General features: G+C 46.0%; 6 protein-coding genes and 1 non-coding gene across 18 annotated transcripts; 1 reads left to right on the top strand and 6 right to left on the bottom strand.

Moving 5' to 3' along the window:
* Positions 1-347: 347 nt before the first annotated feature.
* On the bottom strand, positions 348-33,666 carry PRPF3 (pre-mRNA processing factor 3). Of its 3 annotated transcripts, XM_050749993.1 has the most exons (16): positions 33,531-33,666; positions 30,041-30,232; positions 29,257-29,387; positions 26,362-26,508; positions 21,742-21,825; positions 21,306-21,526; positions 19,219-19,525; positions 16,430-16,596; positions 14,251-14,330; positions 11,367-11,510; positions 10,619-10,718; positions 10,333-10,446; positions 8,426-8,544; positions 8,072-8,155; positions 4,636-4,697; positions 348-711 (listed from the first exon to the last, which is right to left on the bottom strand). In XM_050749993.1, exons 2-16 carry the CDS (start codon positions 30,183-30,185, stop codon positions 565-567), a joined length of 2,052 nt encoding a protein of 683 aa, XP_050605950.1. In that variant the 5' UTR covers positions 30,186-30,232; positions 33,531-33,666; the 3' UTR covers positions 348-564. The 3 variants fall into 3 exon arrangements, with proteins under 3 accessions (XP_050605950.1, XP_050605959.1, XP_050605954.1); XM_050750002.1 differs by lacking the exons at positions 30,041-30,232; positions 33,531-33,666 and adding an exon at positions 27,187-27,282 and having other exon boundaries at positions 29,257-29,344; XM_050749997.1 differs by lacking the exon at positions 348-711 and having other exon boundaries at positions 4,644-4,697; positions 8,062-8,155.
* Positions 33,667-47,006: 13,340 nt separating this feature from the next.
* MRPS21 (mitochondrial ribosomal protein S21) lies at positions 47,007-60,816 on the bottom strand. 2 transcript variants are annotated; one of them, XM_050751946.1, is made up of 3 exons: positions 60,741-60,816; positions 60,267-60,381; positions 47,007-47,293 (listed from the first exon to the last, which is right to left on the bottom strand). In XM_050751946.1, exons 2-3 carry the CDS (start codon positions 60,347-60,349, stop codon positions 47,113-47,115), a joined length of 264 nt encoding a protein of 87 aa, XP_050607903.1. In that variant the 5' UTR covers positions 60,350-60,381; positions 60,741-60,816; the 3' UTR covers positions 47,007-47,112. The 2 variants fall into 2 exon arrangements, with proteins under 2 accessions (XP_050607903.1, XP_050607913.1); XM_050751956.1 differs by having other exon boundaries at positions 60,790-60,815.
* Positions 60,817-67,634: 6,818 nt separating this feature from the next.
* CIART (circadian associated repressor of transcription) lies at positions 67,635-72,541 on the bottom strand. Of its 4 annotated transcripts, none has more exons than XM_050750754.1 (7): positions 72,433-72,540; positions 72,101-72,181; positions 71,424-71,849; positions 71,177-71,252; positions 70,552-70,630; positions 70,025-70,136; positions 67,635-68,298 (listed from the first exon to the last, which is right to left on the bottom strand). In XM_050750754.1, exons 3-7 carry the CDS (start codon positions 71,787-71,789, stop codon positions 67,774-67,776), a joined length of 1,158 nt encoding a protein of 385 aa, XP_050606711.1. In that variant the 5' UTR covers positions 71,790-71,849; positions 72,101-72,181; positions 72,433-72,540; the 3' UTR covers positions 67,635-67,773. The 4 variants fall into 4 exon arrangements, with proteins under 4 accessions (XP_050606711.1, XP_050606721.1, XP_050606732.1 ...); XM_050750764.1 differs by having other exon boundaries at positions 72,157-72,181; positions 72,433-72,525; XM_050750775.1 differs by lacking the exon at positions 72,101-72,181 and having other exon boundaries at positions 71,424-71,543; positions 72,433-72,541.
* Positions 72,542-74,129: 1,588 nt separating this feature from the next.
* On the bottom strand, positions 74,130-85,806 carry C1H1orf54 (chromosome 1 C1orf54 homolog). Of its 5 annotated transcripts, none has more exons than XM_050751680.1 (8): positions 85,691-85,806; positions 82,469-82,598; positions 82,010-82,074; positions 80,692-80,775; positions 79,689-79,747; positions 78,851-78,961; positions 75,395-75,496; positions 74,130-74,208 (listed from the first exon to the last, which is right to left on the bottom strand). In XM_050751680.1, the coding sequence occupies exons 3-7, from the start codon at positions 82,053-82,055 to the stop codon at positions 75,398-75,400; spliced, it is 399 nt and encodes a 132-aa protein (XP_050607637.1). In that variant the 5' UTR covers positions 82,056-82,074; positions 82,469-82,598; positions 85,691-85,806; the 3' UTR covers positions 74,130-74,208; positions 75,395-75,397. The 5 variants fall into 5 exon arrangements, with proteins under 5 accessions (XP_050607637.1, XP_050607649.1, XP_050607645.1 ...); XM_050751692.1 differs by having other exon boundaries at positions 85,701-85,790; XM_050751688.1 differs by having other exon boundaries at positions 85,652-85,739.
* Positions 85,807-85,817: 11 nt separating this feature from the next.
* APH1A (aph-1 homolog A, gamma-secretase subunit) lies at positions 85,818-89,466 on the top strand. The gene is made up of 7 exons (XM_050751021.1): positions 85,818-86,176; positions 86,746-86,916; positions 87,084-87,157; positions 87,394-87,516; positions 87,670-87,797; positions 88,214-88,337; positions 88,674-89,466. The coding sequence occupies exons 1-7, from the start codon at positions 85,818-85,820 to the stop codon at positions 88,736-88,738; spliced, it is 1,044 nt and encodes a 347-aa protein (XP_050606978.1). The 3' UTR covers positions 88,739-89,466.
* A 327-nt stretch (positions 89,467-89,793) lies between these two features.
* On the bottom strand, positions 89,794-97,530 carry CA14 (carbonic anhydrase 14). Of its 2 annotated transcripts, XM_050751112.1 has the most exons (13): positions 97,456-97,530; positions 97,326-97,358; positions 96,585-96,688; positions 94,624-94,644; positions 93,153-93,332; positions 92,492-92,634; positions 92,234-92,329; positions 91,984-92,050; positions 91,644-91,801; positions 91,424-91,544; positions 91,169-91,189; positions 90,972-91,056; positions 89,794-90,268 (listed from the first exon to the last, which is right to left on the bottom strand). In XM_050751112.1, exons 3-13 carry the CDS (start codon positions 96,637-96,639, stop codon positions 90,202-90,204), a joined length of 1,014 nt encoding a protein of 337 aa, XP_050607069.1. In that variant the 5' UTR covers positions 96,640-96,688; positions 97,326-97,358; positions 97,456-97,530; the 3' UTR covers positions 89,794-90,201. The 2 variants fall into 2 exon arrangements, with proteins under 2 accessions (XP_050607069.1, XP_050607079.1); XM_050751122.1 differs by lacking the exons at positions 92,234-92,329; positions 97,326-97,358; positions 97,456-97,530 and having other exon boundaries at positions 96,585-97,251.
* LOC126945537 (small nucleolar RNA U13) lies at positions 92,994-93,097 on the bottom strand. Its single transcript, XR_007722474.1, has one exon. It is a non-coding gene; the product is annotated as a small nucleolar RNA U13 (small nucleolar RNA).
* Positions 97,531-120,765: the final 23,235 nt, after the last annotated feature.

The raw sequence follows: 120,765 nt of genomic DNA, 5'->3' as shown, positions 1-120,765 counted from the left end.
AGCCAAGTCCTGAGGTAATCTGTCTGACCTGGTGATTCTCTCAGTTAAGGGATGGATACTCATTTGTCCCTCCTCCCTCCCTTACCACTTTACACATCTCCCTGCTTCATTCTGCTCCAGGAAAACAGTATTTATCATTCTAGCTCCAGGATGAGATCAGACATTTCCACTAGACTTCAAAAATACACATCCATCTATCCATCCATCCATTCATCCATTTATATATATAAATAAATGTCAATGACAAAAAATTTTTTTTCTACAGCAATTGCTAAAAGTCTGGAAAAGAGATCACCTGGAGACCCAAACTCTAGTACTTAGGAATGTGTGAAAAATATCACACCAAGTTTAAAAATAACTCTTTAATCATATGCACATAAGGGGAATAAAGGGCAACACCAGGCTGACTCGGGAGGGGAGCAAGATATTCTCCCTTTGTCCCAGTGTCTGCTTGGCACAGTTCTGAGATCACACAAACAAGTGGGAGTGGGTTGGGAAATAGAATAAGTGAGAGGACTGAAGAGACAAAGGCAAGGGGGGGAGAGGCAAGGGCTTGCAGTAGTCTCAATCAGTGGACTCTAACACAGATTCACTCAGCGCAAGGTCCCAGTAGTGTTCAGCCCCATGCTTTTTGAAATGCTCACGAGCCATGTTCTCTGTAGGACACTGTTTAAACTTCATCTCTCCAAAGCTCCGGTCTTTGGCTGTACCCTAGGAAAGAGATATGTAATAAAAACACTTCAATTTCTTATTTAAATCAGATATAATATTCTTTTATAAGACCTAGTAACATTTGTGAGACATGTGCCCAGCTGAACGTGATTTTATGGTTAAAAAAAAAAAAATTGTGACCTCCATTTCCATGGATATTTGTATGAGTTTTTATGAATTCATATGTATAAGGTTTTTAGATTTTTGAAATGAGGATGAGGAATTCTTTGCTCTGGTGCCTGGGTGGAACAGCAAGTCAGGAAGAACTATGGAAGGTGGAATGAGATAAACTTATCTCCCACCAGGCCTTCAGGACTAAATTTGGGCCTTCAAAAAGGCCCAAAAAACTATTTATACAAGCAGAAGGCTTTGGGGCCCAGCAACAAAGAACAACTCCGGGTGGGGAACAGAAGAAGAGCAGGTACCAGCAGAGAATTACAACAGAAAAAGACAGTACTGGGTAGAACGGCATTCTTGCCAAAGGCACCAGCAGCAATGGCGGTCATAAAGCACTACCTCAAGAGGCTTTCAGGGAGTAGACTCCAATAAGGAGGCTGGAGCAGAACTTGGCTTATTTCTGAACATGAAAGACAATTCCTGAAAACTAAATTCCTACAACATTAATACTGGTTCTTTAAGAAGCCGCGACTTTTTCAGTAAGTACTCTTCAGAGATAAATAGAAGAAAATTGAAAAGAGATGAGGGGGCTGAGATATGTGAAGATATGAGCGCAGTAGCTCATGCCTATAATCCCAGCACTCTGGGAGGCTGAGATGGGAGGATCAGTCAAGGCTAAGAGTTCGAGACAAGCCTAGGCAACATAGTGAGACTGCATTTCTAAAAATTAGCCAGGCACAGTGGTGTGGACCTGAGGTCTCAAATACTTGAGAAGCTGAGACTGGAAAATTGCTTGTCCCTAGGAGTTCAAGGCTGCAGTGAGCTATGACTGCACCGCTGCACGCCAGCCTGGGCAACAGAGCAAGACCCTGTCTCTAAAAAAAAAAAAAAAAATTGGCCGGGCACGGTGGCTCAAGCCTGTAATCCCAGCACTTGGGAGGCCGAGGCGGGTGGATCACGAGGTCAGGAGATCGAGACCATCCTGGCTAACATGGTGAAACCCCGTCTCTACTAAAAATACAAAAAACTAGCCGGGTGTTGTGGCGGGTGCCTGTAGTCCCAGCTACTCGGAGGCTGAGGCGGGAGAATGGCATGAACCCGGGAGGCGGAGCTTGCAGTGAGCCGAGATCACGCCACTGCACTCCAGCCTGGGAGACACAGCGAGACTCCGTCTCAAAAAAAAAAAAAAAAAATTGATTTAAAAAAAAGATAATATGCAGGTGGGAACTTATTAAACAGAGAAACAAATACTATGGTTATTATCATCTAATTTGTATGCATAAATTGAAGAATCTGGGATAAGGCAGAAAGATACATGAAAACCTTTTTTTTAATTTTTATTTTTTTATTGCTCCTTCAGAAGAAAAACTATTAATAGCAATTACCTATAAAGACTGGTCTGAAGAGATCAGAGAGAATAGGAAGAGACCTTTTGTTTTTGAGAAACAGTCTCGCACTGTCGCCCAGGCTGAAGTGCAATGGTGTGATCTCGGCTCACTGTAACCTCCGCCTCCCGGATTCAAGCGATTCTCCTGCCTCAGCCTCCCAAGTAGCTGCAATTACAGGCACCGGCCACCACGGCCAGCTAATTTTTGTATTTTTAGTAGAGACGGGGTTTCACCATGTTGGCCAGGTTGGTCTCAAATTCCTGACCTCGTGATCCGCCCGCCTTGGCCTCACAAAGTGCTGGATTACAGGCGTGAACCACCATGCCCGGCCTGAGACTTTTTCTTTTTTTGTTAAGACAGGGTCTCACTCTGGTGCCCAGGCTGGAGTCCAGTGGCACAATCACAGCTCACTGCAGCTTCAAACTCCCAAGCTGAAGCAATCCTCCCACCTCAGCTTCTCAAGTAGCTGGGACTACAAGCAGACACCACCAGGCCTGGCTAATTTTTGTATTTTTTGTAGAGACGAGGTTTCCCCATGTTGCCCAGGCTGGTCTTGAACTCCTGAGCTCAAGTGATCCAACCACTTCATCCTCTCAAAGTGCTGGGATTATAGGCGTAAGCCACTGTGCTGGGTCTCAGTAAGTACTCTTCTGTATAATTAGAATTTTTTTTTTTTTTTTGAGACGGAGTCTGGATCTGTCACCCAGGCTGGAGTGCAGTGGCCGCATCTCAGCTCACTGCAAGCTCCGCCTCCCGGGTTTATGCCATTCTCCTGCCTCAGCCTCCCGAGTAGTTGGGACTACAGGTGTCCGCCACCTCGCCCGGCTAGTTTTTTGTATTTTTTTTTTTTTAGTAGAGACGGGGTTTCACCGTGTCAGCCAGGATGGTCTCGATCTCCTGACCTCGTGATCTGCCCGTCTCAGCCTCCCAAAGTGCTAGGATTACAGGCTTGAGCCACCACACCAGGCCTAAAATTTTTTTTTTCATCTTAATAAACATTTACTACTTTTGTAATAACATACTGCTTTTATAATAAAGAATTCATTAACAGAAACAAGCACATTTTAGTGCTTGCTTCAGCAGCACATATACTAGAAATAAGTACATTTTAAAAATAGAAGATATATAGCCAGGCGTGGTGACTCATGCCTGTAATCCCAGCACTTTGGGAGGCCAAGGTGGTCGGATCACCTGAGGTCAGGAGTTCAAGACCAGCTTGACCAACATGATGAAACCCCATCTCTACTAAAAATACAAAATTAGCCAGGCATGGTGGCTCATGCCTGTAATCCCAGCTACTCGGGAGGTTGAGGCAGGAGAATCGCTTGAACCCAAGAGGCAGTGGTTGCGGTGAGCTGAGATTGCACCATTGCACTCCAGTCTGGGCAACAAGGGCAAAACTCTGTCTCAAAAAAAAAAAAAAAAATGCGGGTGCTGGGCACAGTGGCTCATGCCTGTAATCCCAGCACTCTGGGAGGCCAAGGCAGGTGTATCACCTGAGGTCGGGAGTTTGAGACCAGCCTGAGCAACGTGAAGAAACCCCATCTCTACTAAAAATACAAAACTTAGTTGGGCATGGCGGCATATGCCTGTAATCCGAGCTACTTGGGAGGCTGAGGCAGAAGAATTGCTTGAACCCGGGAGGTAAAGGTTGCGGTAAGCCGAGATCACACCATTGCACTCCACCCTGGGCGACAGAGCAACAAGAGCAAAACTCCGTACCCTCCACCCACCCCCAAAAAAGATATACATGTAGTATACCTAAAAACAAACATGAAAACATTAATACTGGTTTTAATACTGGTTCTCTAAGAAGCCTTCAAGGATTAAAGAACTAGATAACCATAAAAAATATTCCACTTGAAGAGTGATTTAGTCACATTTTATGAAGTACTATCACACAATTATCTAATTTCATTCTCAAAAAATTGACAATATAGATAGCAAACAGTATCCACATTTTATAGCTAAGGCAACAGAATTTGACATTAAGTGTCTTGCCCAGATTACACAGCTAATAAGCAGCACTGCCCAGCCTCCTAACTTTATATTCTTAAGTATCATACTTCCTTCACTATATCCAAAGGTAAATCCCACAGCAATTCATTCCCCTCTTTCCAAGTCTCATATTCATGACTGTGAAATAAACAATTTTTGGTAGAGAATTTGTATTCCTGCTACCAGCAGCACTGTCCACACACTTCCCCAGATAGCATATACTAAATACTCATCAATTTAACTAAACAGATGATCAGGAAGAATTTATTGCCAACCATTTAAAAATGGATTCCAAAAAGAAACATAAATTATTTAAGGGATTATTCACTGATTAGATCTTACATTCCATTGCTCTACTTAAATAGTATAAATAATCAGGAGTTGGCTAAAGTTTCACAATGTTTTACAAAGGATCACCTACCTCCCAGACTAGTACACATTTGTTGGTTTTCTTCACAGCTTCCTCATCAGATTCCTCATCATCTGGAAGAGAAATCTTGTTATAGACTTAGACTTGAGATTCAGGTTCTAAAGAAACAATATTCAAGTCTAACCAAACTCTTAAATATTGTCACCCTTTTTATGTGTTGGACCAAATGTTTTATTTTCTGTTGCTCTTTATTTTCCCCAAATTAGACTTGAAGCTCCAAGTAAAAAGGAATATTAATTAATACAATTAGCATTTACTTAGCACTTGTTATGAATCAAGAGCTGTAACAGGTACTGGGAATAAGGAAATAAAAGACAAGCAGTCAAGAATAAAAACTTGTCCTAGGTACTCTGGGAAGCAGGCTTCAGATGTCAACATCATTTATTACTCTCAAAAAACTTTCGCCCAATGGAGGAAGGCAGATATACCAAATCAAAATTATCGGCCAGTGTGGTGGCTCACGCCTGTAATCCTAGCACTTTGGGAGGCTGAGGTGAGTGGATCACTTGAAGTCAAGAGTTTCAGACCAGCCTAGCCAACATGGTGAAACCTCATCTCTACTAAAAACACAAAAATTAGCCAGGCGTGGTGGCGGGTGCCTGTAATCCCAGCTTCTCAGGAGGCCGAGGCAGGAGAATCACTTGAACCTGGGAGGCGGAGGTTGCTGTGAGCCAAGATGGTGCCACTGCACTCCAGCCTGGGCAACAGAGCAAAAACTCCATCTCAAAAAAAAAAAAAAAATGCACGTGTAAAACAAAATAAAATATGGCCGGGCGCGGTGGCTCAAACCTGTAATCCTAGCACTTTGGGAGGCCGAGACGGGCGGATCACGAGGTCAGGAGATCGAGACCATCCTGGCTAACACGGTGAAACCCCGTCTCTACTAAAAAAAATACAAAAAATTAGCCGGGCAAGGTGGCGGGCGCCTGTAGTCCCAGCTACACGGGAGGCTGAGGCAGGAGAATGGTGTAAACCCGGGAGGCGGAGCTTGCAGTGAGCTGAGATCCGGCCACTGCACTCCAGCCCGGGCGACAGAGCGAGACTCCGTCTCAACAAAAAAAAAAATAAAAAATAAAAAATAAAAAAAATAAAATAAAATAAAATAAAATATACACCAATTATATTACAAAAATGTACTTTAAATACTTCAAGGACAAAAAGTCAGGAAGGCTAGTTAGGTAAAGTTAAGAAAAGGCTCTCTGTAGATTTTATTTTTTATTCTTGGGTCTCTTAAGATGAACTCTCTGCAGATTTTATTTATATTTTTATTTTTTTGAGACAGAGTCTCACTCTCTCACTCAGGCTGGAGTGCAGTGGTACAATCTTGGCTCACTGCAACCTCTGCTTCCCCCGTTCCAAATGCTTCTCCTGCCTAGGCCTCCAGAGTAGCTGGGGTTACAGGCACACACTGCCATGCCCAGCTCATTTTTGTATTTTTTAGTAGAGATGGGGTTTCACCATGTCAGGCTGGTCTCAAACTCCTGATCTCAGGTGATCCACCCGCCTCAGCCTCCCAAAGTGCTGGGATTACAGGCATGAGCCACCACGCCCGGCCTCTCTGCAGATTTTAAATGCTAATCCAGGTCTTCAAAGATGAGAATGAACACTAATGGAAGTATGATGGCCAGAAGCATGTCAGATACAGACAGTCCTTGACTTAGAATTTTTTTGCCTTGAGTACAGTGTGAAAGTGATAAATATTTAGTAGAAAATGTACTTCAGGCCGGGCGCGGTGGCTCAAGCCTGTAATCCCAGCACTTTGGGAGGCCGAGACGGGCGGATCACGAGGTCAGGAGATCGAGACCATCCTGGCTAACACGGTGAAACCCCGTCTCTACTAAAAAATACAAAAAACTAGCCGGGCGCGGTGGCGGGCGCCTGTAGTCCCAACTACTCGGGAGGCTGAGGCAGGAGAATGGCGTGAACCCGGGAGGCGGAGCTTGCAGTGAGCTGAGATCCGGCCACTGCACTCCAGCCTGGGCGGCAGAGCGAGACTCCGTCTCAAAAAAAAAAAAAAAAAAAAAAAAAAAAAAGAAAATGTACTTCAAATTTTAAATTTTGAGATTTTCCTGGGCTAGCAATATGCAGTAAAATACTCTTACGTGAGATAAAAATAGGCTTTGTGTAAGATGATTTTGCCCAGCTGTAGGCTAATCTAAGTATTCTGAGAAAGTTTAAGGAAGGCTAGGCTAAGTTATGATGTCCTAAAGATCAGATGTATTAATGCATTTTTTTTTTTTTTTTTTGAGATGGAGTCTCGCTCTGTCACCCAAGCTGGAGTGCAGTGGTGCAATCACAGCTTACTGCAACCTCCGCCTCCCAGGTTCAAGCGATTCTCCTGCCTCAGCCTCCCGAGTAGCTGGGATTACAGAGGCCCACCACCATGCCCCGAATTTTTGTGTTTTTAGTAGAGATGGGGTTTCACCATGTTGGCCAGGCTGGTTACGAACTCCAGACCTCAAATGATCTGCTTTCCTGGGCCTCCGAAAGTGCTGGGATTATATGTGTGAGCCACTGCGCCTGGCCTTAAATGCATCTTTGACTTAACGATATTTTCAACTTATCTTAGGTTTATTGGAACTAACCCCATTATAAGTTGAGGAGCATATGTGTGAGCATGTACATGTATACATATATGTGTATGTATATATATATATAAAAAAAACAGGCAAAAGAAAAAGTAGTTTGATCAAAGCAGAGCTTTTTTGACCTGAAAATCTTTTTGCCTTCAATCCTTAAAAAAAAAAAAAATCAAATAATAATATAATATAGACACTGTACACATGAATGTATAGCTTACTGGATTTGCTTTTTCTTTTTGAGACAGGGTCTCATTCTGTCACCCAGGCTGGATTGCAGTGGCACAATCACAGCTTACTGCAGCCTTGACCTCCCCAAGCTCAAGTGATCCTCCCACCTCAGCTTCCTGAGTAGCTGGGAATACAGGTGTGTGCCACCACACCCAGCAAATTTTTGTACTTTTTGTAGAGATGGGGTTTCACCACGTTGTTTGCCCAGGCTGGTCTCGAACTCCTGGCCTCAGGCAATCTGCCCGCCTCAGTCTCCCAAAGTGCTAGGATTACAGGCAGGAGCCACCATGCCTAGCTGCTTGCTGAATTTTCAAATACTGAATAAATTCATATAACCAGTACTCAGATCCAGGACAGACACAGAAACCAGTGGGTAGAAAAGCCTTAAATGATAGGCAAAAAAAAAAAAAAAAGCTTTACCATTAATGCATATAATTATATAGTAAATATTATATGAATGTCTAGGAGGCTCAAAGTCTAAATGGGTCTTTCTAAAATTCCTGAACACTATCTAGTGTTAGCAAGAGTGTCACAGGGAGGGAATAAAATGAATGGACAGATGCACCATCCCCACCTCCCACAGCTCTCCCACTTAATCCCCTCTAACCCCCATTCACCATCTCCCTTCGTGTTAGATGTCTGTTCATCCCACTTTATCCGATGCAGCATAAGACGCTTAAATTTCTTCTGGGCCTTGGGGCCTGGAAACAGAGAAGAAGAATTTTGCCAGAACTGTGGAAGATGATGGGTTAGAAAGAACCTCTGAGCTCAGACATTAATGTGGTAGTTGAAGCAATCCCAGGACCACATCTTAGGGCCTTCTATTCCAATAAACACAGAAGCAATGACCTAGCATATTATATCAGGTATGGCACTAAAATACTATCTTTTTCTCCTTTCTCCCCACAATGCTAATCACTCTAAGCCCAGGGTTGTCTGGGGACAGTCTCCCTCAAGTTTTTCAGACTCACCCCCTTCCACTACTACCACGTTGACATCCTTGTGCAGTACCACCACCCCTGTCAGGTACAGTTGCCCAGCATTGGCTTCAATCTTGAACTTCTTGGCTGGGTTGCTCAAATTTCGAACTCTGGAGAAGGGAAAGTTTAGTTATGTCTTCCATTTTAGCATCAGCAGCTGCCTGAATGGAGTGGCAAGTAGAGATGAATCCCAAATGGTTTCCTCTCTATAAACAAAGGCCTCTGGAGTAAACAAATAGATGAATGCTTAAAAGGTAGAGTTGATGAGTCTAGAAATATTTCCACACTCTCATATTTTTTCAAAGTCTAGCACTTTACATTACACAATAGCAGGTAACCAAAGTTTACTCTAAGAATCAGGGAGAGGTATTTACTATTATCCAAAAATGCTTATCATCTCATTGTTCTTGACAATGTAAAGACCTACAGACTTTTTGTCCTCTAGACCCTTAGACCCTCATAATATAGGATTACTCGGCTTGGCGCAGTGGCTCACACCTGTAATCCCAGCACTTTGGGAGGCCAAAGTGGGCAGATCACGAGGTCGGGAGTTCGAGACCAGCCTGGCCAACATGGTGAAACCCCATCTCTACTAAAAACACAAAAATTAGCCAGGCGTGGGGGTGCATGCCTGTAATCCTAGCTACTCAGGAGGCTGAGGCAGGAGAATCGCTTGAACCTGGGAGGCAGAGGCTGCAGTGTGCCGAGATTGTGCCACTGCACTCCAGCCTGGGCAACAAGACTGAAACTCCGTCTCAAATAAATAAATAAATAAATAAACAAATGAAATCTATATAGGATCACTATATAGGCATGAAAATTTTCTAGGAGGAGATGTGTAAAACTGTTAATAGCAATTACCTAAAGAGAGTGGTTCTAAGGGATCACAGAATAGAAAGGAGACATTCTGAGTAAGTGTTCTTCTGTATTGTCAGACAATTTTTTAAATCTTAATAAACATTCACTACTTTTTTTTTTTTTTTTTTTTTTTTTTTTTTTTTTGAGACGGAGTCTGGCTCTGTCGCCCAGGCTGGAGTGCAGTGGCGCGATCTCGGCTCACTGCAAGCTCCGCCTCCTGGGTTCACGCCATTCTCCTGCCTCAGCCTCCCGAGTAGCTGGGACTACAGGCGCCCACAACTGCGCCCGGCTAATTTTTTTGTATTTTTAGTAGAGACGGGGTTTCACCGTGGTCTCGATCTCCTGACCTTGTGATCTGCCCGCCTCGGCCTCCCAAAGTGCTGGGATTACAGGCGTGAGCCACCGCGCCCGGCCAACATTCACTACTTTTGTAATAATGTACTTTTATAATAAAGAACTAGTTAATAGAAATAAGCACATTTTAAAAATAGAATATAAACATGTACTCAACATAAAAAAATAAAAACATTAAATCAACACAAAGGTAGAAAAATATTTACAACATGTAAAACGCATTTTGGAGTGAGGATGAAACACAGCAATACATCAGGGTAAGGATATGACTACCGAGGAAAGAAAATTTGTAATGCTTCCATGGATGTTGGAAGCAAACTCAGACCATTTAAAAAAAAAGATGAAAAAAAAAAAGAAATAGGATGATATTTTATAGTCCTCAAAGGACATACAATCTTTAGTTCATATCTTGGCCTGAACAAGTATATTGATTTGTTCATTTTTTCAGAACTAATAGTCTGGTAAAAAAAGAAGACTTCAGAGGGAAGACTTGGATAACCATAAACATAAGTCATTAACCCTCGCTATTTTACAAGATTTACTAGCTCTTGATCCACACTAGGGTCATTAAAAGAGAGTAGGAACTGGTGTCAGGTATGCTTTTAGGCCACAATGATTCTGCCTCAAGCACTTGGAAAATGTTTTAGTAATTCTAAGGGGAAGGTCGGCCCAGTATGGACACCTACCTATATACAGATATGTGTACCCCCTGTGAAATGTCTTCTTTAAGCTTTTTAATTTTCTTGACCTTTCTCTGTTCTGCTGTGAGTTTTCGGGCAGCGTTGGCCTCTTCATGCGCTCTGTCGTGACAGGAAGGACATCCACAAGTGAGAAAGGCATTGAAGATCAGAGGCAGGGCTGAGGGAAAGAGAGAGCAACGGAGAACTCTCCCCTCCCTCCAAATATGGATCCCCCAGAAGAGTTTGGGAAGGGTCCTTGCCCGGGGTTTCCACCCAATCCCATGGCACTTACTTCTGTCTTTTTGCCATCTGAGCTCTGACATGGGCTTCTACCTTCGTGGGGTCTTGAACAGCTTCTGTTCCTAATACTCGCATCAGATTAGAAATTCTCACTGCAGTGAAGAGAGGACAGCAGTCAATCTTTGAAGTCACTTCTCCAGCTGGAGTAACTTGTTATCTCTTCTATACCAATTCATATTATTTACCTATTTCAAATCTCTGCTTCTAAACTCACTTCCTCCAATAACTACTACCTTGAAAATCTAACCCAATCACTTCAGCATTTGCAGAAGTTCACACAATTAAGTTGAAGATTGGTACTTATCACAGCATCTAGTGAAAGAGTTTATAAATAACAGTCCTCAGTCAAAATATTGCTGAACGAGAATGTAACTACAAGGGCAATTTCTTTATCCTGCACTTTCATTGTAAAAATTAAAACATTAAGAATTATGTACATAAAAAGTCTACCCAAATACTGCAACTACTATCTCCATGAATTTCAAGACCTGTATTCTTCCAGGAAAACCAGAGTGTTGTATGATCAGTATGCTTAAAAATAAGCTTTAAATGGCCTCTATAATGAATGTGTTGACCTATCTTAATATGAAAAGATGGTAGAACACTTGGAGAAAAAAGACCCCAAGAATGATTCTTAGAAACAGAAATCACTCAGACATAGAGAGATGTTAAAGTTCCTCCAGAATTAAAGACATAAACTTGCCACTCTTTTTAACAGCAGAGGCCACTAAGAGATGTACCTTTGGGTTCTGGAGGAGGCATCAGGCCCAGCCTGACTTTTTCTTGTAGTTCCTTCTGTGCTTCCCTCCTTGTTTGTCTCCGAAGTTTTTTCTGTTCCTTCTTGGTAAGATATACTCCCAGAGTAACTGGTGTGTCATTGTCAACTGTCAGGGCAGAGATTAGTATACCAAAGCAATAAGAAAATTATATATATATATATATTTTCCCCCCCACTCTGTTACCCAGGCTGGAGCGCAATGGCCCGATCTCAGCTCACTGCAGCCTCAAGTAATTCTCCTGCCTCAGCCTCCCGAGTAGCTAGGATTACAGGCACATGTCACCATGCCTGGCTAATGTTTGTATTTTTAGTAGAGACGGGGTTTCACCATGTTGGCCAGGCATGAGCCACCATGCCTGGACAGCAATAAGAATATTAAAGAGACCTAGGTAAATATCAATATCATTAAAAGAAACTTTAGGCTGGACGCAGTGGCTTATGCCTAAAGCACTTTGGTAGGCCAAGGTGGGAGGATTGCTTGAGCCCAAGAGTTCCAGACCAGCCTGGACAACCAAGTGAGACATAACTCTATTATAAACATTTTATGTAAAAAATTTATTGAGGCCAGGTGCAGTGGCTCATGCCTGTAATACCAGCAGTTTGGGAGGCAGGGATGGGCAGATCACAAGGTCAAGAGATCGAGACCAGCCTGGCCAACATGGTGAAACCCCGACTCCACTAAAAGTACAAATATTAGCTGGGCATGGTGGCACACGCCTGTAGTTCCAGCTACTCGGGAGGCTGAGGCAGCAGAATCACTTGAATCCAGGAGGCGGAGGTTGCAGTGAGCTGAGATTGTGCCACTGCACTCTAGCCTGGCGATAGAGTGAGACTCCATCTAAAAAAAAAAATATGTGTGTGTGTGTGTGTGTATATATATATAAACTTTAAATAGAAAACGGAGAAAACTTGTTAAGGGATCAGTAAGATTAAAATCAGTTCAGGCCTGGTGCCCAGCAGTATATTTTTAAAAAACATTCTTATCTTTTTTTTTTTTTTTTTTTTTGAGACGGAGTCTCGCTCTGTTGCCCAGACTGGGGTACAGTGGCACAATCTCGGATCACTGCACGCTCTGCCTCCCAGGTTCACACCATTCTCCTGCCTCAGCCTCCCGAGTAGCTGGGACTACAGGCACCCACCACCAGGCCTGGTTAATTTTTGTATTTTTAGTAGAGACCGGGTTTCACCTTGTTAGCCAGAGGTCTCAATTTCCTGACCTCATGATCCGCCTGCCTTGGCCTCCCAAAGTGCTGGGATTACAGGCGTGAGCCACCGCGCCCGGTCATTTCTCACTCTGTCACCCAGGCTTGAGTGCAGTGGCACGATCTCGGCTCACTGAAACCTCTGCCTCCCGGATTCAGGCGATTCTCCTGCCTCAGCCTCCCGAGCAGCTGAGACTTCAGGCACGCACCACCCCCTCCCCAATAATTTTTATATTTTTAGTAGAGACAGGGTTTCACCATATTGGCCAGGCTGGTCTCGAACTCCTGACCTCATAATCCACCTGCCTCAGCCTCCCAAAGTGCTGGGATTACAGGCGTGAGCCACCGCGCCCAGCCTCTTTCTTAAGTAGTGTTCTTAGTTGTTTTCCTTTAAGCTGTTAAACTCCCTCATTCAATGATCCCTGGCAAATGCAGAAAACAAAATTAGGGCCAGGTGCGGTGGCTCACACCTGTAAACCCAGCACTTTAGGAGGCTGAGGTGGGAGGATCACTTGAGGTCAGGAGTTCAAGACCAGCATGATCAACATGACAAAACCCTGTCTCTACTAAAAGTACAAAAACTAGCCAGGTGTGGTGGTGGGGACCTATAATCCCAGCTACTTGGGAGGCTGAGGCAGGAGAATCGCTTAAACCTGGCCGGGGAGTGAAAGTTGTAGTGAATGAGTGAATGGAGATCGCGCCATTGCACTCCAGCCTAGGTGACAAAAGTGAAACTCCATCTCAAAAAAAAAAAAGCGACTTTGTTTCCCAGTTTCAACTTTGGGAAACTAACAAAAAGTCCTTTGGAGTTAGCATCCCTCACAGTGGGTAGTGGAGCATATCGCATCTAATAACACACCAAACCAAGAGTTTAGCTCTTGCATTTGCATTTAGCTATGGATGCCATGACAACATGTGGTTCTATAAAAGGAGCAAGCTGAGGGCTGCTTCCTAGGAACAACCAGGGAACTGTAAATGTAAAGCTTCATGAAATTTTTGGGGTTCTTTTTTTTTTAAGAGACAAGGTCTGGCAGTATCACCCAGGCTGGAGTGCAGCAGCGCCATCTCAGCTCACTGCAACTTCTACCTCCCAGGCTCAAGCCATCCTCCACACCTCAGCCTCCCAAGAGGCTGGGACTATAGATGCACGCCACCATGTCCGGCTGATTTTATTTTTTGTAGAGATGGGGTTTTGCTATGCTGCCCAGATCTGGAACTCCTGAGCTCAAGTAATCTGCCCACTTCAGCCTCCCAAAGTGCAGTGATTATAGGCATGAGCCACCATATCCAGCCAAATTATTTTTCCTTGAGATGGGTCTCACTGTGTTGCCCAGACTGGTCTTGAATTCTTGGCCTCAAGAGATCCTCCTGCCGTGGCCTCCCAAAGTGTTTGGATTAGAGGCATGAGCCACCATGCTTGGCTGTCTCATGAAATTCTAAGCACAGGAATATGCACTTAAAATGTATGTTCACTGGTCAAACTACAAACTATTGTTAGGAAAAAAACTGAATTAAAAAAAAAGAATTACACATGGATAGTGGCTACTGTATTGAACAGCACAGATACAGAACATGTTCATCGCTGTATAAATTTCCAGTGGATAATGCTGCTGTAGAGACTTGATTCAGGAATCTATACATTACCTGGAGGATTGAGCTGGGCTGGATGTTCAACAAGATTTGTGATTCCAAAATAATCTTCTCTCTTGGGATTTTCCTCTGTACTAAAATTGTAGGAAGGAAAGAAAACGCGATATGTGGGTAGAGATGATTCTAAGAGAGGAGTCTCAGAAATACAATGAAAAAATCCATTCTCCATAATGGGTTCTTGCGCTTGATATACCTAAAATAGCATTTACGTACCTAAAATATATAATTAAATTACATATAATTTTTATGATGAGAGAACTGAGTCCCTCTATGGTTGAACACACTCTCCACAGCAGTCATTCCCAACCTTTTTTCTACCATGCCACAGCTGATAGATGCTATGTTCTCTCATTAGTGACAATAAGTCCCTGGAACAGTGGCTGACAAAGAATGGGCAAGGAAAGGCTAAGATAAAATCTACTAAAGCCATGTATCAGAATGATGGAGCAGGGCCAGGCGCAGTGGCTTATGCCTATAATCCCAGCACTTTGGGACACCGAGGCAGGTGGATCACCTAAGGTCAGGAGTCTGAGACCAGCTTGCCAAACAGTGAAACCCTTCTCTACTAAAAATAAAAAAACTGGCCAGGTGTGGTGGTATTTGCCTGTAGTACTGGATACTCAGGAGGCTGAGCTAGGAGAATCGCTTCAACCCAGGAGACAGAGGTTGCAGTGAGCCGAGATCATGTCACTGCACTCCCAGCTCAGACAACAGAGTGAGACTCTGTCTTTAAAAAACAAAAAACAAAACAAAACAAAAAACACCGGGCGTAGTGACTCATGCCTGTAATCCCAGCACTTTTGGGAGGCTGGGGCAGGTGGATCACCTGAGGTCGGGAGTTCAAGACCAATCTGACCAACATGGAGAAACCTGTCTCTACTAAAAACACAAAAAATTAGCCAGGCGTGGTGGCGCATGCCTGTAATCTCAGCTACTTGGGAGGCTGAGGCAGGAGAATCACTTGAACCTGTCAGGCGGAGGTTGCAATGAGCCCAGATCGCGCCATTGCACTCCAGCCTGGGCAACAAGAGCGAAACTCTGTCTCAGACAGAAGAAAAAACAAAAGAATGATGGAGCAGATATATTTAAAGCTCCTCAAATGTGTCTTATATCCTATTTTTTTTTTTTTTTTTTTTTGAGACAGAGTTTCACTCTGTTGTCCAGGCTAGAGTACAGTGGTCATGGTCATAGCTAACTGCAGCACAGACACTCCTGGGCTTGAGTGATTCTCTCACATCAGCCTCCTGGGTAGCCAACCCACCATGCCCAGCTACTTTTTTTTTCTTTTTTAATTTTTATAGAAATGAGGTCTCACCATACTGCCCAAGCTGGTCTTTAACTCCTGGGCTCAAGCAATCCTTCAGCCCTCAGCCTCCAAAAGTGCTGGGAATAACAGGTGTCAGCCACCAAGCCCAGCCTTATAAGATATATTTACAATTATCTCACCTACCAACTAATAATCCTTGCTCTATCACAATGAGATCTTTAGGAAATGTAAACACCTATAATATGTAGCAAAAGAATGTAATTAAGGAAAATAATGCTAAAAACAGGCAACAATGTGTAACAGAGCAAAATTAATTACAGACTTTGCTTTTGTAGATTATTTGTGTCCCTAGTTATCCTACATTAACCCCAAAAGCTAAAAACAACCTATATGATACATCACAAATGCAGGAGCTTGGCCTGGTGCAGTGGCTCATGCCTGTAATCCCAACACTTTGGGAGGCTAAGGCGGGCAGATCACCTGAGGTCAGGAGTTCGAGACCCGCCTGGCCAACATGGCAAAACCCTCTCTCTACCAAAAATACAAAAAGCAGACAGGCGTGGTGGTGCACACCTGTAGTCCCAGCTACTCGGGAGGCTGAGGTTCAAGGAGAATTCAAGGAGAATCTCTTGAACCCGGGAGGTGGGGGTTGCAGTGAGCTGAGATCGTGCCACTGCACTCTAGCCTAGGTGACAGAGTGAGACTCCCTCTCAAAAAAAAACAAAACAAAACAAAACAAAAAACACAGGAGCTTGTGTACAGTTACTTATCTTTCTTGGATTTTAAAATTTTAATTAATGAATGAGTACCATCCTTCCCACTAGCTTTACTAAAAGGTATTAACTTGAATCTTAAACTCGGCTGATTAAAAACTGTTTTTTTAAAAAGGTACTAAAACAAACTCACAGATCAAAGCCATTGGGAATTATGTAAGAGTCCCACCACTCAATTTCAGGAATATCTCCTTCCTTTAGCTCCTTCTTAGGAGCTATGAGGGCAAGCCTAGTCGAAGTATGGATGCCTGTTTTTCGAGCTGCTTGTGAAATCTCTGCCTGCAGCTTCTCCAGTTGAGCCTAAAAACAAGATAATCCAAGACAGAAAGATAAATTGGAATCATAGAAAACAGAATTTGTAGAATCTCAATTTTTTTTTTTTTCTTTGAGATGGAGTTTCGTTCTGTTGCCCAGGCTGGAGTACAATGGCATGGTCTTGGCTAACAGCAACCTCCGCCTCCCAGGTTCAAGCCATTCTCCTGCCTAAGCCTCTGGAGTAGCTGGGATTACAGGCATGCGCCCCCAACTCCAGCTAATTTTGTATTTTTAGTAGAGATGGGGTTTCTCCATGTTGGTCAGCCTGGTCTCAAACTCCCGACCTCAGGTGATCTGCCTGCCTCGGCCTCCCAAAGTGCTGGGATTACAGGCATGAGCCACTGTGCGGGGCCAGATTCCCAATTTTTTTTTTTTTTTTTTTGAGACGGAGTCTCGCTCTGTCACCCAGGCTGGAGTGCAGTGGCGCCATCTTGGCTCACTGTAAGCTCCACCTCCCAGGTTCACGCCATTCTCCTGCCTCAGCCTCCCGAGTAGCTGGGACTACAGGCATCTGCCATCACGCCTGGCTAATTATTTTGTATTTTTAGTAGAGTAGGAGTTTCACCGTGTTAGCCAGGATGGTCTCAATTTCCTGACCTCGTGATCCGCCCACCTCGGCCTCCCAAAGTGCTGGGATTATAGGCATGAGTCATGACGCCCGGCCAATAATCCCAAATTTTAAAACATTTCCCCTTTGAACTCTTTACACCTAATGCAACAAATTCATTCTGAAAGTTTAGAAAGGAGTTGTTCTGCTTTATTTTATCCTTTATTTAGTTCATTTACATAGATCCTCACCTTCACCCTCTCCCTTCACTCCACAGTATATGCCTGCAGTAAATACACAGAAATAGAATTTTATGAAAACCTCACTCTGAGAGGATAAAAAGAAGGCAAAGGTCATTCAATATACAATCAATTCAACTCTCCAGGTGTACTTTCTGCAGGAAATTTTAACTCCAGGCAAGTCTTCCTCAGTCAGTCAGAATGTTTCAAATTGTTTCCCTCCACTTAGTTGTATGTGGAGAATTTTCAAACTCAATTTAGTATTTCCACTTATGTAGAAACTAATTAGGAAGTAAAATCTGTTTAAAACTTTTTTTTTGAGACAGAGTTTCGCTCTTTCGCTCAGGCAGGAGTGTAGTAGCGCGATCTCGGCTCACTGCAACCTCCACCTTCCAATTGCAAGTGATTCTCCTGCCTCAGCCTCCTAAGTAGTTAGGATTACAGGTGCCCGCCACCACGCTCGGCTAATTTTTGTATTTTTAGTAGAGATGGGGTTTCACCATGTCGGGCAGGCTGGTCTCGAACACCTGACCTTGTGATACACCCACCTCGGCCTCCCAAAGCGCTGGGATTATAGGCTTGAGCCACCTCGTCCTGCATATTTTCAAATTATTCATTGCTTTAAATCAGGGGTCCCCAACCCACCAGTCTGTGGCCTTTTAGGAACTGGGCTGTACAGCAGGAGGTGAGCAGGAGGCAAACCAACAAAGTTTCATCTGTACTTACAATTGCTCCCTATTACCTGCATTATGGTCTGAGCTCCACCTCCTGTCAGATCCGCGGTGGCATTAGATTCTCATAGGAGAGTGAACCCTATTGTGAACTGCACATGCCAGGGGGCTGTGCTGCACATTCCTTATGAGAATCTAATGCCTGATGATCTGTCACTGTCTCCCATCACACCCAGATGGGACCGTCTCAGCAGGAAAACAAACTCAAGGCTCCCAATGATTTTAGATTATGGTGAGTTATATAATTATTTCATCATATATTACAATAAAATAATAATAGAAGTCAGCACAGTGGCTCACGCCTGTAATCCCAGCACTTTGGGAGGTCAAGGCAGGCAGACTACAAGGTCAGGAGTTTAAGACCAGCCGGGCCAACACAGTGAAACCCTGTCTCTACTAAAAATACAAAAAATTAGTCAGGCATGGTGGCGCACGCCTGTAGTCCCAGCTACTCAGGAGGCTGAAGCAGGAGAATGGCTTGAACCCAGGAAGTGGAGGCTGCAGTGAGCTGAGATTGCACCACTGCACTCCAGCCCAGGTAACAGTGCAAGACTCTGTCCCCGCTCCCCTGCCAAAAAAAGGCGGGTGTGGTGGCTCACGCCTGTAATCCCAGCACTTTGGGAGGACAAGGTGGGCAGATCACCTGACGTCAGGAGTTCAAGACCAGCCTGACTAACATGGAGAAATCCCATCTCTACCAAAAATACACAATTAGTCAGGCGTGGTTGTGCATGCCTGTAATTCCAGCTACTCGAGGAGAATCACTTGAACCTGAGAGGCGGAGGTTGCAGTAAGCCGAGATCATGCCATTGCACTCCAGCCTGGGCAACAAGAGCAAAACTCCATCTCAAAAATAATAATAATGATAAAGTATACAATAAAGGTAATGTTCTTAAACCATCACAAAACCATCCTTACTCCAGGGGAAAAATTGTCTTCCATGAAATGAGTCCTTGATGCCAAAAAGGTTGAGGACTGCTGCTTTAAATGACCTATTTATCTAATTTCCTAGAACATAGAGATTTTACAATGTTTTCCTTTCAGCTTCTTAACTTTTTCTAAATTCTGTGTTATACTATAAGCCAGATACCTTTGTCCGTAATCGCTGAGCAATCTTCTCAAATTTGCCCTTGTCGTGGAATTTAAAAGTGCGTCTCTGGCGCTGGGAAGGGGCAATGGAGACTCGGGGGTCAAAAAAGGTATTGGATTCCATGTCTTCTGATGGCTTTTCTTTTAGTTGCTGCTTGAATTGTTCCCTCTTCACAGCACGAATATTGGCTTTCAGAGTAGGCATGCGGTGTGTCAGCTCAATCTCCTTGCCTGTTGCATCTACAGTGCGCCCTTGCTCATCCAGGATCAGTGGTGTAGGTTTCGTTTGGTCTTTTAACTCCACCTTCCTGAAAAATAGCCCGCAAAGAAATAAATCCTGTATGGAACATTAAGGCAAACAAAAAAACAAACAAAATAAAGCCAGGTGTGGTGGCTCAAGACTAGAACCACAGCATTTTGGGAGGCCAAGGCAGAGGGATCACTTGAGCCCAGGAGTTAGAGACCAATCTGGGCAACACAAGGCGATCCCATCTCAACAAAAAATTTAAAATTAGCTGGGTGTGGTGGCATATACTTTTGGTCCCAGCTACTCAGGAGGTTGAGAAGGGTCACTTGAGCCCAGAAGTTGAGGGTGCAGTGCCTTCTCCGTAAGAGTTATTGGATGGACGGGCGTGGTGGCTCACACTGTAATCCCAGCACTTTGGGAGGCTGAGGCAGGTGGATCGCTTGAGCCCAGGAGTTCGAGACCAGCCTTGGCAACATAGTGCAACCCCATCTCTACAAAAAATACAAAATTTAGATGGTCACCTGTAGTCCCAGCTGCTTTGGAGGCTAAGGCAGAATTCCTTGAACCCAAGAAGTGGAGGTTGCAGGGAGCCGAGATCACGCCACTGCACTCCAGCCTGGGCAACAGAGTGAGACTCCCTCTCAAAAAAAAAAAAAAAGACGATAAAATAATTCTAGGGAACAATCTCATCAGTGAGTAATATCATCTTTCTTTTGAGACATGGTCTCACTCTGTTGCCCAGGCTAAAGTACAGTGCCATAATCACAGCTCATTGCAACCTCAACCTCCCAGGCTCAAAGAAATTCTCCCACCTCAGTCTCCTAAGTAGCTAGAATTATAGGCATGCTCTACCATGCCTGGCTAATTGTTGTATTTTTTAGAGAGATGGGGTTTTGCCATGTTGCCTAGGCTGGTCTTGAACTCCTGAGCTCAAGCAATCTGCCAGTCTCGGCCTCCCAAAGTGCTGGGATTACAAGTGTGAGTCACCACGACCTGCCAATAACATCTTGATTAAAAATATCAAAGTAGATATTTCAGCATACAAGACCACCGAAAGAAATGAGTTTATAAATTATATGAATTTACAATCCTATCTTTCTTTATCCCTGGATTCTTACGTCAGTCATGGGATGCCAGACCAACTGTAGATGCTAAAAAAAAAAAAAGTGTAACATCTTTGACCAGTTGCAGAGGAACCTCAGATCTGATCTCACATAATGTGCTTTAATGGATAAATCTGAGTTTGAAACCAGGAAGGAAACCTGGCTCTATTCAGAGCTCCAATATCAGATGAATAACCTTAATCTCAGTTATATCAATCATAAGAAGATAATAAACCCTGCAACAACAGGGAAGCCAAGAGAAAAAATTCAACTGGTTAATCAATCACACATAAGAAATATGGAACTGTGAGAAATGATCTAGGTTCTGTGGAAAAAGAGGATCAGTAATTTTTGTTGTTGTTGTTGTTTTTGAGCCAGAGTCTCCCTCTGTCACCCAGGCTGGAGTGCAGTGGCACGATCTCAGCTCACTGCAAACTCTGCCTCCTGGATTCAAGTGATTCTCCTGCCTCAGCCTCCCGAGTAGCTGGGATAACAGGCATGCACCACCACGTCCAGCTAATTTTTGTATTTTTAGTGGAGATGGGGTTTCATCATATTGGTCAGGCTAGTCTCAAACTCCTGACTCCTGACCTCAGGTGATCCACCTACCTCGGCCTCCCAAAGTGCTAGGATTATAGGCCTGAGGCACTGCGCCCAGCCAGATCAGTAACATTCAAAGGTATTTATTGCTTCTCAAACTTCAGAAATGAAAAGGTATTCCATGAAATAGACACTCACGGGGGAGCAATGCCCATGGCATGGAGATTAGCCAGGCCCACCATGTTGGCATTGCCGATGAGTCCTGGCTTCAGTGCCAGCTGGGCTTGGATTCGAGCTTGTAGTTCAGCTGCTTTCCTTGCCTTCTCAATGGCATCATTCATGAAAGTGGCAGCCTGGGAGGGCTGAATAGTGTTGCCAATTGGAAGTCGCTCTGGTTGGGAAGAAGAAGGAGTCTTTGGCTGTGAAATAGAGTAAAAGAAATCAGAGGCATTAAGACAGGCAGACAAATACACGTATGCATACACACAGATACACACATACACATCATGGTAGACTGTAGTAGATGATTATGAAGTAAAACATGCAGTCACCTCTTCTGGTCTCTCATTTTGAGTGGATGGCAAGAAATTCTGTGCCAAAGACTATTGTCTTCAGAGTAATCTAGACACAATACCTGAGGTGTAGGGGGGCTAATGAAGCTCAACTGTTTTTTCCTCTCCTCGATTTGTCGTGTTGCTGCCTCCATCATCTGTTTGATCTGCTCTCCAGGAAAAAAATGGAAAAACTGTTAACTTCTCCTCTTTACTACTCCCATTCAGGTTTTTAAATCCACAAGGCTCTCAGGTATAGACACTTAAAATTTTTTGAATATACCACATACTGTCTACCATAGTGCAAAAAATTTAGTCAAGATTAAAGTGTGCACTGGAATTTTTCAACCCAAGTTCCTAAGGCAAGATTGGCATATTAGGTAGCAATACAATGTGATGACTGAGACTCTGGAGTCAGAGAAACCTGAGTTTGAATCTTTTTTTTTTTTTTGAGACGGAGTCTCGCTGTGTCACCCAGGCTGGAGTGCAGTGGTGCGATCTCGGCTTACTGCAAGCTCCGCCTCCCAGGTTTACGCCATTCTCCTGCCTCAGCCTCCGAGTAGCTGGGACTACAGGCACCCGCCACCACGCCCGGCTAGTTTTTTGTATTTTTAGTAGAGACGGGGTTTCACCATGTTAGCCAGGATGGTCTCGATCTCCTGACCTCCTGATCCACCCACCTCGGCCTCCCAAAGTGCTGGGATTACAGGCTTGAGCCACCGCGCCCGGCCCGAGTTTGAATCTTAACTCTGACACTTAATGCCTTTGTTATCTTGGATAAGGAACTTAGTCTCTAAACCTCCTAAGCGTCTAAAAGGGAGGAAAAAAACAGTACCTACCTTATAGGTCTATTGTAACCACTTAAATAATGCATGCAAACCTAACAGAACCTACACAAAATATTATGCTTAATTTTTTTTTTTTAAATTTTTGAGACGGAGTCTCACTCTGTGGCCCAGGCTGGAGTGCAGTGGCGCAATCTTGGCTCACTGCAAGCTCTGCCTCCCGGGTTCACGCCATTCTCCTGCCTCAGCCTCCCAAGTAGATGGGACTACAGGCACCCACCACTACACTCGGCTAATTTTTTGTATTTTTAGTAGAGTCGGGGTTTCACCCTGTTAGCCAGGATGGATTTTGTATTTTTAGTAGAGACAGGGTTTCACCCTGTTAGCCAGGATGGTCTCAATCTCCTTATCCGCCTGCCTTGGCCTCCCAAAGTATTGGGATGAAAGGCGTGAGCCACTGCTCCCAGCCTATACTTAATTTTTTAAAAAAAATCATGATATTAGTACTTGAACTACTAGTTTGAGAAACAAGAGACGATGGTGCAAAGACCTGCTCCCTAGTCTCTATAAACCCCTTCTGTCCTAAAGAAGTTCAGAATGATAAGCTTTGAGGGTATAGTCAAACAACAACTCTTGCATTTTGCAAAAAGAGCTTCCAGATATTTTTAAAAATTTGTCTTTAACATTTTTTCTTGAATAGGTGATATTCAAAATTCAAAAATTACAGAAGGGTCAGGCATGGTGGCTCACGCCTGTAGCACTCTGAGAGGCTGAAGTGGGTGAATCACTTGAGGTCAGGAGCTGAAGACCAGCCTGGCTAATATGGTGAAACACCATCTCTAGTAAAAATACAAAAATTAGCCAGGTGTGGTGGTGGGCGCCTGTAATGCCAGCTACTCAGGAGGCTGAGGCAGGAGAATTGCTTGAACCCAGAAGACGGAGGTTATTGTTAGCCAAGATCATGCCACTGCACTCCCGCCTGGGCAAGAGAGGGAGACTCCATCTCTAAATAAATAAATAATAAAATAAAAAATTACAGTGCTGGGCGCAGTGGCTCACGCCTGTAATCCTAGCACTTTGGGAGGTCGAGGTAGGTAGATCACGAGGTCAGTTGTTTGAGACCAGCCTGCCCAACATGGTGAAACTAAATTTAGTCTCTACTAAAAATACAAAATTAGCTGGGCATGGTGATGCACACCTGTAATCCCAGCTACTCAGGAGGCTGAGACAGGAGAACTGCTTGAATCCAAGAGGCGGAGGCTGCAGTGAGCTGAGATTGCACCACTGCACTCCAGCCTGGGCAACAGTGCAAGAGCGAGACTCCATCTCAAAAAATAAAATAAAATAAAATAAAATAATAAAATGAAAAATTACAGGCTGGGTCGGTGGCTCACGTCTGTAATACCAGCACTTTGGGAGGCCAAGGCAGGCGGATCGCGAGGTCAGGAGTTCAAGACCAGCCTGACCAACATGGTGAAACCCTGTCTCTACTAAAAATACAAAAAAATTAGCCAGGCGTGGTGGTGTGCGCCTGTAATCCCAGCTACCTGGGTGGCTGAGGCAGAAGAATAGCTTGAACCCCAAAGGCGGAGGTTGCAGTGAGCCGAGATCACGCCATTGCACTCCAGCCTGGGTGACAGAGTAAGACTCTGTCTCAAAAAAAAAAGAAAAATTGCAAAAGGATATATTGTGAATACATCCATCCCTATTCTCCATAAAAAACATCATCGGGCCAGGCACAGTGGCTCATGCCTGTAATCCCAGCACTTTGGGAGGCCGAGGCGGGGGGATCACAAGGTCAGGAGATCAAGACCATCCTAACATGGTGAAACCCTGTCTCTACTAAAAATACAAAAAATTAGTTGGGCGTGGTGGTACGTGCCTGTAGTCCCAGCTACTCAGAAGACTGAGGCAGGAGAATGGTGTGAACCCAGGAGGCAGAGGTTGCAGTGAGTTGAGATCGCGCCACCATACTCCAGCCTAAGTGACAGAGCGAGACTCCATCTCAAAAAGAAAAGAAAAGAAAAGAATCAGCTGGGCGTGGTAGCTCACTCCTATAAGTCCAGCACTTTGGGAGGCTGAGGCAGGAGGATCGTTTCAGCCCAGGAGTTCAAGACCAGCCTGGGCAACGTGGCAAAACTCCATCTTTACAAAAAATACAAAAATCAGCCAGGCATGGTGGCCTGTAGTCCCAGCTACTTGGGAAGCCAAGGTGGGAGGATCACTCAAGCCCGGGAGGCAGAGGTTGCAGTAAGCCAAGATCTCGCCACTGAACTCCAGGCTAGAGGACAGAGTGAGACCTTGCCTGAAAAACAAAAACAGGCTAGACATGGTGGCTCAGTCTGTAATCCCAGCACTTTGGGAGGCAGATCACTTGAGGTCAGGAGTTCCAGACCAGTCTGGTTAATATGGTGAAACCCCATCTCTACTAAAAATACAAAATTAGCCATGCATGGTGGCACATGCCTATAGTCCCAGCTACTTGGGGGGCTGAGATAGGAGAATCACTTGAACCTGGGAGGCGGAGGCTGCAGTGAACCGAGATCGCACCAGCGTGCTCCAGCCTGAGTGACAGAGAGAGACATCTCCAAAAAAAAAAAAAATCACCCATTTCTTTCCTTCTGTAAATATCACATATATGCAAATCCACCCATCTATATTTCTGTGTATGTTCTATTACCCCCCTCAAATATTAAATGGTAAACACTTATTGTTCATGTGGTATCAAAATTATTTAACACTACCAATTGAAAAAACACAAATATTTCCTGTTAAAAAAAACACAAAGTCAACTTAAAATTATTTATTAGTGGATTTTATCTTCTTTGCATTATGTTTGGAAATTCTCCTCTGTCATCAAGATGAGCTCTGATCATTTCATTTAATTTTCTCAATGACTCAGTGACGTAGGTAATTAGGCAAATAATGTACATAACACACCTTGCTGGCCACAGTAAATGGCAATTTCAATACCCTTACCTGGAATACTCCTGGTCAAATAAAAGAATGCTAAAACATAAAGCAAGAAATAAAATTTTCCCAAATGCTGGCCTGGCGCAGTGGCTCACACCTGTAATCCCAGCCGTTTGGGTGGCTAAGGTGGCAGATCACTTGAGGCCAGGAGTTCCAGACCAGCCTGGCCAACATGGCAAAACACTGCTTTTACTAAAAATACAAAAATTAGCCAGGCGTAGTGGTGTGCGCACGTAGTCCCAGCTACTCCGGAGGCTGAGGCAGGAGAATCACTTAAACCTGGGAGGTGGAGGTTGCCGTGAGCTGAGATCACACCACTATACTCCAGCATGGGCAACAGAGTGAAACTCCATCTTAAAAAAAAAAAAAAAAAAAAAACTTCCTTCCCCAAATGCTAAACATTAATTTAAATCAAGATCACAATAAGGTGAGGCACGCTGGCTCCCGCCTGTAATCCCAGCACCTGGGAGGCCGAGGTGGGCAGATGACCTAAGGTCAGAAGTTCGAAACCAGCCTACCCAACATGGTGAAACCCCGTCTCTACTAAAAGAAATACAAAAAATAAGTCAGGCACGGTGGCTCACTCCTGTAAACCTAGCACTTTGAGAGGCCGAGGCGAGCGCATGACCTGAGATCATGAGTTCAAGACCAGCCTGGCCAAGATGGTGAAACCCCGTCTCTACTAAAAATACAAAAATTAGCCGGGCTTGGTGGCGGGTACCTGTAATCCCAGCTACTTGGGAAGCTGAGACAGGACAATCGCTTAAACCCGGGAGGCAGAGGTTGCAGTGAGCTGAGATCGCACCACTGCACTCCAGCCCGGGTGATAACAGCAAAACTCCATCTCGGAAAAAAAAAAAAAAAAATCACAATAAATACAGACCCATGCACCTTTTGCTTCTTCAACTCACAAAACCACTTTGCTTCCAGTCCCTAATTACTAACCTGGAGCTTAGTCAGCATGCCAGGGCTCTCTGATGGAGGCCCAGGGATCACCTCTGGCTCTTCTTCCACCTCCTCAAAACGGGGTATTCGTCGCTTCTTTACTCCTGATGATTCTTTAGAGATCTCAGAGTCATCACCAAACACCTCCTAAGGGAACCCAAGATGAAAGAAAAGCTGTATCCTTCCCCGTGGGGAGAAGAGAAGAATTATCCTAGCCCCTACCAGCAGTTTCTGGCTATTCCCAGGGGAATATGATATAACCTTGCAAATAGCCACCTGCCAGAAGCAGGGTCTACTAGACTCTCCATCAAGTGGACCATCTCACCCAACTTCAACATTCTCCTAATCCAGTCAAACAAATTTCATTCCTATGTTCTTATAAATGTTCCCATCTTAAGGTCTTTGCAAATGCTACTGCCCACATTTATGATTTCTCTCAACTTTTCCACAACCCCTGTTCCAAATCCTGCCTAAAACTCACCTCCTCCAAGAAGTTTTCCTCATTACAACCTTAACCCACTCTGATTAAACTTTTTGTTTCACATTCTCTTATCATGTAAGAGCTTGGTTCACATTAGGTTAAATTACACTGTTGATATTCTGTTTGCCAAGTGTTAAGTATTTCAATGTTAGTATAATTTTCCCAACTAAGTCTAAGCTCTTCCAGGACACGGGCTTTCTCTTTCTTCTTCAGTAATCCCCATTAACACTTTGTTTTCATCAAACAATGGAAACTCAAATATGATGACTAATTTGCAAGGTGAATTTAACAGGACCGAGAGTGGCCAACTGGAAGGGACAATGGGAAAAAGCAAATGTACACACCGGTGGTAGGCTTTGGGTGACATCCCCTCTTCACTAGGAGGGCTCGTGTTTTGCAAGGACATATCCTCGGCCAGGGGCGAGCGCTTCCTGGAACTCCTACAGTTCAAGAAAAAGGACTCTCCCATAATATATTGTGTGGGGTGGGGACTTGAATGGACCAAAAATGGGACCCGTATCCCAAAGCTATCTAGACACCTCCTTCAAGAAGCAATTTTTATTAATCCCACCCAATGTAGTCACTTCATTCACAGCATGCCCTCAGCACTCATACAGAAGTATGCCCTACTGGTCAGATGCAGTGGCTCATGTCTGTAATTGCAGCACTTTGGGAGGCCGAGGCGGGCGGATCATGAGGTCAGGAGTTCGAGGTCAACCTGATCAACATGGTGAAACCCCGTCTCTACTAAAAATACAAAAATTAACCGGGCATGGTGGCATGTGCCTGTAATCCCAGCTACTCAGGAGGCTGAGGCAGGAGAATCACTTGAACCTGGAAGGTGGAGGTTGCAGTGAGCCGAGATTGGGCTACTGCACTCCAGCCTGGGCAACAGAGTGAGACTCAGCCTCAAAAAAAAAAAAAAAAAAAAAAAAAAAGGCCGGGCGCGGTGGCTCAAGCCTGTAATCCCAGCACTTTGGGAGGCCGAGACGGGCAGATCACGAGGTCAGGAGATCGAGACCATCCTGGGTAACACAGTGAAACCCCGTCTCTACTAAAAATACAAAAACTTAGCCGGGCGAGGTGGCAGGCGCCTGTAGTCCCAGCTACTCGGGAGGCTGAGGCAGGAGAATGGCGTGAACCCGGGAGGCGGAGCTTGCAGTGAGCTGAGATCCGGCCACTGCACTCCAGCCTGGGTGACAGAGCGAGACTCCGTCTCAAAAAAAAAAAAAAAAAAAAAAAAAAAGCAAAGCAGTATGCCCTATCGTGACATAATCTTCACTGTACAGATCTGTGTATACTGTGGCTCAATCATTCCCCCTTAAATATAACAAAATTCAACATAAGTCTGAAATTCTATAGCCAACCCTAAAATTTACATGAAACTGCTACTTAGATTTTATAATACGTAAATATATATTTTGTGATACTCCTGCCTCTTCTAAATTGCAACTCCTCGGCTCAAGAGATCCTCTTGCCTCAGCTTCCCAAGTAGCTGGGATTACAGGCACATGCCATAGTGCCTGGCAAATTACAAACTGTTTTAAGGCCAGCACTATCTCTCCTTCTCTGATCACCCTACAATGCTCTAAACACAAAGGGCACAAATCTCTCTGGTTTTTTTTAGTTCCATAGCCTGGCCAGGGAACCAAGCAGACATTATATTCACTCTTTTCCCTCAGGAAAGGCAATGGGATAGCCAAGGTATCAAAAGAACTTCGGAAGGTTTGATAGGAGTCGCAGAATTTTTTTTTTCTAAAGAGAGATACTGGGAAATGAGTAGAAAGACAGACTACTTGATACTGCTAATATTGAAAAAGGCCAGGATCAGTCAGCAACTACAGAATAAAAAGTGTAGTAGTTAAGGGGGTACTGACAACTCCTCCAAGTGTTTCACTTCTGGCACCAGAGGACCAGCAATATGCCATAGAGCAAATGGTAAGCTCTCAAGAATATAATAAATAATAGTTACTTTTTTGGTATCCTATCTACAAGTGCATTGCAGAGAAACCTCTACAAAGAGGCAACAAGGAGGTCTACAGCTCAGGTACCAGTGGAGTCACATTCTAAAACAACTTATTAGGCCTCAAATAAATCAAACATAAAATCTTAGAGCAATCAGTTTATAGGTAAGAAGGAAAAAAAGGAAATATGGAGAAACATGAGAACCAAAACTCCTGTTATCTAAAAAAAGACAAAGCTACCAATTATTTATTTGGATATTTAAACCCATGAACTTAGGTAGTTTAGATGGTGATGACACAAATTCACCTCTCCTACTTTAATGTCTAAGTACCTCTCTTGAACATTTGCTGCTCTAAATAGAGGATATCAACGTGTGAACTGGTAAGCTCAGCAACTCTGTTACCATTCAAAACAGTCCTGAGCTCATTAGACAGTAAATTGTAACCTACCTTTAGCTCTCGTTTTCTGCTCCTGTCACTGCTAGACTTGGAATGCCTAGAGCTTCGGCCTTCCTCCACAGCCTCGAAGAGTTTGTCCACAAATCGGAGAGTAGAATCATCAAGAAAAGGTTTCAGATGATCTGACAGGAAGAAAGGCAGTGGTAGGATTGGAAAGGTAAGACTACATAGTCTAATACTAGGCCTATAACAGGTACCAACACTGGAATTTTATTCCCAGGAGTGAAACAAATTTTAAGTTTTTTTCTACGATTCCCATCTCTCTTACATTGAATGACCTTGCCCTATGAGGTGAAAATAGTTATAATTTTTTGGAGTGGGAAGTCGTACAGTCAGAGCAACCTGTTTACGTTGAACATCAAGTTTAAGATGAATAACCACCCTAACCTTTCCCAAATAGCAAGTTGTAGGAGACTACCATTAACAAAATCTACCTCCTTCAAGCTTTTTTATGTATTTCATAAAGACTTTTATATGTTGAGATGTCAATCTGAATCTGAATATGCCTATCTGACTTAAGCATACTTCCCAAGTAAATCTAACTTAGGTGACTCGGTATAGTAGCCAAAGATTTAAAATCTATCATAAATAACATAAAAAATAAACAATAAGAGAAAAAGCAAATTATGATTTAGCCTATTTTCATTATAATACAGATGAAAACAAAATATGGCCTGCCCTTTTTTTAGATGTTCCCAACAGAGAGAATTTTAGGGAAGTTCAGTGTTTGGGGTCACCCTATATGTTAAGACAAAAGCTGCAGAAAGGTACATACCGGCTGCCTTCTTCTTGTCCATGCCCTTCCCCACACAGTTCAATGCTGCTGTGACCACTGTAGGCTCTGAGAAACCCAGGACCCTCTTCACTGTCTTCTCTATCCATGGTTTCAGCTCATCCAGCTCCCTCTTAGACAGTGCCATTTTGCAGGAAAAGAGAACAATAGCTCAAACTGGACTCAATACTACACCTAAAAAAAAAAAGAGACAAGTTAGAGAATAAGAAAAAACTAAAGTGGGTTGGGTGCAGTGGCTCATGCCTGTAATCCCAGCACTTTGAGAGGCCAAGGTGGGTGGACTGCTTGAGGTCAGGAGTCAGAGACCAGTCTGGCCAACAGAGTGAAATCCTGTCTCTACTAAAAATACAAAAAAATTAGCTGGGCGTGGTAGCATGAGCCTGTAATCCCAGCTACTCCGGAGGCTTAGGCAGGGGAATAACCAGGGAGGTGGAGCTTGCAATGAGCCAAAATCACACCACTGCACTCCAGCCTGGGTGACAGTGAGACTCTGGCTCAAAAAAAAAAAAAAAAAAAAAAAAAAAAGAAGACTAAAGTGATCCAGGGAAATGGTTAGTGCATCAGGAATGCATTCCCCACCCCTATTCTCAATCCCTAGACAAGTTCTTCCAACTCATTTGAAGGCAAGTATTTTCCCCAAGAACCTTATCTCAAAGCAGAAAGAGATGCCATTTGATTTTTAACTCTTAAGTTGATCAATGAAATCTGTGGAATAAATAAACTCTGTAAATAAGCTACGTCTGAGAGATTAATTCTAGCTTCTTTCTTGATCCTGTCATATCAACAAGGACTTGCAAACCTAGCAACACTAGAACAAAACTAAAAAAGCCCATCCAGAGGCCAGCTTCTCCATTCTTCCTACTTCCAGGCAGGCATTCCCTAATCCAACCCTGACTTATGTAGGATTCCCTTCTTTTAAGATATGCAAGTAAAACAGGTTTATCCAGGTCAGTCATCCTGGATATTAAATTAAATCTCATGATCCTTAAGAATGTTCTCTCACATTTTTCTGTGGTCATATTCATCCCAGTGGGAATTCTGCATACAGATAATTATCATGTTCAATCTACAGGGTCTCCATCAGCTGACTTGATGATCCTTCAGCTCAGAAAAGAATACGCTCATTTTTCTTTTGAGACAGAGTCTCACTCTGTCGCCAAGGCTGGAGTGCAGTGGCGTAACCTTGGTTCACTGCAACCTCCATCTCCTGAGTTGAAGCAATTCTCCTGCCTCAGCCTCCCAAGTAGCTGGGACTACAGGCATGCACCACCACGCCTGGCCAATTTTGCAGTTTTAGTAAAGACACGGTTTCACCGTATCAGCCAGGTAACTCCTTACCTAAAGTGATCTGCGCACCTTGGCCTCCCAAAGTGCTGGGATTACAGGCATGACCCACTGCACCCGTCTCTACTAAAAATACAAAAATTAGACAGGCGAGGTGGTGGGCACCTGTAATCCCAGCTACTCATGAGGCAGAGGCAGAAAAATCGCTTGAACCTAGGAGGCGGAGGTTGCGGTGAGCCAAAATCACGCCACTGCATTCCAGCCTGGGCGACAGAGTTAAACTGTATCGCCAAAAAAAAAAAAAAAAAAGAAAGCCAGGTGCAGTGGCTCACGCCTGTAATCCCAGCACTTTGGGAGGCTGAGGCGGGTGGATTACCTGACGTCAGGAGTTCGAGACCAGCCTGGCCAACATGGTGAAACCCCATCTCTATTAAAAACACAAATATTAGCTGGGCGTGGTGACCTGCACCTGTAATCCCAGCTACTCCGGAGGCTGAGACAGGAGAATCCCTTGAACCTGGAAGGCGGAGGTTGCAGTGAGCCGAGATCGCGCCACTGCACTCCAGCCTGGGCGACAGAGCAAGACTCCGCCTCGGGGGAAAAAAAAGTGCCTAAATGAGAGTCAATAAATTGCACTGACCTCAATTTCTAAGCTCAGCTATTCCCAGCAGTGCCACTTATCAGAGATCTGGGAATCAGTTTTTCAAGATGTTTTAAGACATCTTTTCTCCAAAAAAATCCAGTCTGATTAACTTCTACATTCTTGGTAGGTTTAGCTTCTATACTAGAGTCTACAAGACTTGCTGCTGGCCAGGCATGGTGGCTCACGCCTGTAATCCCAGCACTTCAGGAGGCCGAGGTGGGCGGATCACAAGGTCAGGAGATCGAGACCATCCTGGCTAACACGGTGAAACCATGTCTCTACTAAAAATACAAAAAATTAGCCAGGCGTGGTGGTAGGCGCCTGTAGTTCCAGCTACTCGGGAGGCTGAGGCAGGAGAATGGAGTGAACCTGGGAGGTGGAGCTTGCAGTGAGCCAAGATCACACCACTGTACTCCAGCCTGGGCGACAGAGCCAAACTCCGTCTCAAAAAAAAAAAAAAAAAAAAAAAGACTTGCTGCCAAATAGTAGACCCACTTTTGGTATATCCAAAGGAAGCTAGCAGACTGAAGTGATGAAACTAAGACTGAAAGATTTTCTGCCTCAGTGACAAGTTACGTGAGTAATTCTATGGTGACTCTATTACCCCATAATGAGTAGACATACAGCCTACCAATTTCTACATATTACACACGTATTGCACAAAAGCAGCATATCCAGACGACTTAGAAAGTGAAAACAAGAGTTCACACAGAACAGTTAGGACACTGAGTTCCACCATTTACAGGCCCTTAGGCAAGTTAATTAATTATTTGGAGCCACAGTTTACTCATCTTACAAAATGAGGACTGCCATATTTACATCTTAATTCATTCAATAAATATTTATTAACTACCAAGTGTCAAGCAATGTACTAAGTGCAGTGGATACACAAAACAGTGAGCAAAACTAACAAGAGTCCTCACCTTAACGGGTCTCATATTCCACTAGAATTGAATGATAGGCTACAAAGTATAAGCAATTTGAAAGCCCAAAGCAATAAATGAGGTGCCACTGTTACTTCCATAAGATGATGTGCAAACTAAACAGCCATGGACAGAAAAGTTTCAAACGGCAATTAGCTTTGTCACTAATCAAATGCTCAACAATAACTGTGAGGTGCAGGGGGAATGGGGGTGCGGAAGGAGAGCGAGGTACAATGATCTCTCAATAAGCAGGCAGCAGAATCCAAATCCAGTCTTCTGAAGGAATTCCTTACTCCGTGCTCTTGTTTGCTAGAACCTGAGTTTCCCTCTGCAGCCCCAAATCTTCTCTTTTTACTCTCCGTCACTCCAACCAGTCTCTTACTCTACCTTGTTCTACCCAAACTCCTCACCTCAGAGCTGGTCTCCCCACCCGGTCTGCTTCCCGCCCCCGCCCTTTTCCTCTCAACAATCTCATTCCAATCTCTTCTTCCACCAAACCAGGTACTCCTTTCACACTCCTTCCCGCTGAACCCTCCCGCTTCGATCCTCCCCTTGGACTAAGCCCCCGGCCACAGTCGCGCGGACTGGAGTTACCCTCTCTGGGCCCGGGGCCACTACTCACCTCACAAACTTCAGCCCCTGAGACGGAGCCCGAACGTTACACCGGAACCGGAAACCTTCTGACCGCCCTACGGCCTGCCGTCGCTACCGCCACGGCCGCCGCCACGCCGCTGTCTCCCAACACGTGACCAAGGAGGGCTGGGCCGGCAATTCGCGCAGCCGTATTTGCCACTTTCTTGGAGGCTGAACGCATGCGTCGTAGAACCGAAAAGTTTCCCTGAGCAAGTTTCTTGCTTTCTATTTCCCGGGCTAAACCTATTAACTAGATTTCTGCCAAGTTAATGTTTTTAACTTCCTGAAGCGGAAATTGGGCTACTTGCAGTTTTCTTCATATGGAGAATAAGTGCGCAAAGGTAAACTTCGGATAGAATGAAGAGCGAGGCTTCTGCGTTTGTGTTCAAACACAGTCTTTCTGGTGGAAAGTAAACCCTTTCACAGTCGTGTTCACTAGAATTAGCCACCCATCCTTAACCTTTCTCCCTAGTTTAACAGTGGTGTCAGGCCGGGCGCCGTGGCTCACGCCTGTAATCCCAGCACTTTGGGCTCAATAAATGACAAGTGAGACCTACCAGTATTGCTTTCTCCATTCTATCAATAGGTCTATATATTTCCTTTTCTCCAAAATGAGGCTCTAACCTACTGACCCTTCCTTCTTCTTTTTTTTTTTTTTTTTTTTATTTTTTGAGACGGAGCCTCACTCTGTCGTCAGGCTGGAGTGCACTGGCGCTATCCCGGCTCACTAAAACTTCCGCCTCCCAAGTAGGTGGGACTACAGGCGCGCACCACCACGCCCAGCTAGCTTTTGTATTTTTAGTAGAGACGAGGTTTCACCATGTTGGCCAGGATGGTCTCGATTTTTTGACCTCGTGATCCGCCCACCTCGGCCTCCCAAAGTGCTGGGATTTCAGGCTTGAACCAGCACGCCTGGCCCCTACTGACCCTTTAAATCATAACAACGTGTGTGGGCAAAGATAGTTTGGAAAAAGGATGTCCAGTATTATGACACAATTTCTTTATGTGAGAAATGGAAAAAATTCCATTATTTTTATATTTTAAACTATCCAAACTAAAATTCCAAAATGTCTTCTTGGTGGTAGGCTCACTAGAAGATGCAGTTGTTCTTCAGGGAGGTTATTCAAAAATTCCCCAGATAGTAGGAGATTTTTGTATCTAAAGATACAATGTACATACCAAGCCCCACCATCCCTGATGGGGCAGCATGACCTAAAAGGATAAAGCCTGGCTCTGAAGGAACCAGTTGGGGGAGCTTCAACTTGCTGCTCAACTTATTCACAAATCAGTTTCTCCACTTACAGCTTCTAACACCAATGTCTCACAAAATATTCACTCAAAAAAGTTTGTTGAATGGGTTAATGAGTTTCAACGTTGCAGGGTTGTTGTAAATTTATTTTGTTTTAGTGCTTCTAACAGTCTGAGTTCAATTCCCTATGGAGAAATGTGTTTCTAGAAACTGATTTTAGGCCAGGTGTGGTGGCTTACGCCTGTAATCCCAACACTTTGGGAGGTCGAGGCAGGTGGATCACTTGAGGTCAGGAGTTTGAGACCAGTCTGCCCAACATGGTGAAAATCTATCTCTCCTAAAAAAATGCAAAAATTAGCTGGGAGTGGCAGTGGGCACCTGTAATCCCAGCTACTCAGGAGGCCTAGGCAAGAGAGTTGCTTGAACTCTGGAGGTGGAGGTTGCAGTGAGCCAAGATCACAACACTGCACTGCAGCCTGGGCAACAGAGGGAGACTCCGTTTCAACAAAACAAAACTGATTTTATTTCCAATTTTTAGAATTGGATACATTTAAACTGTAGCCTTCCAGTTACTAGCTGTGTTTCCTTCACGTAATTTTTTCTGAGATTGTTTCCTCAATTATAGAATAAGAATCTCTACTTCAAAAAGGTATCGTGAGGATTAAATGTAATGTGTAAGACACAGTTAGTGTGGTACTGGCATAAGAACAGGCACATAAACCAACCAAAGAGAATGGAGGGTTGGGCGGAGTGGCTCAAGCCTGTAATCCCAGCATTTCGGGAGGCCGAGGCGGGTGGATCACAAGGCCAAGAGATCGAGACCATGCTGGCCAACATGGTGAAACCCCGTCTCTCCTAAAAATACAAAAATTAGCTGGGCGTGGTGGCAGGTGCCTGTAGTCCCAGCTCCTGGGGAGGCTGAGGCAGAAGAATCGCTTGAACGCAGGAGGTGGAGGTTGCAGCGAGCCAAGATTGCGCCACTGCATTCCAGTCTGGCGACAGAGCGAGACTCCGTCTCAAAAAAAAAAAAAAAAAAAAAAGGAGAATAGAGAGCCCAGAATAAACACTCAAATATGTGGTCAGCTGATTTTTTTTTTTTTTTTTTTTTCTTTTCTTGAAATGGCGTTTCGCTCTTGTTGGCCAGGCTGGAGTACAATGGCGCAATCTTGGCTCACCGCAACCTCCGCCTCCCAGGTTCAAGCAATTCTCCTGCCTCAGCCTCTGGAGTAGCTGAGATTACAGGCAAGCGCCATCAAGCCAGGCTCGTTTTGTATTTTTTTCTTCTTCTTCTTCTTCTTTTTGAGACGGAGTCTTGCTCTGTCGCCCAGGCTGGATTGCAATGGCACAATCTCAATTCCCTGTAATCTCCACCTCCTGGGTTCAAGCGATTCTCCTGCCTCAGCCTCCCGAGTAGCTGGAACTACAGGCGCGCGCCACCACACTGGGCTAATTTCTTGTAGTTTTAGTAGAGACGGGGTTTCACCGTGTTAGCCAGGATGGTCTCGATCTCCTGACCTCGTGATCTGCCCGCCTCGGCCTCCCAAAGCACTGGGATTACACGCGTGAGCCACCGCGCCTGGCCTCATTTTGTATTTTTAGTAGAGATGGGGTTTCACCATGTTGGTCAGGCTGGTCTGGAACTCTCGACCTCAGGTGATCCACCTGCCTCAGCCTCCCAAAGTGCTGGGATTACAGGCATGAGCCACTGTGCCCGGCCCTTTTTTTTTTTTTTTTTTTTTCCAAACGGAGTCTCCCTCTGTTGCCCAGGCTGGAGTGCAGTGGCACAATCTTGGCTCACTGCAACCTCCGCCTCCTGGGTTCAGCCAATTCTCCTGCCTCAGCTGGAACTACAGGCACATGGCACCACGCCCGGCTAATTTTTTTTTTTTTTTTTTTGCATTTTTATTAGGGGTTTCACCATATTGGCCAGGCTGGTCTTGAACTCCTAACATCGTGATCTGCCCGCCTCAGCCTCCCAAAGTGCTGGGATTACAGGCATGAGCCCCTGCGACTGGCCATGGTCAGCTGATTTTTGACAAAGGTGCCAAGACTATTCAATGGGAAAAGGACAGTCTGTTTAACAAATGATGCTGGGAAAAGCAGATATCCATATACATAAGAGTTAAGTTGGACCCCCTACCTCATACCATATATAAAAATGAATTCAAAATGGATCTAAGACCTGAATATAAGAAATATACAGCCGGGCGCAGTGGCTCACGCCTGTGATTCTAGCACTTTGGGAGGCCGAGGCGGGCGGATCACAAGGTCAGGAGATCGAGACCATCCTGGCTAACATGGTGAAACCCTGTCTCTACTAAAAATACAAAAAATTAGCCAGGCGCGGTGGTGGGTGCCTGTAGTCCCAGCTACTCAGGAGGCTGAGGCAGGAGAATGGTGTGAACCCGGGAGGTGGAGCTTGCAGTGAGCCGAGATCACGCCACTGCACTCCAGCCTGGGCAACAGAGCAAGACTCCGTCTCAAAAAAAAAAAAAAAAAAAAAGAAATATACAAAAACTAGGGGTTAGGCACAGTGGCTCACCCCTATAATTTCAGCATTTTGGGAGACTGAGGCTGGAAGATGACTTGAGGTCAGGTCAGGAGTTTAAGACCAGCCTGGTCAACATGATGAATCAATTCCCGTCTCTACTGAAAACAGAAAAATTCACCAGGTGTGGTGGCACACTCATGTAGTCCCAACAACTTGGGAAACTGAGGCAGGAGAATCACTTGAACTCAGGAGGCAGAGGTTGCAGTGAGCTGGGATCACGCAACTGCACTCCAGCCTGGATGACAGAGGGAGACCCTGTCTCAAATAAATAAATGCATACATAAAAGTAGGGCTAGGTGCAGTGGCTCACATCAATAATCCCATGCGACTGCACTCCAGCCTGGATGACAGAGGGAGATTTTATCTCAAATAAATAAATAAATAAATGTAGGGGTGGGTGCAGTGGCTCGCATCTGTAACCCAGCACTTTGGGAGGCTGAGGCAGATAGATCACTTGGGGCCAGGAGCTCTAGACCGGTCTGCCCAACATGGTGAAATCCCATCTCTACTAAAAATACAAAAATTAGTTGGGCATGGTGGTGCATGCCTGTAATCCCAGCTACTCAGGAGGCTGAGGCACTAGAATCTCTTGAACCTGGGAGGCAGAGGTTGCAGTGACTCAAGATCGTCCCACTGCACTCCAGTCTGGGCCACAAAGTGAGATTCTTTTTTTTTTTTTTTTTTTTTGGAGACACAGTATCGCTGTATGCCCCAGGCTGGAATGCACTGGTGCGATCTTGGCTCACTGCAACCTCTGCCTCCCAGTTTCAAGCAATTCTCATGCCTCAGCCTCCCGAGTAGCTGGAATTACAGGCGCCTGCCATCATGCCCGGCTAATTTGTGTATTTTTAGTAGAGACGGGTTTCGCCATGTTGGTCAGGCTGGTCTGCAACTCCTGGCCTCAAGGGATCCGCCTGCCTTGGCCTCCCAAACTGCTGGGATTACAGATGTGAGCCACTGCGCCCGGCCTAGGGTGAGACTCTTGTCTCAAAAAACACCTAAAACTAAAGAGCAATAACTGTTAAACTCTTAGAGGAAAATACAGGAGAACAAGAGAGTATCTTTATGACATTGGATTTGGTGATAATTTCTTGGATGTGATGCCAAACATGCAGTCAAACAAAGGAAAAACAGATGAATTGGACTTCATCAAAATTTAAAGTTTTGTGCATTAAATGACACTATCAACAGAATGAAAAGGCAGCCCACAGAATGTGAGAGAATATTTGCAAGAGATTAATATCCAGAATATATTAAGAACACTTACAACTCAACAATGAAACAGCCTAATTTTTTTTTTTTTTTTTTTTTTTTTTTTTTGAGACAGAGTCTGCTCAGTCACCCAGGCTGGAGTGCAGTAGCACAATCTTGGCTCACTGTAACCTCTGCCTCCCAGGTTCAAGCAATTCTCCTGCCTCAGCCTCCCGAGTAGCTGAAATTACAGGCACATGCCACCAGGCCTGGCTAATTTCTGTATATTTAGTAGAGACAGAGTTTTGCCATGTTGGCCAGGCTGGTCTCGAACTCCTGGCCTCAAGTGATCTGCCGGCCTCAGCCTCCCAAACTGCTGGGATTACAGGGGTGAGCCATCGTGCCTGGTCAAAACAGCCTAATTCAAAAACAGGCAAAACACTTGAATATATGTATATTCAAAGAAGACAAAAAATGGAAAATAAGCACATGGAAAGATGCTCCACAGCCTGAGTTATTAGGGAAATGCAAAGTAAAACCACAAGGAAATACCACTTCACATCCAGTAGGATGGCTACTATAAAAATAAAAATAAAATAAAATAAAAGAGGTCAGGTGCAGTGGCTCATGCTTATAATCCCAGCACTTTGGGAGGCCGAGGCGGGTGTATAGCTTGAGCCTGAGAGATCAAGGTGGCAGTGAACTGTGATCATGCCACCACACTCCAGCCTGGGTGACAGAAAAGGAAGGAGGAAAGATCCAGAGGGAGGAAGGAAGGAAGGAAACAAGTTGGAACCCTTGTGCCCTATTGGTAGTAATATAAAATGGCACAGCTGCTATGTAAAACAGTATAGTAGTTCCTCAAAAAATTAAAACTAGAATTTTCAGATGACCCAGCCATTCTACCTCTGGGTATATACCCCAAAGAAATGCAAACAAGGTCTCAAAGAGATATCTGTACCCCTGTGTTAATAGTAGCATTATTCACAATAGCCAAATGATGGACACAACCCAAGTGTCCATCAACAGATGAGTAGATAAACAAAATATGGCATATACATACATGGAATATTATTCAGCCATAAAAACAAATGAAGTACTGATACATGCTACAACACAGATGAACCTTGAACATCATATGCTAAGTGAAATAAGCTAGACAAAAAGGGCAAATATTGTATGATTCCACTTTCATGAAGTAACCAGAATAGCCAAATAGAGACAGAAAGTAGAATAGAGGCCATCAGGGGCTGGAGAGAGGTGAGTGGGGAGTTAACGCCTAATGGGTATAGAGTTCCTGTTTTGGGTGATGAAAAGTTTTGGAAACAGTGGTGATAATTATACAATATTTACTTAATGATACTGAATTGCATACTTAAAATTATTAAAATGGAAATTTCGTGTATGTATATTTTATCACAATAAAACAAAACATATTTAGGACAGGGCCTGGCACATACTAAGACTCAGTAGATCATATCTGTTGTCATAGATTCCTTCAATAGATATTTACTGAGCATTTAAATGTTGGGCATTATACAAGGCACTGGGAATACAGTGGTAAAAAAGGCCAGGCATGGTGGCTCATGCCTGTAATCCCAGCACTTTGGGAGGCTGAGGTGCGAGGATCACCTGAGGTTAGGAGTTTGAGACCAGTCTGGTCAACATGGTAAAACCCTGTCTCTACTAAAAATACAAAAATTAGCCGGGCCTGGGGGCACATGCCTGTAATCCCAGCTACCTGGGAGGCTGAGGCAGAATAACTGCTGGAACCTGGGAGGCAGAGGCTGCAGTGGGCTGAGATCTCCAGCCTCGGCAACAGAGCAAGACTCCATCTCAAAAAAAAAAGAAAAAAGAAAGAAGCTGTGTTATTATAGAAGTAAACTTATAAAGACATTAAACTTAAGACATTAAAAAGATAATACAAAGTTGGTAAAGGGATCAAGGAAGGCATGTTAGAAAACATTCCAGGGTCAAGTGTGGTGGCTCACATCTGTAATCTCAACACTTTGGGAGACGGAGGTGGGTGGATCACTTAAGCCCAGGAGTTCAAGACCAGCTTGGGTAAAATAGCAAAACCTCATCTCTACAAAAAATATGAAAATTAGCTGTGTGTGTTGGCATGCGCCTATAGTCCCAGCTACTTGGGGAGGCTGAGGTGGGAGAATCACATGAGCCCAGGAGGTCAAGGCTGCAGTGAGCCATGATCATAGTACTGCACTCCAACCTAACCAACAGAGTAAGATCCTATCTCAAAAAGAGAAAAAAAAAATTCCAACTGAGAGCCGGTGGACTAGGGAGGAGAGAAAACAGCATGTGCTGTGATCCAGATGTGCATTTGAGGGGAAAAATGGGTAGAGAGAAAAGCAGGGTTCAATCATGAAGAGTCTTAAATGCCATGCTAAGTGGTTTAAAGTGGTTTAGATTTTGTTTTGAAAGCAATGGGAACCAATGGCCAGTTTAAGCAGGAAAGTGAAAAGATCAGGGTTGCATTTTAGAACAATCACTGGCCAAAGTGTGAATAGATTGAAGCCAGACAACACTAAGGTAAGCCGATAGTCAAATAGCTGTTGTAGTAATCCAGAAGAGTCATGATGGTAGCTGGGAGTAGGGTCGTGGCATTTAATCATAGAGACAGCCAGAAGGGATTAAACACATGCTAGTCATGGCTGAATGGGGAGGAAGAATCAAGGATCAGGTATCTAGGCTGGGCGTGGCTCACGCCTGTAATCACAGCACTTTGGGAGGCCGAGGCAGGCAGATCACTAGAACCTAGGAGTTTGAGACCAGCCTGGGCAACATGGTGAAACCCCATCTCTACAAAAAATACAAAAATAAGCCAGGTCCAGTGGTGTACGACTGTAGTCCCAGCTACCTGGGAGGCTGAGGCAGGAGAATCACTTGAGCCTGGGAGGCAGAGGTTGCAGTGAGCCAAGATCAAGCCATTACACTCCAGCCTGGGTGACGGGAGTGAAATGCTGTCTAAAAAAAAAAGAAAAAAAAAAAAATCAGGTGTCTGGCTGGCACAACTAGGGGACTATGATTAATTGCTCACATCCATTGTGTTCTGTGTGCCAGACTTGTGCTAAGTACTTGATATGCATTCCATTATTTCATGCTTATTAAAAAACCTATAGGCCGGGCGCGGTGGCTCAAGCCTGTAATCCCAGCACTTTGGGAGGCCGAGGCGGGCGGATCACAAGGTCAGGAGATCGAGACCACAGTGAAACCCCGTCTCTACTAAAAATACAAAAAATTAGCCGGGCGCGGTGGCGGGCGCCTGTAGTCCCAGCTACTCAGGAGGCTGAGGCAGGAGAATGGCGGGAACCCGGGAGGCGGAGCTTGCAGTGAGCCGAGATCGCGCCACTGCACTCCAGCCTGGGCAACAGCGTGAGACTCCGTCTCAAAAAAAAAAAAAAAAAAAAAAAAAAAACCTATAGATACTGGCCTGGTGAGGTGGCTCATGACTGTAATCTCAGCACTTTGGGAGGCCAAGGCAGGTGGATCACTTGAGGTTGGGAGTTCAAGACCAGCCTAACCAACATCGAGAAACCCCATCTCTACCAAAAATACACAATTAGCCGGGCATGGTGGCACATGCCTGTTAATCCCAGCTACTCAGGAGGCTGAGGCAGGAGAATCACTTGAACCCAGGAGGCGGAGGTTGCTGTGAGCTGAGATCACACCATTGCACTCCAGCCTGGGCAATAAGAGCGGAACTCCGTCTCAAAAAAAAATAAAAATAAATAAATAAATAAAAACAAATCAAAAACTATAGATACCATTATCCTTATTATTATTATTTTTTTTTTCAGACGGAGTCTCGCTCTGTCACCCAGGCTGGAGTGCAGTGGCATGATCTCGGCTCAATGCAACCTCCACCTCCTGGGTTCAAGCCGTTCTCCTGTCTCAGACTCCTGAGTAGCTGGGACTACAGGTGTCTGCCACCACGCTCAGCTAATTTTTTGTATTTTTAGTAGCAACAGGGTTTCACTGTGTTAGCCAGGATGGTCTCGATCTCATGACCTTGTGATCCGCTTGCCTCGGCCTCTCAGAGTGCTGGGATTACAGGTGTGAGCTACCACGCCCAGCCCCATTATCCTTATTTCACAGGGGAAACAAGGGTTTATGTTAAATAAGGTACCAAGATCATGATGGAATCCAGATTTTTTTGACTAAGTAAAAATTGTATATGTAAGGTAGCTGACACATAGTGGAAGTTCCAACATTTTCTTTTCCCTTCGGTTACCTATATAAACACTATTCCTTAACCTCGTTAGTATACAGTGAGTGATTATTCCTTAGCATTCTCACTTAACATACAAACTCTTATTTTGTACTGGGTGCAATTCTGAAAACTTGAAAGTACAATGTCAAAATTACTCAACAGAGTCCCAATTTTAAAGGGGTACCTGATTCCAGAGCACTAGATTACGAGATCCTTAAACTATGATGGGAGCAGGCCTGTCAGAGGCACTTCACTATACAGGTAAGAGATTTCACAAGTGCCCAAGTTCAGGGTAGGAGGTACTTACCTGTCATCCTGTAACTGGGTAAACACCAAACCACTCCTCCTCTGAAACCAATGCAGGGATTAAAGGATTAGTGCAACCCCTACTCATTAAACTACCATGCAAGTTATCTTCTAGCTTCCCAGAGCAAGGAGTGGAAAGTTTTTTTCCCTATCATCACAGCATAAGCAGATCGGAACTTTATCCAGCCACCTATCGCATTTATGAGGCCTCTCAACGGACTAGCTGCTAAAACCCATCATTGTTCACTGCTCTGGGGGAGCATGGGCAATAGGACTGAAGATTAAAACAAGTGGGGGATAATTTTTAGAGACTAAGAAAATTTCAAATCTCAGCCACCTCTTAGTATTTTGGAGGGAGCTCAGAAGCAACTTTAGCCCCAGGGGAATAATGCCAAGTAACAGGCCCGGTTCTGTTATCACAAACATGCCTTACCACTGTGGTAGATGACACTATGTTATGGCTCAATATCATTAAAATGTGCTAAAGACCAAATTCAGATTTATTTTATTTAATTAATTTATTTCTTTTCTGAGACAGAGTCTTGCTCTGTCACCCAGGCTGGAGTGCAGTGGCGCGATCTCCGCTCACTGCAAGCTCCGCCTCCAGGGTTCACGCCATTCTCCTGCCTCAGCCTCCGGAGTAGCTGGGACTACAGGTGCCCGCCACCATATCCGGCCAATTTTTTTTTTTTGTATTTTTAGTAGAGACGGGGTTTCAACATATTAGCCAGGATGGTCTCGATCTCCTGACTTCGGAATCCACCCACCTCTGCCTCCCAAAGTGCTGGAATTACAGGTGTGAGCCACCGCGCTTGGCCCAAGGTGTTCTATTTTGGAGCAATTTTTATGGAGGGTCCAATAATATGCTCTATTCACTTGGCCTTATTGCTAATGGAGTAAAAGCGATCAAGCCCTAAGAGGTAGGGACCACAGAAGTTCCCGCATATTTTTTTTGAAGTCCCTGCTTCATTAGTGAGTATGGCAATTGTGAAAGGAAGAAAATATATTTAAAAGACAGAATTGGCCATTGGTGGTGGCTCACGCCTGTAATCCCAGTACTTTGGGAGGCCGAAGCGGGCAGATCACGCCTGAGGCAGGAAAGTGGTGTGAACCCAGGAGGCGGACTCCCGAGTAGCTGGGACTACAGGTGCCAGTCACTACACCCAGCTAATTTCTTTTTGTATTTTTAGTTGAGACGGGGTTTCAACCTGTTAGCCAGGATGGTCTCGATCTCCTGACCTCGTGATCCGCCCGCCTCAATCTCCCAAAGTCCTGGGATTACAGGCGTGAGCCACCGCGCCCGGCCAACACCAACTTTTTTGAGACTGAGTCTTGCTCTGTCGCCCAGGCTGGAGTGCAGTGGCACAATCTTGGCTCACTGCAACCTTTGCCTCCTGGGTTCAAGTGATTCTCCTGCCTCAGCTTCCAGGTAGCTGGGATTACAGGTGCCTGCCACCATGCCCAGCTAATTTTTTTGTATTTTTAGTAGAGACGGGGTTTCACTATATTGGCTAGGCTAGTCTCAAAACCTCTGACCTCATGATCCCCCACCTCGACCTCCCAAAGTGCTGGGATTACAGGTGTCAGCCATGTACCCAGCCTGGCACTAACTCTTATAATAACAGCATAGCTGTCAGTCAACCAATGGTGGAGAAAACAGCAGGAGAAAAAGCAGAGTAGCTGTCTTCCCACAGTGGTCAGTTTCCCCAGCTGTCAAGAGTAACATAATCAGGAGTGCCTGCTGGGTAGAGGCAGTGATGGTGCGAACCTCCACATGAAGTCTCTTTGAGTACTGCAAAGGGCAGTGGTTCTAACTCTAGCAGGCATCACAATCACCTGCAAGGCTTGTGAAAATAGATTGCTGGGCTCCAACCTCAATTTCCAATATCGAAGCTCTAGAGTCCCATAATCTGCATTTCAAGCAATCCCTCTGGTGAAACTGATGCTGCTGATCTGACACTGAAAAGCACTGCTTGTTGGGTATTTCTGGCTCTGTGCCATTCTCTCTCAACACTCCATTCCCTCTTTCCTACAGTCTACTGAGTCCCACCCATCTATTGCTTTATTTCTTCTCCATCATCCCTTTTTTTTTTTTTGAGATGGAATCTCACTCTGTCGCCCACATTGGAGTTCAATGGTGTAATCTCGGCTCACTGCAACCTCCGCCTCCCGGGTTCAAGCGATTCTCCTGCCTCAGCTTGCCAAGTAGCTGGGACTACAGGCGTGCGCCACCACACGCAGCTAATTTTTGTATTTTTCTTGGAGACAGGGTTTCACCATGTTGGCCAGGGTGGTCTCGATCTCCTGACCTCGTGGTCCACCCACCTCGGCCTCCCGAAGTGCTGAGATTACAGGCGTGAGCCACTGTGCCCAGCCCATCATCCCTTTCTTAAGTCTCCGTTAAGAAAACTAAAAGGACAGAAAACAGGAATGAACATTAGGGTAGATTTAAGAACTTCTTTGGGCAAGGATTCCAGCACTCCAGTCTGGTTGATAGGTGTTTTCAGAAGCAGAATTTATTCCAAATACATACATGCATCCTCTCCTCTCTATCTAACAGGGAACAGTTTAATAAAAAGTAATAGATGCTTTCTCAGTAAGATTTTGCTTGGGGATTCAAAAAAATTGGGTAGGAAATGGTAGACATATTTCAATATATTAAAAAAAATTTCCGGCCAGGTGCGGTGGCTCATGCCTGTAATCCCAACACTTTGGGAGGCCGAGGTGGGTGGATCACTTGAGGTCAGGAGTTCGAGACAAGCCTGGACAACATGGTGAAACCCCGTCTCTACTAAAAATACAAAAATTAGCCAGGTGTGGTGGCACGTGCCTGTAGTCCCAGCAACTCGGGAGGCTGAGGCAGGAGAATCACTTGAACCCAGGAGGCGGAGGTTGCAGTGAGCCGAGACTGCACCACTGCACTCCAGCCTGGGGGACAAGAGTGAGACTTCATCTTAAAAAAACAAAAAGAAAAAAAAGAAAAAACAATTCCTTACTTCTCCTAGACTTCCAAAAAAGTTTTTATTGTAGTACAACATAAAGTTTACCATCTTAGGCCGGGTGCGGTGGCTCACGCCTGTAATCCCAGCACTTTGGGAGGCCGAGGCGGGCGGATCACAAGGTCAGGAGATCGAGACCACGGTGAAACCCCGTCTCTACTAAAAATGCAAAAAATTAGCCGGGCGCGGTTACGGGTGCCTGCAGTCCCAGCTACTGGGGAGGCTGAGGCAGGAGAATGGCGGGAACCTGGGAGGCGGAGCTTGCAGTGAGCCGAGATCGCGCCACTGCCCTCCAGCCAGGGGGACAGAGCCAGACTCCGTCTCAAAAAAAAAAAAAAAAAATTTACCATCTTAAAACATTTAAGGGTATAGTTCAGTGGCATTAAGTACATTCATCCTTTTGAGCAACCACCATCACCATCCATCATCCCTTTCCGTTTTTTGTTTTTTTTTTTTTTGAGATGGAGTCTCACTCTGTCACCCAGGTTGAAGTGCAGTGGCATGATCTTGGCTCACTGCAACCTCCACCTCCCCAGTTCAAGCAATTCTCCTGCCTCAGCCTCCCAAGTGTCTCGGACTACAGGCATGTACCACCACACCCAGCCAATTTTTTTTTTGTATTTTTAGTAGAGATGGGGTTTCACCACATTGGCCAGGCTGGTCTCAAACTCCTGGCCTCAAGTGATCCAGCCGCCTCAGCCTCCCAAAGTGTTGGGATAACAGGTATGAGCCACCGTGCCTGGCCATCATCTCCTGAAGTTTTTCATCTGCTCAAACTGAAACTCTGTGCCCATTAAACAATAATTCCTCATTGCCCCCTCCTCCAGCTCCAGCAAACACCATTCTACTCCTAGACTACTTTCAGACTCAGTTTTTTCTTTCACTTAATAAAAGACAGGGTCCACTGCTGACTAATGGAATTGTTTCTATATTTGGAGGCCTTTTTGCAGACATGTGATTTGAGTTTAGGAAATGGGATTGTACAAAGAAAAGAGATGGAGACAAAACTGGATGAGGGTTTCGCACTGGGTGTCCCATCCACAGGCCTCAGCAGCCCTGCCACGGATCTGCCCGATTCTTTCGCATCAAGAAGTTGATCTTGCGAGCCATTTCCATGTTGTAGATCCGCTGGCACCTTTCATAGCTTTCCCTCTGTCGCCGGCGGCATGGCTTCTCATAATACCGCCGACGTTTAATGTCCTCAATGAGCCCATCCATAGTGAGGATTCTGTATAAAGGCAAGCAATGAGGTTAGACATTTGGGATCATCATTACTCTTCCCCAGTTTAGCAAATAGTCAGAAGTCGATTGGCCAAACAACTGGTATTTATAAAAATTACAGTGGGAAATGGTGACAATAGAGCATTAACTGCCTACTTACAGAAGCCTCAATAAGAATCTGTGGGCCAGGTACAGTGGCTCATGCCTGTAATCCCACCACTTTGGGAGGCCAAGGTGAGCAGATTGTTTGAGCCCAGGAGTTTGAGACCAGCCTAGGCAACATGGCATGTGTCTGTAGTGCTAGCAGCTTAGGAGGCTGAGGTGGGGGCATCACTTGAGCCCAGGGGAGACGGAAGCTGCAGTGTGCCATGTTTGCACCACTGTACTCCAGCCTGGGTGACAGAGTAAGACCCTGTCTCAAAAAAGAAAAAAAAAAATTTCAGCATGGGCAACAAGGCAAAACCCCGTCTCTGCAAATAATACAAACATTAGCCAGGCATGGTGGTAGACGCCTGTAGTCCCCTCTACTCAGGAGGTTAAGGTGGGAGGATCAATTGAACCTGGGAGTTCGAGGCTGCAGTGAGCTGAGATCCTACCACTGCATTCTAGCCTGGGCAACAGAGTGAGACCTTGACTCAAAAAAAAAAAAAAAAAAAAAAAAAAAGGCTGGGCACAGTGGCTCATGCCTGTAATCCTAGCACTTTGGGAGGCCAAGGCGGGTCGATCACTTGAGGTCAGGAGTTCGAAACCAGCCTGACCAATATGGTGAAACCCTGTCTCTACTAAAAATACAAAAATTAGCTGTACATGATGGCGTGCGCCTATAGTCCCTCTCAGCTACTCAGGAGGCTGAGGCAGGAGAAATGCTTGAACCCAGGAGGCAGAAGTTGCAATGAGCCAAGATTGCGCCACTGTACTCCAGTCTGGGCAACAGAGTGAGACTCTGTCTCAAAAAAAAAAAAAAAAAAAAAAAAAAAATGTGGGGAAATAAAAAAGCAATTAATTACATGGTCCTTGCTCTTGTAGAGTTTATAGTCAAAGTTATGTTCTCATACCTATTTTACCACAACACACCTGAGGGATATGATACAGTCCCTTAAGAACATGTCTCCCTAGAGCAATGATTCTCAACTAATGGGCATTTAAGAGACTTCAATTGGGGAGAGTCATTTTCAACAAGAACAAAATCACTAGGGGTGATTCTTAAGGTGATTCTCTTACTTAAAGTTCCATCCCGCCAGGCGCGGTGGCTCACACCTGTAATTCCAGCACTTTGGGAGGCTGAGGTGGGCGGATCACCTGAAGTCAGGAGTTTGAGAGCAGCCTGACCAACATGGAGAAACCCCGTCTCTACTAAAAATACAAAATTAGCTGGGCATGGTGGTATATGCCTGTAATCCCAGCTACTTGGGAGGCTGAGGCAGGAGAATTGCTTGAACCCTGGGGACGGAGGTTGCGGTGAGCCAAGGTCGCGCCATTGCACTCCAGCCTGGGCAACAAGAGCGAAATTCCATCTCAAAAAGATCACTTGAGGTCAGGAGTTCAAGACCAGCCTGTCCAACATGGTGAAACCCCGCCTCTACTAAAAATACAAAAATTAGCTGGGCATAGTGATGGGCGCTTGTACTCAGGAGGCTGAGGCAGGAGAATCCCTTGAACTCGGGGTGGAAGCTGTAGTGAGCAGAGATGGTGCCACTGCACTCCAGCCGAGGCAACGGAGACTCTGTCTCAAGGAAAAACAAAACAAAAACTCACAAGAGGCATTAAACCTGAACATGAGAACAAGAAAGTGGTTGTGAAGGAATCCTAAAGAACAACTTATCTGAAGTGTGAATACGTAGGTTGCCCTATTTCCACTCTTTTCCTATACCAATTATTGTCCTAAAACAAATCAGATCATGCCACTCTGGTGCTAAAAAATCTTTCCTAATGTACAGAATGACCTAAGCCACTAAAGTTCCCAGAATCATCTGCACATTAGAACTGCCCAGGGATCTTTTTTTTTTTTTTTTTTGAGACGGAGTCTCGCTCTGTCACCCAGGCTGGAGTGCAGTGGCCGGATCTCAGCTCACTGCAAGCTCCGCCTCCCGGGTTTACGCCATTCTCCTGCCTCAGCCTCCCGAGTAGCTGGGACTACAGGCGCCCGCCACCTCGCCCGGCTAGTTTTTTGTATTTTTTAGTAGAGACGGGGTTTCACCGTGTTAACCAGGATGGTCTTGATCTCCCGACCTCGTGATCCGCCCGTCTCGGCCTCCCAAAGTGCTGGGATTACAGGCTTGAGCCACCGCGCCCGGCCTGCCCAGGGATCTTTTAAACATTCCAAACCCTGGGCCACACCTCAGTCTAATTAAATCACAAAGGAGAGGGAAAGGGACATGAGCAGGTTTTTAAGTTTCCCAGGTGACTCCAACGTACAGACAGATTTTGGAACTACTAGTCTAAGCTCAAAGCCTGAACAATTGCACCCTATATATATATCTTTATCTTTAATAACCTGCCCTACTGATCACTTGAGGTCAGGAGTTCGAGACAAGCCCGGCCAACGTGGTGAAACCCCGTCTCTACTAAAAATACAAAAATTAGCTGGGCATGGTGGTGCCCATCTGTAATCCCAGCTACTTGGGAGGCAGAGGCAGGAAAATAGCTTGAACCTGGGAGGTGGAGGTTGCAGTGAGTCGAGATCAAGGCACTGCACTCCAGACTGGGCAAAAGATGGAGACTCCGTGTCAAAAAGCAAAAACAAAACACCTGCCCTATAATGCCAATGCTCTAGTCACACTTAAGTATATGCAGTTCTACAGGCATCCTACATACTTGTTTTTTATTTGCTCATGATATTCCCTCTACTTGAAATATCATTCTTTTTCTTCCTCATGAAATCCTACTTGTTCCTCAAAGGCCCAAATCAATTGTTATCACATCTGTAAACTAGTTCAGGTGAAATCAAACTTTAGCATGCAGTAGTCATCTGGAAAGCTTGTTAAAACAGGGATTGCTGGCTGGCCATGGTGGCTCACACCTGTATCCCAGGACTTTGGGAGGCCAAGCTGGCAGGATCGCTTGAGCCCAGGAGTTTGACACTAGCCTGAGCAACATAGTGAGACCCCCATCTCTACAAAAAATTAAAAATTAGCCAGACATGGTGGCACACACACCTGCACTCCCAGCTACTTGAGAGGCTGAGGTGGGAGAATGGGAGAATTGCTTTAACCTGGGAGACTGAGACTGCAGTGAGTCATGATCGTGGTACTGCACTCCAGCCTGGGCAAGCAAGACCCTATTTCTTTCTTTTGAGACGGAGTTTCGCTCTCGTTGCCCAGGCGGGAGTGCAATGGTGCAATCTTGGCTCAGTGCAACCTCTGCCTCCTGGGTTCAAGCAATTCTCCTGTCTCAGTCTCCCAAGTAGGAATTACAGGCACCCGCCATCAGGCCCAGCTAATTTTTGTTATTTTTAGTAGATACAAGGTTTCGCCATGTTGGCCAGGCTGGTCTCGAACTCCTGACCTCAGGTGATCCACCTGCCTCAGCCTCCCAAAGTGCTGGGATTACAGGCGTGAGCCACTGCAACCGGCTTTTTGTTGTTGTTGTTTTTTTTTTTTTTGAGACAGACTCTCGCTCTGTTGCCCAGGCTGGAGTGCAGTGGCACAATCTCGGCTCACTGCAACCTCTGCCTCCCGGGTTCAAGTGATTCTCTTGCCTCAGGCTCCCGAGTAGCTGGGACTACAGCCACGTACCACAACGCCCAGCTAATTTTTGTATTTTTAGTAGAGACGGAGTTTCATCATATTGGTCAGGCTGGTCTTGAACTTCTGACCTCATGATCTGCCTGCCTGGGCCTCCCAAAGTGCCGGGATTACAGGCATGAGCCACCGTGCTCGGCTGTGAAACCCTATTTCAAAGACCACCACAGACTGCTGTGCCAGTTTCTGATTCTGTATGCCTAGAGTAGGGGGCCAAGAATTTGCATTTCTAACAATTCCCACCTGATATTGCTGCTGATGGTCCAGGGACAACCAACACCATGGCACACTGTTAATGTCTCTCTCTTTTTTATTTTTTAGGCAGGGCCTCACTCTGTTGCCCAGGCTGGAGTGCAGCATCACCATCTTGGCTCCCTGCAGCCTCCGCCTCTCAGGTTCAAGCAATTCTCCTGCCTCAGCCTCCTAAGTAGCTGGGATTACAGGGGCGTACCACCACACCTGGATAATTTTCGTATTTTTAGTAGAGACAGGGTTTCACCATGTTGGCCAGGCTGGTCTCGAACTCCTGACCTCAGGTGATCCACCCGCCTCGGCCTCCCAAAGTGCTGGGATTACAGGTGTGAACCACCACGCTCGGCTAATGTCTCTTTTATAGCACTGGTCAAACAGTATTACATTGAACCCCTCATTGGGTTGTGTCCCTTCTAAGGTTAGAGATCAAATCTGTAACTACACTCCTATGAAATTGTTTAGGCAAATAATGTCCTCTTTTATAGATTAGGAAACTGAAGTTCAGAGAGGCTGACCTGCCCAAGATCACAAAATGGAACTATAAGCAGAATTCAGTAGTAAAGTGCTCTACAACAGTATTCTGCTTCTCAAACAAAACCACCAATTTCAGAAGACAAATTGTTGCAGTATCCATGGGTAAAAGAGGGAGTGAAGAGCTGGGCTAGACTCTTCAATCAGAATAAAGAAGAAATGGAAGCCGATACAGGACACTGGAAGAAAAATATGATCTAAGCATGTAAACATTTATTTCTGCTGAGACTTGTGTTTAATACTGTCTAATGAAGGTTGCTTTTTGGACTAGAAAGTAGTATACTGGAGAAAATATAGAAAAAAGCCCCTGAAAGAAAAAGATTGGATATATAATATAAAAAGTACAAGGAGACTGGATTTGAGAGAATATAAAAAGGACAGAGACCCTGAATAAATATGACCTAGGAAGAGGAATCTATTAATGACAGACAGTTTAAAAGTAGGATGCAACAACACTGCAAGAGGAGGAAGGGGTTGAGTATGACTCAGGAACCCTACTGGAGTTCCAAAAGGCTTCTAAAACAGAGGTGATCATCTTACCAAGGAAATGCCTGTACTGTCAGGCAAAAGGGCAAGACAAGGAAAAAGAATACTAAAAGAACATAAGAATGGTGAAGGGAAAAGAAAGAATATAATGATGGGGGTTGGTAAATGGCATTCCCTGGATGTACTACTTACTTCCCAAACACAGACCAAATAAATTCCAAGATGCCAGGTGAGGATTCCCTCCCTTACCTGGCACGTTCTAGTCATCCTAAAAAAGGCACAGATTATCTTCAAATGATCCAGAGTTCCTACAGTAGAGGTATCTACTCAAGTTTACCTCTAATAGAAAAGGATGTAAGAAGAGTTTTGTAAAACACAAGAATAGAGAGGGTGTTACTAATGATGCTTCTGCTTCCAAAAGTAGTTCAAGGACTAGCATATCAAGAGCTTTAGAGTAAACAGATCAGCCTGGAGTTCGGGTGCCTGGCAACCTAATACTGAAGGAGAAACCAGATGCCAGCTTTAGTGAAATTCAAATGATTATGTAAAAGAAGCCAAGCTGCCTGGAGTGGGGGGGAGTTGCGGGTGGCAGACTCACACGTCAGTGTAGCCAGTCTACGTCAGGACAGACGTGTATGCAGAAGGACTCAATGGACCTACAAGGTAGCCCACTAGGCGTAAAAGGAGTCAACAGGGCATGCTTCCAGTGTACTCGCCTTTCTTTGCTTAGGGCCCAGTCAATCATGCAGGGCTTCCTAGCAACCCCCACTTTCCACCTCCTCATCCCCGGGCACCAATGAGGGCCCCAGTTATATAACAGGCATTTTGTGGTGGCCTCACTGGGCAGACACATAGGCTGTTTTCTTTGTAAGACTCTCTCTGTACTTCAAACATGGTAAAGCTTTAATCACCTTCCTCTAGACTCATTTGCTCTCCTACCTATTGTAATTAGGAGAGCAATTACAGAACGAGCAAATTATTTTTAAACTACCAGCTATGAGAGCTGAAAGAGATCAGAAGACAGTTGGAGTGTGAGAGAGATAATACAGAAAAAGTGGCTAGAGACAGGACATTTGGGAAAAGCAGAGAAAAGGAAGAAACAGAAAAGTGCATCAGTCAGCAAATGTGATTAACAGGCAGCAGGAAAACAGAAGATTGCATCACTCCAAAATCAGTCTGCTCACATACACAAGTTTAAAAGTCCTTACCTAGAAAATTATTCTAAGAGGCCGGGCGCGGTGGCTCACGCCTGTAATCCCAGCACTTTGGGAGGCCAGGCGGGCCAATCACAAGGTCAGAGTTCAAGACCAGCCTGGCCAACATGGTAAAACCCCATCTCTACTACAAAAAATTAGCCAGACATAGTGGTAGATGCCTGTAATCCCAGCTACTAGGGAAGCTGAGGCAGGAGAATCACTTGAACCTGGGAGACAGAGGTTGCCATGAGCAAAGACCATGCAGTCTGGGCAACAGAGTGAGACTTTGTCTCAAAAAAAAAAAAAAAAAAGAAAACAGAAAAAAGGAAATTATTCTAAGACTGGTATGGTTTTTAAAATGCTGCCAGCCAGGTGCCAACCCCTTTTCTTTTTAAGCAATGTAAATTGCTTTATTTCAAATTCTACTCCTACTTTGGTGTTTTAATCCCTGAAGAAAAGGTAATACTGTGCTTCTTAACTAGGGTACTTAACAGAATGCCAAGGGATACAAGAGTTTCTGGACAAATTTGATGCATCTGCCTGGAGCACCAATTTTAACTCAAGGGAGCGGGGGTGTTACCCGTAAAACAGATGCAATGGCAGTGAATACGAAGTTCACCTTAAATTTTAATTTAGGGAAACTTCAAAGAAATTCCATGTTTGCTTATAGTAGCAGAACCCCTATAGTTCATTCACACTCCTGTGCTGTTAACGACACTTCAGTGGAAAAGTTTGACAAACATTAAATAAGGAAGTGACAAAAAAGATAAAGGAATATTTGTGTTCATTAAGAAGACATTTAATGAGAGCTTTGGATGTGCCAGACACTTTGGTAAATCCAAGAGATATACAAATGAAAAAGCATAAGTTTCTGTCCTTAAGGAGGCTACAAGTCTTTTGTTTTTTTGAGACAGGGTTTCACTCTGTCACCCAGGCTGGAGTGCAATGGTGCGATCTCAGCTCACTGCAACCTCCCCTCCTGGGTTTAAGCAATTCTCCTGCCTCAGCCTCCTGAATAGCTGGGATTACAGGCATGCACCACCATACCCGGCTAATTTTTATATTTTTAGTAGAGACGGGGTTTCACTATGTTGGCCAGGCTGGTCTCAAACTCCTAACCTCAAATGATCCACTTGTCTCAGCCTCCCAAAGTGCTGGGATTACAGGCATGAGTCACGGTGCCCGGCCAGGAGGCTACAAGTCTATTATAATAATTTTCAATCCTGGTGAAATCTCATGGTATGTTTTTTAAAATGCTGCCAGCCAGGTGCCAACCCCTGGAGATTCTAATTCATCTCAGATTGGGCCCTGATATTAGTTTTGTTTTCCTGACAGTTCCCCAGGTGATCCTAATAGGCAGCCAGGGTTGAAACCACAGGGTGTCACACTGACCACTCTCCTGCTGTCTAATATTAACACTTCCACCCAGGAAATAGGTATGTGCAAAATGCCAGTCATCAATAAAAAGAGAACCATAAAAGTAGTATGTGCGCTGGGTGTTGTGGCTCACGCCTGTAATTCCAGCATTTTGGGAGGCCGAGATGGGTGGATCACCTGTGGTCGTCAGGAGTTCGAGACCAGCCTGGCCAACATGGTGAAACCCTGTCTCTACTAAAAATACCAAAACTAGCCAGGCGTGGTGGCAGGCGCCTGTAATCCCAGCTACTTGAGGGGCTGAGGCAGGAGAATCACTTGAACCCAGGAGGCGGAGGTTGCAGTGAGCTTAGATCACGCTATTGCACTCCAGCCTGGGGGACAAGAGCGAGACTTCGTCTCAAACAAACAAAAAACAGAAAAAAACCAGGAAAAGCAAAAACTGAGTGTTGATTAAATTAAAAATATAGTGGCTGAAAGGATTTTTAAAAGAGGCATATATAAAGGGGTATAGACAACCTTAGACAAAGAAGTAAGAAGAGAGTCTTCTCTCAAAAGATAAGAGCTGGCCTTATGTTTTCTGCAAACCTGGTATCAATGAAGAAATAATCAGGAAGGAGATGAGAAATATTTTGTTTCTCAGATTCTTTGTTTCAAATTGTAAGTGTAAATGGGGATGCATTCCATATATGATATGGGGCATCACTGCAGTCTCTGTCTCCCAGGTTCAAGCAGTTCTTCTGCCTCAGCCTCCCGAGTGGCTGGGATTACAGACCTGTGCCACCATGCACAGCTAATTTTTGTATTTTTAGTAAAGACCGGGTTTTGCCATGTTGGCCAGGCTAGTCTTGAACTCCTGGCCTCAAGAGATCCAGCTTCCTCTGCCTCCCAAAGTGCTGAGAATACTTGAGTGAGGCACTGCACCTAGCCACTACTCTCTTGATACAACTGTAAGAAGTGGTTCAGCTGGACATGGTGGCTCACGCCTGTAATCCCAGCACTTTGGGAGGCCGAGGCGGGCAGATCACGAGGTCAGGAGATCGAGACCATTCTGGCTAACACGGTGAAACCCCGTCTCTACTAAAAATACAAAAAATTAGCTGGGGTGGTGGCATGCGCCTGTAGTCCCAGCTAGTCGGAAGGCTGAGGCAGGAGAATCGCTTGAACCTGGGAGGCAGAGGTCACAGTGAGCTGAGACTACACCACTGCACTCCAGCCTGGGCGACAGAGGGAGACTCCATCTCAAATAAATAAATAAATAAAAGAAGTGGTTCAGTAAATAATACTATACCACACATTTTGTTGTTCTTTGTCAAAGTAGCTAATTTTCTAAAAACAAAATTCTTGTTTTTGTGTTAGCTACACTTTAGGAATAAGGGAACTAAAACAGAGCCTTTTGGAAATTTGTTTACCATTAAGTATCAGCTATCCTTTGATCTTTCAATAATATAAACATCTCAACAACCATGGCCAGAAGACCCATCTAAATCTACCAAAATAAATCATACAGAAAAAGATTTACAGGGAGAAGTCAGAAAAAAAGAGTGAAGTTATACATAACACATGCCTTTTCCTAAATTCAACATTCATCTCACTAGCTAACTCACTACAGGGTCTGGATGTTACCTATAAAGACGTTCATTTTAGGCTGGGTGCAGTGGCTCAAGCCTGTAATCCCAGCACTTTGGGAGGCCAAGGCGGGTGGATCACATGAGATCAGGAGTTTGAGACCAGCCTGACCAACACGGATAAACCCCATCTCTAGTGAAAACAGAAAATTAGCCAGGTGTGGTGGCGCATGCCTGTAATCCCAGCTACTCAGAAGGCTGAGGCATGAGAATCGTTTGAACCTAGGAGGCAGAGGTTGTGGTGAGCCGAGATGGCGCCATTGCACTCCAGTCTGGGCAACAAGAGCGAAACTCTCCAAAAAAAAAAAAAAAAGTCGTTCATATTGTTACTTCCAAGATAGCAAGATAGGGGCAGAGAAAGGTCATCAGAAATAATATACTTCTCAGACATGCCACCAGAAGGTCTGAAATAGGAGAGTTGGGAATGAGGAGAAAGAGAGAAAAATGAAACAGGATACCTTACAACCTGGTACTTATCTTCACTTACAGCGTAAGTGACAATGTAGAGGGAACAGCTTCAGGCCAAGGATATGATTGTTATGCACATAGAATGAGGTGATGCGGCTGACCCCAGATTTTTTATTTTTTTTTTTAGTCTTACTCTGTGGCCTAGACTGGAATGCAGTGGCATGATTGTGGCTCACTGCAGCCTCCGCTTCCCAGGTTCAAGTGATTCTCCTGCCTCAGCCTCCCAAGTAGCTGAGATTACAGGTACCTGCCACCACATCCGGCTAATTTTATATATTTAGTAGAGACAGGGTTTCACCCTGTTGGCCAGGCTGGTATTGAACTCCTGACCTCAGGTGATCCACTCGCCTCAGCCTCCCTAAGTGCTGGGATTACAGGCATAAGCCACCACGCCTGACCCTAAGACAAGATCCTTTTAAAAGACATATAAACCATTCTGAGCCTGGAACTGCTTCTCATTTACACAGCTTCTGACAGCATTTTTTTCCTCACTAACTGTGGTCTTCTGCCATCCGACCTTCTACACCTAGAACTCTCTGCTTTGCTAAGAACTAGGTTCCCTTTCCTTTGCCCTCTCAGTCCTCAAGAACCCTACCGATATTTAAACCCAATCAGATGAGGATTCTGGGTTTTTTTTTTAAAGCTACACCTACTGAAATGATAAGGATTCTAAATTGGAAAATGAACTACCGTCTCTCCATTTCTAGTAAGACTAGTAAATAATCTATTATTAAAGAACATTGCATTCAAAAGATGTGCTTTAGGATCCTCTCCACCATTCAGTAATTGCATAACCCAATAAAGATAATCTGATCTTCCAAGTCTTCCCTTACTTGTGAAATAAAGCTACCACATTAAAGGCCTTAAGGCAATATCTTTCCTACATTTTTTTTAAGAGACGTGGTCTCACTATGCTTCCTAGGTTACAGTGGAGTGGTTATTCACAGGTACAAGAGTGCACTCACACTACAGTCTTGGACTCCTGGGTTCAAGCAATCCTCCTGCCTCAGCCTCTGGAGCAGCTGGGACTACAGGAGCCCCTTCCTTACAATTATTTGATAATTCAACTCAACAAGCGTTTGTTTCTCCAAAAGTTACTTCACACTGGGGAAAGAAAATGAGTGAGTCATACCAGAAAGTCAAAATCCACACAACTGGTGAGAAGGGAAGGCTAAGAACTTTTTGCTTGAGAAATCAGTGGTAAAGTATTACTAGGGCTGGGCCGGGTGCAGCGGCTCATGCCTGTAATCCCAGCATCTTGGAAGGCTGAGGCGGGTAGATCACAAGGCCAGGAGATTGAGACCATCCTGGACAACATGGTGAAACCCCGTCACTACTAAAAATACAAAAATCAGCTAGGCATGGTGGCGGACACGTGTAGTCCCAGCTATTCGGGAGGCTGAGGCAGGAGAGTCACTTGAACCCAGGAGGCAGAGGTTGCAGTGAGTCAAGACTGCGCCACTGTGCTCCAGCCTGGCAACAGAGCAAAAAAAAAGTATTATTAGGGCTCTTCTACATCTTTTAGCCTGGCATTCAAAAATTTTCAATAAAGCTATAAAGCTCCTCCACCCCAGCTAGTTCGTTTCCATTTATGTATTTTTCCTTATGCTGTATCTTTCCTCAAAACTTGTAAGTTTTCCTATCTTTCTTTTTTTTCCCTTTCTTCTTAATATTTTTAGAAATGGGCTCTTGCGGCCGGGCGCGGTGGCTCAAGCCTGTAATCCCAGCACTTTGGGAGGCCGAGGCGGGCGGATCACAAGGTCAGGAGATCGAGACCACAGTGAAACCCCGTCTCTACTAAAAATACAAAAAATTAGCCGGGCGCGGTGGCGGGCGCCTGTAGTCCTAGCTACTCAGGAGGCTGAGGCAGGAGAATGGCGTGAACCCAGGAGGCGGAGCTTGCAGTGAGCCGAGATCACGCCACTGCACTCCAGCCTGGGCAACAGCGTGAGACTCCGTCTCAAAAAAAAAAAAAAAAAAGAAATGGGCTCTTGCTATGTTTACCAGATTGGTCTTGAACTCTTGGCAAAAAGAAATCCTCCCTTACTGGGCCTCCCAAAATGCTAGGATTACAGGTGTGAGTCATCCCACCCAGCCAGCTTTCCCATCTTTGGCCTGCTTCTCTAGGATCCCAAGCTGAATTTACCATTTCTTTTAGCTTTGTCCCACACCAATACCTCTCTCAACTTTCTATTTATCATACTATGTTCCTGCTTCCTAGCAATTTCACATCTTGATTTTCCCTTTGGGCCCTTTTTTAAGTCTTCGAAAGAATTCAGGTTCCTCATAAAAGGAGTGATTATGCTCGGGCAACATGGCGAGACTCCCTCTGTACAGAAAATACAAAAAGTAACTGTGGTGGTGGCGTGCGCGGCTAGACCCAGCTACTCGGGAGACTGAGGCGGGAGGGTTACTGAGCGACACAGCAAGACCCTGTCTCAATTTAAAAAGTGGGGCCGGGCACAGTGGCTCAGCCTGTAATCCCAGCACTTTGGGAGGCAGAGGCCGGTGGATCACTTGAGGTCAGGAGATCGAGACCATCCTGGCGAACAAGGTAAAACCCCGTCTCTACTAAAAATACAAAAATTAACCGGGTGTGGTGGCGGGCACCTGTAGTCCCAGCTGCTCTGGAGGCAGAGGCAGAAGAATGGCATGAACCCGGGAGGTGGAGCTTGCAGTGAGCCGAGATTGTGCCACTGCACTCCAGCCTGGGTGAGAGAGAGGCTCCATCTCAAAAAAACAAAATTAAATTAAATTAAAAGCGGAGAGGTGGAGGGGAGTGATTACTTGTTGAATAAGATTCATACAGTTAGGTTTGAGGAACAACTTTTTTTTCTTTTCTTTTTTTTTTTTTTTGAGACAGAGTCTCACTCTGTTGCCCAGGCTGCAGTGCAGTGGCTCGATCTCGGCTCACTGCAACCTCTGCCTCCCGGGTTCAAGGGATTCTCCTGCCTCAGACTCTCGAGTAGTTGAGATTACAGGTGCCTGCCACCACGCCCGGCTAATTTTTGTATTTTTAGTAGAGATGGGGTTTCACCATGTTGGCCAGGCTGGTCTGAAACTCCTGACCTCATGTGATGGACCCGCCTCGGCCTCCCAAAGTGCTGGGATTACAGGCGTGAGCCACCGCGCCCGGCCCAGCACTTCATTTTTAAGATAATAAACTGAGGGACTGAGACGTTTTAAGAGACTGTGAACACCTGGGCTGGCACTGCTTTGAGAATAATCAACGAAAGGGGAAGGAAGAGAATAACCACCGCACTTCCTAGAGAGTCTAGGCATGATTCTGGTCCCTTAACAGTTACCTGTTTAGGATCCTGTATGCACCTTCCACGTTCCCTTCCTGTACCATCACAGTCCTGGCGATGAACTTCAGATGTTTTGCCATGACCTTGGATTTAAACCTTCACTCTGTAGAGCCTAAAGGATGACGGAGAAAAGGTGAGGAAATTTGAAAGAGAAACGCAACATAATACAAACTACACCGCGCGGCTTATTTAGGATTTGGAAATTCAACATGCTCAGGGACGCGCGAAATGGAGCACACAGAAGTCATCCTAGAAAGTAGACGCGAATCGTTATCTCTCATTCTCACTGCCAATTCAAACCCTCGCATAGAGAAGAAAAGAGATGGTAGCCGGGCATGGGAAGGACAGGAGCGACAAAGAAGCGCCACAGGGTCCCCACCACCGCATAGTTCCAAAAGCGGTAGGGTTGAGAGTTAGGAAAGGGCTCTTTGTTGGTCTTTGGAAAAGCAGGCGAAAGCCCGCAAACCTGACCTCTCGCCAAGCCAGCCTTCCTTCACCCAAACGCTGCACAGCTCCTCACCTGGCCTCCTCACTACCGGAAGCGGAAACTACGGAATCGCCAGCGCCGCGCAAAGAAACAGGCTGAGGGAGACGACGTGCGTGGAAACCATAGCAACGTCCTTTATGGCCTCGCTTGGCTGCCGCTCTTACCCGGGCCTGGACTCTACACCTGACAAAGCAAAATACTAATTGACTTTTTAAATTCCCCCGAAACACGTTTCTCGCCCTCTCATGGAGTCGAAGTCCTTTGGCCTCTGAGAAGGTCAGCCCCATTTCATACGCCTTAATCCTGTGAAATCCTTGATAAATATTTGAGCCATTCCTCTTTCTCGATGGAAAACGAGAGAAGTAGGCGCTTCCTGAGGATGCTTCATGTCTTTTCTTAGGAAAGGACAGACTCTTTGAAATCTCTCCGGACGAAAAATAGATTGATTCATACACGTCGTCTGCCTAAGTGCTAAGGAAAAGAAATAAACACACTGTGAGTTTCCTATATCATCTTCCCACTAATTTAACTACATAAAGTGAAACCAATAAATATATGGGAAACACCTGCAGGGTTTAGACTACAAAATTATGTCAGCTTCTATGCCTTTTTGTGCTAGTGAGACCTACTGAAAAAGCTCCTTTTAAATTTCTTCTCCACTGTGGAGACACCCGTCCTCTTACTTGTATGCTACCTATACATATCCATTTATGGTTATGCACGTAAGTTAACATCTAATGGCTGTGGGAAACGTACCTCCCTTAGACTGCGCGCGCGCACACACACACACGCACAGGCGTGTGCATCCTCCTCAGTTAATGCTAATAACGCACACAAACACTTAAGCCCACCTCAGAGTAAGCCAGGTCCAAAGTAACGAAATAGAACTAGATTGCGACATTATTATGCTTGTCAATAAACTTTCACTGAATGACTACTCTGTGTCAGATACTGTTGATACCACTCTAGTGCCTCCTGGACCACTAGGAGATAGTATATAGACATAAAAGATACTAAAACGAGGTAGTATATAATAAACGCAAAATAAATTATGTGGGCTGGGCATGGTGGCTCACGCCTGTAATCCCAGCACTTTGAAAGGCCAACACTGGTGGATCACTTGAGCCCAGGAGTTCGAGACCAGCCTGGGCAACAAAGCAAAACTCCTATCTTTACAAAAAATACAGAAATTAGCTGGGTATGGTGGCATGACTTGTCATCCCAGCTACTTGGGAGGCTGAGGGGGAGGATCACCTGAGTCTGGGAGGTCAAGGCTGCAGCGAGCTGTGATCACACCACTGCACCCTGGCCTGGGCAATAGTGTGAGACCCTGTCTCGAAAAATTAAATATAAACAAACAAATAAATAAATAGGGCCGGGCACGGTGGCACACGCCTGTAATCCCAGCACTTTGGGAGGCTGAGGCAGGTGGATCACCTGAGGTCAGGAATTCGAGACCAGCCTGGTCAACATGGTGAAACCCTGTCTCTACTAAAAATACAAAATTAGCCAGGCATGGTGCTGCATGCCTGTAATCCCAGCTACTTGGGAGGCTGAGGCAGGAGAATCACTTGAACCTGGGAGGTGGAGGTTGCAGTGGGCCGAGATCGCACCATTGCACTCCAGCCTGGGCAACAAGAGTGAAACTCCATTTCAAAAAATAAACAAACAAATAATAAATAAAATATGCCACAGCGTAATGTGGTGAAAGGCACTGGCTTCAAAGTTGGGAGATCTGGATTCTATCTCAATTCTAATACTCATCAGGCCTATGACCTTGAATAAGTCATTTAAAACCAGGGGTCTGGAGACTACTGTCTACAGGTGAAATCCTGCTCCACCCGTTTTTGTAAATAAGACTGTTGAACTACAGTCATGCTTATTTGTCTGTGTGTTACGTATGGCTGCTTTGGGCTACAATGGCCGAGTTGGGTAGTCGCAATAGAGACATAAAGCCTACAAAGCCTAAAATATTTACTATCTGGCCGTTGCCAGACTCACTCTATTTCCTCATGTCTAAAATGGGACTAATTTTGCCCTGTCAGTCTCACAAAATTTGTCGTGGGAATCAAATAGAATAAAATATGAAGATACACCGGGCGCGGTGGCTCACGCCTGTAATCCCAGCACTTTGGGAGGCCAAGGCGGGTGGATCACGAGGTCAGGAGATCGAGACCATCTTGGCTAACGCAGTGAAACCCTGTCTGTACTAAAAATACAAAAAATCAGCTGGGTGTGATGGCGCTCGCCTGTAGTCTCAGCTACTTGGGAGGCTAAGGCAAGACAATTGCTTTAACCTGGGAGGTGGAGGTTGCAGTGAGCTGAGATGGTGGCACTGCACTCCAGCCTGGGTGACAGAGTGAGACTCCATCTCAAAAAAAAAAAAAAAAAAAAAAAAAAAAATATATATATATATATATATATATATATAAAGATACGTTGAAAGAAAGGAAGGGAGAGGAACTGATGTTAATAAATTCTGTTAACCACTACCATTGGATCAGCTGAAGAGTAACATTTTTGAGAGCCTACTATATACTAAACCCTGTACTAGGTGGGTGTTTTTTGTTTTTGTTTGTTTTTCTGAGGCAGAGTCTCACTCTTATTGCCCAGGCTAGAATGCAGTGGCATGATCATAGCTCACTGCAGCCTGGACCTCCTGGGCTCAGGTGATCCTTCCACCTCAGCCTCCCAAGTAACTGGATTACAGGGACATGCCACCATGCCCAGCTAATTTTTTGTATTTTTAGTAGAGACTAATTTTTTGTATTTTTAGTAGTTTCATTATGTTGCCCAGGCTGGTCTCCCAAAGTGCTAGGATTACAAGCGTGAGCCACCCCACCAGGTCCCAAACCCTGCACTAGGTGTTTTATGTACATGATTCCATTTAATGGAGTAAAGGGCCAAACACTGAGTGTATAGATCATGTTTAACAGAAAGAATGATAGGATGAACTTGAGTTAGTCATTGAAAGAGGGCAGGGTTTAGATAACAGAAGCAAAGCAGGAAAGGTTTGAACAAGAGCTTAGGAGCAAAAAGGTGTAGTGTTAAGGAGTCAAAAAAAAAAAAAAAAAACAAAAAAAAACTGCACCAGAGGGATCATGCAGGGGAGCACAGGGAAAAATAGAGACTGTGATTAAAGATTTTGGACTTTCTTCTCAAAGCATTGGAGAGCCATTGAAGAATTTGAATAGGATATGATATGCAAAGCACTGTTCTAGGAAAATTAACCTGGTTATCAGCGAAAAGGGATTAGAAGCAAGAGAGACTATTAGTACAGTGAAGTCTAGAGCAGACTGGTGGCAATGGAATGGATAGGAAGAAATGGATTTTAAGAGATATTCCAAATAAAGAATAAAAAGGATTTGGTGACCAGATGGCACCAAATTTTAAGGCTAGTTATCCAGAGGAAAAAACAAAAAAAAAAAACTATGGTACCTAGCGATACCACAGGTAGCACTAACAGAAGAGGAGACTGTAAAAACTGGTAGCTGGCCGGGCACAGTGGCTCATGCCTGTAATCCCAGCAGGCATGGGATTGGGAGGCTGAGGTGGGTGGATCACGAGGTCAGGAGTTCAAGACCAGCCTGGCCAACATGGTGAAACCCTGTCTCTACTAAAAATACAAAAAATAGCTGGGTGTGGTTGTGGGTGACTGTGATCCCAGTTACTCAGGAGGCTGAGGCAGAATCATTTGAATTTGGGAGGCAGAGGTTGCGGTGAGCCGGGATCGCACCATTATACTCCAGCCTGGGTGACATGGCGAGACTCTGTCTCAAAAAAAAAAAAAAAAAGTGGTAGCAGGACATGTTTTCAGGAAAGAATAATTTGATTGGTGATTACTGGAAAACACATCAGACTGGAAACCAAGTTCTGTTCCACACATCATGTTGTCCTAGATAAGTCTCCTAAGTTTCATTTCTTTTCTTTTCTTTCCCTTTTCTTTTTTTTTTTTTTTGAGACAGAGTTTCACTCTTGTTGCCCAGGTTGGAGTGCAATGGCTTAATCTCGGATCACCGCAACCTCTGCCTTCCAGGTTCAAGGGATTCTCCTGCCTCAGCCTCCGGAGTAGCTGGGATTACAGACATGCGCCACCACACCTGGCTAATTTTTTAATTTTTTTTTTTTATATTTTTAGTACAGACAGGGCTTCTCCATGTTGGTCAGGCTGGTCTCGAACTCCCGACCTCAGGTGGGCCACCTGCCTTGGCCTCCCAAAGTGCTGGGATTACAGGCATGAGCCACCGCGCCTGGCCCTAAGTTTCTTTATGTATCAAATGAGGAGGTTGGGTTGAACTGGATGTACAAGAGGCATTTTTTTTTTTTTTTTTTTTTGAGAGGGAGTCTTACTCTGTCACCCAGGCTGGCATGCAGTGGTGAATCTCAGCTCACTGCAACCTCCGCCTCCCAGGTTTAAGCAATTCTCATGCTTCAGCCTCCTGAGTAGCTGGGATTACAGATGTGCACCACCACACCCAGTTAATTTTTGTATTTTTAGTAGAGACTGGGTTTCCCCATGTCAACCAGGCTGGTCTTGAACTCCTGACCTCCAGAGATCCACCCGCCTCAGGTGGGATTATAGGCGTGAGCCACCGTGCCCAGCCAAGAGGCATGTCTTGGCTCTAAAACACTGAAAGTTTCAATAATGTTTAAGTATCAGCAATATGTAAATAAAACTGTCCAACAGAAACTTAAACACTCAGTATGCCATCTCGGGGGAAAGATTGGGACTAGAGATAAAGCTGTAGCAGTCTTCTAAGTTGAAGCAATAATTAAAGCCACAAAAGAATGTAGTCAGAGAAAAGGGCCAAGGCCTGAGCCTAGGGGAACCCCCACTCTTTGGAGTAGGTTGAAGTGGGGCCCTTAAGAGACCTAGACATTGCTGCCAGATAGGTAAGAGGAGGATTAGGATAGTGTGCTGTCATGGGATCTGAGGGCAGAGTGTTTCAGTAGGCAGCATCGAGTGTCAAATGATACAGACAGCATAATGTACATAGCCTTTGTAAAGGGTATAGCTGTTGATTAGGGGGAAGCTAGATTATAATACTGGTTCTGTGGGCTCATTAGTAACTTTGGAAGGTGCAACAAAGTGAAAGCAGTGGAAGCTAGGCTGCAAGACGTTAAGGACTGAGTGGCAGAAAGGAATCAGAAAGAGTATAAATAGACTACCTTGTCGAGAATTATGGAGAAAATAAGAGGACAATCAGCCTTAAGATATGTTTTCAAGGAGGAAGGATCTGATCATATTTGTAATCAAAGCATTCCATTGCCACCACTCTAGTCTGATCATACTTGTGATACTTGGACAAATAAATGTTGTTGGGACAAACTGAAGTTACAAGATAAAGAGGGGATATGTGACACAGCAAAAGTTCCAGGGGTGAAGGTAATCAGAAGCACAGATCGATAGGTTTGCCTTTAAAAGGAGGTCATATTCTCTGAAAATAAGGGGAGGCAATTATTCCCTGAGAACAGAAGACTTGAGAATGGGTGAAAGATGTCTAACTACTTTTGAGAATCACACTAAAGAACAAAAAGCAATGACTAAGTTGTCAGAGAAGCCTGATGCCCTACAAAGGATTAGGATGGGTGAGGAAATGGTTTTGGTGGAAAGTGAGACAAATCAGAAAGAGGGTAATATACAAACAAGGGTAGTTATAGATCCATTCGTGGTCTTCATTTTTGCCTCCTCCTAACACTGAGTTGCCTTCCTTAGTCCAGCATACATCTAGCACCTGCAGCTTTTTTTCTTTTTTTTTTTTTTGAGACAGAGTCTCACTCTGTCGCCCAGGCTGGAGGGCAGTGACGTGATCTTGGCTCACTACAACCTCCACTTTCCAGGTTCAAGTGATTCTCCTGCCTCAGCCTCCCGAGTACCTTGGATTACAGGCACCCACCACCATGCCCGGTTCATTTTATAGTATTTTTAGTAGAGACAGGGTTTCACCATGTTGGCCACGGCTTGTCTCAAACTCCTAACCACAAGTGATCTGCCCACCTCAACCTCCCGAAGTGCTGGGATTACAGGCATGAGCCACTGTGCCTGGCCTAGCTGCAGCTTTTTGAGTAAGTATGAAGCCTAGTGTCTTGAGGTGTTCCCAAGTCTGACAATTCTAGGGAGCCCTTTCCTCTTTACAACTGGCAACCACAGTGGCTGTTTTGGCTCTTGTGTTCCTCCTCTGGCAGCAGAAACCTACATATGTGTTTACTACAGGCATCAACAGCTCCCATCAAAGCAAAGAGCTAGCCCAGAGCAGAAGAACCTGCAAGTCTGGGCCAGCTGGAAGATTACAAAGGTGTCAAAACAAAGGGAAAGGTATAGTGTCTAAGCCTGAATGAAAACATAAACCCGGCCGGGCGCCAGGGCTTACACCTGTAATCCCAGCACTTTGGGAGGCTGAGGTGAGCGAATCACTTGAGGTCAGGAGTTCGAGACCATCCTGGCCAACGTGTAGTGAAACCCCATATCTACAAAAATACAAAAATTAGCTAGGCATGGTAGCATGTGCTGTAACCCCAGCTACTCAGGAGACTAAGGCCTGAAAATCGCTTGAACCCAGGAGGCAGAGGTTGCAGTGAGCCGAGATTGTGTCACTGCACTCTAGCCTGGGAAACAGAGCGAGACTGCATCTCAAAACACAACAACAAAAAAAACCCATAAACCCAAATCTGAACTCTAACTGTTTCAAGGATGTTCCCTAGGAAAATAGCAGTAGAGTCCCCTTCTCCCACAAGTCTTATATTGTCATCCAGACTCTAACTTGGTAGAGCTCATGTTCACAAACATCCCCATCCCTTTTCTACTTTTACTGCAGCTCAGAGGATACGGATTGGTTTTGGAGGCAGAAAGTTTTCAATTTCCCCCAATCAGCAAACTGTTTAGGTATAAAAAAATTTCTTTAATCAGAAAGGATTTGTCTTCCCTCAACACAAATGCACACATTAAAAGTAAAAATACATATATACATGAATATTTACACAAATTAGAAATCACAGTGGACAGCTGTATGCCCCAGGCTAGAGGTTGAGAAGATGAGCATCAGGAGCAACTGGAGCATGGCTTCTCTGCTGCTCCCGGTGTCCTTTGGTCATCTCCCTGGCCAAGGTGGGTAGACTGGGAGGGGATAGGGTATAGCTCCAGTCTGATGGCAGAGTTACTGGCAAACTGTAGCAACGAGGCCCCTCTCCAGATAGTTTCATAGGTTCACCAGGGATGACAGGAGATGCTGTAGTAGGTGGGACTGGAGTGGCTGGGGCAGAGTGGGTGAAGGGTTGCACTCCATGCTGTAGGAAAAGAATGACGCCAATACCGGTTCCAGTGCCTAAAGGACCATGGCTAAAGGAGATAGTACCTGGGGAGCTGAGAGGGGGGTTGCAAATTGGAGTGGTGTGGATCCAGGTAAGGTTCATAGCTGGCCATTCTGTGAGGTGCCAAGGCTGCTTTGGTTTTAAAGCTAGATGTCCTAGCTGTGTCTGGTCCATCTTTTCCATAGGAGATGCAGGAGAGGAAGCGGCTGAATCACTGTGGTGGCTTGGAAAATGCTACGGAGGGGAGAAATGAGAAAAATAAATGTGGAGAAAGCTTTCAGATGAGCTCCACCCGGTTACTTAAACCTTTGCATTCCTTGGGAACTCAGTTTGTAATACAAACATACCTCGTTTTACGCAGCAGATATGATCTTGCCAGGCCATGATTAAGTAAAAGTTTTAGTAACTAAATTATACTTTCATTTATTCAAAAAATAAATGGTCTATTATGGACCACATACTATATTAGACACTGGATATCCAGAGATGAACAAAAAACAAACAGTTCCATAGGTTCTCACTATTTATAAAATAATCCCTTTTAGAATTTCTTTGAAGTCTATTTTTAATTGGAATCATCATTTCCCAAATTCTGTATTTAAATTTGAATATTCTATCTTGAGTTCTTTAAGAAGCGTAAATTAATATTCAGGCAAGATCCTCCTCCTATATATTTTTTTAATTTTATATTTGACACAGGGTCTCACTCTGTCAACCAGGCTAGCACAATCATGGCTTACTGCAGCCTCAACCTCCCAAGCTCAAGAGATCCTCCCACCTCAGCCTCCTAAGTAGCTGGGACTACTGGCGCACACCACCATGCCCAGCTACTTTTTGTATTTTTTGTAGATACTGGGCTTCACCATGTTGCCCAGGCTGGTCTCAAACTCCTGGGCTCAAGCAATCCACCTGCTTTGGCCTCCCAAAATGCTAAGATTACAGACGTGAACCACTGTGCCTGGCCTACTTATTTTTTAATAGATGAGTCACAGCAATAATAACCATGGCTGATTGAAAATTAGGACTGGTGATTATCTACAGGAGACTCTCCTTCTCCATCATTTGAATGCCCTCTATATACCCTATTATTTGAGGACAGAAAATAGGTCATTTCTTTTTTTTTTTTTTTTTAGATAGAGTTTCACTCTTGTTGCCCAGGCTGGAGTGCAATGGCGTGATCTTGGCTCACCGCAACCTCTGCCTCCCGGGTTCAAGCAATTCTCCTGCCTCAGCCTCCCAAGTAGCTGGGACTACAGGCGTGCGCCACCACGCCCGGCAAATTTTTGTATTTTTAGTAGAGACAGGGTTTCACCATCTTGGCCAGGCTGGTCTCGAACTCCTGACCTCATGATCCATGCACCTCGGCCTCCCAAAGTGCTGGGATTACAGGTGTGAGCCACCGCGCCCAGCCGAAAATAGGTCACTTCTGTACCAGGTCTAAGAATCTATCAACACTGCTGCTATTAGTGCCCCCCTCTCCCACTTCCAGTGATGTACCTCTTATGACCAGCCCTTGAAACCCAGTGTAGACTCAAAAACTTTCTAAGGGTTTGACACAAGGATACTTGGGCAGAAATGAAAAGAAGGAGAGGGGAAGGGTTTGGGGGCAGTAGGGAAAAAAGAGTTTGCAGAGAGAAGCTGAGGTATCTTCCCGCATGAATCATTTGGCCAGGTAAAAAGCCTTTTGTATCTATGCAGAAAGCAGACAAGCTGTGGCATGAGGGATAGGATTAAACTTCATGGAGTTCTTCTCAGTGATTCAAACAAAACAACAACAAACAAACAAACAACAAAAAACATATAGGAATCAAGACAATGCAGAAAGTTTAGGAATTTCCTTCCCTGAAAAGAAACTTGAAGAAAAGATTCAAAAGAAAATGGCAAAAGGGGACATTTCTGCATGCACATTTCATTTCCTTGGCTATTTTCCCACCACTTCCTCATGTTCTCAAGTTCTTACCTTGGTCAGCTGATGCTTGCCACCACTCAATGACGACTTCTGGGCAGCTATATGTGGAAACCAAGTCTTTAACATCCCTTCTACCTGTAGCAAGGTTCCTAGGTAACGTTCCCTGTGAAAATGATATTGCTTTATTTATTTATTTATTTATTTATTTTGAGACAGAGTCTCGCTCTGTCACCCAGGCTGGAGTGCAGTGGTGCAATCTCGGCTCACTGCAAGCTCCGCCTCCCGGGTTCTCGCCATTCTCCTGCCTCAGCCTCCTGAGTAGCTGGGATTACAGGCAGCCACCACCATGCCCAGCTAATTTTTTGTATTTTTAGTAGAGACAGGGTTTCACCGTGTTAGCCAAGATGGTCTCGATCTCCCGACCTTGTGATCCGTCTGCCTCGGCTTCCCAAAGTGCTGGGATTACAGGCGTGAGCCACCGCGCCCGGCCGAAAATAACATTGCTTTAAAAAACCAGCAACAGGACTGAAGAAATTTCCTTTTTATGAAGACCCAAGGAAAGAACCAAGGGGACTTACCCCATCTGTGGCTTCTGCAAAACACCTACAATACGCTGGATCCTGTCCATTGCCACACTCTGCTGAAAACTGCTTAATCCTGGGGATAGGGACAGAGAGAGATTAAGGATTGAGATTCAAGCATGTAGTCAGGTAAAGGACGAACAGAAGGGGGCTAAAATTGATTGATCTAAAAAAAATTAAGTCGGGCCAGGCAAGGTGGCTCACGCCTGTAATCCCAACACTTTGGGAGGCCGAGGCGGGTGGATCACCTGAGGTCAGGAATTTGAGACCAGCCTGGCCAACATGGCAAAACCCCATCTCTATTAAAAATAACAAAAATTAGCTGGGCATGGTGGTGGGCGCCTGTAATCCCAGCGACTGGGGAGGCTGAGGCAGAAGAATCGCTTGAACCCAGGAGGCAGAGGTTGCAGTGAGCTGAGATAGCACCATTACACTCCAGCCTGGGCAACAGGAGCAAAACTCCGTCTCAAAAAATAATAATAACAATAATAATAATTAAGTCATAGTAGCAAAAAAGGAGTAATATAGGCCCCAAACAAGAACTTAAGAGAAATACACATCAAAAGAGGGAAAGAGAGAGAGAAATGAACCTAGCCCAAATGAATGCAACTAATGAGATTACCTCTCTCAAAACGACCCATCTTCAGCCCATTGAGTAGATCTGTGAGAGGAGGTATAAATCCTTGGAGTTCTTTACACTGTAGGAAAACAGGACAAAGGCTGTGAGAAGACCAAGAACTGTCCACACCAGCAGTGGCTCTTCCTTCACCTCCAAATCTGGGAGTCATTACTATCCTTATAGGGTCCTTATCAACCAGCTGGGTGATAAGCCACTCCAGGAGAGTCTCCTTTCACCTGCTTTCTCTTACCTTCTGGGCAAACAGCAGGTCTCCCTCTGTGGTACAACCTTGGATGTTTAGACTGGTCTCCAGTTCACCATCTCTTGATCTTTTCGCCCCAGATCCTGCCATAGGAGAAGCCGAACCCCGCTGTTCCGGATGAGATGGTGTATGTTGGTTACTGGAAACCTTGGATCGATGCCTGCAGCGGATAGGACCCGGGCTGGGCCGGGAACCTCCCCTCTGCCCAACAGTGTCTGGCCTGGGCCCATGGGCCCCCTTGTCCTCCCTCTCATTATCAGAGGGGAAGCCAAAGTCACTGTTCACTGGGGAGGTGGGAAAAGACGAAGAGAGAGAGTAGGAGGAATAGGAAGAAATGCTAGATGGAGAATCCATAGGTCCAGAAGCAGGGGCTGGAGAGCAGCTCCTGGAGTACCCAAAGATCGGAACCTGCAACTGAAGAGCAAAGCGAGGGAGTTTGAAACCGGAGTTTAAGTATTAGGAAATGGACTGGGAGATTGGGGTGTACTGCGTGGGATAATACTTATTCTCCCCCTCCCCAATATTACCAGTCTCAGACACAATAGAAAAAGACATTTCTACCCCCACCCCCGCCCATTAAGAACCTGGGATTCCCTCTCTGGCCGCCGCAGAGCAGCTCTCTGCCTGACGCGGCCTCCGTTCTTTTCTTCCCTCAATTCAAATACCTGACTTGAAAGACACCTTCCCCTCCGCCCGTTGTTCGCCAGGGCTGTTCGCCAACCTGAGTCCGCAGCAAGCCTCTTCACCTAAGCCATGCCACCCACGAGAGGTCAATCTGCGCACGCGAACCCACCTGGTGACCCTACAGGACCCGCCCCCATAAAGACTGGCCTCCTGCCCTCTCCCAATCTTTCAAGATCAGGATCCCTGTGCGGGTCTCTCTGGGCTCGCACCTGCCACGTGATGCAAACCCTCCCAATACCAAGATCTGCATTCAGCCCCCAAATCCACTCCCAAATCCTCCCTAACAGCTCGCTTTTCCTCCGAATATCCTTACCTGTTGTCAGCCGGCTCAGCCCTGGCTCGGTTTCCAGCTCCTTCACCGTCTCTCCGGGTCTGGCTCCCCACCTCCGCCTCTCAGGGGGCCCCGCCCCTTCCCCCTCCCAGACACGTGCGGCCTGGCACGTGCCTCCCCCTGCTTACACAGATCTCGCGCCCTCATTGGTTGTGTCGCCGGTAACACGTGATTCTCGTTACTGAAGTCCATAGCCCATTTGCTACAGTACAAAGGGCCTCAGCCAATAGAGGGCAGCCAGGTGATGATTGGCTGTAAGGGAAGCATTCCGTGCTCCGCCCCTACATGCGGCTGCTGGAGAGGACCCGGTGATGAGAAAAGGAGGAGGATGGAAAAAGAGTGGAAAAGAAGGGAGGGGAGGAAAAGGGCGGAGTCCGTGGCCTTAAATAGGATGGTGATGCGCCAGAGACGCGCAGCTTGAGTGTGCAGAGATTGGTTGTGCCACTGAAGGCGTGCGCCTCCGGACGTGGGACCCCCGGTTCCGTCTTAGGAACTAACTCATCTGCCCCCTCTTTGAACACCTCCGCTCACGAGCGCAGCACGTGGAAACCATCAGTGATTTGTGTCTGCAACGTGTGCGTGAGAGAATGGAAGTGTGTGACACTGTATATTCTCCCGCTCTCGGCGGCCCAGCCCTCGTGACTCTCCGGTCTCTGTTTCACCTCCCCCACCCCTTTCTCCTCCAAGCTGGGTGCCTCCTGCCCTGCTGGGTGAGGAGGGTGGGGATTGCAGCCGAGAACACCGCGTCCTCTCTGGCTCCCGCTGGGGCGGCTCCTCCGGCCCTTTTCTTACATAACCTATCACGCACGTTACCAGCTCAGATGCCACCCCGCCACGACGCTAGAGGTCAAAACGAAACTCAGTTTTTCCTGACTTTTTTTGTCCAGGCTTCTTGGGCCCGGCGTCCTGAATTATCTGATTCCAAGCACGGGGAACAGAATGGGGTAGGTCCCTGATCTCCTAGGTTATGGCTTTGTCCAGCTTCAGTGCCTTCATTTGTCCCCTAGAGAAGATTCGAAAGACTTTGAAGGAGGGGAGGGAGGCAAGTCCAGAGTTTAGAGAGTCTCAGAAATAACTGGGACGTTACTGTTGTCGTTGCGGCTTGCATTTTGAGAGTACAATGGAGAGGAGAGCAGGGCCAAGGATTGTGAGCTGGTTAAAGATAGTACGCCGCAGAGACCGCAAGGGGGCAGCCCAATTCTGATTAGGGTCCCGAGGATAGCGATTTAAAAAAAAATTTTAAGTGAGTTTGTCCCTGCCATAATTACCAACTGCAAAAGGCACATTGTTGGACAGAGGTGTGGGTGGGGGTGGGTAGGTGTGAATATTTTAAATCTATTCTAAGTAGTTTTTGATATTTTACCTTATGTTTTAACAATGTGCTTATTCTTACAAAAAGATTCTAAAACCTCAACCCCGTTTCCCCAAGCACACTGTTTCAACACCATATTTAATAAAATAAAAGAAGAGAATTACCAATATGGACTGCGAATAAACCTGTTGTCTGTGGGTGCCCTTCTCCAGTCTTCTCCAAACTGCAGATTTTTTCAGTCCATAATGCCCTCTAATTCAGTTGTCACCCAACTCCCCTTCCAGTCTACACTTGCTGCCTCTAAATCCTGGTGCTCTCTTTATTGTGACTTTAGAACAGACTCATGAAGGAGTAGATGGTAACCAGATTATTTCACTTATTTATTTTATCTTCCAATTTCCTCTTGCCAAACTCCCATCCAAAGAGTCATAGCAGCCTTCTCCCACCTAAAAAAGCAGAGAAAGAAAGAAAAGAAAAGAAAGAAAGAAAGAAAGAAAGAAAGAAAGAAAGAAAGAAAGAAAGAAAGAAAGAAAGAAAGAAAGAAAGAAAATAAAAGAGTCAGGAGACCTGAGAAACCCCTTCATGCCCCCCACACTCTACGGAAACTCCCCAGATATTCTGAGCTGGGATTGCTCTGTGATAGCTCCTGGGAAGGATGTGTGTGTACCCCTCTTCTCCACAGTCCTTTCACCTCCTGCTGAATCTCTTTATGCTCGATGGTTATTTAGCATCTCAATTTAAAAATGCTTTTCCTATAATACAATTTTCCCTTCTCTCCCCCTGCCCTGCCATACATCAGAGAACCGCCACCCCTTCTGCCTCTGAACTTTGCCTCTTGACTCTACCAGGTTGTAGGACCCACCCACTTTGCCCTCTGGCATTCGCCATGACTTGAATCATGGCCAGACTGGAACTAGCTTTGATTGTTCCAGACATTTTGGAAGCCTGGAGAGGTATTCCCCCAACCCCTTCATCTACTTGCCTCTGCTCTAGGAGATCCTGAAGGTCTCTTAGTTCAGAAAAACTAATGACTCATCACAAAAGTCTGCCTCAGCATCTCCTAAATTTCTTTAAGACCGAATAAGAAGATTTTTGTAAATGTGATCCCTCTTCTTTCATTTTACTTGTTATTTTTTGAGACAGAGTCTCATTCTGTTGCCCAGTGGCAACAGTACAGTGGCCAGATCATGGCTCACTGCAGCCTCCGCTTGATGGGCTTAAGGAATCCTTCCACCTGCTCCTCCCCAGTAGCTGGGGCTGCAGGCCTGTGCTACCACACCCAACTAATTTTTATTTTTATTATTTTTTTAACGTCTTGTAGAGGAGTTAATTATTTATTTATTTTTAATTTTTTTTGTAGAGATAAGGTCTGTTGCTCAGCCTGGTCTCAAACTATGTTGCTCAGCCTGGTCTGGAATTCCTGAACTCAAGCGATCCTCCCACCTCAGCATCCCAAAGTGCTGGGATTACAGGGATGAGCTACCATGCCTGAATCTCTTCCTTCAGTGGCTGATAATTGACCAGGCTGGAAACACTAGCCAGAGATACTGGTAAGAATTACTTCAGTTTAGTGTGGGAAGTTAAAAAATATTATTTCACAGACTCCCCCAAAGCCAGTGGCTGCACTCTTACCTTCTACATGAAATACATCCCCGCCTGAACAAAGGCACACGACAGGAGGAGGGGAATAGGACTCCGCAAACTGGACACAGCATCATTCAGATCTGGACTCTGCTAAAATACAGACATCCCCACACAGTAGGCTCATGTCATTCCTCCTACCACTTCTCCGTCCCCCTCCAGAAGGACTGCCACCTCTTTACAACAACCTCTGTCTTCCTTTCCTTTGGGCTTAGAGAAAGATCCATCCTTCCCTATCACTGTAAGGAGTCCTTTCTTCTGTGCCTTTCAGCTATCCCTGACCATACCAGGGAGGCCAATTCAATTCAATTACTTCTATTTTGTATCTATTATATGCATGATACTATGCTAGTCACTGTGCTAGGTGCTACAGAGAGGGACATAAATATGAATAAGACAAGATTCTTGTCCTCAAGGAATTTACAATCTAAAGAGAGTCTACTATATACTTTATTTATTTATTTATTTATTTATTATTTTTTGAGACATAGTCTTGCTCCGTCGCCAGGCTGGAATGCAGTGGTGCAATCTCAGCTCTCTGTAACCTCCACCTCCAGGGTTCAAGCAATTCTCCTGCCTCAGCCTCCCAAGTAGCTGGGATTACAGGCGCCTGCTACCATGCCTGGCTAATTTTTGTTTTTTGTTTTTTTTTTTTTTTGAGACGGAGTCTCGCTCTGTCGCCCAGGCTGGAGTGCAGTGGCCGGATCTCAGCTCACTGCAAGCTCCGCCTCCCGGGTTCACGCCATTCTCCTGCCTCAGCCTCCCGAGTAGCTGGGACTACAGGCGTCCGCCACATCGCCCGGCTAGTTTTTTGTATTTTTAGTAGAGACGGGGTTTCACCGTGTTAGCCAGGATGGTCTCGATCTCCTGACCTCGTGATCCACCCGTCTCGGCCTCCCAAAGTGCTGGGATTACAGGCTTGAGCCACCGCGCCCGGCCTAATTTTTGTATTTTTAATAGAGACGGGGTTTTGCCATGTTGGCCAGGCTGGTCTCAAACTCCTGACCTCAGGTGATCCGCCCACCTCAGCCTCCCAAAGTGCTGGGATTACAGGCGTGAGTCACCGTGCCCAGCCTACTATATGCTTCAAAAAGAATTAACTGCCCTTACTGTCAATCTTTCACTTCCATTCTTACTGGCTTCTTTGATGTGTGCTCAACTATGTGCAGACTGCTCTTTGGTCCTATTCCGCTTTCCAGCTGTTGCTTCTCTTTTTCATTACCAGATTTTTTTGATGGTTGGTCTGTACTCACCTTCCTTTCCTCATAATGTACTCCCTCTTTAACTCCACAAAAATCTAGATTTTCTGCAAGCACTCAATTAAAACTATTTTCTTGAGAGTTACCAGTGACCTCTTCCTCCTTGGCCTCTTGGTAACTTTTGATGGATTATATTAAACTTTCTCTTTTAGAATCTAAAATACAAACTTGGCTATCTGCCTACTTCTGCAGTCAAATCCTTCTCCATTCCATTCATTAATTTCTCTTCCTCCCACTCACTACAGGCACAGTCACTGGCCTTCTGAGCTTGTGTGTACTGGCTTTGTTGAGCTCATTTACTTTCATAACTGTGACTTTGCACTTAGAACTCTAGCCCTGATCTAGTTCAGTGACCTTTAGGACACCCTCATAGAGCTGTTACCATAAACTCAGCTTGGCCATTACCAAATTAATAACGTCTGTCCTAAACCACTCTGGCCTCCCGTAGTTCCCACTTTGGTCAACCATTTTCCCAGATATCCATGTGTAAAACCCATGAGTTATTTTAACTCTCTCCTCATTTATACCTAATATAAAATTATCACTCAAGCAAGGTATTTTCTTCATATTTATTTTTCTCCTCTCCATTCATAATCCCAGAATACAGATTGTTTCTGGAACAACGCAAATCTCATGAGTTGCTCTCCACTAAATTATTTATATCCTGCATACAACCTGATGAGTGGTTTATCTTTTATCTTTTTTTTTTTTTTTTTGAGACGGAGTTTCACTCTTGTTGCCCAGGCTGGAGTGCAATGGTGCGATCTTGGCTCACTGTTGCAACCTTCGCCTCCCAGGTTCAAGCAATTCTCCTGCCTCAGCCTCCCAAGTAGCTGGGATGACAGGCATGCACCACCACACCCAGCTAATTCTGTATTTTTACTAGAGATGGGGTTTCTCCATGTTGGTCAGGCTGGTCTTGAACTCCCGACTTAAGGTGATCAGCTTGCCTCAGCCTCCAAAAGTGCTTGGATTACAGTTGTTAGCCACCACACCTGGCCAGTTTTTCTAAAATATCACTTTTCATCGTGTTTTTACTATAATGAAGAACTTACTAGGCTCCTTGTTGATTATGAGTCCAGACTTCAGCCTGACACTTGAGACTCTCTGAAATTTGACCCTATGTTGCCACATGTGAAATTACCAAGCAAATATTAGGAGCCTTGTAAATTTTTTATTTTTCTTAATTCCCACTGTTCCCTTCCATATACCCTCTCCTTCAATCATACCCTATTTGCTAAACATATTAGGCTTATTCTATTCCCCACTCCTGTGCAGCTCTTTCACTCTTTTTTTTTTTTTTTTTTTTTTTTTTTAGATAGAGTCTCGCTCTGTTGTCCAGGCTGGAGTGGAGTGGCATGATCTCAGCTCACTGCAACCTCTGCCTCCCAGGTTCAAGCGATTCTCATGCCTCAGCTTCTCAAGTAGCTGGAATTATAGGCAGGCACCACCATGCCTGGCTAACTTTTGTATTTTTAGTAGAGATGGGTGGTTTCACCATGTTGGCCCTTGAACTAGCCTTGAACTGCTGACCTCAAGTGATCCTACCACCTTGGCCTCCCAAAGGATTACAGGCGTAAGCCACCACACCTGGCCTCTTTCACTCTTGGAATAACTATTCTTTCTCCTAATTGCTTCTGTCCTTTCATAACTACCCACCAATCAAAAGCTCATCTATTCTTCAAGGTGTATCTCAACCACAAATGCCTCTTGAAAGCTTTTCAGACAACTCTAACCTGTACTAATCTCTCTCCTTACACTGGCTAAAGCACTGCCAGTATGTTCTGCTTTCAAATTTATATATAATTTAACATTGTAACATACCTTTTCATTTTGTTCTGAGTGTTTTGTAAATGTAAACTTGAATTTTATAAGTTCTTTGAGGACAGGAACATCATAGATTTCTTTTTGATCAGCATCAGTTACCTTAGCAGCCTTAGGCACAGATTACATACATACTGAATACTACTGAACTGAAATTTAACTGCACCATATCTTCCCAGTGTTCTGTATACAGGGTTAGTATTAAATCTCAGTGAAACATGGCCAAGTTGAGATGAACACCTACATTGAAGTACTAATTATTTGGTTCCCCCATCCACCAAAGCCTGGTATTCCAGGCCTCTATTACTCCACGTCACTAGGGATATCCTGTCTCCCCCCAGCCCCCAATCCCCAATCAACTCACTGGTTCCGTTGTTACTGGTTTCACAGTTACAGGCTTCGGATGGTCTGCACGTGCTGTTTCAAGACTAATGGTAGTCCCTACTGCCTCTGTTGTGTCTTTATCCAACTTGTTCTACCCTCAGTAGGATTTGGGAAACACAGAGTTATCATTTTTTCCATCCAACATCTTCATAGATTCTCTATTTAAAGTTCTCCCCTTCACCACCTCCACCCAGCCCAAGGACTTAAGCTCAGGGATTCCCCCCTACCCTGTACTTGCATAGATTTGTACCCATCTCATTCAAAAGTCCCTTGATGCCCCTCCTCAATGTCTTAGCAAACTTACTGAGGACAATTTATAAAGTTCTGGCTTTTTTCTCCTCCCCAGATAGGTTTACAAATCTGTTTTGGGCCTACTACTTAGTTTCTCCTCATCGAACTCATTTTTATTTTTGCTAATCAGATACATTTCAACATTGCCCAGTTTCTTTTCTTTTCTTTTCTTTTTTTTTTTTTTTTTTGAGATGGAGTCTGGCTTTGTTGCCCAGGGTGGAGTGCAGTGGAACAATCTTGGCTCACTGCGTCCTCCATCTCCCGGATTCAAGTGATTCTCCTACCTCACCCTTCTGAGTAGCTGAGATTATAGGTGTATGCTACCATGTCCAACTAATGTTTTTGTATTTTTAGTAGAGACGGGGTTTCACCATGTTGGCCAGGCTGGTCTCAAACTCTTGACCTCAAATGATTCACTCGCCTTGGCCTCCCAAAGTGCTGGGATTACAGGCGTCAGCCACCATGCCTGGCCAGTTTCTTTTTAATTGTTACTTATCCTAAACCTTTTAGATGTAGAGGTCACTCACCAGCCTGTCCTCTGACTCAAATATGGAGTAATCAATGGTGAAATCTGCACTAAAGTCATCTGCAGAGGAGAAAGAAAATCAGTAATAATTAGAGAAAAAGGTAACTCTAGATCTGGAAATGAAAAGGGAAGAAATTGCTCAGAATAGTTTAACTTAAGTTGTAACATTTATTGGTAAAATCCAATTTTATTTAACTGTAATGTTAAAAATGACTGTGAGTGTATACATTTATATTTTCAATCTAGGTATCTAAAATAATTTACAAATTTGAAAAATTTTCAAGTTCTTTTTTCAGAGTCAAGGTCTCACTCTGTTAACAGGCTGGAGTACAGTTAGTTCAATCATAGCTCACTGCCACCTCCAGCTCCTGAGCTCAAGTGATCCTCCCGCCTCAGCCTCCTGAGTAGCTGGGACTACAGCCATGTGCCACCATGCCCAGCTAATTGAAAAAAAAAAATTTTTTTTTTTTCTATAGTGACAAGGTCTTGCTATGATGCTCAGGCTGGCCTTGAACTCCTGGGCTCAAGCAATCCTCCCATCTAAAAATCAGTCTTTTTTTTTTTTTTTTTTTTTGAGATGGAGTCTCATTCTATCCCCCAGGCTGGAATACAATGTCGTGATCTCGGCTTACCACAACGTCCGGCCTCCCGGGTTCAAGTGATTCTCCTGCCTCAGCCTCTTGAATAACTGGGACTACAGGCAGGTGCCACCATGCCTGGCTAATTTTTGTATTTTTAGTAGAGACAGGGTTTCACCCTGTTGGTCAGGCTGGTCTCGAACTTCTGACCTCAGGTGATCCACCCGCCTCAGCCTCCCAAAGTGCTGGGATTACAGGCATGAGTCACTGTCCCCGGCCCATCATGAGCCTTGATAGGTTTTGTTTATAGCTAGATTTTTCTCTGACCCCATTGCTCTGCTGCAAAGTGAAGAGCAAAGTCTCAGAACTAAATATCCTGAAGCCTCTCTCCAGTTGGCTAAGAGCAAGGGCCTTTCATGTACTCACCATAACTGGGGGTGACTGTATAATAATAGACCACCTGATAATATTCATCCTCTCCCATTCTTTCTTCATCCTCATATTCTTGTCCTATGGGGACAAGGACTATAGGTCAAGGGACATCTGGAACACCTTACTAACAAAAGGACACCTAGAATTGACCTCAGCGTTCCCAGCTTTCTCGCTTTCTCTCTCTCTGTCTCTCTCTCTCTCTTTCTTTCTTTCTTTCTCTTCCCCTCCAATAGTCATACTCCCTTCCTGCCTGTGCACCCTTACACTCCTCTCAGTCTTCTGGGCTCCATATCTGTAATGAGGCCTGTTACTCTGTGCCCTTTCAATCCAGGAACTCCTAAAACAGAAAACAGTCCCCTTCACATACTATAAACCCAAAGGGAGAACCAAACCTAAAAAAGATAGGAAGAGTAGAGACCAGGAATTAAACACGCCAAATCTTCGATTTAGTATGCTCCAGATCTTACTGTATTTGTGAGAGATCTTTTCTCATCAGTGTCTCTTACAAATAACACACACCCTTAGGCTTTGGATTTGAGCTTTAGTTCCAGCTTCGCTGCTAACGGAATAACCCTGAACAATCCACTTAACATCCGCTTTCTTAAAATGAGTCAGCTGGACTAAATGACCCATCTCCTTTAGTTTTTCTTCCCTTTCAGAACTAAAAATATGTGGCTTTGATATGACTGGATCAAGAACTCCAGGCCTCCTGCTAAACACTTCCCTGAGCTCCTTGAATGCTTTCCCTTCAACTCCAAGCTAATGACACAAGAATCTAGAGGAAAAGGAAACAATGAGAGACACACCTGGCAGACTGGGGAACAAAGGAGGGAAGGAGCCAAGCTACTGTTGGGACCCTGTCCCTGAAGACAGCCAGTTTTCCACTACCCTAAAGGTCACCCCACTTCTGTGTCTTTACTAATAGTTTTTTTCCTCCAATTCTCTGGGAAAGGAGATACCCTAACTACTAGTTTTAGACTGTGACACCTTCCAATAATTCCTCCACCCTTACTTTAGCCCCTCTTATCTTGTTCAACTTCCGTGGTGATGGAGAACTGAGCTCAGTGTTGCTAGGGCCTCCTTGTATCTGGAGCTCCATCCTCCTTCTTTGACAGGACTCTGCTTTTTTCCCCTTTCCTGGCTCTGCCTTCCAGATCTCCATTCTGCCCTCAACACCGGATCCTAGCACGATGAGAAAACTCTATTGCTCCCCACTGAAATGCGCCTCTTACCTACTCCTCATTTTTTTTTCTCCCACCCCATTTATGGTAGAAGACCAGGCACAAAAGCTCAGTGAGAGGAGTGGACTTACCCAGGATAAGTGGCACAGCAAGGATGGCTGCAAAGAGGATATCCATTCTGGATTCTGCACTATTGCTGTGAAAGTAAAAAAGGAAATTACAGTTTCCCACCAAACTTACCCCGCCTCCCCTCCTCCTCCAAAGCAGGGAAGGACCTGCAGCAACTCTTCTCCTCCCAGGGGGCAGAACTCCCCGCCTACTGGCTGACTGACTAGATCTCCAGTTACTGCCGGTCCCCAGTCAGAGCTGCCCAGATTGAGAGGCAAAAGGGGCTTTTGATACAAACATGTTTCTTAAGCTCCCCCTGCCCTAGATTAGATCCATTCAGGACTTCCACTGCCATTACCAAAAAATAAAAAAATAAAAAAATAAAAATAAGCCTACCAAGAAGTTTCCCCTCTCCTGGCTTTCCTTCCTTCCTCCAAGGCCTCATAAAAAACTCACCCTCCCTCTCACTGTCCCTGACTTACCATCACCACCCAGAGTTGCGTTTCTCTCTGAGGCTTCATCAGTCTTTTTTCATCACAGTGGAAATGATATGAGGAAGGAGTGAGCATTTTTCTAGACTGAAAAGAGTCCCTTTCTTCTGTCTGTCTTGAGCTATGGAGAATAGGAACAATATTTACCCATCATTTTCTGACTTAAAGCACCTGCTGCATGGCTTCAGATAAAAGTCTCTCAGCCATGGTCAGTTATTTCCTCTCTGGTAATACTGACCTCCCCTCACCTCTTTGTTTTCTTTTGAGACAGAGTCTCGCTTTCTCACCCAGGTTGGAGTGCAGTGGCACGATCTCGGCTCACTGCAACCTCCGCCTCCCGGGTTCAAGTGATTCTCCTGCCTCAGCCTCCCCAGTAGCTGGGACTACACGTGCGTGCCACCATGTCCAGCTAAGTTTTGTGTTTTTTTTTTTTTTTTTTTGAGACGGAGTCTCGCTCTGTCGCCCAGGCTGGAGTGCAGTGGCCAGATCTCAGCTCACTGCAAGCTCCGCCTCCCGGGTTCACGCCATTCTCCTGCCTCAGCCTCCCCAGTAGCTGGGACTACAGGCGCCCGCCACCTCGCCCGGCTAGTTTTTTGTATTTTTTAGTAGAGACGGGGTTTCACCGGGTTAGCCAGGATGGTCTCGATCTCCTGACCTTGTGATCCGCCCGTCTCGGCCTCCCAAAGTGCTGGGATTACAGGCTTGAGCCACCGCGCCCGGCTAGTTTTGTGTTTTTAGTAGAGACAAAGTTTAACCATGTTGGCCCAGGCTGGTCTCGAACTCCTGACCTCAGGTGATCCACCCATCTCGGCCTCCCAAAGTGGGATTACAGGCATGAGCCACTGTGCCCAGCCCAGTCTCACCTCATCTCTTTCTCAACTTCCAGGATGCAAGTTGGGAGAAGGGAGGAAGCAGATAGTCTCTTTCCCTGCTACAGGTGCCATACCCTCCCTCCCACATTCGGTCACTTGGTGTGTTCCCTTCATTCAGTCCTACAGGAGTAGAGTTTTTATCCTTTCCTCTGCTTTTATGTTTCCCATGATCATTCAATTCAGAAACCCTTAGCAACGTATGTGCTAGGCACAGTGTGCTAGGCCTAGTCTGATAGGCACTGAGAGCTTACAGGCAAGGGAATAAGAAAAGACAGTTTTGCTTTGTTCTTAAGGGAAGTTAATAAGTATCTGCCCAACATCTACTATGAGTCAGGCACTGTGCAAGTGTCTGTGGAACCACCCACGAACAAGATAGGTTTAGAGCCTGGTCAGAAGATGCTGTGATAACACACAATGGAGAGATGAAGCTGGTCACAGTGGCTCACGCCTGTAATCCCAGCACTTTGGGAGGCCTAGGCAGATGGATCACCTGAGGTCAGGAGATCAGGAGATCAGCCTGGCCAACATGGTGAAACCTTGTCTCTACTAAAAATACAAAAATTAGCTAGTTGTGGTGGCGGGCGCCAGTAATCCCAGGTACTAGGGAGGCTGAGGCAAGAGAATCACTTGAACCTGGGAGGCAGAGGTTGCAGTGAGCCGAGATCGCACCACTGTACTCCAGTCTGAGCGACAGAGTGAGATTCCATCGCAAAAAAAAGACATGAGCAGAATTGTCTCATTGCTATCCACCTGACTCTGCCTGCTGGGCTCAGAAGCAGGACATACTGGAGTCTTGAACACAGGCCACGATAATGCTACCCTCTTAATCTTATTAGGGAATAATTTGCCTTGTGACGTTCCATGTAAATCTTTTCTTTCTTTTTTTTTGGAGACAGAGTCTTGCTCTGTCGCCCAGGTTTGAGTGCAGTGGTGTGATCTCAGCTCACTGTAATCTCCACCTCCCAGGTTCGAGCTATTCTTGTGGCTCGGCCTCCTGAGTAGCTGGGACTACAGGTGCGCACCACCACGCCTGGCTAATTTTTTGTATTTTTATTAGAGACGGGGTTTCAACATGCTGGCCAGGCTAGTCTCAAACTCCTGACCTCAAGTGATCCCGCCGCCTTGGCCTCCAAAAGTGCTGGAATTACAGGCATGAGCCACTGTGACCAGCCTCTATGTAAATCTATACAATCTATTCCTCAGTTCCTTTCCAGAATTTCCTGGAACACATGTAAAACACGTATGTGAGTGTGCACATATGGATTAAATCATAAATCACTTCCAGGAAGGAAAGCAAGTTTGGTTATCTTTAAACAATTTCTGTGGGTTTTTTTGGTACTTTGGTTATGCTTTCAAAAACGATATTCCAGATTCCTTCCCTCTTTTCCATCCTCAGATTCCTTTGCCTAACATCTGCCCTAAGGACTAACCTCTACCCATTCAAATGGGATTACAATCCTCTCCTCTCCTACTTTAAGTTTCTTTTTCTTTCTTGAGACAGAACCTCACTCCGTTGTCCAGGCTATAGTGCAGTGGCGCAGTCGCAGCTCACTGCCACCTCTGCCTCTCGGGTTCAAGCTATTCTTGCCGCTCAGCCTCCCGAGTAGTTGGGATTACAGGCGCGCACCACCACACCTGGCTAATTTTTGCATTTTTAGTAGAAATGGGGTTTCGCCATGTTGGCCAGGCTGGTCTCAAACTCCTGGCCTCCCCAAGTGCTGGGATTACAGGGGTGAGGCACCGCGCCCAGCCTACTTTAACTTTCATTCACTCTAATATACAACCCCTCTCCAATCTGAGGAAAACGCACCACTGAGGTTCATTTTTCAGACAATAAACAGAGGAAGTATGACATAAAAGGAACTTGGGGCGGGGGTGTCGTTTTCCTTCAACCCCATCGCTCTAATTGCTTTTAAATGCCCGGACTCTTTCAAAATGCCTTCCTAACATTTCTCTCCAGGCTCCTTTTGCTTCTCTCCGATTCTCTTGTCATTACAGATGAAGGCTTCATTAGCGATATACTGTATTCCATGTTTATTATACTACTAGCCTGTCCGAAGAGCTCCTACTTTTTAATGTAATCTTCATCCCTTAGGCAACAGCTGTAGCCCATTTCCTCTCATTCAAGTAAGAACAATACCCGTCCCTATCTCCCTGCGCCCCATCCTGTGCTCTCTTTGTATTTGTCTCTTAGATTCAAACAGGATCTACCCCCGCTGCAGCCCTTCAAGAAGAGGTATGATTGCTACCACTTTTCCCCACAAAGTGACGAAAGGAAACAGCGACGGAGGCGCAACCGAACCCAGGAATCTGTGTCTTTACTGGTCCATTCCCGGCCCACCCCCATTAACCGGTTCGAGCCACTCCCAGGACGAAGTCAAGGCCTCGGAAGGCGACTACAACTCCCAGCAGGTCGAGCTGCTCCGCCCGCGCTGATTCTCCATTGGCCTTCCGGGGGTGGGGATTAGATGGGAGGTGGCCGTGGGGCTGCGACCGGGATTTGTCCCCTCTTCGGCTTCCGTAGAGGAAGTCCCGCGGACCTTCATTTGGGGTTTTGGTTCCCCCCCCCTTCCCCTTCCCCGGGGTTCGGGGGTGACATTGCACCGCGCCCCTTGTGGGGTCGCGTTGCCACCCCACGCGGACTCCCCAGCTGGCGTGCCTCTCCCATTTGCCTGTCCTGGTCAGGCCCCCATCCCCCTCCCACCTGCCCAGCCATGGGGGCTGCGGTGTTTTTCGGCTGCACTTTCGTCGCGTTCGGCCCGGCCTTCGCGCTTTTCTTGATCACTGTGGCTGGGGATCCACTTCGCGTTATCATCCTGGTCGCAGGGTGAGTAGGGGGTCCGGGAGACGCGGAAGAGCGTCGAAGAGAGAGGTGCGGAAGGGGCTGGAGGAACTGGGGCGAGCCTGGGAGCCTGAATTGGGGACGATAAATCGGAGGTGAAGTTTGGGCGGAGGTGAGGGGTTGGGTCTGGGAGATTTGCCTTTTCCCGCAGTTGGTTTCCACCTTCCAAGGATCTCACAGATTCCTCCTATATTCCTCCCAGCGACGTCAGAGAAGGCCCAAGGCCGAGACTCGTGAGGGGGCTGTGCTGACCTAGGCTGGCCGAGTCAGGTGCCTTAGGGGAGGATCCAGGAATGGATACCTCGCCCTTCGGTGCTCGCACACTCTGGCTCTCATCGCTCTGAAGACTCTTTAATTAGATTTCTCCCCTTTCCTCTGCGTTCACGTTTCTACAGATGAGTCTCTTGGTGGAAACAGTTACCCTACCTGGTCCATGTCTCCCTAACCATCCGGAAGGCTAACTTCCACCCTTCAAGCACCTTGGCTGGTTTCCCTCCTTGATTTCTCTGGCAGCCCTTACCATTGCTTGTCTCACTGTCCCTGTCTTTTCTCAGGGCATTTTTCTGGCTGGTCTCCCTGCTCCTGGCCTCTGTGGTCTGGTTCATCTTGGTCCATGTGACCGACCGGTCAGATGCCCGGCTCCAGTACGGCCTCCTGATTTTTGGTGCTGCTGTCTCTGTCCTTCTACAGGAGGTGTTCCGCTTTGCCTACTACAAGCTGCTTAAGTAAGATGATGGAGTGGTCTGGAGGGGAGAGGGGCAGAGGACTGCACTGTGGGAAGTGGGGCAGCCCCTGGGTGCTGGTTTGGAAGAGGAGGCGCTAAGGGAGGACATTAGAGGGAAAGGAGCATCCCTGCCCTCCCTCATGTTTCCCCTACCCCACCCCACCCCAGGAAGGCAGATGAGGGGTTAGCATCGCTGAGTGAGGACGGAAGATCACCCATCTCCATCCGCCAGATGGCCTATGGTGAGCCAAGGGAGAGGGACTGGAGGAGGGAGTTGGACAGCCCCCTCCTCTAGGGAAGTCTCTAAATACCCACATGTTCCAAGTGGCTTCTTATTTTCCTTCATCCGTCACTTCCAAAGAAAGTTGGTTGGAGGGAGAGTAGGCGTGAAAGAATTGTAACGGGGAATGGGGAGGTGTCAGTGGTGAACAGGCAATAGTGTGATCTCTGACATTGATGAGATCCTCCCTTCCCCCAGTTTCTGGTCTCTCCTTCGGTATCATCAGTGGTGTCTTCTCTGTTATCAATATTTTGGCTGATGCACTTGGGCCAGGTGTGGTTGGGATCCATGGAGACTCACCCTATTACTTCCTGACTTCAGGTAAGATCCAACTTCTGTCTAGCCTTCACCCCCCATCCATCCTTGTCCCTGATCTGATTTATTGGCCTTCCCTGGGAGACTTCTTTGGCTCAACATCTCAGGAGGCTGGGAGAAGATCAGGGATGTATCTCCTCCCCATCTCCCTCCCTGCAGCCTTTCTGACAGCAGCCATTATCCTGCTCCATACCTTTTGGGGAGTTGTGTTCTTTGATGCCTGTGAGAGGAGACGGTACTGGGCTTTGGGCCTGGTGGTTGGGAGTCACCTACTGACATCGGGACTGGTGAGTTGGAGACAGGGGCTTAAGTTAGGGAGAAAAGCATTTAATGGTGAGTGGGATGTCGGGGAAAGGGTATCCTCACTTCTTAACATTTTTAACTTACCCGGGAGGAGGCGGAAAGGTGAGTCTTTTGAGGTCTCTCACCTCAGCATCAGTTCTAGCACCTGCTCTGGGGAGGAGGTTGAACGCATTAGTCACACTGTAATGCAGAGGGCCTGAGGTGGTCAGGAGCGGCAGAAACCTTTGAGGTTCTGAGGAGCTGAAAATCAAAAGTCCCCTTAACCACAAGATGTTGGTGCTCTGAAGGGAAAGACTGGGGAATTTGAGAGAGATGTCTGGGAGTCAAAGGTACAGAGAAAATACGGGGATTAGGTTGGGGGAGAATCTAATCTCTTTCCTACTCTTACCCTCCTTCCTAGACATTCCTGAACCCCTGGTATGAGGCCAGCCTGCTGCCCATCTATGCAGTCACTGTTTCCATGGGGCTCTGGGCCTTCATCACAGCTGGAGGGTCCCTCCGAAGTATTCAGCGCAGCCTCTTGTGTAAGGACTGACTACCTGGACTGATCGCCTGACAGATCCCACCTGCCTGTCCACTGCCCATGACTGAGCCCAGCCCCAGCCCGGGTCCATTGCCCACATTCTCTGTCTCCTTCTCGTCGGTCTACCCCACCACCTCCAGGGTTTTGCTTTGTCCTTTTGTGACCGTTAGTCTCTAAGCTTTACCAGGAGCAGCCTGGGTTCAGCCAGTCAGTGACTGGTGGGTTTGAATCTGCACTTATCCCCACCACCTGGGGACCCCCTTGTTGTCCAGGACTCCCCCTGTGTCAGTGCTCTGCCCTCACCCTGCCCAAGACTCACCTCCCTTCCCCTCTGCAGGCCGACGGCAGGAGGACAGTCGGGTGATGGTGTATTCTGCCCTGCGCATCCCACCCGAGGACTGAGGGAACCTAGGGGGGACCCCTGGGCCTGGGGTGCCCTCCTGATGTCCTCGCCCTGTATTTCTCCATCTCCAGTTCTGGACAGTGCAGGTTGCCAAGAAAAGGGACCTAGTTTAGCCATTGCCCTGGAGATGAAATTAATGGAGGCTCAAGGGTAGATGAGCTCTGAGTTTCTCAGCACTCCCTCCCCAGACTGGACATCTTGGTCTTTTTCTCAGGCCTGAGGGGAACCATTTTTGGTGTGATCAAATACCCTAAACTGCCTTTTTCTCTTTTTTGAGGTGGGGGAAGGGAGGAGGTATGTTGGAACTCTTCTAACCTCCTTGAGCTATATTTTCTCTCCTCGAGTTGCTCCTCATGGCTGGGCTCATTTCTGTACCTTTCTCCTTGGTCCCAGACCTTGAGGGAAAGGAAGGAAGTGCATGTTTGGGAACTGGCATTACTGGAACTAATGGTTTTAACCTCCTTAACCACCAGCATCCCTCCTCTCCCCAAAGTGAAGTGGAGGGTGCTGTGGTGAGCTGACCGCTCCAGAGCTGCAGTGCCGCTGGAGGAGTCAGACTACCATGACATCGTAGGGAAGGAGGGCAGATTTTTTTGTAGTTTTTAATTGGGGTGTGGGAGGGGTGGGGAGGTTTTCTATAAACTGTATCATTTTCTGCTGAGGGTGGAGTGTCCCATCCTTTTAATCAAGGTGATTGTGATTTTGACTAATAAAAAAGAATTTGTAATTGTGGGGGAACTTGGCTTTTAAGGGAGGGGATAGCATGTTAATTGAGATTTCTGCCCTCTCAGATCTCTTGTCCAACCACTTTCCTAACCTGTCAACCACTGATCTCCAAGCATAGCCTTGGTGCAAGGGCAGAAATCTGGGCTAGTGGTTTAACATGTCTGAAACTTGGGGTTAAGTGTTTTCCCAGAAGCTAATCTTTCTGTCCAGGGGTGGGATAAAAGGAGTTAATCACCCATGCTTCTTTTCCCCATCCTTTGCATATCTTTACCACCTGAGGGATTCAGGAACTTGCCCACCCTCAAGAGCCTCAAAGGATAGGCCGGAATTAAAGTCAGAAACTTTAATTTCCAAATATATTGATCAAAAATATACAACTTCAACAACAACTCTTTATCCTAAGGAGAGATCCTGCAGTATATCTAGGGAAAGGGCCATAAAAGTAAGGGGGTAGAGGACTTTGGGATATATCCCTGCAACTAAACAGAGTTTGTTCTCTGCATTAACAACACAGGGATTTCCTCATTTCCTACATGTTTGGAGAGGCTGAAGGCTCTGCAGTTCTTCCTCGAATGACAGCCTGGGTCCATTCCTCTCTGTAGGAGATGTCCAGGGGAAGGAGGACATCTGCCTACTACTTCTACAGTGTTTCTGGCCAGACCGTACACCCCATTTTAGAGGCTTCCCGATAGGCATTAGGGGAAGTCATCCACATCCACGGTATCTGAGAGGGAATTTATGCCTCAGTCGTGGCTCGTGCTGAGGTGAAGACCACAGTCTTTCGGTTTTCCAGCCTCTTCTTCCTGGAAAGGGGAATGGCTCGTGAGAATGACTGCTATCTAAGTGAAGCAGATTAGAGGTGGAATAGGAGAATGATTTTTAATAGAAAAGAGGGCTGGGCGAGGTGTTCCACACCTGTAATCCCAGCACTTTGGGAGGCTTGAGGCAGGCGAATCACTTGAGGTCAGGAGTTGGAGACCAGCCTGGGCAACATAGTGAAAACCTGTCTCTGCTAAAAATACGAAAATTAGCCGGGCATGGTGGCACGTGCCAGTAGTCCCAGCTACTCAGGAGGCTGAGGTGGGAGGACTACTTGAGTCCAGTAGGTGGAGGTTGCAGTGATCTGTGATAAAGCCATGCACTCCAGCCTGGACAACAGTGAGAACCTGTCTCAAAAAGCGGGTGACTCGCGCCTGTGATCCCAGTACTTTGGGAGGCCGAGGCGGGCGGATCACCTGAGGTCAGGAGTTTGAGACCACCCTGGCCAATATGGTGAAACCTTGTCTCCACTAAATATACAAAAATTAGCTGGGTGTGATGGTGCGTGCCTGTAGTCCCAGCTACTCAGGAGGCTGAGGCAGGAGAATTGCTTGAACCCAGGAGGCAGAGGTTGCAGTGAGCTGAGATTGCGCACCACTGCACTCCAGACTGGGTAACGGAGCAAGACTCCATCTCCCAAAAAAAGAAATAAAGAAAGGACTGGAGGAATGGAAAGTAGGACCTCACCGAATCTTTCTAGCAATGAAATAAACAGCCAGGAGAAGGCAGAGACAGCCAACCAAGATTCCTACACCTAGACTCAGCATTTCACCTGGGGGAGATAAAGGTAAAAGGTGTCAGCCTAGGACTAACAGATTTTGAGCCTTTCCCCGACTCGGTGAGGATGCCTCCCCTCCCCACAATATCTTATAAGGCTGCCTTACCTGTGGTGTACAAGGATCCCGCTGTAAGAGAAGAAAGTGGGTCAGTGGGACTTCAGATCCCCATCCCAGCTGGGAGCAGCACTCTGCTGCTATGCCTGGGAGAATCACCCAGGCACACTGGGGTGGGGGTTGGTTCCCAGTCCAAGCAAGTCCCGAAAACCCCTCTCCTATTAGCCTTTTCTTCCCATTGGCTCCCTAGTTCCTGCCATTGTGTTCCCCTCAGTTTCCCATCTCTTCTGAGCGGTGCAGAATCACCTTGGCTGAAAGAAGCAAAGACCATGCGCTGATTGAGAGGCTGAGGGGCTCGGTAGTTCTGTACCAGAAGCTTAGAGGGCTCCTCTTCCGTGGAGAACAATGTCCCCTGAAGCTTTTCCAGCTGAGGAGCAGAAGCGTGGGAGAGGTGTCACTTTGGGGAGTGGGAAGGGGTCTGAAGTTACAACTGTGTCTCGCCTCACCTCATTTCTCCACCACTTACCTGTTCCATTGAAATTTGGGACCTTCTATAGAAAACTGTCCAGAGCACACTCTGGTAGCAAGGGGGAGTTGTGAGCGAGCCATTGTAGCGGAAGTACTGCTCCAGCTGTGGGGGGAGCAGCTCTCTTAGGTTGAAGGGAGGCACCGAGGTCTTCTGATCTGGGGAGAACACACTGGGACTCATCTTCCTTGTAGTGTGTCCTAGCTTACCTAGATAGGGCTCCCAGATGCAAAATTCCTTGGCTGTAAGTAATTGCCTCATCCCAAGGCTTTTTAGGATATTTTTTGAAAGGTTTTTGAAAGTCTAATCTTACTTCCTGCTATAGGTTTTTAAGGCTCACCTTTATGACTGATTTCATGCAAGTGACTCAGAATGTGTTCATAAGCTATATTCTTAGTCTCACCCACCTGGAAGAGGAGGAAAGGGAGAGAGTTTGGAATGAGTCCATGTTTGGAATAAGAAATTTATGTACAGAATAAATGGTCAGGGTGGGCTGCTGCCTGCCATAGGAGGGAGGCCAGCAACAGAAATAGGTGTGAGGGTTGCAGAGGAGGTGGAGAGAAACCTGGAAGGGACTGGGGGCTACTGACCTCAATTAGGATGCCCAGGACAGCCAGGCCCTGAGGCCTCTGAGCAGCCTCACTCAAGCTGTCATAGGAATCAGAGTCATAATGTACAATGTGGAGCTGAAGGAATTAAGAGGGAATTGAATCATGGGATGTCCCCACCCCCTTCAAGGCCTTGATACTAGCTGCCACCGTTCCCCTGCTGTCCTCTAAGGTCCAGATCCTTTCCCCAGGACCAACCATCCCTGTTACTTTGAGTCCCAGCTCTTTGTTCCCTGGTACCTCTGCAACTGTGGCTTCACTGTTGATCTGGTGTTCTGACCCCCCTGGGGATCCTTTCTGACCCCAGTGCAGGTGGAGCTGGGCAGCTACGTATTTTCGGGGAAGTCCACCCAGATACAGGGTAGAGGGCAGAGAGAGTTGCACTGTGAGGAAAAGAGCAAACTAGGATTGGTGGAGGAATGTGGATACATTCCCACTCCTGGGTTGCCACCACTTCTTGGGAGACTTGGCCCTCTTCCAGTTTTCTCCCCCAGTAGCACCCAGTTCCTCCCACAGGCCAGTGCTTTTCTAGTATATCTTCCTTTTTCTCGGTTCAAGTCAGTGCAATGATACTAACCTACCTATTGAGCTTGATTATAAACATTTTGATTCCCGCCTTGGCTACAGGATCCTGATCCCTATTCTCATATCTCCAAATTCATGGACAAAGGTTTTTGAGAATTTGCAGGTTAGGAGAATGCTGCTTTCCTCTGACTCCTGAGCTTATTTGTTTGTTTATTTATGTCAGATGGGTAATGTGCCAACATCATAACAAGGTTCGAGGGTGGCACATCTTACGCATGCTCATGAACACCCCATCATCACGCTCATGAACTACAAAATGATCTGACTCTTAAGTTCTGAGCTGGAGCCTACAACTCCTTGGAGCCTATGCTTTTACCTGTGTGGCCATTGTTATGCAGGTCCAAAGGCTCGGTGCCAGGCTGGTCATATCCGTGGGGCTGCAGAGCAGGCAAGTCAGGGTCAAATGTCACACTGTCTGTCTGAATATCGATGGGTGACTGGGCATTGTTTCCACACTCAGGGTAAGAGGCTGGCCAGTGGTCCTGACCATGTGGGCCTGGTGGGGGTTACCAAAGACATTGGTCCTGTTCTCCAGCTGTAGCCAACCTTCAACAACCCCCTGTCCCTTTGACCCTTCCCCTAACCAAGCCATACATCTGGGTGGAGGTAGAAATGGACTTCCCTCCACTCAGGTTAAGACCCCAGTTGTACAGGGATGGGTGAGGTAGGAGTCCCGTTGATTCTCACGCTGCAGTTCCCCTTCCCTACCCAGAGGCAGTGATGATTTCCCAACTATCCTGATGAATGGGGAGTGGTAGCTCTTTTACTTACCTGTATTTTGAGGACAAGAAAGCTGAATGGGGGGAGAGGGGATGCATAGAAAACCTGAATACCTTGAGAGATGGGATTAGAGAGTAGGAGTAGAAAAATGGGAGAAATAAAATGATTCTAGGTAGGCCAGGCACAGTGGCTCATGTCTGTAAGCCCAGCACTTTGGGAGGCCGAGGCAGGTGGATCGCTTGAGGTCAGGAGTTTGAGACCAGTCTGGCCAACATAGTGAAACCCTGTCTGTACTAAAAATACAAAAATTAGCCAAACATGGTGGTGGGCACTTGTAATTCCAGCTACTCGAGAGGCTGAGGCAGGAGAATAACTTAAACCCGGGAGGTGGAGTTTGCAGTGAGCCCAGATTGCACCACTGCACTCCAGCCTGGGCAACAGAGCAAGACTCTGTCTCAGGAAAAAAAAAAAAAAAAAAAAAGATCTTAGAGAGATAGGGTCTCCTGGAGGCCCCCTATCAAGTGGCCTTGGGATTCAGATATCTTAACTTTTCATCATTCATTTCTTGCTCTCACACTGACCGTTTATCATGGACTCTGGAGTTCCGTTAAGTCATTAATCAGTAGTTCATAGGAACTGAGTTCCACCTCCCCCAGGGTCACAAACTATCCTGCCAGCCTCTTCCTTACCCCTGATCTCCACCTCTGTCCCAATTTCAGATGCAGGTTAGGGGTAGGATGGATTAGGATAGACAGAGCCAGAAGGAGACCTGGCAGCTAAGCTCAGAGTTCCCACCCAGCTTCCTTTCCACCCCAGCTCCCTCCCTCCTACATGATTTACTGAGGACTTAACTAGCTTTTCTGCCAAATCAGGAGGTGTAGGATTTGATGATTAGAGCAGGATCTAGGAGCCATATATGCGAAACTCAAGGCAGGAGGAGATCCAGAAGGGAGGAGCTAGGGTGAGAAGCTAAAGGAAGTCTCCTCCCACCCGCACAGTGTGTCTTCTTGCCAGGTGAGGAGGTCCCAGTGTGAAGGGGTTGTCGGGAGGCCGCAAGATCTGCTCACCCTCATATGTCCAGTGTTGACCTGCAAGGCAGAATAGTTTGGGTTACAGCCAGCGCAGCCTGAGGCGGAGCCGTGTCCTCCACGCTCCCCTCCCTCCAGCATTCTGTACTGCTCCACCTCCCTCTCTGCTGTCTCTCCTCCCTCTGCTTCAGCACTTTCCAAAGGAAGCCCTGAAACTGGACACCTCTGTGGAAAGGTCGGGGGGCCTATTTAAAATCACCAGCCAGTCTGTGCTGGTGCCCGCCGAGTAAAAGGGGAGGAGGAAGGAAAAGAGGTAAAGCCCAGAGACTAAAATTAACCTGGATCCAAATGTGCGATTGGCCCAACCCTTACTTTTCTCTAACCTGTGCCAAGTCAATCTAACACTTAGAAGATTGGGATGGGTGAGGTGAGGGTGTGGGCAGAGGTTTTGAAGGATAGGGACTAGAAAGTGGGGAGGAGAAAGGAATTCAGAGTGTGTGTTGGGGGGTGCTACTGAAGGCAGAAGGGGGGATTATTCCTTTGCTTTGCAAAATTGCGTGAATAAAGGCACTGAGCTGTAAAATCATATTCCCTTCTGGTCCCATTAGCTCTAGAGGAAACTCCTCATCACCAGGAGGCTCTGCTCCCTACATTCCCAGATGGTTAGGGAAGGGCAGGAGTCAGGGCAGGGTCTACTGTAGATTGAGAGTGGTGGGTGGGCACAGGCGGCCAGGCTGGCAGGGACAGGATGAAAGTGAAGCATTGTGTGTAGAGAAGAGAGCTGCCAGCTGGGTCACATGCCAGGCTCTCGTGCAGCCCTGTCTGACTCAAAGGCTGAGGGTCTGCAGGTCCAGCCCCTCCATACGGCCAAACTGCCTCAAGAAGAAAACGAAGGGCTTCGTGGTTTATGCTGCAATATTCATACTACTAGAAACTCTGGAGAAAAATCCTAAATTCCTTCCTCTTTCTCTCTCTCTTATTCCCTTAAATTTCTCAAACTTGTGAGTTGTCCTGCTCTTATCCTCGACCTATTCTGCTGGCCCAAGGGAGAGCTGGAGGCAGCCTCTCATTTACCATCTCTGTGGGACCCCTCAACAACTCGAACTCCCTGGTCTGTAAGGTGCCCGTCCCCTCTGGTCAGAGCCTCAACACACTTATTATGTCTCTTCCTCCTCTTTCCCTATTTTTTTCTTTCTCCTCAGATGAGATTTGTGACTCTCCATTTGGCTGCCCACCTGCCCCCATCCTCTCTGCATTTGCCTTCTGCTCTCTGGACACCCCCCTCACCCTGCTCTTTCCACAAACCTCAGTTACACACCTAGTATGTGCTGGATACTGTGCTAGGCACAGGAAACACAAAAATGAGGTCTAGGAGTTCCTGGGGACACTCCTGGAGCGCTTCGGCCTGTTCTCCCAAGAATCCCTCCTCATCTCCTGGGAGCTCCTGAAAGTCCTTTGTAAAGTGTCAAACAAATGTTGACTGTTACTGCCACTTTCAGAGGATAACCGGGGAGTTAGTCACTCCACAGAATGAAGAGGGAATCTTGGCCAAAAGGGGATGAATTGGAGATCAGGGTCTGAGTTGGGCAGGAAGTATTCTTCCCCCTACCCCCATCTATCCTCTTTTCACCCCAGGCCTCTTTGACTCCCTATTTGGAGGAGTTTGTAAATAAAGAAGTCCAGGAGTCCTGCCTGGGACCAGGGGGTGGGGGAAAGAGCTCTGGAGAAAATCTGTAGCCTGCAAGAAATTCCAGCACTTGCGTATGTACACACCCTGCCCGCCGCTAGTTCTCCCCGACCTCCAATAACAGCAAGGCTAGAGACACAAAAGGTAAAGAAGGGAAGTGGTCTCCTCCACACCCTGCTGTTTTTTCCTCATCTCTGAGCCTATTATTCCAGCTTCTAGGCTTCCTTTCACACCTCTCCTCCCCACATTCGGCACACCTGGCGACATGTGAACATCAGTACAAATCCACACACAGACATTTAGTTGTACCTACCCCCATCTGCAGCCAGGATCCAAATCACCTCCAGCAGGAGGGCGGAGAACAACATAGTGTCCCAGGAAGGGGTGCAGGGGACTGGGAATTTGAGGACTGGAGGACTAGGACAGGCAGAGAGAGAGAGGGAGGGAAGCGGAGGGGAGAGAGAGAGAGAGAGAGAGAAAGAGCGCGTGCTCCTGGCGTGAGTGTATTTATCTCTGCTTCTCTTGCTGTTTCTGTCTCTGTGGGCTTCCAGGGGATTTGGTGTTCAGTAGGGTACCATGGGTTTCTGGATCCTCAGGACAAATCTCTTGCTGCCTCTTTCTCTGCCCTCTCTCTTTATCTCCCTCTGCAGTCTCCACTCCACTAGCTGGCCAGCGACTTTACAACTGCCTCCTGCTTTTAAGGTGGCTCTGGACGGGTGTATGTGTGGAGGGGGGTGCTGCCTGGGCTGCTGGTGAACAGCTCCTTAAATAGCCAATTAGGCATGCAGGATGGCCCCACTCGGAGCTGGAGCGCGGCAAGTTTCACTGGAGCCCTTGCCCTGGCTCAGGAGCTCAGCTGGGGTGAGCTCTTCCTTCCTCTGCTAGTCACACAGATGCTGCTTAGACAGGTGTTCTCTGGAGCAGGCGGGGTCAAGGAAGGGGTTTTGGGGTTCAACTCAGCCCCCTCAAGAGGACACTGTATTTTCATCCCTCCGCCTGGCTTCACCTCTGAGAAGCAGCTGCCTGGGTGGTATGGGGCAGATGGTGGGGGTACCTGTTCCCAATTTCCTGCAGAGTCTGAGCTGCCCTGGAATGGGAAGAGTCCAGAATTAGGAGATATATAACAAGAAGGAATTGGGTACTCAGGGTGCAGGCGAGGGGTGGAGGAAGTCAAGAACTAAAACCTGAGTTGTGTCCTGAGTTCTAAGGAAGAGAAGTAAGGCGAGGAGAACTCATCTGGAGCAATCTCTTCTGTGCCTGTCACCACCCCCTTCCCACGGTGAGGCCTGGGTCCACGTGCCTGTGTGGCCTGGGGTGGGGGGAGCGTTGTTTGCTGGATAAAGCCCATTTGTGTGCCCAGTGGGGGAGGGGTGTAGCAGCACCATGGAGAGACAGCGGCTGTAACTGCCAGACCCAGCCACCTCCCTCTCCAGGGAGCCCAGATCTAGGGCGGCTTTTGTCACTGAAGAGGACACTGACCTCTGGCAGAGAGGCCAGGGCAGGAGGAAAGAAGGAGAGACTTTGGGAACAATCACTACCACCATCAGAAAAAGGCGGTCTCCAGAGAAAGAGAGGGGAGGGACCGGAGAGACCATGTGATCCAGATGGAAGAGGGGCCCAGGGTCTTCCCTCCAGCCCAACAAAGGGCTGAGGCAGGACATGTGGCACTGAATGAAACCTGCCACCAAGGAGCTGCGCCAGTGGAGTATGGAGGCTGCGCGTCTCAGGAATGTGAGCTGATGTTTGCTCGCCACGGGACTGGAAATCCCGATTGGAATGTACATCCTAAATCCCTCGTTAGAGAATGTGAAACCCACAGATGCTTTCAAGCCAGACATTGAAACCTCTTTCTTCTCCATGCCCTTCACCAGAGGCACCAGCCAGGAGGATGCACCCATTTGAAGCTCCTTCTGCCTTCCTTGCTCCTGCCGAGTAGCAATAAATAGCCAAACAAAGGGAGCAGAAGCTAAATAAGGGAGCAGGATAAAAGCCAAATGAACAGAATAATGCATGTGCTGGATCATCAGCTCCTGCAGAGACAGGAGCTCACTGTGCCTTTCTGTCCCCCGTGATTGATCTGCAAAGCAAAGCCATTTTGCTGATGTCATTTCCCTTCTTCTCCTACCACCCTCTGAATTATTTGTCCCCTTCAGGAAAGTTTTATGTTTTGAGGTTTCCCAAAGCCCCATCCATCCCATCTAAGAAGAGTAAAGGCTTGAAGTATAAATTAGACTTCCCGGGAATCAGGGTACTTAACACAAAGAAACAAAAAAAGAAAGCAGAGACATCTTCGTATGAGAAAAGAGATTTAGTAGGAAAGAAGAGGTCTGAACAGAATGACCTCTCCACCGGGACAGAGTTTCCGTGGAGCACTGAGCTGAGATTCCGATTCCCAAGGCAGATAGCGTGTCTTGCCAGGCGCCACCTCCTGGCTCGTCTATGAATTTTTAAATTGCAATATAAGATGTTTTGTGTATGGTTCCTTCTGGGAGGTATTTCACTGCTGCTGGGCTTTGGGATTTTGCCTACACAACTGAACATTGTTCCACAAAGATATCTTAGCCCGGAATCAACACTTCCCTGATCTTGGGTGAGCAACGCATCCAGGTGCTTATGCTTCCCAGATGACAAAGGCCCTCCTCTCTAGGACAGAGGGAGCCAGGAGGCGAGCGCCGTCCTCCAGGCACTTGACTTTATCTTGATCTTTGGCTTTACTGTGGATATTTCTGTTGTCGCTTTCTAGCTGTGTTGATTTGGAGTAGGTGTCAAGAGGACCCTTATATGTAAGTTAAAAAATAAAAAAAAAAAGTGACACAGCTCCCTCTCCCCATCCGGTCTCAGTTTCCACTCAAACTCTGGCACCTTTGTTTTAGCTCTGACCTCACTCTCAAGCCCTTTCCTTGCTTGCATTGGCTAAAACCCTTAAAACCAAAACCAAGCATCCCACTGCCTTCTGGCGCCATCTCCTGTCCTTGTAGATATACTGAAACTTGACTGAGGTCAGGTGCGGTGGCTCACGCCTGTAATGCCAGCACTTTGGGAGGCCGAGGCAGGTGGGCCAGGAGTTCCAGACCAGCCTGGCCAACATAGCAAAACCCGGTCTCTACTAAAAATACAAAAATTAGCTGGGCGTGGTGGTGCATGCCTGTAATCCCAGCTACGCAGGAGGCTGAGGCAGGAGATTTGCTTGAACTCAGGAGCAGGAGGTTGTAGTGGGCTGAGATTGCTCCACTGCACTCCAGCCTAGGTGACAGAGTGAGACTCTGTCTCAAAAAAAAAAAAAAAAAAAAAAAAAAAATTAAGTAATTTTGGAAAAATGACCCTTTGGATTATTTTCTTAGTTTTCCAGTTCACATTACACAACAGATGCAGTATGAGAATCTTGTAAATTGAGGACCAGTAAAAGTTTGTGGTCTGAAAATTTGCAAGTCATTTAATTATAAACGATAAGTTACAATATTTCAATTGTAATTTTGTGTCATACATTGATTCCATGAACAGAACGCTGCCTGGTACATAAGTGTTTGTTGATTGAATGAATCTAGTAATTGCAACAGTTATTTACTTTCTTTCACAGAATTTTAGAACAGAAGGGCCCTCAGGCATCATTCTAAACCCCTTGTTATACCCTGTAAAACTGAGTTTTGAGAGATTTAGGGATTCAGCCATGGTTAGTCATATAGCTGCTAGGCTAAACCAGAACAAGGACACAGGCACCAGTGAGCTTTCTCCTACACCATTGGTTCTCAAATGTCAAAGTGCATCAGAATCACCTGGAAAGTTTTTTAAACTTGGAAAACTAATTAAAATACAGATTTCTGGCCAGGTGCAGTGGCTCATGTCTGTAATCTCAGCACTTTGAGAGGCCGGGGCGGGCGGATCACCTGAGGTCAGGAATTTGAGATCAGCCTGGCCAACCACTGCACTCCAAACTGGTGACAAGAGCAAAACTCTATCTCAAAGATAAAATAAAATAAATAAATACAGATTTCTGGACCTCACCCCCATAGTACCTGATTCTGTAGTTCTGGGTGTGTCCAAATCTACATTAGCATTTATCTTTCTCTTTCTCTCTCTCAATTTTTTTTTTTTTTTTTTGACAAAGTCTCGGCCGGGTGCGGTGGTTCATGCCTGTAATCCCAGCACTTTGGGAGGCCGAGGCGGGCGGATCACGAGGTCAAGAGATCGAGACTATCCTGGCCAACCAACATGGTGAAACCCCATCTCTACAAAAAATACAAAAATTAGCTGGGCGTAGTGGCACATACATGTAGTCCCAGCTACTTGGGAGGCTGAGGCAGGAGAACCGCTTGAACCCGGGAAGCAGAGGTTACGGTGAGCCAAGATTGTGCCATTGCACTGCAGCCTGGGCAACAGAACGAGACTCTGTCTTGTTTTTTTTTTTTTTTTTTTTTTTTTTGAGACAGCTCACCGTAACCTCTGCCTCCCAGGTTCAAGCGATTCTTCTGCCTCAGCCTCCCGAGTAGCTGGGATTACAGACATTTGCCACCACGCCTGGCTAATTTGGTATTTTTAGTAGAGATGGAGTTTCTCCATGTTGATGAGGCTAGTCTTGAACTCCCTACCTCAGGTGATCTGCCTGCCTCAGCCTCCCAAAGTGCTGGATTACAGGCGTGAGCCACCACACCCAGCCTCTCTCTCTCTCTCTTTTTTTTTTTTGGAAATAGGGTCTCACTCTATCGCTTAGGCTGGAAAGTGGGGTCATCTCTCTATCAAGTGCTTTCTCAGGCTGAGTAGTGCAGTGGACTGGAAGGTTTTAAAATTTTTTTTTTTTTTTTTTTTTTTTTTTTTTGAGACGGAGTCCGCTCTGTCAGCCTCAAAGTGCTCAAGTGATTCGGCTCACTGCAAGCTCACGCCATTCTCCTGAGTAGCTAGGACCCACACAATATTTTTTGCATTTTTAGTAGAGACCACCATGACTGGCAGGGCCTTTTTAAGGCGTGAGCCACCGCGCCCGGCCTTCTTATTTTTTATAGAGACACGATTTTGTCATGTTGCCCAGGCTAGTCTCGAACTCATGGGCTCAAGTGATTTGCCCAGCTCGGCCTCCCAAGGTGCTGAGATTATAAGCATGAGCCACCACAGCCACCTCTTTCTAGTCACCATGAATAAAAACACTATAAATACTTGAGTACAGGTCTTTGAGCAGACATATGTTTTTATTGTTCTTGAGTAAATACGTAGGAGTGGGAAGAAATAGATACCGAGTACTGGATTGTACGGGAAGCATATGTTTAGCTTTGTAAAAAAAACTGTCAGGCTGTTTTACTTTCTTTTCTTCTTTTGAGATGGCATAGCTCTGTTGTCCAGGTTGGAGTGCAGTGGCATGATCTTGGCTCACTGCAGCCTTTCCTTCCTGGGCCCAAGCCATCCTCCCACCTCAGCCTCCCAAGCCTCTGAGGCTACAGGTTCATGCCACCGCACCCAGCTAGTTTTTAAATTTTTTTGTAGAGACAAGCTTTTACCATATTGCCTAGGTTGGTCTTGAACTCCTGGGCTCAAGTGATTCTCCCGCCTCGGCCTCCCAAAGTGTTAGAATTACAGGCATGAGCCACCATGCCTGGCCTCTTTTATTTTATTATTTATTTATTTATGTATTTTTTGAGACAGAGTCTGGCTCTGTTGCCCAGGCTGGAGTGCAGTGGCGTGATCTTGGCTCACTGCAACCTCTGCCTCCTAGGTTCAAGTGATTCTTCTGCCTCAGCCTCCCAAGTAGCTGGAAATATAGGCACGTGCCACCATGCCTGGCTAATTTTTGCATTTTTTTTTTTTTTTTTTGAGACGGAGTCTCGCTCTGTAGCCCAGGCTGGAGTGCAGTGGCCGGATCTCAGCTCACTGCAAGCTCCGCCTCCCGGGTTTACGCCATTCTCCGGCCTCAGCCTCCCGAGTAGCTGGGACTACAGGCACCCGCCACCTCGCCCGGCTAGTTTTTTTTTTTTTTGTATTTCTTAGTAGAGACGGGGTTTCACCGTGTTAGCCAGGATGGTCTCGATCTCCTGACCTCGTGATCCACCCGTCTCGGCCTCCCAAAGTGCTGGGATTACAGGCTTGAGCCACCGCGCCCGGCCAATTTTTGCATTTTTAGTAGAGACAGGGTTTCACCATATTGGCCAGGCTGGTCTCGAACCCCTGACCTCATGATCCACCTGCCTCAGCCTCCCAAAGTGCTGGGATTACAGGTGTGAGCCACTACACCCAGCCTATTTTATTTTTTTAAAATAGAGATGGGGTCTTGCCATGTTGCCCAGGCTGGTCTCATCTCCTAGGTTCAAGCGATTCTCCTGCTTAGGCCTTCCAAAGTGTTGGGATTACCAGTGTGAGCCGTTGCACCTGGTCCCCAGACTGTTTTTCATAGTGCTTATACAGTTTTTCTTTCCCATCAGCAATGTATGAGTTCCAATCGTCCTCATATTTGCAAGCACTTGATACTGTCCATTTAAAAAAAAAAAAAAAAAAAGTACGGCTGGGCACAGTGGCTCACGCCTGTAATCCCAGCACTTCGGGAGGCCAAGGTGGGCATATCACGAGGTCAGGAGTTTGAGACCAGCCTGGCCAACATGGCAAAACCCCGTCTTTACTAAAAGTACAAAAATTAGCTGGGTGTGGTGGCAGGGGCCTGTAATCCCAGCTACTCTAGAGGATGAGGAGGAGACTGTCTTGAACCCGGGAGGTGGAGGTTGCAGTGAGCCAAGATCATGCCATTGCACTCCAGCCTGAGTGACGAGAGCAAGACACCGTCTCAAAAAAAAAAAAAAAGTAGCTATTCTTCTAGGTGTGTAATGGTGTCTCATTTTGGTTTTAATTTAGGATATTAACTTTTTAAAGGGTTTTTGCTATATTACCATATTGCCTTCCATAAAGGTTATACTCCTCCAATGGTATTTATATGAGTTGTTACTCTTTTCTTCTTTGGGGAGATAGACAAAGGACTCTACAACTGTGTTTCACACTAGACAAAAATTCAATATTTTTCTTTCCCTTGTGACCTTTTAGGTATCACACAGGAATAAAATTCACTTGTAACATGGTTAAATTTCTGTACAGTGAATATCATCCTCTCATGGACTTGCAGAATAAAATGAGAGATATGTTCATTTGGAGGAAATTTTGGTTTAAAGATAAGTCAAGGCTACATTAGTGAGTGTAGCAAGCTCTTCAAAGACACATATTGAAAGTAAACTCATTATTTCATGAGAAAGTAAACACTAAAATAATATATACTAATGCAAAATACTGTTTGTCGAAATAGCTCAAATAATTAAGCAGGAGAAAATCATAATTAAATAGATCGATTGCACCAAATAGTCACCCAGCTTCTATCAAATTTTAGTATTTTGTTTTTGGTGTTTTGTGGAAGCAATTGGCTTGATCGAGCTAAAATTAAATGGAAACACAAATACAACATTGGCAAAAAAAACTAAACCGTATTAATAAATAAACAGAGAAATATACCTATTGAAACATGACAGAAGAGTATAGCAAGGTCCTGTCAACAGATATTGTACATTGAATAAGTTTGAATTTGGCATGCTAAATTTCTATATAACAAGATATAGCCAGGTGTAGTGGCTCACACCTATAGCCTCAACACTTCAGGAGGCTGAGGTGGGAGCATAGCTTGAGCCCAAGGAATTTGAGGCTGTAGTGAGCCATGATCGCACCACTGCACCCTAACCTGGGTGACAAAGACCCTGTCTCTAAACCCAAAAAACCAAACTAAACAAAAATCAAAAAAGTTAAACAAATAATATACCTACATTCTTATCTTTCACCACAGAATTTAAAAAGTTGATATCAGTTTAAAGACTGCTGGTCCACTCAATATGTTTCATTGTGTTTGTGGAAGGTCCACAAGTCAGAGGTTAGCTACCTCACTTATTATTGTTATTATTTTTTGAGACGGAGTCTTTCTCTGTTGCCCAGGCTGGAGTGCAGTGGCGTGATCTCAGCTCACTGCAATCTTCACCTCCCGGGTTCAAGTGATTCTCCTGCTTCAGCCTCCCAAGCAGGTGGAATTACTGGCTCCCCCAACCAAGACCAACTAATTTTTGTATTTTCAGTAGGGATAGGGTTTTGCCATGTTGGCCAGGTGGTCTCAAACTCCTGACCTCAGGTGATCCACCCACCTCGGCCTCACAAAGTGCTGGGATTACAGGCGTGAGCCACTGTGCACGGCCTATTTTTAAATTTAATTTTTATTTTTATCAAAGTAGAACAAGTACATAGTTTAAAAAGTCAAATAGATCAACATAGGTTATAATTAAACATTCTATTCTTCCCACATCTAATTCTTACTTCCCAGAGATAATTGCTGCAACTTTTTTAACTTCCTCCTAGTATTCACCTCAAATTTCCGAAAACATGTTTATACTGCTATGTCTTGATTATTTAAAGTTTTAGGTATTTGTGAAAGCTAAAGCAATTCCATTTTGGATACTAATCCACCATGTTGGCTTCTGATTAATCTCAGTTCTGGGAAGGCCTCTAAGATTTTAAGTTTACCTGTTGTTCCTGGTGTAAGAGCAGGTATTACCATACATTCTGCCCTTAGCTCAAACAACCTTGATGTTATCATATCTATACATCCCTTCTGAATCACCCTTTCCCTGCAGTACAGAAGCCCCAGGTCTGGGGGTAATGGAGCAGGAAACCACCATCTCATCTCAGCATTGCCCAAGAGACACACATAGCCTCTGTTCATAAGTCTCCATTAAATGTTTATTTCTAAGAAACTGGACTTGTCAGCCTCTTTCTTTGGCCTCTCAGCTTCCTTGGACTTTTGGAACGGGTTTGCATAGGCCCGCCCACTGCCACAGTATTATCTATTAACTTCCAACCATAAAAGATGAGGAGTTATTTCTTTTACATAATAATTCCTTCCCAAAACACACTTCTCCTGCCCCTAGCCCCTTGGAAATAACTATTATATCATAATATTAGTTAAATTAACATTTATCATCAATATTTACTTGCAGTTTAGCCAAGAAGTGTATTATATTTCCTTTCTTGTATAACTTTTAATTTCCTTCGAATTAATAATGGCCTTATTTTTTATTTTGTTTTAGTTTTCTAGTTGCTTATTCATCTCCAAATTGACTGTTGAAAATCTAACTCTCATATCATTATGTTGCAACATGTCAGATATTCATTCTGTCATAACATTTTTTATTTTTTGAGACTGAGTCTCACTCTGTCGCCCAGGCTGGAGTGCAGTGGCGCCATCTCGGCTCACTGCAAGCTCCGCCTCCCGGGTCCACGCCATTCTCTTGCCTCAGCCTCCCGAGTAGCTGGGACTACAGGCGCCCGCCACCACACCCAGCTAATTTTGTTTTGTGTATTTTAGTACAGACGGGGTTTCACGGTGTTAGCCAGTATGGCCTCGATCTCCTGACCTTGTGATCCACCCGCCTCGGCCTCCCAAAGTGCTGGGATTACAGGCGTGAGCCACCGCGCCCGGCCTGTCATAACATTTTTTAAAGAAATATTCCTCTTGGGGCTGGGTGCGGTGGCTCACGCCTGTAACCCCAGCACTTTGGGAGGCCGAGGCGGGTGGATCACGAGGTCAGGAGATCGAGACAATCCTGGCTAATACGGTGAAACCCCCGTCTTTACTAAAAATACAAAAAATTAGCCGGTTGAGGTGGCGGGCGTCTGTAGCCCCAGCTACTCGGGAGGCTGAGGCAGGAGAATGCCGTGAACCCGGGAGGTGGAGCTTGCAGTGAGCCGAGATCCGGCCACTGCACTCCAGCCTGGGTGACAGAGTAAGACTCGTCTCAAAAAAAAAAAAAAAAAAAAAAAAAAAAAAAAGGAAAAGAAATATTCCTCTTGGAACCCTTTATCCTCCAGTTCTGAGTTCAACTGGCTCTTCTCCCTGGAAGCTTTTTAGTAACTTTCCTTTCTCCTGGGTGTTACATAATTTCATGATAATGTGTATTGGGTATTTTTGTTGTTGTTTTTTTTTCTTTTTTGCAGGGGTGGGAGGCAGGGTTTTGAGACAGAGTATCCCTCTGTTGCCCAGGCTGGAGTGCAGTGGTGCAATCTTGGTTAGGTGCAACTTCCATCTCCCGGGTTCAAGCAATTCTCGTGCCTCAGCCTCATGAGTAGCTGGGATTACAGGTGCGGGTCACCACTTTCAGCTAATATTTGTATTTTTAATAGAGATGGGATTTCACCATGTTGGCCAGGTTGGTCTCAAACTCCTGATCTCAGGTGATCTGCCCGTCTTGGCCTCCCAAAGTGCTGGGATTACAGGTGTGAGCCACTGCACCTGGCTTCATCTTTTTTTTTTTTTTTTTCAGAGCAGGAGAATTTGAAGTTGTTCTTATTTATTGGAAAGGCACTCAGTGGTCTTACTTGTCTAAAAGCTTAGGCCTTTGAACTCTGAGACATTTTCTCATATTATGTCTTTGACGATTTTGTTCTCTATCTCTGGAACTCCTATTAATTGTGTGGTGAATCAAGCCAGGCGTGGTGGTTCACACCTGTAATCCCAGCACTTTGGGAGGCCGAGGTGGGTAGATCACGAGGTCAGGAGTTCAAGACCAGCTTGGCCAACATGGTGAAGCCCTGTCTCTACTAAAAATACAAAAATTAGCCAGGCGTGGTGGTGCACGCTTGTAATTCCAGCTACTCAGGAGGCTGAGGCAGGAGAATTGCTTGAACCTGGGAGGCAGAGGTTGCAGTGAACTGAGATCGTGCCACTGCACTCCAGCCTGGGTGACCCAGCAAGACTGTGTCTCGGAAAAAAAAAAAAAATTGTATGGTGACTCTTGTAAAAAATCAAAAAATCTCTTTGCTTTTTGTTCTACTTTTTTTTTTTTTTTTTTTTTGAGACGGAGTCTCGCTCTGTCATGGAGTGCTGTGGCCGGATCTCTCACTGTAAGCTCCGCCTCCCGGGTTCACGCCATCACAGCCTCCTGAGTACTGGGACTACAGGCGCCCGCCACCTCACCCGGCTAGTTTTTTTGTATTTTTTAGTAGGGACAGGGTTTTCACCGTTTAGCCAGGATGGTCCATCTCTGACCTCGTGATCTTTTGCTGGGATTACAGGCTTGAGCCACCGCGCCCGGCCTGTTCTACTTTTAAGGAGATTTTATCAACTTTAATTTCCAATTTTTTCATTTAATTATTAATTTCTGTATTCATATTCTTATTTATTTTAATTTATTTTATTTTTGAGACAGAGTCTCACTTTGTCACCCAGGCTGGAATGCAGTGGTGTGATCTCGGCTCACTGCAACCTCTGCCTCCTAGGTTCAAGCGATTCTCCTGTTTCAGCCTCTCGAGTAGCTGAGATTAGAGGCGCCTGCCACCACGCCCGGCTAATTTTTGTATTTTTAGTAGAGACAGGGATTCACCATGTTGTCCAGGCTGGTCTCGAACTCCTGACCTCAAGTGTTCCATCTGCCTCAGCCTCCCAAAGTGTTAGGATTACAGGTGTGAGCCACCGTACCCAGCCATGCATTCATACAGTTATTTTTCATAGGCTTCTATCAATGTTATTTTAATATCAGTTTCTTTTTAAATGAATACATTATTTTTCATGATATTTACTTAGTTTTATTGTTGTTGTTTCCTTCTGCTCCCTGCCCTGTCTCTTGTTTCCTCTAAGTTCTTTTTTCAAATTTGTATATCTTTGTTTTCTGCTTTTATGTGGAAGTTCTTTCTAAAATATTTGGTGATCCTTGTCTATCCATTCACATTTAGGAGTGAGGCACTTAAAAGGTATGTGTAATATGTCTGCAAGCTTATTGACTGGTAGGCTGCATAGTGAGGGGATGGAACGGGGATGTGGCCATTTCCTACCATTTGTCAGTGTTGCTGAGCTGGTGTCCTAGCTGGTCAGTTTCTCCAGGAAGGAAAACTCTTACTTTTTACCTGAAGGTATACACAATTGTAAGATGAATGAAGGAGAGAAAATAGTTGGTTTTGAGGGGAGGGTCTGACTGTTTGAAATGCAGATTTTCACTTCTGCCAGTTTTCAAGACATCTGACTTGGCCTTAGTTATTCCTTGTGACTTTGAGTTTAGAGTAACTTTATTTTGACCTCTGTAGGCTAGAGTTGGGCAGGGGATTCAGCTGCTTTTAATACAACCTTCAACCAGTCTTCTGTTTTAGCCCTACTCTCACCCTCACTATCAAGGGTTCTTAGTACCTCCAAATTCAGAATCTTTGAGGGTTCTACAGTGTAAATCAGTCTTTTAATGTCCTGCAGGTAGTTAGGTTTCGATATTCTCCTTTCTGCTAAGATTTTTTTTTTCTTTTTTTTTTTTTTTGAGGCAGAGTCTCACTCTATTGCCCAGGCTGTAGTGCAGTGGCATGATCTCGGCTCACTGCAACCTCTGCCTCCGGGGTTCAAGTGATTCTCCTGCCTCAGCCTCCCAAGCAGCTGGGATTACAGGTGCGTGCTACCATATCTGGCTAATTTTTGTAGTTTTGTAGAGACAAGGTTTCACCATGTTGGCCAAGTTGGTCTCAAACTCCTGACCTCAGGTAATTCACCTGCCTGGGCCTCCCAAAGTGCTGGGATTACGGGCGTGAGCCACCACTCCCAGCCCTGCTAAGATAAGTATTGGGGGTCTCTGAAGGGGACCCCAATAAGAGCATTCTTTCTTTGTTCTAAGGTCCTGAACACATTGAGAAATCAAGCAAAAAATAAATATAGAGGTCAACATATCACCTTTATTACTGCTTGAGACCAGACTGGAGGATGTGGGTTAGTATGGGAGTCAATGAGCCGGCACAGCTCACGCCTGTAATCCCAGCACTTTGGGAGGCCGGATCACCTGAGGTCAGGAGTTCAAGACCAGCCTGCCCAACATGGAGAAACCCCATCTCTATTAAAAAAAAAAAATACAAAAATTAGCTGAGTGTGGTGGTGGGTGCCTGTAATACCAGCTACTTGAGAGATCACGCCACTGCACTCTAGCCTGGGCAACAGAGTGAAACTCGGTCTCAAAAAAAAAAAAAAAAAAAAAAAAAAAAAAAAAAAAAAAAGCCAGGTGTGGTGGCTCACACTTGTAATCCCAATACTTCGGGAGGCCAAGGTAGGCTGATCACCTGAGGTCGGGAGTTCAAGACCAGCCTGACCAACATGGAGAAACTCCCGTCTTTACTAAAAATACAAAATTAGCTGGGTATGGTGACACATGCCTGTAATCCCAGCTACTTGGGAGGCCGAGGTAGGAGAATCACTTGAACCCGGGAGGCAGAGGTTGTGGTGAGCCAAGATGGTGCCATTGCACTCCAGCCTGGGCAACAAGAGCGAAACTCCGTCTCAAAAAAAAAAAAAGAGCCTCCTAACTGTATCCCAGGATCAGGCAGCCTGGGCAGATCTCAGCATGGAGGAAAAAGGCAGAAAATGTGTTCTGATGGGCGGGCTCCTCTTCCCAAGAGCAAGAGGATAGAACTGAGTGGAACAGTCCTTCAAGAGTGGATGAACACTCAAGCCTGTAATCCCAGCACTTTGGGAGGCCGAGACGGGCAGATCATGAAGTCAGGAGATCGAGATCATCCTGGCTAACACGGTGAAACCCCGTCTCTACTAAAAAATACAAAAAAACTAGCTGGGTGAGGTGGCGGCTGCCTGTAGTCCCAGCTACTCGGGAGGCTGAGGCAGGAGAATGGCGTGAACCCAGGAGGCAGAGCTTGCAGTGAGCCAAGATCCAGCCACTGCACTCCAGCCTGGGCCACAGAGCGAGACTCTGTCTCAAAAAAAAAAAAAAAAAGAGTGGATGAACAAAGGGCTGAAAAAGGCCCAACCGGCCGGGCGTGGTGTCTCACGCCTGTAATCCCAGCACTTTGGGAGGCTGAGGCAGACAGATCACAAGGTCAGGAAATTGAGACCATCCTAGCTAACACGGTTAAACCCCATTTCTCTTTTCTTTTCTTTTCTTTTCTTTTCTTTTCTTGTCCCTCCCCTCCCTTCTCCTCTCCTCTCCTCTCTCTCTCCCCTCTCCCTCTCCCCCTCCCTCCCCTCCCCTCCCCCTCCCCTCCCCTCCCCTCCCCTCCCCTCCAGACCTATTTTCACTCTTGTTGTCTAGACTGGAGTACAATGTGGCTCACTGCAACTTCTGCCTCCCCGGTTCAAGCGATTCTCCTGCCTCAGCCTCCTGAGTAGCTGCGGTTACAGATGCCTGCCACCATGCCCGGCTAATTTTTTGTATTTTAGTAGAGATGGGTCTTCACCATGTTGACCAGGCTGGTCGTGAACTCCTGACCTCAGGTGATCCGCCTGCCTCAGCCTCCCAAAGTGCTGGGATTACAGGCGTGAGACACTGCGCCCAGCCAGTTAAACCCCATTTCTACTAAAAATACAAAAAATTAGCTGGGCATGGTGCTGTGTGCCTGTAGTCCCAGCTATTCGGGAGGCTGCGGCAGAAGAATTGCTTGAACCTGGGAGGCGGAGGCTGCAGTGATCCAAGATCACGCTGCACTCCAGGCTGGGCAACAGAACATGACTCTGTCTCCAAAAAAAAAAAAAAAGAAGGAAAACCTCAGAAGTAAAGAAGCATATCTGAATTACATTGTTCATCAGCTTTACAGATTCCAAAATTTTGTTGAGGTCTCTCCTCAGTTGTCTTCTTGCTCATTCTCTTTGTCCTTCTGCATTTAGAGCTTAGTCTTTCAAAGTCATTTTAGTAAGGTTTGGGAGGAAATACAGGTAAATATAGATATTAAATTCTCCATACTTAACCATAAGTTTCCAGTTTTTATTTATTTACTGAGTGCAGTGGCAAAATGACAGCTCACTCTAGCCTCAACCTCCTGGGCTCAGGCGATCCTCCCACTCCAGCCTCCTGAGTAGCTGGGACCACAGGTGGGCACCACCACAGCCAGCTAATTTTTAATTTTTTGTAGATACAGGGTCTCGCCATGTTGCCCAGGCTGGTCTTGAACTCCTGAAGCAATCCTCCTCAGCCTTCCAAAGTGAGATTACAGGTGTGAGCCCTATGCTTGGCCTTTTTTTTTTTTTTTTTTTGAGATGGAGTTTCGCTCTTGTCCAGGTTGCAGTACAATGGCATGATCTCAGCTCACTGTAACCTCCGCCTCCCAGGTTCAAGCGATTCTCCTACCTCAGCCTCCTGAGTAGCTGGGATTATAGGCGCCTGCCACCACACCCAGCTAATTTTTGTATTTTTTTTAGTAGAGACGGGGTTTCACCATGTTGGCCAGGCTGGTTGCGAACTCCTGACCTCAGGTGATCCACCCGCCTCGACCTCCGAAAATGCTGGGATTACAGGCGTGAGCCACCGCGCCCACCCTTTTTTTTTTTTTTTTTAGAGACAGGATCTTGTTATATTGCACAGGCTGGTTTAGAACTTCTGGGCTCAAGCAATCCTCTGCCTCAGCCTTCCAAAGTGCTGTGATTACAGGTGTCAGCCACTGGGCCTAGCCTCAAGTTATTTTTTGAAGGTAACCTTGTTACCAAAATTACAAATTTGGCCAGGCACCGTGGCTCATGCCTGTAATCTCAACATTTTGGGAGGCCGAGGTGGGTGGATCACTTGAGGTCAGGAGTTTGAGACCAGCCTGGCCAATATGGGGAAACCCTGTCTCTACGAAAAATACAAAAATTAGCTGAGCATGCTGGCGCATGCCTGTAATCCCAGCTATTTGGGAGGTTGAGGCAGGAGAATCACTTGAACCTGGGAGGCAGAGATTGCAGTGAGCTAAGATTGCCCCATTGCACTCTAGCCTGGGCAACAAGACCAAAACTCCATCTCAAAAACAAAATACAAAAATTAGCCGGGCGTGATGGTGCACTCCTGTAGTCCCAGCTACTCAGGAGGCTGAGGCAGGAAAATTGCTTGAACCGTAGGTGGAGGTTGTAGTTAGCCAATATCATGCCATTGTTCTCCAGCCTGGGCGACAGAATTACTGTGTTTATCCAGTAGCACAGATGACAAAGAGTTGCCTTAAGATAAATTTGTAAATTTTTTTTTTTTTTTATATGGAGTCTCTCTCTTTGTTGCCCAGGCTGAAGTGCAGTGGGCAAACTCAGCTCACTGCAACCTCCACCTCCCAAGTTCAAGCGATTCTCCTGCCTCAGCCTCCTGAGTAGCTGGGATTATAGGCATGCGCCACCACGCCCAGCTAATTTTTGTATTTTTAGTAGAGACGGGGTTTTACCATGTTGACCAGGATGGTCTTGATCTCCTGACCTCGTGATCCATCTGCCTCAGCCTCCCAAAGTGCTGGGATTACAGGCGTGAGCCACCGCGCCCGGCCAAAATCTTTAAATCGTATCTATTTGAATTGCAATATGGATTTGCTTCTAGGAGACTTACTCTTCTAATTTTGTTTGACTTTGGCTAATGTTAGAACTTGTTTACACTCACTCCCTTAGCATGTAGAGAGGTGATTCAAACTGGGAAAGCTCAACCTAGAATTTTATTTTTGCAGATATTCCACAGAATTTTGTATTCATGTGGCAGTAATCAAGAGTTTACTGTAACAATATGCAATCTTCTCTCTTCACCATTTACTGACAATCTCTACAGAGAAGAGGATCCCAAATTAAAGAAAAAACTTGAAAAATCCTGGAAAATATAGGGTAGTTTGATCATTTTATAGTTTTCATGCTGCCAATCAGAATCTTTTCTAAAAATTATTTGATAAAGATATTCGACAGGCCGGGCGCGGTGGCTCACGCCTGTAATCCCAGCACTTTGGGAGGCCGAGACGGGCGGATCACTAGGTCAGGAGATCGAGACCATCCTGGCTAGCACGGTGAAACCCCATCTCTACTAAAAAATACAAAAAACTAGCCGGGCGAGGTGGCGGGCGCCTGTAGTCCCAGCTACTCGGGAGGCTGAGGCAGGAGAATGGCATAAACCTGGGAGGCGGAGCTTGCAGTGAGCTGAGATCCGGCCACTGCACTCCAGCCTGGGCGACAGAGCGAGACTCCGTCTCAAAAAAAAAAAAAGATATTCGACAAAGGTTTAATAGGTTAATCAAATTTACTAGGCTGGTTGCAGTGGCTCATGCCTGTAATCTCAGCACTTTGGGAGGCCTAGGTGGGAGGATCACTTGAGCTCACGAGTTCGAGACCAGCCTGGGCAACATAGTGAAACTCTGTCTCTACTAAAAATACAAACAAAAACAAAAACAAAAACCCCAAAACTAACCGGGCGTGGTGGTGCATGCCTGTAGTCCCAGCTACTTGGGGAGCTGAGGTGGGAGAATAATTTGAGCCTGGTATGTATAGGTTGCAATGAGCTGAGATCCCACCACTGCACTCCAACCTGGGTGATAGAACCAGACCCTGTCTCAAAAAAAAAAAAAAAAAAGTTTACTTATTAGTCATCCTGGAGTTTTTGTATCTCAATGGGAGTCATAAGATTGAGTATCTATTTGTGGCATTTTGAGCATCAATAGGTAATAAGAATGATATTTTAGGGAGCAGAACTTTTTGTGCACCCATGGATTAAACAGGATTATATTGGTCACCTTTGGAAAAACAGTTGAACTTCGAAAAAGAGGAAATAGAGGAAATGAATTTGAGTTTCATATTTACAAATTACTAATCACTACCTCTTGTTTTAGTTATTGTTTAGTTATCTATTGTTGTTACTGTTTACTTATTTATTAATAACTAGTAAACTACCTTAAAAATGAGTAGTTTAAAACAACAGCTATGCTTTATGTATTCAAGATTCTTTTGCTGTTGTTGTTTGTTTGAGACAGGGTCTTACTCTGTCACCCAGGCTGGAGTGCAGTGGCATGATCTTGGCTCATTGCAGCCTGGACCTTCATGGCGTAGGTGGTTCTCCTACCTCAGCCTCCCAAGTAACTGAGATGACAGGTGTATGCCACGACGCCTGGCTTTTTTTGTATTTTTTGTAGAGATGGATTTTTGCCACGTTGCCTACGGTGGTCTCAAACGCTTGTGCTCAAACAATCCGCCTGCCTCTGCCTCCCAAAGTGCTAGGATTATAGGTGTGAGCCATCACATCTGGTCTTACTCAAGATTCTTTTTTTTTTTTTTGAGATGGAATTTTGCTCATGTTGCCCATGCTGGAGTGCAATGGCGCGATCTCGGCTCACTGCAACCTCCACCTCCCGGATTCAAGCGATTCTCCTGTCTCAGCCTCCTGAATAGCTGGGATTACAGGCGTGCGCCACCACGCCTGGCTAATTTTTGTATTTTTAGTAGAGATGGGGGTTTCACCATGTTGGTCAGGCTGGTCTCGAACTCCTGACATCGTGATCTGACCACTCTGGCCTCCCAAAGTGCAAGGATTATAGGCGTGAGCCACCACATCTGGACTTACTCAAGATTCTTTAGGCCAGGCGTGATGGCTCACGCCTGTAATCCCAGTGCTTTGGGAGGCCGAGGCAGGTGGATCACCTGAGGTTGGGAGTTCGAGACCAGCCTGACCAACATGGAGAAACCCCGTCTCTACTAAAAGAAAATACAAAATTAGCCGGGCATGGTGGTGCATACCTGAAATCCCAGCTACTCAGGAGCCTGAGGCAGGAGAATTGCTTGGACTCAGGAGGCAGAGGTTGCGGTGAGCGAAGATCATGCCATTGTACTCCGGCCTGGGCAACAAGAGCAAAACTCTGTCTCAAAAAAAAAAAAAGAAAAAAAAAGAGAAAGATTCTTGAATTTGGCCAAAACATAGTGGAATAGCCTGTCTCCTCCACATGGTGTTGACTGGGCAGCTCAACAAAAGGCTGGAGGATCCAAGTCAACTTCACTTGCATGGCTGGGGCCTGCACTGGTTGGCTGGGACAGCTGGAGGATGTCTGGGCTCTCTATCCCTTCATAATCTCTCATTTCCCAGGGCCTCTGTCTACAATGAAAGATACATGGCCACTTTCTCCAATAGGGTATTTAGACTTCTTTATACAAGAAATGGCTTCCCAAAGAGCAAAACAGAAACTGCCAGGTCTCTTAAGGAATAGGCCCAGAACTGGCACAGTGCTATTTCCACTATATTCTATTGGTGAAAGCAAGTCACAAGACTAGCCCAGATTCAAGGGAAAAAGAAACAGACTCCACCTCCTGATGGGAGGAGTGTGGTGTGTGCACAGGGATGGGAGAAACTGTTGATGACTATTTTTCTACTTTTGCAGACAATTTACCATACCACTTAACCTCATAAAATTCAGTTTTGTTTTGTTTTGTTTTTGTAAAAGTAACTCACTTTAGATCTACAGATAGAATATAAACATATAGACATATATCCCCTAACTCTAAGGTCCTGTACAAATACAAAAACCTACATTGCCTTAAAAGGTGTTGACCTGGAAGTTTCTCAAAGCATATTAGCACAGTGGGCATCTAGAATTATTGGTGTTCTCTGGGTATTGATCATCTCTCCTGGTGCTAAGGAGAGCAGGAGTGACCCTGCTGGGTGGTTTTCTGGGACAGGATTTCTCAGTGGTATGAGTGGGAATGATTTCTGGCGGTTCCAAGTGAGTTTAAACTCTGGAGAAAATGCATTAGTTGCACTGGCCTACCTTTATTTATCTTTAAACTGCAAATTAACTAGTTTGGAAAAGAGAAAGTTAAAAAGTTAAGAGAACAGCAGAACAGCAGTCTGTAGTTACTCTTTTTTTCTTTTTAGACAGAGTCTCGCTCTGTCACTCAGGCTGGAGTACAATGGCGCAGTCTCAGCTCACTGCAATCTCCACCTCCCAGGTTCAAGCATTTCTCCTGCCTCAGCCTCCTAAGTAGCTGGGATTACAGGTGTGTGCCACCACACCCAGCTAATTTTTGTACTTTTAGTAGAGACGGGGTTTCATCATGTTGGCCAGGATGATTTCGATCTCCTGACCTCGTGATCTGCCTGCCTTGACCTCCCACAGTGCTGGGATTACAGGCGTGAGCCACTGTACCTGGCTTATAGTTATTCTTAACTCCTACTCCATCACCTATTCCCCAAGAAAGCATCAACCAAATTATTTCCTAATAGAAGTATGAATTTAAAGGCCAGACACGGTGGCTCACGCCTATAATCCCAGCACTTTGGGAGGCCAAGGTGGGCAGATCACGAGGTCGGGAGGTCGAGACCATCCTGGCCAACATGGTGAAACCCCATCTCTACTAAAAATACAAAAATTAGCCGGGCGTAGTGTCGTGTGCCTGTAGTCTCATCTACTTGGGAGGCTGAGGCAGGAGAATTGCTTGAACCAGGGAGTCAGAGGTTTCAGTGGGCCGAGATCGTGCCACTGCACTCCAGCCTGGGTGACAGAGCAAGACTCCGTCTCAAAAAAAACAAAAGAAAAAAAGAAATATGAATTTAAATTAGTAGCTGAGACTTATTTGAGGTATAATCAATTATTAAACCTGTCTTAAATACCCACTCTGTGCTCAACACTGTGCCCACTCCTATGAGTGATGCCAGAGAAAGCCAAGTTACTGACTTAATTTCCCTCTAGGAAATTCCAATCTAGTTGGGAGCAATCAGAATGAAATAACATATATGAGTGCCTCACACCTGTAATCCCAGTGCTTTGGGAGGCTGAAGTAGGCGGATCACCTGAGGTCAGGAGTTCAAGACTAGCCTGGCCAACTTGGTGAAACTCCATCTCTACTAAAAATACAAAAATTAGCCAGGCATGGTGGTGCACAGCTATAGTCCCAGCTACTCAGGAGGCTGAGGCAGGAGAGTTGCTTGAGCCCAGGAGGTGGAGGTTGCAGTGAGCCAGGATCTCACCACTTAATTCCAGCCTGGGTGACAGAGTGAGCTCTGTCTCAAAAAAATGAAAACACACACACACACAAACATAAATGAGATGTTGCAAGGCATCATAAGGTAAACGCTAAACGAGTAGAACATTTAATAAGTGCTGAGAACATTTAACAAGTGGAGGGAAACTTGTTTAAGGTAGAAAATAGCATAAGCAAAACTAAAAGGATCTGAATGACTATCAACTGTCATCACAGAACAAAAAGGGTACTAGTGAGATTTTGTTTGTTTTTTATTATTTTTTTTGAGATGGAGTCTCGCTCTGTCACCCAGGCTGGAGTGCAATGGCGCAATCTTGGCTCACTGCAACCTCTGCCTCCTGGGTTCAAGCGATTCTCCTGTTTCAGCCTCCCAAGTAGCTGGGATTACAGGCATCCACCACCATGCCTGGCTAATTTTTTTGTATTTTTAGTAGAGACGAGGTCCACCATGTTGGACAGGCTGGTCTCGAACTCCTGACCTCAAGTGATCTGCCTGCCTTGGCCTCCCAAAGTGCTAGGATTACAGGTGTAAGCCACTGTGCCCAGCCCACTAGTGAGATTTGATCAGCAACATGTATGCTAGGAAGTTGTTCTAATTACTATTGCTACCCTAACAACACCGGATTTAGATATTTAAAAGAATAATGATTATTTTATTATTTCTGGTGATTTCTGTGGCACAGGAGTTTGGGAAAGGCTGAGCTGGCTGGTTCTGACTCATGATCTCTTCTGAGGTCAGACAGTGGCTGCAGCTGGAATGGTGGTTGAAGAAGCTGGGGGCTGGCTGGGCACCTCTCACTCTATGTGGTCTCAAGGCTTCTCCAGGTGATTGCCTTTATAGGTTAGTTTGGGCTTTCTCAGATGGTAGGTACTTGTAGAGAGCCACTGTCACACGTCCCCAGGAAGCAGACTGAGATGTCGGGACATTTGTTGTTGAGTGATACTGGGACCATTACCTGTGGAAGGGAGGAGAAAGAAGCAGGATTAAGTAGAGAGAGAAACTGAATGGCAATGCTGTCCTAACGAAGGCCTCAGCTGACCCCGACAGGGTGCTCTGGAGCTGGGATGACCCTTCTGAGTTTGTCTAAATCTGGGCAAAAGGGCAGGCTGGTCCTTTACAGCTCTGTGTTAATCACTCACTGGATTCAGGCTTCCCCAAAAGGAGGTATAACCTTGAGTGAGGTAATCTTGAGCCAAGGCAATCCCCTACAAGGGCTGACAGTTTAGGGTCATCTTCCAGTAGTACTCCCAGTAGCTATAGGAACAAGTTCCTCATTCCTGAAGGAAAAGCTGGGTGGTACATCACAGTGTCCACCACAGTTCTGACACCATCTGTGGCTTTCCATAGAGGGACTCAGCCATTTTGTATGGACCTGGCAGAGAGGAAGCTGGGGGAATAAATGTCCAACCTCACCTTCCTCCTAACTTGATTTCCTATCAGGACCAAGTCCAGAAGCCATAGGACTTCACGCAGTCCATATAGGTTTTGCCTTATGGAGCAGTGTGGAGAAGAGTGAAGAGTAGATCTAGACATGCAAACAATATATTCAGCAGCAGTAGATGAGCTTGGTTTTTGAATGTTAAAGGAATGTTGAATTTAATAGTATCCTGAGGGGCCGGGTGCGGTGGCTCACGCCTGTAATCCCAGCACTTTGGGAGGCCCAGGCGGGCGGATCACGAGATCAGGAGATCGAGACCATCCTGGCTAATATGGTGAAAGCCCGTATCTACTAAAAATACAAAAGATTGGCCGGGCGTGGTGGCGGGCGCCTGTAGTCCCAGCTACTGGGGAGGCTGAGGCAGGAGAATGGCGTGAACCTGGGAGGCAGAGCTTGCAGTGAGCCGAGATCAGGCCACTGCACTCCAGCCTAGGAGACAGCAAGACTGCATCTCAAAAAAAAAAAAAAAAAAATTATATATAATAATAATAATAATAATATACCGATGGAGCTTTCTTACTGGTAGATTAAAGGAGTTTCTGAATCACTCTCTCACCTGCTCCACTTAACTAGATTACTTTTTTTTTTTTTGAGACAGAATCTTGCTTTGTCGCCCAGGCTGGAGTTCAATAGCATGATCTTGGTGCACTGGAACCTCCACCTCCTGGGTTCAAGTGATTCTTGTGCCTCAGCCTCCCAGATAGCTGGGATTATAGACAGGCATGTGACACCACGCCTGGCTAATTTTTGTATTTTTAGTAGAGATGGGGTTTCACCATGTTGGCCAGGCTGGTCTCAAACTCCTGGCCTCAAGTGGTTTGCTCACCTTGGCCTCCCAAAATGCTGGGATTACAGGCGAGAGACACCATGCCCACCTTAACTTGGTTACTTAACCTCACTTTTCATTTTGCCATTTAAACCTTACCTAATTACTTCAGCTTAAAGAGTGATCTGATCTGGTACATGAGTTTGGCTTTGGCTTTTCTCCTGACTAAATTTCACTCCTTTTTTTTTTTTTTTTTTTTTCCCCCTTTGAGACGAAGTCTCGCTGTGTCGCCCAGGCTGGAGTGCAGTGGCGCGATCTCGGCTCACTGCAAGCTCCGCCTCCCGGGTTCACGCCATTCTCCTGCCTCAGCCTCCCGAGTAGCTAGGACTACAGGCGCCCCGCCACCGCGCCCGGCTAATCTTTTTGTATTTTTAGTAGAGATGGCGTTTTACCGTGTTAGCCAGGATGGTCTCGATCTTCTGACCTCGTAATCCACCCGCCTCCGCCTTCCAGAGTGCTGGGATTACAGGCGTGAGCCACCGCGGCCCGCCCTATGGTGTACTTTCTGCAGCCACTATTCAATGGTAAAATGAGTTCATGGCCTTTCGTCACATTATTTCCAGGATACAATTTAACCCCAATCTTCATCTTTTATTTGAAACCCTACCGTCTGACATCAGTAATAATCTCTTCCGTCTCTTCTTTGGCTTCCATACATTTTTTTCCTTCTTTACGTCTACTCCTCAGTTTCCTTGAGGACTTTGGTAGACAATCCCTCCCTCCTCTCTTTTCCCCTTCAACCTTGCCCCTTCAACCTTGTTTTGCTCTCCTTTGCCTGAGAGTCCTTGGACATTTTATTTATTTAATTTTTTTTTGAGACAGAGTCTCACTTTGTCGCCCAGGTTGGAGTGCGGTGGCGCCATCTTGGCTCACTCTGTCGCTCAGGCTCATTGCAATCCCCCGCTCCTGGGTTTAAGCCATTCTAGCGCCTCAGCCTCCCGAGAAGCTGGGATTACGGGCGCGCCCCACCGTGTCCGGCTACTTTTTGTATTTTTAGTAGAGACGGGGGTTTCACCATGTTGGCCAGGGTAGTCTCGAACTCCTGACCTCAGGTGACCACCCGCCTCGGCCTCCCAAAGTGTTGGGATTACAGGCGTGAACCACCGTGCCCGGCCAGCATTTACATTTTAAATGTAATCCTCTTTGAGGAGCAGTGTGTCTCTGTTGGGGGTGGAGTAGGGAAGGTGGAGTTGTGAGGATTCTGTTGGAAAGCCAAAGATCTCTAACCTTAGAAATAGGAAAAATAGCCGGGCGCGGTGGCTCAAGCCTGTAATCCCAGCACTTTGGGAGGCCGAGACGGGTGGATCACGACGTCAGGAGATCGAGACCATCCTGGCTAACACGGTGAAACCCCGTCTCTACTAAAAAATACAAAAAACTAGTCGGGCGAGGTGGCGGCTGCCTGTAGTCCCAGCTACTCGGGAGGCTGAGGCAGGAGAATGGCGTGAACCCGGGAGGCGGAGCTTGCAGTGAGCTGAGATCCGGCCACTGCACTGCAGCCTGGGTGACAGAGCGAGACTCCGTC

This window comes from Macaca thibetana, chromosome 1 (assembly GCF_024542745.1).
Source record: "Macaca thibetana thibetana isolate TM-01 chromosome 1, ASM2454274v1, whole genome shotgun sequence".
Lineage (NCBI taxonomy): Eukaryota > Metazoa > Chordata > Mammalia > Primates > Cercopithecidae > Macaca > Macaca thibetana.
The sequence above is the reverse complement of the archived record's forward strand: the minus strand, read 5'-3'. Positions and strand labels throughout refer to the sequence as shown.

What these genes read in the sequence shown, in the direction of transcription:
- CA14 (XM_050751112.1), bottom strand. Translation starts at nt 96,639, where the DNA reads ATGTTGTTCTCCGCCCTCCTGCTGGAGGTGATTTGGATCCTGGCTGCA. An exon ending in GCATAACAATGGCCACACAG is followed by an intron (nt 92,635 to 93,152) that starts GTAAAAGCATAG and finishes TTTTCCTCACAG; the next exon opens with TGCAACTCTCTCTGCCCTCT. An exon ending in CCCAAATTTCAATGGAACAG is followed by an intron (nt 91,545 to 91,643) that starts GTAAGTGGTGGA and finishes TCTGCTCCTCAG; the next exon opens with CTGGAAAAGCTTCAGGGGAC.
- PRPF3 (XM_050749993.1), bottom strand. Translation starts at nt 30,185, where the DNA reads ATGGCACTGTCTAAGAGGGAGCTGGATGAGCTGAAACCATGGATAGAG. An exon ending in GCAGAAAACGAGAGCTAAAG is followed by an intron (nt 26,509 to 29,256) that starts GTAGGTTACAAT and finishes GGGTTCCCTTAG; the next exon opens with GAGGTGTTTGGTGATGACTC. An exon ending in GCATGCTGACTAAGCTCCAG is followed by an intron (nt 21,826 to 26,361) that starts GTTAGTAATTAG and finishes CCTGGAGAGCAG; the next exon opens with ATCAAACAGATGATGGAGGC.
- APH1A (XM_050751021.1), top strand. Translation starts at nt 85,818, where the DNA reads ATGGGAGGTGGCCGTGGGGCTGCGACCGGGATTTGTCCCCTCTTCGGC. An exon ending in GCCTACTACAAGCTGCTTAA is followed by an intron (nt 86,917 to 87,083) that starts GTAAGATGATGG and finishes ACCCCACCCCAG; the next exon opens with GAAGGCAGATGAGGGGTTAG. An exon ending in TATTCAGCGCAGCCTCTTGT is followed by an intron (nt 88,338 to 88,673) that starts GTAAGGACTGAC and finishes TCCCCTCTGCAG; the next exon opens with GCCGACGGCAGGAGGACAGT.
- CIART (XM_050750754.1), bottom strand. Translation starts at nt 71,789, where the DNA reads ATGGATTCTCCATCTAGCATTTCTTCCTATTCCTCCTACTCTCTCTCT. An exon ending in GATGGGTCGTTTTGAGAGAG is followed by an intron (nt 70,631 to 71,176) that starts GTAATCTCATTA and finishes CCCTATCCCCAG; the next exon opens with GATTAAGCAGTTTTCAGCAG. An exon ending in TTGCAGAAGCCACAGATGGG is followed by an intron (nt 70,137 to 70,551) that starts GTAAGTCCCCTT and finishes TCATTTTCACAG; the next exon opens with GGAACGTTACCTAGGAACCT.
- MRPS21 (XM_050751946.1), bottom strand. Translation starts at nt 60,349, where the DNA reads ATGGCAAAACATCTGAAGTTCATCGCCAGGACTGTGATGGTACAGGAA. An exon ending in GCATACAGGATCCTAAACAG is followed by an intron (nt 47,294 to 60,266) that starts GTAACTGTTAAG and finishes GCCTTTATACAG; the next exon opens with AATCCTCACTATGGATGGGC.
- C1H1orf54 (XM_050751680.1), bottom strand. Translation starts at nt 82,055, where the DNA reads ATGGATATCCTCTTTGCAGCCATCCTTGCTGTGCCACTTATCCTGG. An exon ending in TGCTGTGCCACTTATCCTGG is followed by an intron (nt 80,776 to 82,009) that starts GTAAGTCCACTC and finishes TTGTCCCCATAG; the next exon opens with GACAAGAATATGAGGATGAA. An exon ending in TACAGTCACCCCCAGTTATG is followed by an intron (nt 79,748 to 80,691) that starts GTGAGTACATGA and finishes TCTCCTCTGCAG; the next exon opens with ATGACTTTAGTGCAGATTTC.